This window comes from Gadus chalcogrammus, chromosome 21, assembly GCF_026213295.1.
Source record: "Gadus chalcogrammus isolate NIFS_2021 chromosome 21, NIFS_Gcha_1.0, whole genome shotgun sequence".
Lineage (NCBI taxonomy): Eukaryota > Metazoa > Chordata > Actinopteri > Gadiformes > Gadidae > Gadus > Gadus chalcogrammus.
Window position 1 is genome coordinate 211,934 of NC_079432.1, and position 140,667 is coordinate 352,600.

General features: G+C 47.4%; 14 protein-coding genes and 1 pseudogene across 16 annotated transcripts in view; 4 read left to right on the forward strand and 11 right to left on the reverse strand.

Annotated features, from left to right (window-relative positions):
* Positions 1-823: 823 nt before the first annotated feature.
* Positions 824-3,004, reverse strand: LOC130374199 (E3 ubiquitin-protein ligase TRIM39-like). Its single transcript, XM_056580848.1, has 2 exons — positions 2,867-3,004; positions 824-2,758 (listed from the first exon to the last, which is right to left on the reverse strand). The coding sequence occupies exon 2, from the start codon at positions 2,754-2,756 to the stop codon at positions 1,128-1,130; it is 1,629 nt and encodes a 542-aa protein (XP_056436823.1). The 5' UTR covers positions 2,757-2,758; positions 2,867-3,004; the 3' UTR covers positions 824-1,127.
* Positions 3,005-4,002: 998 nt separating this feature from the next.
* LOC130374203 (filamin-A-interacting protein 1-like) lies at positions 4,003-6,882 on the forward strand. The gene is made up of 2 exons (XM_056580852.1): positions 4,003-4,755; positions 6,178-6,882. The coding sequence occupies exons 1-2, from the start codon at positions 4,102-4,104 to the stop codon at positions 6,352-6,354; spliced, it is 831 nt and encodes a 276-aa protein (XP_056436827.1). The 5' UTR covers positions 4,003-4,101; the 3' UTR covers positions 6,355-6,882.
* Positions 6,883-7,326: 444 nt separating this feature from the next.
* On the reverse strand, positions 7,327-13,976 carry LOC130374833 (uncharacterized). The gene is made up of 6 exons (XM_056581810.1): positions 13,676-13,976; positions 11,943-13,567; positions 11,320-11,323; positions 10,189-10,258; positions 9,409-9,503; positions 7,327-9,300 (listed from the first exon to the last, which is right to left on the reverse strand). Exons 2-6 carry the CDS (start codon positions 13,563-13,565, stop codon positions 7,676-7,678), a joined length of 3,417 nt encoding a protein of 1,138 aa, XP_056437785.1. The 5' UTR covers positions 13,566-13,567; positions 13,676-13,976; the 3' UTR covers positions 7,327-7,675.
* A 3,982-nt stretch (positions 13,977-17,958) lies between these two features.
* LOC130374834 (uncharacterized) lies at positions 17,959-26,904 on the reverse strand. The gene is made up of 4 exons (XM_056581811.1): positions 26,749-26,904; positions 25,013-26,637; positions 19,947-20,094; positions 17,959-19,851 (listed from the first exon to the last, which is right to left on the reverse strand). The coding sequence occupies exons 2-4, from the start codon at positions 26,633-26,635 to the stop codon at positions 18,224-18,226; spliced, it is 3,399 nt and encodes a 1,132-aa protein (XP_056437786.1). The 5' UTR covers positions 26,636-26,637; positions 26,749-26,904; the 3' UTR covers positions 17,959-18,223.
* A 6,507-nt stretch (positions 26,905-33,411) lies between these two features.
* On the reverse strand, positions 33,412-34,683 carry LOC130374800 (putative nuclease HARBI1; annotated as a pseudogene).
* A 2,701-nt stretch (positions 34,684-37,384) lies between these two features.
* LOC130374493 (E3 ubiquitin-protein ligase TRIM39-like) lies at positions 37,385-60,074 on the reverse strand. Of its 3 annotated transcripts, none has more exons than XM_056581288.1 (2): positions 60,037-60,074; positions 37,385-39,196 (listed from the first exon to the last, which is right to left on the reverse strand). In XM_056581288.1, exon 2 carries the CDS (start codon positions 39,192-39,194, stop codon positions 37,572-37,574), a length of 1,623 nt encoding a protein of 540 aa, XP_056437263.1. In that variant the 5' UTR covers positions 39,195-39,196; positions 60,037-60,074; the 3' UTR covers positions 37,385-37,571. The 3 variants fall into 3 exon arrangements, with proteins under 3 accessions (XP_056437263.1, XP_056437262.1, XP_056437261.1); XM_056581287.1 differs by lacking the exon at positions 60,037-60,074 and adding an exon at positions 39,305-39,384; XM_056581286.1 differs by lacking the exons at positions 37,385-39,196; positions 60,037-60,074 and adding exons at positions 44,455-46,287; positions 46,399-46,488.
* LOC130374490 (E3 ubiquitin-protein ligase TRIM39-like) lies at positions 51,415-53,629 on the reverse strand. The gene is made up of 2 exons (XM_056581283.1): positions 53,440-53,629; positions 51,415-53,328 (listed from the first exon to the last, which is right to left on the reverse strand). Exon 2 carries the CDS (start codon positions 53,324-53,326, stop codon positions 51,698-51,700), a length of 1,629 nt encoding a protein of 542 aa, XP_056437258.1. The 5' UTR covers positions 53,327-53,328; positions 53,440-53,629; the 3' UTR covers positions 51,415-51,697.
* LOC130374496 (E3 ubiquitin-protein ligase TRIM39-like) lies at positions 58,106-60,114 on the reverse strand. Its single transcript, XM_056581290.1, has one exon. It carries the CDS (start codon positions 59,927-59,929, stop codon positions 58,304-58,306), a length of 1,626 nt encoding a protein of 541 aa, XP_056437265.1. The 5' UTR covers positions 59,930-60,114; the 3' UTR covers positions 58,106-58,303.
* Positions 60,115-64,945: 4,831 nt separating this feature from the next.
* On the reverse strand, positions 64,946-66,979 carry LOC130374491 (E3 ubiquitin-protein ligase TRIM39-like). Its single transcript, XM_056581284.1, has 2 exons — positions 66,902-66,979; positions 64,946-66,790 (listed from the first exon to the last, which is right to left on the reverse strand). Exon 2 carries the CDS (start codon positions 66,786-66,788, stop codon positions 65,160-65,162), a length of 1,629 nt encoding a protein of 542 aa, XP_056437259.1. The 5' UTR covers positions 66,789-66,790; positions 66,902-66,979; the 3' UTR covers positions 64,946-65,159.
* Positions 66,980-72,448: 5,469 nt separating this feature from the next.
* On the reverse strand, positions 72,449-74,649 carry LOC130374497 (E3 ubiquitin-protein ligase TRIM39-like). Its single transcript, XM_056581292.1, has 2 exons — positions 74,569-74,649; positions 72,449-74,457 (listed from the first exon to the last, which is right to left on the reverse strand). The coding sequence occupies exon 2, from the start codon at positions 74,453-74,455 to the stop codon at positions 72,842-72,844; it is 1,614 nt and encodes a 537-aa protein (XP_056437267.1). The 5' UTR covers positions 74,456-74,457; positions 74,569-74,649; the 3' UTR covers positions 72,449-72,841.
* Positions 74,650-80,760: 6,111 nt separating this feature from the next.
* On the reverse strand, positions 80,761-82,658 carry LOC130374495 (E3 ubiquitin-protein ligase TRIM39-like). Its single transcript, XM_056581289.1, has 2 exons — positions 82,502-82,658; positions 80,761-82,393 (listed from the first exon to the last, which is right to left on the reverse strand). Exon 2 carries the CDS (start codon positions 82,389-82,391, stop codon positions 80,766-80,768), a length of 1,626 nt encoding a protein of 541 aa, XP_056437264.1. The 5' UTR covers positions 82,392-82,393; positions 82,502-82,658; the 3' UTR covers positions 80,761-80,765.
* A 4,207-nt stretch (positions 82,659-86,865) lies between these two features.
* On the reverse strand, positions 86,866-88,914 carry LOC130374492 (E3 ubiquitin-protein ligase TRIM39-like). Its single transcript, XM_056581285.1, has 2 exons — positions 88,792-88,914; positions 86,866-88,680 (listed from the first exon to the last, which is right to left on the reverse strand). Exon 2 carries the CDS (start codon positions 88,676-88,678, stop codon positions 87,053-87,055), a length of 1,626 nt encoding a protein of 541 aa, XP_056437260.1. The 5' UTR covers positions 88,679-88,680; positions 88,792-88,914; the 3' UTR covers positions 86,866-87,052.
* A 5,990-nt stretch (positions 88,915-94,904) lies between these two features.
* Positions 94,905-101,557, forward strand: LOC130374498 (cell cycle control protein 50A-like). Its single transcript, XM_056581293.1, has 7 exons — positions 94,905-95,352; positions 96,227-96,346; positions 98,150-98,257; positions 98,418-98,505; positions 99,270-99,416; positions 100,469-100,675; positions 101,304-101,557. Exons 1-7 carry the CDS (start codon positions 95,116-95,118, stop codon positions 101,495-101,497), a joined length of 1,101 nt encoding a protein of 366 aa, XP_056437268.1. The 5' UTR covers positions 94,905-95,115; the 3' UTR covers positions 101,498-101,557.
* A 1,419-nt stretch (positions 101,558-102,976) lies between these two features.
* LOC130374501 (cytochrome c oxidase subunit 7A2, mitochondrial) lies at positions 102,977-105,362 on the forward strand. Its single transcript, XM_056581297.1, has 4 exons — positions 102,977-103,086; positions 103,337-103,426; positions 104,057-104,141; positions 105,111-105,362. Exons 1-4 carry the CDS (start codon positions 103,069-103,071, stop codon positions 105,164-105,166), a joined length of 249 nt encoding a protein of 82 aa, XP_056437272.1. The 5' UTR covers positions 102,977-103,068; the 3' UTR covers positions 105,167-105,362.
* A 1,362-nt stretch (positions 105,363-106,724) lies between these two features.
* The window catches only part of col12a1b (collagen, type XII, alpha 1b), a 175,122-nt gene continuing 141,179 nt past the window's right edge, over positions 106,725-140,667 (forward strand). The window contains exons 1-21 of the mRNA XM_056581812.1: positions 106,725-106,964; positions 107,710-107,811; positions 110,538-110,654; positions 111,067-111,210; positions 112,332-112,391; positions 114,584-114,847; positions 115,200-115,364; positions 116,400-116,573; positions 116,905-117,195; positions 117,605-118,207; positions 121,114-121,392; positions 121,824-122,102; positions 124,002-124,274; positions 131,776-132,045; positions 133,338-133,607; positions 134,599-134,791; positions 135,078-135,208; positions 139,061-139,210; positions 139,553-139,672; positions 139,869-140,033; positions 140,133-140,279. Coding sequence (XP_056437787.1) covers positions 107,736-107,811; positions 110,538-110,654; positions 111,067-111,210; positions 112,332-112,391; positions 114,584-114,847; positions 115,200-115,364; positions 116,400-116,573; positions 116,905-117,195; positions 117,605-118,207; positions 121,114-121,392; positions 121,824-122,102; positions 124,002-124,274; positions 131,776-132,045; positions 133,338-133,607; positions 134,599-134,791; positions 135,078-135,208; positions 139,061-139,210; positions 139,553-139,672; positions 139,869-140,033; positions 140,133-140,279 — 4,171 coding nt within the window. The 5' untranslated portion in view covers positions 106,725-106,964; positions 107,710-107,735. The remainder of the gene's footprint in view (positions 106,965-107,709; positions 107,812-110,537; positions 110,655-111,066; positions 111,211-112,331; positions 112,392-114,583; positions 114,848-115,199; positions 115,365-116,399; positions 116,574-116,904; positions 117,196-117,604; positions 118,208-121,113; positions 121,393-121,823; positions 122,103-124,001; positions 124,275-131,775; positions 132,046-133,337; positions 133,608-134,598; positions 134,792-135,077; positions 135,209-139,060; positions 139,211-139,552; positions 139,673-139,868; positions 140,034-140,132; positions 140,280-140,667) is intronic.

Below are 140,667 nucleotides of genomic sequence, written 5' to 3' on the forward strand. Positions count from 1 at the left end.
AATCAGACTCAGCAGGTGAGGCTGCTTCAACCGGCCGTCCTCCACACACACTCCCACGCTGACATGTGCTGAACAATATCTGACTAAACAAATCTAAATATGCTTACCGTTGCAGTTTGAACAGACATCATTTTAATGCGCAACAATGATAAACACAATCCTGGATGAGCTAGAAAGGAGAGGAGAGATAGGAGAGAGGAGGAAGAGAAGAGAGAGGAAGGAGAGAGGAGAGACTAAGAGGAGAGGATGGAGAGGAGAGCTGACAAGACAAAGTCACGGTGCTCACACACATTGGGGGAATCTTTACATGTAGTCACTGTGAGCTTTGTATCGGTGTGTTGCACTTGTTGGGTTATGTAAGGTGGACATTAAAAGTCATTTACTGGCTCATCAGCTACAAACGTGTGCAGTTATTATGGGATTTTAATCTTTCCTTGAATCCATCATGTGTAAATGTTTTTTTTATGCAACGTAGTTGTTTTTGTTTTATCCCAATGATAAAGTACCTATTCTATTGAATACACATTTTACTGAGAATGTACCTATTCCACTGAATACATACTGAGAATGTACCTACTCCACTGAATACATATTGTACTGAAAATGTACATATTCCAATGAACACATATTGTTCTGATAATGTATACATTCTACTGAATACATATTCCACTGAATATATATTGTACTGAGAATGTAACTATTCCACAGAAGTTGTCCTCATTCTACTTTTAGTACATTTTTATTCAAATCTCAAAAGGTACAAACATTGTATTGTATCAAACATGATTCAAAAAATAAACGAATATTACTAATTAGTTAAATCAACTTATGATAAGGTTATCAAAATCAATGTTTCACCCTATCTAATACATTTATTTTTTTATTAATTAAAAACATAAAAAAACATTCAGATAAAAGACATTGAACATTATAGTGTAGTCTTATAGGTTATAATGGGTTATATATTTTATAGTACAGTGTTAGTGGCTTCATGAATTACTCCTTAGAAGACAGTGAAAAGTAAGATATGAATACAGTTCTCTCAGACCTCCCATAGTAGAGATTGTAATTCAGGAAACAACATTAGTTGTTTTGTTGTTTGATTATTTTATTACCAAACAAAGGTCCTAGTCTGTTTGATTGACAGGTGAGATGATGAGGGGGGCAGAGTTGTTACCTTTATGATCACGGAGGCCTGGGCTGAGGAATGGATAGAGAGGCTCACTGAAGGTGCAGCCAGTAGAAGAGTAGAGATGAACCCTGGCTTCCACATCATAGAAGGAGACCACACCCTCATCATAATCAACAAACACCCCCACCTTCTGGAGTTCAGCTCTCAGAGGGAGACGGACAGAAGGGTTATCACTAAATACCAACCCATCCTGGTAGTAGTAAAGAGTCCAGTAACCCGTCTCAGGGGTCCACACTGTCAGACCTTTTCTGACGATGGACTCTCTGACCACTCCTAACCACCATCCGGTCTTGTCTTTAACCTGGACCTCAAAGTAAAATCTCCCTGAGGAGAAGCTCTGCCTCGTGAGAACAAATGGATACTCTGTAAATCTCTTAGGGTTGTCTGGGAGTCTCTTCCTCACACCTCCATCATGTACTTGTTTCCCATCCTCAGACAGGATGAGCCTGGGATGAGCTGTATCAGGATCCAGAGTCACATCTACTTCATACTGCTGGACCCTCTTCAGTTCAGCATCATCAGGCAGCTTCTTCATCTCCATGTTCAGTGTCTCCTCCAGCTGATCCAGGGATCTCCTCAAGGTCCCTACGTATGACGGAGGACGGACCTCCACCGTGGTCCAGTCCCTGGTGGGTGGAGGATCCTTCAGGGATCTGAAGGCCTGGAGGAAGTGGAGGTGGTCTTCAGTGTGTGAGAGCTGCTTCACCTCTGAGCTTCTATTGGTCAGATCTTCTATTTCCTGTTCCAGCTCTTTGATGAGGTCTTCAGCTTGTTTCTCTGTGGATTTCAGTTTCTCTTTAACCATTTGGTTGAGATCATCCTGGCACTTTTCAATGTGGCGCATCAGAGCAGTGAGGACCTGCACACCATCAGCTATCTCTCTGTCTGCGTCTGCTTTGCTGCGTTTAACTGTGTCTTTAATCTCCTGAATATTCTTTTGTCTCTCCTGGATCAACTGCTTAACTTCAGCCTCTATCTTCCCCAGCTGGGCCGTCTTCACTTCATATTCCTCCTTCAGAGGTATAACAGGATGTGACTTGTGGTCCGTCACTGTGCACAACAGACACACACACACCTGTTCAGTCTGGCAGAAGAGCTCCAGAAGTCGGTCGTGTTTCTTACACATCCTGTCGTCCAGACGGTCCATAGGCTCGACCAGCCGATGTTTCTTCAGGCCTGCGGCTCTATGGTGTGGCTCCAGGTGGGTTTGGCAGTAAGAGGTAAGACACATTAGGCAAGACTTCACGGCCTTCAGCTGGGTCCCAGTACAGACGTCACAGGGAACTTCTGCTGGTTCAACACAAGGCTGCTCTTTTACTCGTAGGGACGTTCCAAACCGATCAACCATCTCTGAAATTAGGATATTGACCCGTAAATCAGGTCTTGTCTTGAAAAGCTCGTTGCAAACAGGACATTTGTACTTGACTTGTTCATCCCAGAACTTAGTAATACAGGCTCTGCAGAAGTTGTGTCCACATGGTGTGGAAACTGGGCTGCTGAACACATCCAGACAGATGGAACATGAAAAGTTCTCTTCAGGCCAGGAGGTGTTAGCAGAGGCCATTCCTAGACACAGACGACAAGGTTCATGTATTGAGCAATCCCATTATTCTTGTCATTCCATTGCGGGAAGAGAGGTTTAAACTTCCCTCAAAGTTGTTCTTCTGTACTGACCTTGATGCTGTTTCTGTCCGTCAGCGTGTTTCAAAATGCGTTTTATGTTTCTCCTGAACGAGTGCACTGCTTCCAGGTCGGTTGCTTCGGTTGATCTGGACCTTCAGTTTCGTTTCGTCAACATGAAGTCCCCTCCCCTCCTCCCCTAACCCCTGGCTCCTCCCCTAACCCCTGGCTCCTCCCCTAACCCCTGGCTCCGCACTCAAGACACTTGGCTGCAATGCATTCATGCGCTGCGTTGGCCGATTCAAATGCGTTGATGTGTGTTCTCTTCTTTCTCTTCTATCTGGAGTTAAGTGACCCGGATTTCCGGGGCTTCCCGGAATACATTATATCCAACCCCGATACAATTTTCAACAAACACAGACAGAGAGCAAAAAGCTGTTGATTGGCGCTACGCTGCTGTAGGAACTCTCCCCGATGTGCACGCGCACAATCACATGATAGAAGAAGAAGGAGTTAATGAATAACTAATTGTCTCGTCCAAAGTAACATTCTAGTTGACGAGGTTTAAACCCCGGATTCAGTTTCTTCCTTCCCGCTAATGATTGATCAGGTGTCGCGTCACTCATCAGTCAGCTGTCAATCACCTTGTCACTCACATGACCACGAGGACACCAGCTCCGCCAATCAGACTCCCTCCCCCGGACACAGAAACAATAACAAAACGTAGCAATGGTGCCGCCATCGAATAAAATAACAATGCAGTATAAAAAGTCATAAATGCAGGCTACTTCATGATATGTATCACATTATGGGGCATGATTATCTTTGTGTCATGTTGTGTGTCAGTAGTCTGTAACCTGAAGCACATGGGGTTAGAACAGAGAAGGCATACCCCTCCATGTTCTGAATCTTCTTCTGCTGGACCGAATACGTCTTGAAAGGTAACCAGTGAAAGCTGAGGAGGAGTCGGGGTCCTGGGAGGGGAGCAGCGCTTATTATTATGGGATGTGAGGAGATGAAAGCCCAGCACATGACAGACTGAAGGCCTGAGACGGAGATGCAGACGGACGCCGTGGCGCGCTACGAGGAGGAGGAGGAGGAGGAAGAGGAAGAGGAGGAGAGGGAGGAGGACGAGGGGGAGGAGGAGGAGATGCCCGCCGGCTTCATCAGGAACTCGGTGCTGGAGGAGAACCACCTCATGAGCAACCTCCGCCAGCAGGGGCTGAAGCAGCCCGCCGTGCCGGAGCGCTGCCGAGCCGGGGGCCGCCAGGAGGTCCTGGATCCCCTGGATGAAGAAGAAGGAGGCGGGCAGGCCGCCGGAAAAGGCCCCGCCCCGGGTCAACGGGGGGCCCCTGTTCCACGGGGCGGAGCTCACCATGTCCCAGAAGGCGGGCCAGCCGCTGCACATCCGCGTGACGCCGGACCCCCGGAACAGCACGGCCACCCTGGAGATCAGCGGCCCGCGGGCCGAGGACTTCTACTCCACCACCACCGTCATCCCCACGCCGGGCCTGCAGAGACCCCGCATCACCATCGTGCCGCGGCCCCCCTCCGGCCCCCCGGGGCCCAGGGCCGCCGGGGACCTGAGCTGCAAGTCCCCGGTCACCATAACGACCGTCTCCAGGGCCTCGTCCCCGGACCGGAGCCCCGGCGCCCGCTCCCCGGTCTCCGTCCTCTCCGTCAGCAGGAAGTCCAACATCACCACCACCGAGGACAACCGGATCCACATCCACCTGGGCCCCGCCGGGCCGCGCCCGGGGGAGGGGCCCGGGGGGGCGGGGCTGAGCGTCCGGACGCTGGGCGTGGCCGAGGGGAGGGAGACCTCCACGGGGACGGTCCTCCGGTCCCCTCGCCAGGCCGGCGCCACGGCGACGGGGAAGATGACGAGCAGCATCACCATCACGCCCATCACCTCGGCAACCTGCCGGCCCACGCAGCCGCCGGTGAGTACCCCCCGTGACCTGTGACCCCCGCTGGGTGACCTGTGACCCCCGCTGGGTGACCTGTGACCCCCGCTGGGTGACCTGTGACCCCCGCTGGGTGACCTGTGACCCCCGCTGGGTGACCTGTGACCCCCGCTGGGCGACCTGTGACCCCCGCTGGGTGACCTGTGACCCCCGCTGTGTGACCCGTGACCCCCGCTGTGTGACCCGTGACCCCCGCTGGGTGACCGGTGACCCCCGCTGGGTGACCTCTGACCCCCGCTGGGTGACCTGTGACCCCCGCTGGGTGACCTCTGACCCCCGCTGGGTGACCTGTGACCCCCGCTGGGTGACATGTGACCCCCGCTTGGTTCCTTCTGGTCTCTGATTGGACGGTTTCTTCCTCAGTTTGTAGAGAGGCTCTTGTTGAGGAATGAGTTGAGTCTCAAAGAGAACATTCCTCTGAACAGTGTTTAAAGGTGACATGTTACACCACCAGGTGTGAGGGTGATTAGCCGTTACCAGCCGTTGTGAAAGGATGCCTCTTCTTACATCACAGGTGGGCGCGTCCGCCTAGATGTACGACGGATAGATGAGCAACGTTGGCTACAGTCCACTGGGTGGGCTGGTACACTGATCTATCCAGCATACATCTAGGTGGACACGCCCACTAGTGATGTCAGAAGAGGCACTCTACTCATGTTGACATGCGTTCATGCATGACGTTAAATTCAATTTCATTTTATTTGTATCCCCCTTCATCCCAGGTACAGCCTCAGAGCGCTGAACAGGCCGTGTGTTTATGAACCGTATTGAACGGCCGTTGAGTCCTCGCTGTAGATCAGATGAATGAGTGACTGCCGCTCGCTCCCCTGACAGAGCTTCACTGAGCACACCGTTACGTCATTTACATTTAGGTCATTTAGCAGACGCTTTCATCCCGAGCGACTTACAATAAGTGTTATCGTCTTAAGAAAATAAAACAATAAATCTCTGTCGGTACAATAAGGATGTTCATAATACCAAGTGCCAATCACCAACAATCACTAGGTTAACCCGTTCCCCGTATTCAACAGAGATAGCTAGGATAAGCTGCTACATAACTAAGTACTATAGCTCAATACAACACACAATAAGTGCGTACATTAAGTGCCAGGATGTACAACATACAAGCAGTCGGAGGGGAGGGGCTTGAGGCCTCTCTGCACAGCCAGCCCTGCTGGGCGGAGTCTAGGAGTTCACCTGCAGAGTCCAGGTGACCTCTGACCAGGTGGGTCTCGGGTCTTGTTCAGCCGGTGAGGGACTCTGCGGTCCTCACATCGGTCAGTGGTCGTCTGAACGCGGTCCTGAGCGGTGAACAGGCCCCGCCCCCAGGCCCTCCCCCTGACCACACCGCCCGTCACCCTCCTGACCGTCCGTCGGTGTCGTGTGTTCAATCCCCAGGCCGGCGCCGCGTCCCGGATCCCGATGTCCAGGGGCCTGAAGACCTCCGCCAAGGCGGGCGCGGCCGTCGCCACGGTAACCAGGATGGAGTCGCGCTCCGAGGGTCAGCTGATGAAGATCGAGCTGAGGAGGTCGGCCGGGTGTGGCCCCGCCTCCTCGTCGGGCGGGAAGAGCTGAGCGTCTCCGTGGCGACGGCGTCTAATCACGCGGACGACAAGATGGCCGCCGGACCCCTCGGGCTAGTGGGCGGGGCTTAGAGCCAACCGCATTTAGAGGAATAAAAACCAGGTTATTTTATGGATATTATTGTTGAATGATGATTTTTATCAATGTTATTTTATTTAGCAGGCGAAGCTGTCGACTCATTTGCATGGTTTAAGAGGACTCAAAGCACTGGTTATTCTGAACTACACGTGCCTTGACTGTAATGCCTTCTCGTTGGGGACGGCCAGCTAGAGTATATTTTAATATAACTCACATTTATACCGTGTGTTTATTTATCTGCTGCTTCCGGAGGATTCTAATCACTGAATGATCGTGTATGGAGAGTGTGATGTACACTCTCTCATGTTTCTGTCCATAATAAACAATATTTATCTCTACAGTAACACTTTCTAGGCATTACTTGGATTTCTTCGTTTTTAGAACACCTCAATAAAAGATCAAATATAGCATTCTGTAAGATTAACAATTTCAAATTTTTTAACACACACACACACACACACACACACACACACACACACACACACACACACACACACACACACACACACACACACACACACACTGCCCAACAGGTGTGCAGCCCCCCCCCCCCCCCCCCCCCAGAGTCCACTCAGTCTGACTCGGGCCAGGTGAGGCTGCTGAGAGCAGCCACCGGCAGAACACACTCACACAATATTATACTGAGAATGTACCTATTCTACTGAGTACACATTGTACTGAGAATGTACCTATTAACTGAGTACACATTGTACTGAGAATGTATGTATTCTACTGAACACACATTGTACTGAAATATGTACCTATTCTACTCAATACATATTGTACTGAGAATGTACCTATTCCACAGAAGATGTCCTCATTCTACTTTTAGTACATTTTTATTCAAATCTCAAAAGTTTACAAACATTGTACTGTGTTGTCAAAAATGATTCAAAAATAATAAAGGAATATTACTATTTGGTTAAAACAACTAATGATAATGTTATCAAAATCAATGTTTCACCTTATCTAATACATTTCTTTTTTCATTAATTAAAAATATAAAAAAACAATCAGATAAAAGACATTGAACATTATAGTGTAGCCTTATAGGTTATAATGGGTTATATTTTTAATAGCACAGTGTTAATGGCTTAATGAATTACTCCTTAGATGACAGTGAAGAGTAAGATATGAATACAGTTCTCTCAGACCTCCCATAGTAGAGATTCTAATTCAGGAAACAACATTAGTTGTTTTGGTCGTTTGATTATTTTATTACCAAACAAAGGTCCTAGTCTGTTTGATTGACAGGTGAGATGATCAGGGGGGCAGAGTTGTTACCTCTGTAATATAATCCTGGGTAGAGGAGTGGATAGAGAGGCTCACTGAAGGTGCAGCCAGTAGCAGAGTAGAGATGAACCCTGGCTTCCACATCATAGAAGGAGAGCAGACCCTCATCATAATCAACAAACACCCCCACCTTCTGGAGCTCAGCTCTCAGAGGGAGACAGACATCAGGGTTATCTCTAAATACCAACTCATCCTTGTTGCAGAGAAGAGTCCAGTAACCGTTCTCAGGGGTCCACGTGCTCCAACCCTTTCTGTCGATGGACTCTCTAGCCACTCCTAAAGACCATACAGTCTTGTCTTTAACCTGGACCTCAAAGTAAAATCTCCCTGAGGAGAAGCTCTGCCTCGTGAGAACAAATAAATACTCTGTAAATCTCTTAGGGTTGTCTGGGAGTTCCTTCTCTACATCTCCATCATGTACCTGTTTCCCATCCTCAGACAGGATGAGCCAGGGATGAGCTGTATCAGGATCCAGAGTCACATCCACTTCATACTGCTGGACCCTCTTCAGTTCAGCATCATGCAGCTTCTCCATCTCCATGTTCAGTGTCTCCTCCAGCTGATCCAGGGATCTCCTCAAGGTCCCTACGTATGACGGAGGACGGACCTCCACCGTGGTCCAGTCCCTGGTGGGTGGAGGATCCTTCAGGGATCTGAAGGCCTGGAGGAAGTGGAGGTGGTCTTCAGTGTGTGAGAGCTGCTTCACCTCTGAGCTTCTATTGGTCAGATCTTCTATTTCCTGCTCCAGCCCTTTGATGAGGTCTTCAGCTTGTTTCTCCGTGGATTTCAGTTTCTCTTTCACCATTTGGTTGAGATCATCCTGGCACTTTTCAATGCAGCGCTTCAGAGCAGTGAGGACCTGCACACCATCAGCTATCTCTCTGTCTGCATCTGCTTTGATGCGTTTAACTGTGTCTTTAATCTCCTGAATATTTTTTTGTCTCTCCTGGATCAACTGCTGGACTTCAGCCTCTATCTTCCCCAGCTGGGCCGTCTTCTCTTCATATTCCTCCTTTAGAGGTATAACAGGATGTGACTTGTGGTCCGTCTCTGTGCAGAACTGACACACACACACCTGTTCAGTCTTGCAGAAGAGCTCCAGAAGTCGGTCGTGTTTCTTACACATCCTGTCGTCCAGACGGTCCATAGGCTCGACCAGCCGATGTTTCTTCAGGCCTGCGACTCTATGGTGTGGCTCCAGGTGGGTTTGGCAGTAAGAGATAAGACACACTAGGCAGGACTTCACGGCCTTCAGCTGGGTCCCAGTACAGACGTCACAGGGAACTTCTGCTGGTTCAACACGAGGCTGCTCTTTTACTCGTAGGGACGTTCCAAACCGATCAACCATCTCTGAAAAGAGAATATTGACCCGTAAATTGGGTCTTGTGTTGAAAAGCTCGTTGCAAACGGGACATTTGTACTTGACTTGTTCATCCCAGAACTTAGTAATACAGGTTCTGCAGAAGTTGTGACCACATGGTGTGGAAACTGGGCTGCTGAACACATCCAGACAGATGGAACATGAAAAGTTCTCTTCAGGCCAGGAGGTGTCAGCAGAGGCCATTCCTAGACACAGACGACAAGGTTCATGTACTGAGCAATCCCATTATTCTTGTCATTCCATTACGGGAAGATAGGTTTAAACTTCCCTCAAAGTTGCTCTTCTTTACTGACCTTGATGCTGTTTCTTTCCGTCAGCGTGTTTAAAAATGCGTTTTATGTTTCTCCTGAACGAGCGCACTGCTTCCAGGTCGGTTGCTTCGATTGATCTAAACCTTCAGTTTCGTTTCGTCAAAATGACGTCCACTCCCCTCCTCCCCTAACCCCTGGCTCCTCCCCTAACCCCTGGCTCCGCCCCCAAGACACTTGGCTGCAATGCATTCATGCGCTGCGTTGTCCTCTTCAAATGCGTTGATGTGTGTTCTCTTCTTTCTCTTCTATCTGGAGTTAAGCGACCCGGGTTTCCGGGGCTTCCCCGAATACATTCTATCCAACCCCGATACCATTTTCCACAAACAGACACAGAGCAAAAAGCTGATTGTTGGCGCCACGCTGCTGTAGGAACTCTCCCCGATGTGCACGCGCACAATCACATGATAGAAGAAGAAGGAGTTAATGAATAACTAATTGTCTAGTCTAGTCCAAAGTAACATTCTAACAGTTGACGAGGTTTAAACCCCTGATTCAGTTTCTTTCTTCCCGCTAATGAATGATGAGGTGTCGCGTCACTCATCAGTCAGCTGTCAATCACCTTGTCACTCACATGACCACGAGGACACCAGCTCAGCCAATCAGACTCCCTCCCCCTGCTTATTATTATGGGATGTGAGGAGATGAAAGCCCAGCACATCACAGACTGAAGGCCTGAGACAGAGATGCAGACGGACTCCGTGGCGCGCTACGAGGAGGAGGAGGAGGAGGAGGAGGAGGAGGAGACGGGCCGAGGACTTCTACTCCACCACCACCGTCATCCCCACGCTGGGCCTGAGGAGACCCCGCATCACCATCAGGTCCCGCCGGGGACCTGAACCACAAGTCCCCGGTCACACATTGGGGGAATCTTTACGTATAGTCACTGTGAGCTTTGTATCGGTGTGTTGCACTTGTTGGGTTATGTAAGGTGGACATTAAAAGTAATTTACTGGCTCATCAGCTACAAACGTGTGCAGTTATTATGGGATTTTAATCTTTCCTTGAATCCCATCATGTGTAAAAGGGTTTTTTATGCAACGTAGTTGTTTTTGTTTTATCCCAATGATAAAGTTTCTATTGAATACACATTTTACTGAGATTGTACCTATTCCTCTGAGAATGTACCTATTCCACTGAGTACATACTGAGAATGTACCTATTCCACTGAGTACATACTGAGAATGTACCTATTCCACTGAATATATATTATACTGAGTTTGTACCTATTCCACTGAATACATACTGAGAATGTACCTACTCCACTGAATACATATTGTACTGATAATGTACATATTCCAATGAACAGATATTGTTCTGATAATGTATCTATTCGACTGAATACATATTGTACTGAGAATGTACCTATTCCACTGAATATATATTGTACTGAGAATGTACCTATTCCACTGAATAGATACTGAGAATGTACCTTTTCTACTGAATACATATTGTCCTGAGAAAGTACCTATTCCACTGAATATTATATATTGTACTGATAATGTACCAATTCCACTGAATATATATTGTACTGAGAATTAAACTATTCCACAGAAGATGTCCTCATTCTACTTTTAGTACATTTTTATTCAAATCTCAAAAGTTTACAAACATTGTACTGTGTTGTCGAACATGATTCAAAAAATAATAAACAAATATTACCATTTGGTTAAATCAACTAATGATAATGTAATCAAAATCAATGTTTCACCTTATCTAATAATTTTTTTTCTCATTAATTAAAAATATAAAAAAACATTCAGATAAAAGACATTGAACATTATAGTGTAGTCTTATAGGTTATAATGGGTTCTATTTGTTATAGTACAGTGTTAGTGGCTTAATGAATTAGTCCTTAAATGACAGTGAAGAGTAAGATTTGAATACAATTCTCACAGATCTCACATAGTAGAGATTCTAATTCAGGAAACAACATTAGTTGTTTTGGTCGTTTGATTATTTTATTACCAAACAAAAGGTCCTAGTCTGTTTGATTGACAGATGAGATGATGAGGGGGGCGGAGTTGAACCATGGACGGAGGACAGGAGGGTTATCATTAAATATCAACCCATCCTGGTAGTAGTAAAGAGTCCAGTAACCCGTCTCAGGGATCCACCTGGTCCCACCTTTTCTGTCGATGGACTCTCTGGCCACTCCTAACCACCATGCAGTCTTGTCTTTAACCTGGACCTCAAAGTAAAATCTCCCTGAGGAGAAGCTCTGCCTCGTGAGAACCAATTTATTACATATAAATCTCTTAGGGTTGTCTGGTTGTATCAGCCAAAAACTTCCATGATGTACTTGGTTCCCATCATCAGACAGGATGAGCTGGAGATGAGCTGTATCAGGATCCAGAGTCACATCTACTTCATACTGCTGGACCCTCTTCAGTTCAGCATCAGGCAGCTTCTTCATGACAGTGAAAAGTTCTCTCAGATCTCATACAATAGAGATTCTAATTCAGTAAACATTAGTTCTTTTGGTTGTTTGATTATTTTATTACCAAACAAAGGTCCTAGTCTGTTTGATTGACAGGTGAGATGATGAGGGGGGCAGAGTTGTTACCTTGATAACCACAGGGACCTGGGTAGAGGACTGGATAGAGAGGCTCACTGAAGGTGCAGCCAGTAGCAGAGTAGAGATGAACCCTGGCTTCCACATCATAGAAGGAGAGCAGACCCTCATCATAATCAACAAACACCCCCACCTTCTGGAGCTCAGCTCTCAGAGGGAGACGGACAGAAGGGTTATCTCTAAATACCAACTCATCCTTGTTGTAGAGAAGAGTCCAGTAACCCGTCTCAGGGGTCCACCTGGTCCCACCTTTTCTGTCGATGGACTCTCTGGCCACTCCTAAACGCCATACAGTCTTGTCTTTAACCTGGACCTCAAAGTAAAATCTCCCTGAGGAGAAGCTCTGCCTCGTGAGAACACATGCACACTGAGTAAATCTCTTAGGCTTGTCTGGGAGTCTCTTCCTCACACCTCCATCATGTACTTGTTTCACATCCTCAGACAGGATGAGACGGGGATAAGCTGCATCAGTATCCAGAGTCACATCTACTTCATACTGCTGGATCCTCTTCAGTTCAGCATCACGCAGCTTCCTCATCTCCATGTCCAGTGTCTCCTCCAGCTGATCCAGGGATCTCCTCAAGGTCCCTACGTATGACGGAGGACGGACCTCCACCGTCGTCCTGTCCCGGGTGGGTGGAAGATCCTTCAGGGATCTGAAGGCCTGGAGGAAGTGGAGGTGGTCTTTAGTCTGTGAGAGCTGCTTCACCTCTGAGCTTCTATTGGTCAGATCTTCTATTTCCTGCTCCAGCTCTTTGATGAGGTCTTCAGCTTGTTTCTCTGTGGATTTCACTTTCACTTTAACTATTTGGTTGAGATCATCCTGGCACTTTTCAATGCAGCGCATCAGAGCAGTGAGGACCTGCACACCATCAGCTATCTCTTTGTCTGCGTCTGCTTTGCTGCGTTTGACTGCGTCTTTAATCTCCTGAATATTTTTTTGTCTCTCCTGGATCAACTGCTTAACTTCAGCCTCTATCTTCCCCAGCTGGGCCGTCTTCTCTTCATATTCCTCCTTTAGAGGAATAACAGGATGTGACTTGTGGTCCGTCTCTGTGCACAACAGACACACACACACCTTTTCAGTCTTGCAGAAGAGCTCCAGAAGTCGGTCGTGTTTCTTACACGTCCTGTCGTCCAGACGGTCCATAGGCTCGACCAGCCGATGATTCTTCAGGCCAGCGACTCTCTGATGTGGCTCCAGGTGGGTTTGGCAGTAAGAGGTAAAACACACTAGGCAGGACTTCACGGCTTTCAGCTGGGTCCCAGTACAGACGTCACAGGGAACTTCTGCTGGTTCAACACAAGGCTGCTCTTTTACTCGTAGGGACGTTCCAAACCGATCAACCATCTCTGAAATTAGGATATTGACCCGTAAATCAGGTCTTGTGTTGAAAAGCTCGTTGCAAACGGGACATTTGTACTTGACTTGTTCATCCCAGAACTTAGTAATACAGGTTCCGTAGAAGTTGTGCCCACATGGTGTGGAAACTGGGCTGCTGAACACATCCAGACAGATGGAACATGAAAAGTTCTCTTCAGACCAGGAAGTGTTAGCAGAGGCCATTCCTAGACACAGACGACAAGGTTTATGTATTGAGCAATCCCATTATTCTTGTCATTCCATAATGGGAAGAGAGGTTTTAACTTTTCTGAACGTTGTGCTGTTTTACTCACCTTGTCGTTGTTCCTTTCTGCCAGACAATCTTTTCCGAAATGGATCTTATTTTTCTCCTGAACAAGAATACTGCTTCCACGTCAGGTGGGTTTGGTTTCTCTGAACGTTTTGTTTCCTCAACATGTCGTCCTCTCCTTCCGCCCCTAACACCTGGCTCCTCCCCCAACTCCTGGCTCCGCCCCCACGGTCAAAGTTCATTGACATACCGTTTCAACTTTCCCACTGTGACCTCGCCTGAATTCATGCATTGCGTGAGGTTCTTCAAATGCCTTGATGTATGTTCTCCTCTTCTGTGTTGACCTAAAAGAGACCCTGAGGAACACGTCATACATTGTGTTGATTTAGTGGTGAATTGCGACTGTGACTGGGATTCATCGATGTTGATCTATATGGGTTCCCTGGGCTTCCCCGAATACTTTTTATCCAACCCCGATCAAATTAAACTGAAACACACAGAGAGCAAAGTGTGTGTGTGTGTGTGTGTGTGTGTGTGTGTGTGTGTGTGTGTGTGTGTGTGTTTTAACAGTGTGAAATAAACCAGTCCACGGAGTGTGTAAAGATATTCTACACACTTTTGTAGTTTCACTTCCAGAGTTGGCGTGACTCTTGACAACGGGCCAAATAGATTATGAAACTGAGCACCACCTGTCATGGCCACAGGCTGATAACAACCAAACGTTGGACCCCCCGCCCCCCCCCCTATAGTGATAGGAGTCCTGAATATTACTGAGACGTACAAATGATCTAACACATAACTCATTTGCGTAATCTGCTGAGCCCAGGGTTGCCTACGTCGAGACATGGTACCTTGCGCCTTAACCAAAGGTCAAACAGCTACAGGGCCGGATCCCACGACACCGTTTACATTCAGGGCCTTTAGCAGACTCTTTTATCCAAAGCGACTTACAATAAGTACATTTGTCATAAGAAGTGCAACAATATATCACCGTCGGTACAGAGAGGAGGTACTATAACTACACAGTTAGGTACTATAATACAATACAACACAATACAGAGGCCCGGCCTGCTGGAACACGCAGAACATCACCAAGATATCATCATCGTCATCGTACCACCAGATGGGGCAGACTGCTCTCAGTCCAAGCTGTGGACAGACACTGCTCCTACCAGAGGAGGAGCCCCCTGATAAACACGCACACACTCCCTCCATCGGTGGACCACTGGAGCGGCTCACCAGACCAGGGTTGAATCTCCTGCTGCAGAGAGCTACACCCCCTGTAGCCGCTGGCCAGACGCTGCTTTCTACCTGACTTGAAGAAACGGTAACCTCAACTGAAGCCTCATCCTTGAAAAGATCATGGCAAGTGAACGGGAAATATACCCCTGCCACTTTGTTTCAAAGGTCCCATGGCATGAACATTTCACTTTATGAGGTTTCTCACGTTAATATGAGTTCCCCTAGCCTGCCTATGGGCCCCCAGTGGCTGGGAACGGCGTTCAGTGTAAAACGAGCACTAGGTATCCTGCTCTGCCTTTGAGAAATGAAGACTCAGACGCTCCGATTTCGAACTTGGCCCCATATGTCGTCATAAGGGGCCAAGTTACCTCCCTTTTCTCTGCCTCGCCCGCCCAGAGAATTTGGCCCGCCAATGAGACAATGAGCTACGACCATGCGAGCGCCACGTGTGTGTGTGTGTGTGTGTGTGTGTGTGTGTGTGTGTGTGTGTGTGTGTGTGTGTGTGTGTGTGTGTGTGTGTGTGTGTGTGTGTGTGTGTGTGTGTGTGTGTGAATACACACACTGTAACGCTTGTTCACAGAAGAAACGCTTGTACACATAACCTAGAAGTGATGTACACTTCTTTTTTTATTTGGATAACCGTTCTGCTGTTGGTGTTATGGCGCATAACACGTCGGGTTCTCTGACGTCTCTGGTATTTCCTCAAAGAGACTCGTAGTGGGGGTTATCTCAGCCATGGTTGAGAAGGAATTGACAGAAAGGAACTTTGGCTGTGACTCTCTGAAGCACATGAACTGCGACATGGAGGAGAAAGGGATTGTTGCCGACGATTGTCTCCCGCCGGAGACAACCGCCTGCAACAATCCCTTTCTCCTCCATGTCGCGGTTCAGTCGACTTCAGATTGATGTGGCAGTGCATATAGATATCTATGTATAGTATGATATTATTTAGATATAGAGCTCCAGGACTCACAGAGTGTTCTAGAATATTTACAGAACACGGCTAAAGGCTGTGTGCGCCTCGCCATTGCGGTACATCCACTGTAAACAGAGCGCATGGTACCATGGCTGCAAGCTGCTCAGGGCCACACCCCCACCCTCCTCCTTGACCCGCCTCTAATAAACGGCACGTTTGTGGAAAGCGCGTTGTGGGACTGGCTCGTGGTGGCTGTAATTCTGCACCACGGTTGAATTTCTTGAACGTCTTGTATTAGGGGCCCAGTAACAGCTACATAAAAGCATTCATAAATTAGCATTCCTTGGGAACTTTAAAGTATAGGAAGAGTTTGTTTGCGTCAACGAAGGTAGGCCTACTATAATAAATATTTGTTGTTCACTTCGGGGGTCCCATCAGGAATCTTGCGCTTAAATTAATACACTTTCATTAACGTTGTGTATGCTAAGAGTTACATGAGCAACACTGCTGACTGGGTTTCCACTGTTTGCCGCTGGCCATGGCCTTGCAGTAATACTTGTGTATAAAGGGTGTTCCGTTACATGTATGCTTCCCCTGTGTAATTCAGTCTTTTATGTTTATTGATGGTCCCGTGATGCCATCTACTGGCGAACTTTGGTATTGTTCTGAAATACGTTCTGATATGTATGCCTTGGACTCCATTACACTACATTCACTTGATCGGAAAGCATGGAGCTCGCACTCACACATCTTAACAATGATATGTTAAGAGGATTTGATGTATAATGAGATTAAGGAAACTTTGTAAACAAATTAGATGGATGGATATTCGTACGTTAGCAAGCTAACTTAGTACCTAAGCTAATTTTACAGCATTCTGTTATTCTCATACTTAAATGCTGTACTTTCATTTCTCAGTTTTACCCTGCTTCACCTCACCATAAAGAGTGAACTGCAACTTTTCGTCTGCGTGGTTTGTTGGAGAGGCATTTATACTATCTGTCGACCCTGGCAAGGCGCTGGGGGTAGAGGGCAGAACAAAGGGTTCTTTAAGGGCGTATTCACACCTGCCTTGTTTGGTTCGAACCAAAACAATCGCTGGTGCAGAGCTTTTGGGCTGGTGTGAATACAAACCATCGAACTCTGGGGCGGACCAACCAGCCGGTCCGAGACCCAGCCCGAGAGGTGGTCTCGGTTCGCTTCCAAACGAACCCTGGTGCTGATTACTCAATGAGCAACAGGTGTGTCCCTCACCAAGCCCCAGAGTCCAATCAGACTCAGCAGGTGAGGCTGCTTCAACCGGCCGTCCTCCACACACACTCCCACGCTGACATGTGCTGAACAATATCTGACTAAACAAATCTAAATATGCTTACCGTTGCAGTTTGAACAGACATCATTTTAATGCGCAACAATGATAAACACAATCCTGGATGAGCTAGAAAGGAGAGGAGAGATAGGAGAGAGGAGGAAGAGAAGAGAGAGGAAGGAGAGAGTAGAGACTAAGAGGAGAGGATGGAGAGGGGAGCTGACAAGACAAAGTCACGGTGCTCACACACATTGGGGGAATCTTTACATGTAGTCACTGTGAGCTTTGTATCGGTGTGTTGCACTTGTTGGGTTATGTAAGGTGGACATTAAAAGTCATTTACTGGCTCATCAGCTACAAACGTGTGCAGTTATTATGGGATTTTAATCTTTCCTTGAATCCATCATGTGTAAATGTTTTTTTTATGCAACGTAGTTGTTTTTGTTTTATCCCAATGATAAAGTACCTATTCTATTGAATACACATTTTACTGAGAATGTACCTATTCCACTGAATACATACTGAGAATGTACCTACTCCACTGAATACATATTGTACTGAAAATGTACATATTCCAATGAACACATATTGTTCTGATAATGTATACATTCTACTGAATACATATTCCACTGAATATATATTGTACTGAGAATGTACCTATTCTACTGAATACATATTGTACTGAGAATGTAACTATTCCACAGAAGTTGTCCTCATTCTACTTTTAGTACATTTTTATTCAAATCTCAAAAGGTACAAACATTGTATTGTATCAAACATGATTCAAAAAATAAACGAATATTACTAATTAGTTAAATCAACTTATGATAAGGTTATCAAAATCAATGTTTCACCCTATCTAATACATTTATTTTTTTATTAATTAAAAACATAAAAAAACATTCAGATAAAAGACATTGAACATTATAGTGTAGTCTTATAGGTTATAATGGGTTATATATTTTATAGTACAGTGTTAGTGGCTTCATGAATTACTCCTTAGAAGACAGTGAAAAGTAAGATATGAATACAGTTCTCTCAGACCTCCCATAGTAGAGATTGTAATTCAGGAAACAACATTAGTTGTTTTGGTTGTTTGATTATTTTATTACCAAACAAAGGTCCTAGTCTGTTTGATTGACAGGTGAGATGATCAGGGGGGCAGAGTTGTTACCTTTATAATCACGGGGACCTGGGTAGAGGAATGGATAGAGAGGCTCACTGAAGGTGCAGCCAGTAGCAGAGTAGAGATGAACCCTGGCTTCCACATCATAGAAGGAGACCAGACCCTCATCATAATCAACAAACACCCCCACCTTCTGGAGCTCAGCTCTCAGAGGGAGACGGACAGAAGGGTTATCACTAAATTCCAACCCATCCTGGTCGTAGTAAAGAGTCCAGTAACCCGTCTCAGGGGTCCACCTGGTCAGACCTTTTCTGACGATGGACTCTCTGACCACTCCTACAAACCATCCAGTCTTGTCTTTAACCTGGACCTCAAAGTAAAATCTCCCTGAGGAGAAGCTCTGCCTCGTGAGAACAAATGAATACAGTGTAAATCTCTTAGGGTTGTCTGGGAGTCTCTTCTCTACATCTCCAGCATGTACTTGTTTCCCATCCTCAGACAGGATGAGCCAGGGATGAGCTGTATCAGGATCCAGAGTCACATCTACTTCATACTGCTGGACCCTCTTCAGTTCAGCATCACGCAGCTTCTTCATCTCCATGTTCAGTGTCTCCTCCAGCTGATCCAGGGATCTCCTCAAGGTCCCTACGTATGACGGAGGACGGACCTCCACCGTGGTCCAGTTCCTGGGGGGTGGAGGATCCTTCAGGGATCTGAAGGCCTGGAGGAAGTGGAGGTGGTCTTTAGTGTGTGAGAGCTGCTTCACCTCTGAGCTTCTATTGGTCAGATCTTCTATTTCCTGCTCCAGCCCTTTGATGAGGTCTTCAGCTTGTTTCTCTGTGGATTTCAGTTTCTCTTTCACCATTTGGTTGAGATCATCCTGGCACTTTTCAATGCGGCACATCAGAGCAGTGAGGACCTGCACACCATCAGCTATCTCTCTGTCTGCATCTGCTTTGATGCGTTTAACTGTGTCTTTAATCTCCTGAATATTTTTTTGTCTCTCCTGGATCAACTGCTTAACTTCAGCCTCTATCTTCCCCAGCTGGGCCGTCTTCACTTCATATTCCTCCTTTAGAGGAATAACAGGATGTGACTTGTGGTCCGTCACTGTGCACAACAGACACACACACACCTGTTCAGTCTTGCAGAAGAGCTCCAGAAGTCGGTCGTGTTTCTTACACATCCTGTCTTCCAGACGGTCCATAGGCTCGACCAGCCGATGCTTCTTCAGGCCTGCGACTCTATGGTGTGGCTCTAGGTGGGTTTGGCAGTAAGAGGTAAGACACATTAGGCAGGACTTCACGGCCTTGAGCTGGGTTCCAGTACAGACGTCACAGGGAACTTCTCCTGGTTCAACACAAGGCTGCTCTTTTACTCGTAGGGACGTTCCAAACCGATCAACCATCTCTGAAAAGAGGATATTGACCCGTAAATCAGGTCTTGTGTTGAAAAGCTCGTTGCAAACGGGACATTTGTACTTGACTTGTCCATCCCAGAACTTAGTAATACAGGCTCTGCAGAAGTTGTGTCCACATGGTGTGGAAACTGGGCTGCTGAAGACATCCAGACAGATGGAACATGAAAAGTTCTCTTCAGACCAGGAAGTGTTAGCAGAGGCCATTCCTAGACACAGACAACAAGGTTTATGTATTGAGCAATCCCATTATTAATGGCAAAAGTGTTTTCAACTTCTCTCAAAGTTGTGCTTCTTTACTCACCTTGATGTAGTTTCTGTCCGTCAGCGTATTTCAAAATGCGTTTTTTCTTCTGACCGAGAGAACTGCTTCCACGTCGGGTGCTTTGGTTGATCTGAACCTTAAGTTTCGTTTCCTCTACCTGACGTCCTCTCCCCTCCTCCCCTAACCCCTGGCTCCGCCCACACGACACATGGCTGCACTGCGTTCATGCACTTTGCTAACTCCCTGAACAGGTTCTTCAACCGGTTTGACACCCAGGACTACACCGCCTCCTGTGAAGGCGCTGGTAGAACCCCAGCACCCCCCCTTCACTCAGGAGGGTGTACAGCCACAGCTGGCCAGGTGCAAAATTGGCAAGGCACCGGGGCCGGATGGCATCCCGGCAAGGGTGCTAAAGCTCTGTGCCACGGAGCTCTGCCCAGTCTTCCACTCCGTCTTGTTGGATTCATACAGAACAGCTAAAGTTCCCGACCTATGGAAAACCCCGCCAGTCAGAGCCCAACCACTTCCGTCCAGTTGCACTCACGCCCATCATAACGAAGTGCATGGAGAAGATAATGCTTCACCTCATCCTGTCAACCGTCGGACCACAGCTGGGCCCTCACCAGTTTGCACACTGGCCGAAACGTGGGACGGAGGACGCAGTGGCGTGCCTCCTCCGCTCCCTCCACCACCATCTCCAGACACCAAACCACTTAGCATCAGTCCTGTGCGTCGACACCACCTCTGCATTCAACACAATCCAGCGGCACCAGGTCATCGAGACGCTCAAACATCTGGACATTATCCCACTCCACCTTCACTGGATATACAATATCCTCAGCAACAGACCGCATGCAGTGAGAGTAGGTACAGCAACATCATCAACCCTCATCACCAACACCGGAGCACCTCAGGGCTGCGTCCTCAGTCCATTTCTGTGTACCCTCCACACAAATGACTGCAGCAGCCCAGCCCCCGTCACCACGTACTATAAAGATGCAGACGACACGGCCATAGTAGGTCTACTCAGTGACAACAATTCCACCACAGCATACCAACAGTCAACCACACAGTTTTCACCGTGGTGCACAGACAAGTATCTCCAGTTAAACGATGACAAAACAAAGGAAAAGGTCATACACACAGCCAAGACACCTCCTACATTCAATCGCACATTCATCAGAGGACAACCAGTTGAACTAGTCAACAGTTTCAAATACCTAGGGCTCACCATAGATAACAAACTCAACTCCAACCACCATGTCATTAACCCTATCCACGGCTTTATGTCATACGCAAACTGAGATCACTGTCTGTGGCCCCCCTACACCTCCTACTCCTCTACAAAAGCATCATCCAACCCATCCTAGTGTACTGTTCCCCCTGCTGCTTCACCCTGCTCACTGTCACCAGCAAAAACACACTCCTCAAAACCCCACACATAGCATCCAAGATAATCACCCTCCCCACCCCCTGCCTGTCAGAGGCAAATGAGCTCGCTGTAGCACCCCTGGCACGTGTAATAGTCAGCGTCCCTGACCATTCCCTTAGCCAATTCTTCCAATTACTCCCATCTGGCCGCAGATATAGGGTAATGAACCGGAGAAAAGCCCAATAAAAAAAACTTTTAGTCCCCTCAGCTATCATAGCAGTGAACAAAAATATGTAAATTTTTCGTCACTGTATATGGTTCATGTCATGTTTATTCCTGTCTACATGTTTTTCTGTGGAATTTGTGGGAAGAGGGTTTATCTGTTGTATATGTGGGGAAATAATTTATTTGATATCTGTGTGCTACAGTGTTGCTACACTGTGTTCCGTCTCTTCAAATGTATGCTGCCCTGAAACCAACTTGACTTGACTGTGTGAGAACAATTATCCCCTTGGGGACAATAAAGAACCGGTCCTACTAAATGACTACCTGTGTTGGCCTCTTCAAATGCGTTGATGTGAGTTCTTCTTCTTCTTGGGGTTTTACGGCGGTTGGCATCCACAACTTGGTGCATTACCGCCCTCTTCTGATCCAGTTAATGAATCAAAACCAAAATATCCAAACACTCATTCACACCTTCTTTCTACTCTATATCCTATCATATAACCCTGTTTCTCTCAAAAAGCCAAACAATACTTTTGTACAATTCCTCTTCACTAATCTTAAAATATTTTCCAAAGTATATTCCTGCATACCCAATTCTCTTAATTGATTTTTCATACTTTCCCTCTCCATCCCATAACCACTACAGTTCATTAAAACATGTTCCACTGTCTCGTCTACCTGGCACCCCTCACATAATCCAGTGGGGTGTTTTCCTATCAAATTCATTGTTTTATTTAGTGCACTGTGCCCCAACCTTAACCTTATCAAAATGTGTTCATCCTTCCTCTGACCACTATACCTTATTTTAACATTAACACTTTTTTGAATATTATATAAATATCTCCCTTTCTCCTCACTGTCCCATTTGTCTTGCCACATTTTGTTAAATTTTTCCCATATCAGGCTTTTAACTTCTGCCTTACTTAAACTGATATTCATTTCTACTTTTTCCTTCTCCAATTCCTTCTTCGCCATCGCCCCTCCCAACATTCAAACAAACAAGATTCTTGTCCTCCATTAACTCTTCAATCACTTTCCCATTCGTGTCTGTGTGATTCCCTCCCCTCATTGTGTTATGAGCATTGAAGTCTGCACACCATATTATCTTGTGTCTTTCTGTACCTTTAATCCTAACTATCTTATCATTCTCTAACCTTTGACATGGATTATAGTAATTAACACCAACAAACTCCTCTCCCCCTCCCATACCTCCACCACTACACACTCTTGTTCCGTTCCTATTTCTAATACCCTGTATGATATACCTCGCTTAATAAATGTTACACACTCTCCACCAGCCCCTTCACCTTCACTCCTGTCTCTTCTTATTCCTACATATCCATAAATAACTAAATCTAACACTGGTTTCAAAAACGTTTCTTGAATGCGTATTACTTGTGGTTTTCCTTTCATTTCTCTTAAAAAATATTTAACCTCCCGGCCATTAGCCACCCAGCTCCTAGCATTCCACTGTAGGGTTCTCACCATGGTTATGATGTCTTCTCACCAGCTCCTGACTACTCTGTGTATTTATCTCGGCTACCAAAGCCTCCCATTTTAACCCTTCCATCCCCAAATAACCTTTGGCTGCCTTAGCTATCGTCTGTATGCTCGTTGTCTTTGATGTGGAGTCTCTAGTGGAGTTCATCACTGCTGCCACAAACATCCCCACCTGCTTCTCATCTCCCCACACTTTGTTCCATCGTGCTGCTCTCCCACCGACTCCCTTGTCACTTCCCTTCCGCCCCCCAGGCTGCTACCATTCCCTGACTCTTAGCACCTTGCCTCTGTTTTACCACCTTCACTGCTCCTGCATAGGTCCCTTTGTCCAACACTTTAACCTTCTGAACTGCAACTTCCCCTTTCATTATTTCACAGCCTCCAAAGTGACGACATGTTCACCCCCACAACTACAACACTTTAACTCTGCCCCCTCACACTTCCCATACTCATGATCCCCTGAGCATTTCGCACACCTCCTCTTTTCCTTACAGATTTTAGCGATGTGCCCAAATCTTTGACACTGAAAGCACCTCATTGTGGTGTGACCACGCCCTAAACGGCTGGTTTAACCTGTGAGCACTGATTACTCAATGAGCAACAGGTGTGTCCCTCACCAAGCCCCAGAGTCCAATCAGACTCAGCAGGTGAGGCTGCTTCAACCAGCCGTCCTCCACACACTCCCACGCTGATGTACTGAACAATATTTGACCAAACAAATCAACATATGCTTACCGTTGCAGTTTGAACACACATCATTTTAATGCGCAACAATGATAAACACAATCCTGGATGAGCTAGAAAGGAGAGGAGAGATAGGAGAGAGGAGGAAGAGAAGAGAGAGGAAGGAGAGAGGAGAGACTAAGAGGAGAGGATGGAGAGGAGAGCCAACAAGACAAAGTCACGGTACTCACACACATTGGGGGAATCTTTACGTATAGTCACTGTGAGCTTTGTATCGGTGTGTTACACTTGTTGGGTTATGTAAGGTGGACATTAAAAGTCATTTACTGGCTCATCAGCTACAAACGTGTGCAGTTATTATGGGACTTTCCTTGAATCCCATCATGTGTAAAAGGGTTTTTAGGCAACGTAGTTGTTTTTGTTTTATCCCAATGATAAAGTACCTATTCTATTGAATACACATTTTACTGAGATTGTACCTATTCCTCTGAGAATGTACCTATTCCACTGAATACATATTGTACTGAGAATGTACCTATTCCACTGAATACATATTGTACTAAGGATGTACCCATTCTACTGAAAATGTACCTATTCCACTGAGTACATACTGAGAATGTACCTATTCCACTGAGTACATACTGAGAATGTACCTATTCCACTGAATACATACTGAGAATGTACCTATACTCCACTGAATACATATTATACTGAGTTTGTACCTATTCCACTGAATACTTATTGTCCTGAGAATGTACCTATTCCTGCACTGAATATATATATTGTACTGAGAATGTACCTATTCCACTGAATACATATTGTCCTGAGAATGTACCTATTCCTGCACTGAATATATATATTGTACTGAGAATGTACCTATTCCACTGAAGACATATTGTACTGATAATGTGCCTATTCCACAGAAGATCTCCTCATTCTACTTTTCGTACATTTTTATTCAAATCTCAAAAGTTTACAAACATTTTGTGTTGTCAAACATGATTCAAAAATAAAAAAGGAATATTACTATTTGTTTAAAACAACTAATGATAATGTTATCAAAATCAACATTTCACATTATCTGATTACATTTTTTTCATTAATTAAAAATATAAAAAAACATTCAGATAAAAGACATTGAACATTATAATGTAGTTTTATGGGTTATATTTTTTTTATAGTACAGTGTTAGTGGCTTAATGAATTACTCCTTGAAGTGTGAAAAAAGAAGTGTGGAAAATCTCATACAATAGAGATTCTAATTCAGGAAACAACATTAGTTGTTTTGGTTGTTTGATTATTTTATCACCAAACAAAGGGCCTAGTCTGTTTGATTGACAGGTGAGATGATGAGGGGGGCCGAGTTGTTACCTAGATAATCACGGGCACCTGGGAAGAAGAATGGATAGAGAGGCTCACTGAAGGTGCAGCCAGTAGCAGAGTAGAGATGAACCCTGGCTTCCACATCATAGAAGGAGACCAGACCCTCATCATAATCAACAAACACCCCCACCTTCTGGAGCCCAGCTCTCAGAGGGAGACGGACAGGAGGGTTATCTCTAAATATCAACCCATCCTGGTTGTAGTGAAGAGTCCAGTAACCGTTCTCAGGGGTCCGCCTGGTCTCACCTTTTTTGACGATGGACTCTCTGGCCACTCCTAACCACCATACAGTCTTGTCTTTAACCTGGACCTCAAAGTAAAATCTCCCTGAGGAGAAGCTCTGCCTCGTGAGAACACATGCACACAGTGAAAATCTCTTAGGGTTGTCTGGGAGTCTCTTCCACATACCTCCATCATGTACTTGTTTCCCATCCTCAGACAGGATCAACTTGGGATGAGCTGTATCAGGATCCAGAGTCACATCTACTTCATACTGCTGGACCCTCTTCAGTTCAGCATCACGCAGCTTCTTCATCTCCATGTTCAGTGTCTCCTCCAGCTGATCCAGGGATCTCCTCAAGGTCCCTACGTATGACGGAGGACGGACCTCCACCGTGGTCCAGTCCCTGGTGGGTGGAGGATCCTTCAGGGATCTGAAGGTCTGGAGGAAGTGGAGGTGGTCTTCAGTGTGTGAGAGCTGCTTCACCTCTGAGCTTCTATTGGTCAGATCTTCTATTTCCTGCTCCAGCTCTTTGATGAGGTCTTCAGCTTGTTTCTCTGTGGATTTCAGTTTCTCTTTCACCATTTGGTTGAGATCATCCTGGCACTTTTCAATGCAGCGCATCAGAGCAGTGAGGACCTGCACACCATCAGCTATCTCTCTGTCTGCGTCTGCTATGCTGCGTTCAACTGTGTCTTTAATCTCCTGAATATTCTTTTGTCTCTCCTGGATCAACTGCTTAACTTCAGCCTCTATCTTCCCCAGCTGGGCCGTCTTCACTTCATATTCCTCCTTTAGAGGTACAACAGGATGGGACTTGTGGTCCGTCACTGTGCACAACAGACACACACACACCTGTTCAGTCTTGCAGAAGAGCTCCAGAAGTCGGTCATGTTTCTTACACATCCTGTCGTCCAGACGGTCCATAGGCTCGACCAGCCGATGTTTCTTCAGGACTGTGACTCTCTGGTGTGGCTCCAGGTGGGTTTGGCAGTAAGAGATAAGACACACTAGGCAGGACTTCACGGCCTTCAGCTGGGTCCCAGTACAGACGTCACAGGGAACTTCTGCTGGTTCAACACAAGGCTGCTCTTTTACTTGTAGGGACGTTCCAAACCGATCAATCATCTCTGAAATTAGGATATTGACCCGTAAATCAGGTCTTGTGTTGAAAAGCTCGTTGCAAACGGGACACTTGTACTTGACTTGTTCATCCCAGAACTTAGTAATACAGGTTCTGCAGAAGTTGTGCCCACATGGTGTGGAAACTGGGATGCTGAACACATCCAGACAGATGGAACATGAAAAGTTCTCTTCAGACCAGGAAGGGTTAGCAGAGGCCATTCCTAGACACAGACGACAAGGTTTATGTATTGAGCAATCCCATTATAATTTTTTTAATTCCATAACGGCAGTAGTGTTTTTAACTTCTCTCAGAGTTGTTCTTCTTTACTCACCTTGATGTAGTTTCTGTCCGTCCGCTTATTTCAGAATGCGTTTTATTTTTCTCCTGACCGAGAGAACTGCTTCCACGTCGGGTGCTTTGGTTGATCTGAACCTTAAGTATCGTTTCCTCTACCTGACGTCCCCTCCCCTCCTCTCCTAACCCCTGGCTCCTCCCCTAACCCCTGGCTCCGCCCACACGACACATGGTTGCACTGCGTTCATGCACTTTGCTAACTCCCTGAACAGGTTCTTCAACCGGTTTGACACCCAGGACTACACCGCCTCCTGTGAAGGCGCTGGTAGAACCCCAGCACCCACCCTTCACTCAGGAGGGTGTACAGCCACAGCTGGCCAGGAGCAAAATTGGCAAGGCCCCAGGGCCGGATGGCATCCCGGCAAGGGTGCTAAAGCTCTGTGCCACGGAGCTCTGCCCAGTCTTCCACTCCGTCTTGTTGGATTCATACAGAACAGCTAAAGGTCCCAACCTATGGAAGACCTCAACCATTGCACCAATACCCCCAAAACCCCGCCAGTCAGAGCCCCACCACTTCCGTCCGGTTGCACTCACGCTCATCATAACGAAGTGCATGGAGAAGATAATGCTTCACCTCATCCCGTCAACCGTCGGACCACAGCTGGACCCTCACCAGTTTGCACACAGGCCGAAACGTGGGACGGAGGACGCAGTGGCGTGCCTCCTCCGCTCCCTCCTCCACCCTCTCCAGACACCAAACCACTTAGCATCAGTCCTGTGTGTCGACACCACCTCTGCATTCGACACTATCCAGCGGCACCAGGTCATCGAGACGCTCAAACATCTGGACATTATTCCCCTCCACCTTCACTGGATATACAATTCCCTCAGCAACAGACCGCATGCAGTGAAAGTAGGTACAGCAACATCATCAACCCTCATCACCAACACCGGAGCACCTCAGGGCTGCGTCCTCAGTCCATTTCTGTGTACCCTCCACACAAATGACTGCAGCAGCCAAGCCCCCATCACCACATACTATAAAGATGCAGACGACACGGCCATAATAGGTCTACTCAGTGACAACAATTCCACCACAGCATACCAACAGTCAACCACACAGTTTTCACCGTGGTGCACAGACAACTATCTCCAGTTAAACAATGACAAAACAAAGGAAAAGGTCATACACACAGCCAAGACACCTCCTACATTCAAACGCACATTCATCAGAGGACAACCAGTTGAACTAGTCAACAGTTTCAAATACCTAGGGCTCACCATAGATAACAAACTCAACTCCAACCAACGTGTCATTAACCCTATCCACGGCTTTATGTCATACGCAAACTGAGATCACTGTCTGTGGCCCCCCTACACCTCTTACTCCTCTACAGAAGCATCATCCAACCCATCCTAGTGTACTGTTCCCCCTGCTGCTTCACCCTGCTCACTGTCACCAGCAAAAACAGACTCCTCAAAACCCCACACATAGCATCCAAGATAATCACCCACCCCACCCCCTGCCTGTCAGAGGCAAATGAGCTCGCTGTAGCACCCCTGGCACGTGTAATAGTCAGCGTCCCTGACCATTCCCTTAGCCAATTCTTCCAATTAATTATCTGGCCGCAAATATAGGGTAATGAACCGGAGAAAAGCCCAATAAAAAAAGAGTTTAGTCCCCTCAGGTATCATAGCAGGGAACAAAAATATGTAGATTTTTCATCACTGAATATGGTTCATGTCATGTTTATTTCTGTCTACATGTTTTTGTGTGGAATTTGTGGGAAGAGGGTTTATCTGTTGTATATGTGGGGAAATAATTTATTTGATATCTGTGTGCCACAGTGTTGCTACACTGTGTTCTGTCTCTTCAAATGTATGCTGCCCTGAAACCAACTTGACTTGACTGTGAGAACAATTATCCCCTTGGGGACAATAAAGAACCTGACTTACTAAATTACTACCTGTGTTGGCCTCTTCAAATGCGTTGATGTGTGTTCTCTTCTTTCTGGAGTTAAAAGAGAGCAGGTGCAAAACAAGCCACGTCCTGCTACACGGTCCAACACCCCCATCTAGTGGCCGCTTGGCGCCACTGGTCCTCACTCTCTCAACACACCTGTCTGCATTGTGCAATCGCCTTTCCCTACTTCAGCCGGGGTCTCCAATCAGCCGGCGCCAGTTCTTCTTTTACTATCCCCTACTGTCAGTATCGGTCCTACCAGCGTTAAACTAAATCCAGTCCGTTTTCCCTGTCCTCCAGTAACCCTTTTCCCTCTTCTGAAGTTCTCCGTCCGTCACCCTGTTTACCCGTTGCCGAATCCTCGCCTGCCTGACTGCACGCCTACCGCCTACCCCCTGCCTGTCTCACTGCCCGTCTGTTACTGAACCCTCGCCTGCCTGACCACCGCTTGCCTAGCCCCGGCTTGTCGTTACCCCTTGTTCCAATAAACCCCATTTCCTTTCCACCCCGTCTCTGCCTCCCTGTCAAGCGTTTGGGTCCTCTCGTCCTGTCCCCATAACCACAACAAGAGACATTGTGGTGATTTAGGGGTGACTTGCGACTGGAACTTGGATTCATCGGTGTTGATCGACCCGGTGCCTCCCCAAATACTTTCAACCCTGATCCATCATCCGATTATCAACAAACACAGACAGAGAGCAAAAAGCTGTTTATTGGCGCTACGCTGCTGTAGGAGCTCTCCCAGATGTGCAGGCCCACAATCACATGAAAGAGGGAGTTAAAGGTTGGGTAGGTGATTCGCTTTTTTGGCCATTTTTGCAAAATTACTTGAAATCCTTATCATAACCCGCTTACAGCCACTGAGTTAGAAGTACTGACATGAAAATTAAACAAGTCAATCATCTGTGGAACGGGCAGGGCTCGAAAAACTCCAGCCAATCATTTCCATTGCCACCGAGTTGCATTGGACAGTAAGTACGTCAATCAAACGGTCGTACTGCACTCCCCCTGCCCCGCGCGCGACCCCTTCGTGCAGTACTCGTGACCCAGAGCAAGCTCCTGTTTGTTGTTATCCTGCGGTAGCTACTGGAACTAGTTGGGAAAAAAAAAACTCAGCCTGCACTAGACTCGCAACTCGTTACATTGATAAAAGATGTATAGCAGGCAGCGCAGCTCAATTACACCAGTGCATGTGCGCACAGTTGAAAATCGATCGTTCACATCCAGCTGCTCACAGAACAAGTTTAGCGCACCACCGCTACCCTCACACTTTTTCATATAACCTTTTTTCAGCACTAGGTCATATGAGCATTAAATAAATGCTGCGTCTCAAAATGCCTTGGACAGCAGCAAGGATGACTCACTTTGCCACGGGCCGAAACAGTTCGGAGCGACCACACAGCCAGAGGAATAGTCTTTGGTGTACACATCAGTACGGCCTATTTGCACTACTGTTTAGTGGCAATGCAGTGTTTTATTCGATGCCTTTTTATTTTCGTATATTATTTCAATGAATACAATTTATTTATTCATAAAAACCGGATCTGGTCTTCAAATCTTTTTTCCAAATATAGGTCGTCTTACAATGGGGTTTGTGTTTATATTCGGACCAATACGGTACAGCGGGCGCTCACATGACGTTAAGCATTTCCTGGTGCATAATGTGACGCTTCAGAACCTAAAATCCCGTTTCTCCCCGTTGACACGACAACACATAACCGGCGTTTTCAGAAATCTCCACTTTGGCCGGAGTTTTTAGAAATGATCGTTTTCTGTGATAAGACAGGGCCTCGGACAGGGGGTGTTGCAGCACCCCCAGCACCCCTACTTCCCGCGGTACTGGGTGCAACTTACAGCTGAATGTAGTGCCATGTTGTTAAACGAAAACCTACGCTAGCCTGGCTCGCTCTCGCGCATCTCTGTTCGCGCTCGTGCATGATTGCGCGTCCAGGTACTTGGAATGGGTGGAGTCAGAGTCAGCGTTGAAGGAGAGGGGGTAGGACCATTTGAGTTGTGTATTTTCAAAATCTGCTGGCGTTTCGCAAATCACCTACCCAACCTTTAATGAATAACTCTCGTCCAAAGTAACAGTTGACGAGGTTTAAACCCCGGATTCAGTTTCTTCTTCTTCTTCTTGGGGTTTTACGGCGGTTGGCATCCACAACTTGGTGCATTACCGCCCTCTTCTGGGGCCCGTTTCAGAAAGCAGGTTCAACAAACTCTAATGGTGCGAACACACCAAGCGCGTACCTCGCGTACCATGTACGCGCGTAACGCACCTAAAATGTTGCTTGACCATTTTGTGTCAAAAATGGTCAGATACGCGCGTACGCATACGCGCGTAGATGAGACCGCCCAAACCCCCCCCCCCCCCCCAGCCTGTGGCTGCGCTGGATTTAGGAGTCCGAGGAAGGAAACCCAAACGCCGCTGTGTTTGGGTAGATGATAGAGCTTGGATCGGGTTAGATTAAATAATCTCGGATATAAATAACAATAATCGGGTTAAATAACTTCACATGGTGTGTCTGGTGTGTTTCCAGCATTCGTAGTGTTGATCAGCAGAGAAATAGTCCGCCAAGACGTTGAGGTTGCTTAGCAATCAGAGACTCTGTCCATGCAAGTGAACGGAGCGTTCACTCTTCGTCATAACTATCAAACCAAACATCCTTCACATTCACCGAGCGAACATTATGAAAGTAAAATGCACATTTCTCGCTAGAAATGTTTCCATAAACGCATTTAATGGCGTAACTATGTTACTATTTCCACCCAGAATAAAGAAAGTTGCCGGCCGTGGCTGCCATGGACATGGCTGCGCTGGAGTCCGAGGTAGGAAACCCAAACGCCGTCGCGTTTGGGTGATAGAGTTTAGATCGGATTAGATTAAATAATCTCGGATATAAATAACAATAATCTGGTTAAATAACTTCACATGGTGTGTCTGGTGTGTTTCCAGCATTCGTAGTGTTGATCAGCAGATATATAGTCCGCCAAGACGTTGAGGTTGCTTAGCAATCAGAGACTCTGTCCATGCAAGTGAACGGAGCGTTCACTCTTCGTCATAACTATCAAACCAAACATCCTTCACATTCACCGAGCGAACATTATGAAAGTAAAATGCACATTTCTCGCTAGAAATGTTTCCATAAACGCATTTAATGGCGTAACTATGTTACTATTTCCACCCAGAATAAAGAAAGTTGCCGGCCGTGGCTGCCATGGACATGGCTGCGCTGGAGTCCGAGGTAGGAAACCCAAACGCCGTGGTGTTTGGGTGATAGAGTTTAGATCGGATTAGATTAAATAATATCGGATATAAATAACAATAATCTGGTTAAATAACTTCACATGGTGTGTCTGGTGTGTTTCCAGCATTCGTAGTGTTGATCAGCAGATATATAGTCCGCCAAGACGTTGAGGTTGCTTAGTAACCAGAGACTCTGTCCATGCAAGTGAACGGAGCGTTCCCTCTTCGTCATAACTATCAAACCAAACATCCTTCACATTCACCGAGCGAACATTATGAAAGTAAAATGCACATTTCTCGCTAAAAATGTTTCCATAAAAGCATTTAATGGCGTAACTATGTTACTATTTCCACACAGAATAAAGAAAGATGTCGGCCGTATGCTTCTGTCCAAGCTCACTACTCTCTGCCAGTGACGTCGGGTCAAGCTCAACGCTGATTGGCTATTGCGGCGCGTATGAGCGTAAAAAGTTCAATTTTTTGAACTCCTCGCGTACGCGCGTATATGTACGCGCGTATATGTACGCGCGTATATGTACGCGCGTATATGTACGCGCGTATATGTACGCGCGTATATGTACGCGCGTATATGTACGCGCGTATATGTACGCGCGTATATGTACGCGCGTATATATACGCGCGTATATATACGCGCCTCATACGCCCCTAACGCGAGTAAAATGTTGCTTTACGCGTGTACGCGTCTCATACGCGCGTAAACCAATGGTTCCCTATGGAAAAATTGCCAATTTTATACGCGTCGTACGCGAGTAACGCGCTTGGTGTGTTCGCACCTTAAGTTAAAACCTCAACTCTAGGTTGACCAACTCTGAGCTGTAAAACTCTGAATTTTCGGTTTCAGAACAGGTGATAACGCTTAGTTCAATCAACTCTGAGTCAAGGTAACTCTGAGTGAAGCTCGTGCATGAGGATATAAAAAGCCCTCATCAATGGAACACAGATAACATGATTCACCATGGCAACAAGTACTAACATGCCTCGATCTTCCTACTTCTCCCCAGCGGAGTTGCAAATCTTAATGACTGCATATGCAGAAAGCGAGCATATCTTTTTACTAAAAAGCAATACTATGGCAGCAGCCAAAAAGCGGGAGCTCGCGTGGAAAAAAATAGCTGACCGAGTCAGAGTATTTGAGAAAAAGAAAATGTTTTCTCTTGAATGTTCCACTCCATATGTGTGTTTGTGTGCACAGGTGCAACCCAACAGGCCCCAAACGGACTTAGCTGCAACTAAAAATGAAATATAAAAATGTAGTTCAAACAGATAAGGTATAATTTAAGTCCAAGCAATTGTGATGTTGTTTAGCCTGCCCTCATTAAACAGCATTTAGTGGCTGCATTCAACATGTGATAGATATATTTAAGTAATTAGGGAAATCTGCTAAACACAGAAAAATCCCAACACTGCCAGTATTTAAAATTGTCTATATGAAAGCAACACCTAAATGCCTTTTATACATACAAGTCTCCAAATTTGTGTTTTCTGTTTATCTTAAAATTTGACCTCCATTATAGCCAACAGAAAAAAGGCAGAGTCAGTTAGAAATGATTGAAGCATATCATGTCTCTAACAGCTCTTCCATCTCGTGCATCAGCAGGGGGGTCAGGATTATTATCTGGATCATTGGGGGAAAGAGTAGGACATTGTTCTTCTCTAATAGTGGCAATGTTGTGGAGAACCTAACATGCCACTATAATGTCACAAGCCCTTTCCGGGGTGACCCTGAGCCTACGAAGGCACTGGAACCGGGCCTTGAGTATGCCGATGGTCATCTCCACTCTGGCTCGTGTCCTGCAGTGAGCCAAGTTGTAGTGTTGCTGTGGGCAAGGGTCAGGGTAAGGGGTCAGCAGATAGCGCTGGCAGGGGTACCCTCTGTCTCCGAGTAGATAACCATCAAACTCTCCTATGATAATACAAGATACACTTCATTGTTTCAGTTGTAATAGGAGGAAACAAAATATTGATCATAGGATATAACTATATACTGGATATATAAACTATATATATAAACTCACCACGGGCAAATCTGGCACTCAGTGTAGACTCACGAAACATTCGTGAGTCATACACAGACCCAGGCCACTTCGCTTCCACATTATTTATCATGTGGGCTGCGTCACATATGATCTTCACAGCGGAGAACAGTAATTAGCTGTATAGTGAAGCATATTTCATTTGGAATGTTAAAGGCTACTATTTAGGCCTACCTGTACATTAATGCTGTGGACAGATTTCCTGTTCACATAATCTCCTTCATTTATTGAAGGAGCTATGATAGGCATGTGAGTGCCATCTATGCAGCCAATCACACCTGGAAACCCTAAAATATATCAAATTGACTGATTAGTGCTTCAAGTCCCTAAGCTTTAAGACATGAATGAATTACTGCTTAGACTGATACCTGCAATTCTGTGGAACTCTTCTTTGAGAAGTCTGGTGGGTATGTGACTTGGGAACACTACAAACGTGCATAGTAGCCGTTTCAGTGCAAGTGTCACATTTCGGACAGCCCGACAGACAGTTGCCTTGGACACATGCTCTGCATCACCGACGTTATACAAAAAACTGCCTTTGGCAAAAAAACGAAGTGCAATACAAAGAATTTGCTCGGAACTGAGCGTGTCCACGATGTGTCATGTGAGCGATGTGAGGGCTGAGAATATTGGTTATATTAATTATTGATGATGCAGAGAAACGGAAACGCTCAAACAGGGAGCTACTCATCAGGGAATGATAAAACATCAAAGTATCTGCGCCTCGACATCAACTGGCTCTTCAATAAAAGGACACGCCATGTCTGCCACTGCCTTCAGTCTGCAGGCTTCAACTTAAGAGCAGGAGAAACTCGGGGTTAGTTGAAGAAAACCTGCCAGCGAGCAGGTTAGGTTCACGGAGTATGTTGCCAGGGTAACTGACTCAGAGTAAAGCTGAACTGGCTTTGTGAAACTGAAAAACCAGAGTTTCCCTCATCTCAGGGTTAACTAACTCAGAGTTTTCACTAAACCTGCTTTCTGAAACGGGCCCCTGCTTTCTGAAACGGGCCCCAGGTCGGTTGCTTCGGTTGATCTCCACCTTCAGTTTCGTTTCGTCAACATGACGTCCCCTCCCCTCCTCCCCTAACCCCTGGCTCCTCCCCTAACCCTTGGCTCCTCCCCTAACCCTTGGGTCCTCCCCTAACCCCTGGCTCCGCCCCCAAGACACTTGGCTGCAATGCATTCATGCGCTGCGTTGGGTGATTCAAATGTGTTGATGTGTGTTCTCTTCTTTCTCTTCTATCTGGAGTTAAGCGACCCGGGTTTCTGGGGCTTCCGCGAATACATTCTATCCAACCCCGATACAATTTACAACAATCACAGACAGAGAGCTAAAAGCTGTTGATTGGCGCTACACTGCTGTAGTAACTCTCCCTGATGTGCACGCGCATCACATGAAAGAGGAAGAAGGAGTTAATAAATAACTCATTGTCTCGTACAAAGTAACATTCTAACAGTTGACGAGGTTTAAACCCCGGATTCAGGTTCTTCCTTCCCGCTAATGATTGATCAGGTTTCGCGTCACTCATCAGTCAGCTGTCAATCCCCTTGTCACTCACATGACCACGAGGTCACCAGCTCAGCCAATCAGACTCCCTCCCCCGGACACAGAAACAAAAGGTACCGATGGTGTAACCATCAAATAAAAATAACGATGCATTATAAAAAGTCATAAATGCAGGCTACTTCATGATATGTAGGCCTATAACATTATGGGGCATGATTATCTTTGTATCATGTTGTGTGTCAGTCTGTAACCTGAAACATGTGGTTAGAACAGAGAAGGCATACCCCTCCATGTTCTGAATCATCTTCTGCAGGACCGAATACGTCATAAAAGGTACCAGTGAAAGCTGAGGAGGAGTCGGGCCAGGCCGGCGCCACGGCAACGGGGAAGATGACAAGCAGCATCACCATCACGCCCATCACCTCGGCAACCTGCCGGCCAACGCAGCCGCCGGTAAGTACCCCCCGTGACCTGTGACCCCCGCTGGGTGACCTGTGACCCCCGCTGGGTGACATGTGACCCCCGCTTGGTTCCTTCTGGTCTCTGATTGGACGGTTTCTTCCTCAGTTTGTAGAGAGGCTCTTGTTGAGGAATGAGTTGAGTCTCAAAGAGAACATTCCTCTGAACAGTGTTTAAAGGTGACATGTTACACCACCAGGTGTGAGGGTGATTAGCCGTTACCAGCCCTTGTGAAAAGATGCCTCTTCTAACAACACAGGTGGGCGCGTCCGCCTAGATGTACGACGGATAGATGAGCAACGTTGGCTACAGTCCACTGGGTGGGCTGGTAGACTGATCTATCCACCACACATCTAGGTGGACACGCCCACTAGTGATGTCAGAAGAGGCACACTACTCATGTTGACATGCGTTCATGCATGACGTTGAATTCTATTTCATTTTATTTGTATCCCCCTCAATCCCAGGTACAGCCTCAGAGTGCTGAGCAGGCCGTGTGTTTATGAACCGTATTGAACGGCCGTTGAGTCCTCGCTGTAGATCAGATGAATGAGTGACTGCCGCTCGCTCCCCTGACAGAGCTTCACTGGGCACACCGTTACCTCATTTACATGTCGGGCTCGGTCATTTAGCACACAATGATTCCATTGATCCATTGATCCCTCAATGCCCAACAGGTGTGCAGCCCCCCCCCCCCCCCCCGGAGTCCACTCAGTCTGACTCGGGCCAGGTGAGGCTGCTGAGACCAGCCACCAGCAGAACACACTCCCACAATATTATACTGAGAATGTACCCATTCCACTGAGTACACATTGTACTGAGAATGTACCTATTCTACTGAGTACACATTGTACTGAGAATGTACCTATTCAACTGAATACATATTGTACTGAGAATTTAACTATTCCACTGAGTACACATTGTACTGAGAATGTACCTATTCTACTGAGTACACATTGTACTGAGAATGTACCTATTCTACTGAATACATATTGTACTGAGAATTTAACTATTCCACTGAGTACACATTGTACTGAGAATGTACCTATTCTACTGAATACATATTGTACTGAGAATGTACCTATTCCACTGAGTACACATTATACTGATAATGTAACTATTCTACTGAATACATATTGTGCTGAGAATGTACCTATTCCACTGAACATATATTGTACTGAGAATGTAACTATTCCACAGAAGATGCCCCAATTCTACTTTTAGCCCACTTTTATTCAAATCTCAAAAGTTTACAAACGTTGTATTGTGTTGTCAAATATGATTACAAAATAAAGGAATATTACTATTTGGTTAAAATAACTAATCATGTTATCAAAATCAACATTTCACATTATCGAATTACAATTTTTCCATTAATTAAAAATATTAAAAAACATTAAAATAAAAGACATTAAACATTATAATGTAGTCTTATAGGTTATAATGGGTTACTTTTTTTTTTTTAAAGTACACAGTGTTTGTGGCTTAATGAATTATTCCTTGTTAAATGACAGTGGAAAGATGATGAACACAGTTTTCTCAGATCTCCCATAGTAGAGATTCTAATTCAGGAAACAACATTACAGTAGTTGTTTTGATGTTTGATTATTTTTTTTACCAAACAAAGGTCCTAGTCTGTTTGATTGACAGGTGAGATGATGAGGGGGGCAGAGTTTATACCTCCTTTATGTAATCCTAGGCAGAGGAATGGATAGAGAGGCTCACTGAAGGTGCAGCCAGTAGCAGAGTAGAGATGAACCCTGGCTTCCACATCATAGAAGGAGACCAGACCCTCATCATAATCAACAAACACCCCCACCTTCTGGAGCTCAGCTCTCAGAGGGACACGGACACAAGGGTCATCTTTAAATACCAACACATCCTGGTAGTAGAGAAGAGTCCAGCAACCATTTTCAGGGGTCCACTCTGTCCGAACTTTTCTGTCGATGGACTCTCTGGCCACTCCTAACCACCATCCAGTCTTGTCTTTAACCTGGACCTCAAAGTAAAATCTCCCTGAGGAGAAGCTCTGCCTCGTGAGAACACATGGACGCTGTGTAAATCTCTTAGGGTTGTCTGGGAGTCTCTTCTCTACATCTCCATCATGTACCTGTTTCCCATCCTCAGACAGGATGAGCTTGGGATGAGCTGTGTCAGGATCCAGAGTCACATCTACTTCATACTGCTGGACCCTCTTCAGTTCAGCATCACGCAGCTTCTTCATCTCCATGTTCAGTGTCTCCTCCAGCTGATCCAGGGATCTCCTCAAGGTCCCTACGTATGACGGAGGACGGACCTCCACCGTGGTCCAGTCCCTGGGGGGTGTACGATCCTTCAGGGATCTGAAGGCCTGGAGGAAGTGGAGGTGGTCTTTAGTGTGTGAGAGCCGCTTCACCTCTGAGCTTCTATTGGTCAGATCTTCTATTTCCTGCTCCAACCCTTTGATGAGGTCTTCAGCTTGTTTCTCTGTGGATTTCAGTTTCTCTTTAACCATTTGGTTGAGATCATCCTGGCACTTTTCAATGCGGCGCATCAGAGCAGTGAGGACCTGCACACCATCAGCTATCTCTCTGTCTGCGTCTGCTTTGATGCGTTTAACTGTGTCTTTAATCTCCTGAATATTTTTTTGTCTCTCCTGGATCAACTGTTTAACTTCAGCCTCTATCTTCCCCAGCTGGGCCGTCTTCACTTCATATTCCTCCTTTAGAGGTATAACAGGATGGGACTTGTGGTCCGTCTCTGTGCAGAACCGACACACACACACCTGTTCAGTCTGGCAGAAGAGCTCCAGAAGTCGGTCGTGTTTCTTACACATCCTGTCGTCCAGACGGTCCATAGGCTCGACCAGCCGATGTTTCTTCAGGCCTGCGACTCTATGGTGTGGCTCCAGGTGGGTTTGGCAGTAAGAGGTAAGACACATTAGGCAGGACTTCACAGCCTTCAGCTGGGTCCCAGTACAGACGTCACAGGGAACTTCTGCTGGTTCAACACAAGGCTGCTCTTTTACTCGTAGGGACGTTCCAAACCGATCAACCATCTCTGAAAAGAGGATATTGACCCGTAAATCAGGTCTTGTGTTGAAAAGCTCGTTGCAAACGGGACATTTGTACTTGACTTGTCCATCCCAGAACTTAGTAATACAGGTTCTGCAGAAGTTGTGTCCACATGGTGTGGTAACTGGGCTGCTGAACACATCCAGACAGATGGAACAGGAAAAGTTCTCTTCAGGCCAGGAGGTGTCAGCAGAGGCCATTCCTAGAAACAGACAACAAGGTTTATGTATTGAGCAATACCATTATCGTTGTCATTCCATAATGGGAAGACAGGTTTTAACTTCCCTCAAAGTTGTTCTTCTTTACTGACCTTGATGCTGTTTCTGTCCGTCAGCGTGTTTCAAAATGCCTTTTATTTTTCTCCTGAACGAGCGCACTGCTTCCAGGTCGGTTGCTTCGGTTGATTCTGAACCTTCAGTTTCGTTTCGTCAACATGACGTCCACTCCCCTCCTCCCCTAACCCCTGGCTCCTCCCCTAACCCCTGGCTCCTCCCCTAACCCTTGGCTCCGCCCGTGTGTTCTCTTCTTTCTCTTCTTTCTGGAGTTAAAGGCCCACTATGCAACTTTTTTAGCCAAAATTACATTAAGTATGCAGGTTGAGAGTTATGCTGATGGTTCTGCATCCATTTCTGGGTCGATTGGTGGGTGTGTCATTTACCCATGTCGCCTCTCCAGTGAAAAAGCGCATATGCAACTTGCTCTGCTCGGACCGGGACATTCCGGATGTGACGCAGCGGAAGTATCCTCGAAAATGTAGTCAGATTGTAGTTTCGAAAATGCTTTACGGCACAGACACACACCCAAACATTAAACCGGCTAGATATAAACAGCCAGTTGCGAGGCAATTGTTGCATTCATCATGGATCAATCGACTGTTAAGGGACCCAAGAGGCGACCGTCGGTGGAACAAAATAAGAATGGACCAGAAAAGAGATCAGACACGAGTAAAAGGGGAACTATGCAACTTTTTTGGCTTGATTTACCTTAATATAACAGGCTAAGAGTCATTGCGATGGTTCTATTATACTTTTTTGTTCGATTGTTCGTTGTTTCGACTCACCCTTGCGCATCTTGGCGGAGAAAAGGAATATGTTTCTGCCGGCGACCCGCCGCCCACTCTCGCGGGAGTCTCGGGTCTCGCGAAGTAATGAATTGCTTTACGGCACAAACCCCCATACACGGAACCCGCTCGATATAAACACAAGTCACTAAGGGATTGTTATATTCATCATAGATCAGCCGACTAAAAAGAGACAGAGAAACCCAATGTCGGAGGAACAGAAGAAGAGAAAAGGGAGACTGACCGGCAGAGAGGCCAGACACGAGTAAACGTTGTTTACAAATCAGACGCCGACTCGGTCGTGTTGCTTTTGAAATTGAAAGTACCCTTGGTTGGCCTTTGTCTTCGTGGTATTCTTGATGTTGATAGTCTCTGTACAAATGTGTTTGCTGAACCATTTAGTTGCGAGCCCTGTAAAAATTGTTTTCTCGACCGTTTTGTTGTGAGCCCTGTATGTTTCTAGCTTGCTTGGTTGCAACCATATAAACACCTTTGTTTCCATGGGTGTTTTGCTGTTCGTCCGTCTCGTCCCCCAGATACAGACTGAATCCCCGAATCCGGGTTGTTTATTTAGATTATTATGTTGGCCAAACCTCTTACACTGATTGTTCTGTTCAACCTAAAATGAAACAATTATAATCTAGGATATAAATTCTCCCCGTTAACTATAAAAAAGGATGGATTTATGTTTATTGCAATACAAATACACCCTTTTAAAAATGTATAACCTTGCCTACACTTTATGAACATCGCTCCACACATTCGCCGGCTTCTTTGAAAACAAATGCACATGGCTCGCGTAGAAGTGCATGGGGAAGGGTCGTCAACGAGTTGTTACGACAGTGTTGTGAAATATCTACTACGAAGCTGTAGGGGGCGCTGTGTAGAGAAATGTGCGTGCCAAAACCAAGAAAACAGCGAAGAAATGCCCGAAGTTGCATAGTGGGCCTTTAAGCGACTCGTGTTTCCGGGGTTTCCCCGAATACATTCTATCCAACCCCGATGCAATTATCAACAAACACAGACAGAGAGCAAAAAGCTGTTTATTGGCGCTACGCTGCTGTAGGAACTCTCCCCGATGTGCACGCGCACAATTACATGAAAGAAGAAGGAGTTAATGAATAACTAATTGTCTCGTCCAAAGTAACATTCTTCTTCCTTTAATTTCCGGCACTGTATGCCTTTGCGGCACATTGCTGCCATCCACAGGACAAAAATAAAACAAAAAATAAAACAAAAACAAAATTCCAAACCGCAATCAGTCCATTTTTATCTGTCTAGTGGCCGCCATAAATTCCAGCACATCTTTTACAATCCCACGCTGGTCCTCGATGGGACCCAGAAGGCTCCTCAGAGTAACGGGTGTTGTGCCCACCGCTGCATACAGCTGTTCCCTCTCCAGTGTGAGTCCTGCACACTCCATTAGGACATGTTCCACTGTTTGGTTTTTGCCACACTCCCCACACAGTCCATCCTCATGTTTCCCAATTTTGTGTAAGTCCCATGCTAGTCCACAATGCCCCAACCTCAGTCTGGTCATCATGACTGTATGCCTCCTTTCTTTTCCCAGAAAACACTGGCTCCTTGTGACTGACTTCTGCAAGCTGTAATAAAGCCTCCCCTTCTTTTCCCGATCCCACTCCTCCTGCCACACAGCCATGATGTTCCTCTTTATGATTGACCTACACTCAGTTAACCCCAGCCTCACTATTACGTCCACCTTTTCCCTTCTTAAAGCCCTTTTCGCTGCTCCATCAGCTAGCTCATTCCCCTCTATCCCCACATGGGCTGGGACCCACAAGAACCCCACTAACTCTCCCGCCTGCTCACTCCTGTGCATCAGGGTAAGAAGCTCCACCATGAGGTCTGACCTGGCTCCAAGCCCTCCCTCCTAAAAGGACCCGACGTGAAGTCCGGAAGAACATTTGTGCGGTGTGGGGGTGACGTCAGACGGGCGAGACCAAGTGTGTGGGAGGAGAGGGGTGTGTTGGGGTACTTGGGGAATATTTAAGGTGTCAGGGAAGTAGGGGGTAAGGATGGGGTTTAGACAAATAGGTCTGTAGTAAGGCGTGTAACTAGGGGTGGGGATAGGTAAATCAGAAATGTGTAGGGGAGGGATAATTGAATTAAGAGTGGGATGGGTCGGGCCAGGTAGGATATATTTAGGTCCAAATCATGTAGGTGGGGCAGAAGGGTCTGAGGTGAGCGGGTGACAACACCTGGCTCTTAGACCAGCCCAGGGTTTTAGAAGTGCCGAGGGGAGGACTGTTGTTTCGAGATTATTGGAAGTTTAGATTAGTGACAGTTATGTTGAATTATTGATTTGATTTTTCGGTTTATTCATTTTGCATTTTTTGCCTCCTGATGGGCATTTTTGTGCCTGAATAAATTCTTGCCAACGGCCTTGCTCACATCAGTCGCACTGCCTCCAATCCTTCCGCCGCAAGGCCAGCCTGGTAACAACACCGTTATGTCATTTACCTTAAGGGCATTTAGCAGATGCTTTCATCCAGAGCCACTTACAATAAGTGTTTTTGTCATAAGAAAGTAAAACAATAAATCTCTGTCGGTACAATAAGGATGTTCATAATACCAGGTGCCAATCACCAACAATCACTAGGTTAACCCGTTCCCCGTACTCAACAGAGATAGCTAGGATAAGCTGCTACATAACTAAGTACTATAGCTCAATACAACACACAATAAGGGTACATTAAGTGCCAGGATGTACAACATACAAACAGTCGGAGGGGAGGGGCTTGAGACCTCTCTGCACAGCCAGCCCTGCTGGGCGGAGTCTAGGAGTTCACCTGCAGAGTCCAGGTGACCTCTGACTAGGTGAGTCTTGTTCAGCCGGTGAGGGACTCTGCGGTCCTCACATCGGTCAGTGGTCGTCTGAACGCGGTCCTGAGCGGTGAACAGGCCCTGCCCCCAGGCCCCGCCCCCAGGCCCTCCCCCTGACCACACTGCCTGTCAGTCACCCTCCTGACCGTCCGTCGGTGTCGTGTGTTCGATCCCCAGCCCGGCGGCGCGTCCCGGATCCCGATGTCCAGGGGCCTGAAGACCTCCGCCAAGGCGGGCGCGGCCGTCGCCACGGTAACCAGGATGGAGTCGCGCTCCGAGGGTCAGCTGATGAAGATCGAGCTGAGGAGGTCGGCCGGGTGTGGCCCCGCCTCCTCGTTGGGCGGGAAGAGCTGAGCGTCTCCGTGGCGACGGCGTCTGGTCACGCGAACGACAAGATGGCCGCCGGACCCCTCGGGCTAGTGGGCGGGGCTTAGAGCCGACCGCATTTAGTGGAATAAAAACCAGGTTATTTTATGGATATTATTGTTTAATGATGATTTTTATCAATGTTATTTTATTTAGCAGGCGAAGATGTCGACTCATTTGCATGGTTTAAGAGGACTCAAAGCACTGGTTATTCTGAACTACACGTGCCTTGACTAATGCCTTCTCGTTGGGGACGGCCAGCTAGAGTATATTTTAATATAACTCACATTTATACCGTGTGTTTATTTATCTGCTGCTTCCGGAGGATTCTAATCACTGAATTATCGTGTATGGAGAGACTGTGATGTACACTCTCATGTTTCTGTCCATAATAAACAATATTTATCTCTACAATAACACTTTCTAGGCATTACTTGGATTTCTTCGTTTTTAGACCACCTCAATAAAAGATCAAATATAGTATTCTGTAAGATTAACAATTTCAAATTTTTTAACACACACACACACACACACACACACACACACACACACACACACACACACACACACACACACACACACACACACACACACACACACACACACACACACACACACACACACACACACACACACACACACACACACACACACACACACACACACACACACACACACACACACACACACACACACACACACACACACACACACACACACACCAGCCCCAGAGTCCACTCAGTCTGACTCGGGCCAGGTGAGGCTGAGCAGCCACCAGCAGAACACACTCCCACAATATTATACTGAGAATGTACCTATTCCACTGAGTACACATTGTACTGAGAATGTACCTATTCCACTGAGTACACATTGTACTGAGAATGTATGTATTCTACTGAACACACTTGTACTGAGAATGTACCTATTCTACTCAATACATATTGTACTGAGAATGTACCTATTCCACAGAAGATGTCCTCATTCTACTTTTAGTAAATTTTTATTCAAATCTCAAAAGTTTACAAACATTGTATTGTGTTGTCAAAAATGATTCAAAAATAATAAAGGAATATTACTATTTGGTTAAAACAACTAATGATAATGTTATCAAAATCAATGTTTCACCTTATCTCATACATTTCTTTTTTCATTAATTAAAAATATAAAAAAACAATCAGATAAAAGACATTGAACATTATAGTGCAGCCTTATAGGTTATAATGGGTTATATTTTTAATAGCACAGTGTTAATGGCTTAATGAATTACTCCTTAGATGCCAGTGAAGAGTAAGATATGAATACAGGTCTCTCAGACCTCCCATAGTAGAGATTCTAATTCAGGAAACTACATTAGTTGTTTTGGTCGTTTGATTATTTTATTACCAAACAAAGGTCCTAGTCTGTTTGATTGACAGGTGAGATGATGAGGGGGGCAGAGTTGTTACCTTCATAATCATGGCGACTTGGGCTGAGGAATGGATAGAGAGGCTCACTGAAGGCGCAGCCAGTAGCAGAGTAGAGATTAACCCTGGCTTCCACATCATAGAAGGAGACCACACCCTCATCATAATCAACAAACACCCCCACCTTCTGGAGCTCAGCTCTCAGAGGGAGACGGACATCAGGGTTATCTCTAAATACCAACTCATCCTTGTTGTAGAGAAGAGTCCAGTAACCCGTCTCAGGGGTCCGCACTGTCTCACCTTTTCTGTCGATGGACTCTATGGCCACTCCTAAACGCCATCCAGTCTTGTCTTTAACCTGGACCTCAAAGTAAAATCTCCCTGAGGAGAAGCTCTGCCTCGTGAGAACACCTCCCAACAGTGTAAATCTCTTAGGGTTGTCTGGGAGTCTCTTCCTCACACCTCCATCATGTACTTGTTTCCCATCCTCAGACAGGATAAACCAGGGATGAGCTGTATCAGGATCCAGAGTCACATCTACTTCATACTGCTGGACCCTCTTCAGTTCAGCATCACGCAGCTTCTTCATCTCCATGTTCAGTGTCTCCTCCAGCTGATCCAGGGATCTCCTCAAGGTCCCTACGTATGACGGAGGACGGACCTCCACCGTGGTCCAGTCCCTGGTGGGTGGAGGATCCTTCAGGGATCTGAAGGCCTGGAGGAAGTGGAGGTGGTCTTCAGTGTGTGAGAGCTGCTTCACCTCTGAGCTTCTATTGGTCAGATCTTCTATTTCCTGCTCCAGCTCTTTGATGAGGTATTCAGCTTGTTTCACTGTGGATTTCAGTTTCTCCTTAACCATTTGGTAGAGATCATCATGGCACTTTTCAATACGGCGCATCAGAGCAGTGAAGACCTGCACACCATCAGCTATCTCTCTTTCTGCGTCTGCTTTGCTGCGTTTAACTGTGTCTTTAATCTCCTGAATATTATTTTGTCTCTCCTGGATCCACTGCTTAACTTTAGCCTCCAGCTTCCCCAGCTGGGCCGTCTTCACTTCATATTCCTCCTTTAGAGGTATAACAGGATGTGACTTGTGGTCCGTCTCTGTGCAGAACTGACACACACACATCTGTTCAGTCTTGCAGAAGAGCTCCAGAAGTCGGTCGTGTTTCTTACACATCCTGTCGTCCAGACGGTCCATAGGCTCGACCAGCCGATGTTTCTTCAGGCCTGCGACTCTATGGTGTGGCTCCAGGTGGCTTTGGCAGTAAGAGGTAAGACACACTAGGCAGGACTTCACGGCCTTCAGCTGGGTCCCAGTACAGACGTCACAGGGAACTTCTGCTGGTTCAACACAAGGCTGCTCTTTTACTCGTAGGGACGTTCCTAACCGATCAACCATCTCTGAAAAGAGGATATTGACCCGTAAATCAGGTCTTGTGTTGAAAAGCTCGTTGCAAAAGGGACATTTGTACTCGACTTGTCCATCCCAGAACTTAGTAATACAGGTTCTGCAGAAGTTGTGTCCACATGGTGTGGAAACTGGGTTACTGAACACATCCAGACAGATGGAACATGAAAAGTTATCTTCAGACCAGGAAGTGTTAGCAGAGGCCATTCCTAGACACAGACGACAAGGTTTATGTATTGAGCAATCCCATTATTATATTTTTAATTCCATAACGGCAGTAGTGTTTTTAACTTCTCTCAAAGTTGTGCTTCTTTACTCACCTTGATGTTGTTTCTGTCCGTCAGCTTATTTCAAAATGCTTTTTATTTTCCTCCTGACCGAGAGAACTGCTTCCACGTCGGGTGCTTTGGTTGATCTGAACCTTAATTTTGGTTTCCTCTACCTGACGTCCTCTCCCCTCCTCTCCTAAGCCCTGGCTCCTCCCCTAACCCCTGGCTCCGCCCCCACGACACATGGCTGCACTGCATTCATGCACTTTGCTAACTCCCTGAACAGGTTCTTCAACCGGTTTGACACCCAGGACTACGCCGCCTCCTGTGAAGGCGCTGGTAGAACCCCAGCACCCACCCTTCACTCAGGAGGGTGTACAGCCACAGCTGGCCAGGTGCATAATTGGCCAGGCCCCGGGGCTGGATGGCATCCCGGCAAGGGTGCTAAAGCTCTGTGCCATGGAGCTCTGCCCAGTCTTCCACTCCGTCTTGTTGGATTCATACAGAACAGCTAAAGTTCCCGACCTATGGAAGACCTCAACCATTGCACCAATACCCCCAAAACCCCGCCAGTCAGAGCCCAACCACTTCCGTCCAGTTGCACTCACGCCCATCATAACGAAGTGCATGGAGAAGATAATGCTTCACCTCATCCTGTCAACCGTCGGACCACAGCTGGACCCTCACCAGTTTGCACACAGGCCGAAACGTGGGACGGAGGACGCAGTGGCGTGCCTCCTCCGCTCCCCCCTCCACCCTCTCCAGACGCCAAACCACTTAGCATCAGTCCTGTGCGTCGACACCACCTCTGCATTCAACACAATCCAGCGTCACCAGGTCATCGAGACGCTCAAACATCTGGACATTATTCCCCTCCACCTTCACTGGATATACAATATCCTCAGCAACAGACCGCATGCAGTGAAGGTAGGTACAGCAACATCATCAACCCTCATCACCAACACCGGAGCACCTCAGGGCTGCGTCCTCAGTCCTTTTCTGTGTACCCTCCACACACATTACTGCAGCAGCCCAGCCCCCATCACCACGTACTATAAAGATGCAGACGACACGGCCATAATAGGTCTACTCAGGGACAACAATTCCACCACAGAATACCAACAGTCAACCACACAGTTTACACAGAGGTGCACAGACAACTATCTCCAGTTAAACGATGACAAAACAAAGGAAAAGGTCATGCACATAGCCAAGACACCTCCTACATTCAATCGCACATTCATCAGAGGACAACCAGTTGAACTAGTCAACAGTTTCAAATACCTAGGGCTCACCATAGATAACAAACTCAACTCCAACCAACATGTCATTAACCCTATCCACGGCTTTATGTCATACGCAAACTGAGATCACTGTCTGTGGCCCCCCTACACCTCCTACTCCTCTACAAAAGCATCATCCAACCCATCCTAGTGTACTGTTCCCCCTGCTGCTTCACCCTGCTCACTGTCACCAGCAAAAACAGACTCCTCAAAACCCCACACATAGCATCCAAGATAATCACCCTCCCCACCCCCAGCCTGTCAGAGGCAAATGAGCTCGCTGTAGCACCCCTGGCACGTGTAATAGTCAGCGTCCCTGACCATTCCCTTAGCCAATTCTTCCAATTACTCCCATCTGGCCGCAGATATAGGGGAATGAACCGGAGAAAAGCCCAATAAAAAAAACTTTTAGTCCCCTCAGCTATCATAGCAGTGAACAAAAATATGTAAATTTTTCGTCACTGTATATGGTTCATGTCATGTTTATTCCTGTCTACATGTTTTTCTGTGGAATTTGTGGGAAGAGGGTTTATCTGTTGTATATGTGGGGAAATAATTTATTTGATATGTGTGCTAGTGTTGCTACACTGTGTTCTGTCTCTTCAAATGTATGCTGCCATGAAACCAACTTGACTTGACTGTGTGAGAACAATTATCCCCTTGGGGACAATAAAGAACCGGTCCTACTAAATGACTACCTGTGTTGGCCTCTTCAAATGCGTTGATGTGAGTTCTTCTTCTTCTTGGGGTTTTACGGCGGTTGGCATCCACAACTTGGTGCATTACCGCCCTCTTCTGATCCAGTTAATGAATCAAAACCAAAATATCCAAACACTCATTCACACCTTCTTTCTACTCTATATCCTATCATATAACCCTGTTTCTCTCAAAAAGCCTAACAATACTTTTGTACAATTCCTCTTCACTAATCTTAAAATATTTTCCAAAGTATATTCCTGCATACCCAATTCTCTCAATTGATTTTTCATACTTTCCCTCTCCATCCCATAACCACTACAGTTCATTAAAACATGTTCCACTGTCTCGTCTACCTGGCACCCCTCACATAATCCAGTGGGGTGTTTTCCTATCAAATTCATTGTTTTATTTAGTGCACTGTGCCCCAACCTTAACCTTATCAAAATGTGTTCATCCTTCCTCTGACCACTATACCTTATTTTAACATTAACACTTTTTTGAATATTATATAAATATCTCCCTTTCTCCTCACTGTCCCATTTGTCTTGCCACATTTTGTTAACTTTTTCCCATATCAGGCTTTTAACTTCTGCCTCACTTAAACTGATATTCATTTCTACTTTTTCCTTCTCCAATGCCTTCTTCGCCATCTCCCCTCCCAACATTCAAACAAACAAGATTCTTGTCCTCCATTAACTCTTCAATCACTTTTCCATTCCTGTCTTTATGATTCCCTCCCCACATTGTGTTATGAGCATTGAAGTCTGCACACCAGATTATCTTGTGTCTTTCTATCCCTTTAATCCTAACTATCTTATCATTCTCTAACCTTTGACATGGATTATAGTAATTAACAACAACAAACTCCTCTCCCCCTCCCATACCTCCACCACTCTGCACTCTTGTTCCGTTCCTATTTCTAATACCCTGTATGATATACCTCGCTTAATAAATGTTACACACCCTCCACCAGCCCCTTCACCTTCACTCCTGTCTCTCCTTATACCTACATATCCATAAATAACTAAATCTAACACTGGTTTCAAAAACGTTTCTTGAATGCGTATTACTTGTGGTTTTCCTTTCATTTCTCTTTAAACATATTTAACCTCCCGGCCATTAGCCACCCAGCTCCTAGCATTCCACTGTAGGGTTCTCACCATGGTTATGATGTCTTCTCACCGGCTCCTGACTACTCTGTGTATTTATCTCAGCTACCAAAGCCTCCCATTTTAACCCTTCCATCCCCAAATAATCCTTGGCTGCCTTAGCTATCGTCTGTATGCTCGTTGTCTTTGATGTGGAGTCTCTAGTAGAGTTCATCACTGCTGCCACAAACATCCCCACCTGCTTCTCATCTCCCCACACTTTGTTCCATCGTGCTGCTCTCCCACCGACTCCCTTGTCACTTCCCTTCCGCCCCCCAGGCTGCTACCATTCCCTGACTCTTAGCACCTTGCCTCTGTTTTACCACCTTCACTGCTCCTGCATAGGTCCCTTTGTCCAACACTTTAACCTTCTGAACTGCAACTTCCTCTTTCATTTTTTCACAGCCTCCAAAAGTGACGACATGTTCACCCCCACAACTACAACACTTTAACTTGGCCCCCTCACACTTCCCATACTCATGATCCCCTGAGCATTTCACACACCTCCTCTTTTCCTCACAGATTTTAGCGATGTGCCCAAATCTTTGACACTGAAAGCACCTCATTGTGTCGTGACCACGCCCTAAACGGCTGGTTTAACCTGTGCGCACTGATTACTCAATGAGCAACAGGTGTGTCCCTCACCAAGCCCCAGAGTCCAATCAGACTCAGCAGGTGAGGCTGCTTCAACCAGCCGTCCTCCACACACACTCCCACGCTGACATGGGCTGAACAATATTTGACCAAACAAATCAACATATGTTTACCGTTGCAGTTTGAACACACATCATTTTGATGCATAACAATGATAAACACAATCCTGGATGAGCTGGAAAGGAGAGGAGAGATAGGAGAGAGGAGGAAGAGAAGAGAGAGGAAGGAGAGAGGAGAGACGAAGAGGAGAGGATGGAGAGGAGAGCCGACAAGACAAAGTCACGGTACTCACACACATTGGGGGAATCTTTACGTATAGTCACTGTGAGCTTTGTATCGGTGTGTTGCACTTGTTGGGTTGTTGTAAGGTGGACATTAAAAGTCATTTACTGGCTCATCAGCTACAAACGAGTGCAGTTATTATGGGATTTTAATCTTTCCTTGAATCCCATCATGTGTAAAAGGGTTTTTATGCAACATAGTTGTTTTTGTTTTATCCCAATGATAAAGTACCTAATCTATTGAATATACATTGTACTGAGATTGTACCTATTCCTCTGAGAATGTACCTATTCCACTGAATACATATTGTACTGAGAATGCACCTATTCCACTGAATACATATTGTACTGAGAATGTACCTATTCCACTGAATACATTTTGTACTGAAAATGTACCTATTCCACTGAGTACATACTGAGAATGTACCTACTCCACTGAACACATATTGTACTGAGAATGTACCTATTCCAATACATATTGTACTGAGAATGTACCTATTCCACTGAACACATATTGTTCTGATAATGTATCTATTCTACTGAATACATTTTGTACTGATAATGTACCTATTCCGCTGAATATATATTGTACTGAGAATGTACCTATTCCACTGAATACATACTGAGAATATACCTTTTCTACTGAATACATATTGTACTGAGAATGTACCTATTCCACTGAATACATACTGAGAATGTACCTTTTCTACTGAATACATATTGTACTGAGAATGTACCTATTCCACTGAATACATATTGTACTGAGAATATACCTATTCCACTGAATACATATTGTACTGAGAATATACCTATTCCACTGAATACATATTGTACTGAGAATGTACCTATTCCACTGAATGCATATTGTCCTGAGAATGTACCTATTCCACTGAATATATATTGCACTGAGAATGAAACTATTCCACAGAAGATGTCCCCATTCTACTTTTAGTACATTTTTATTCAAATCTCAAAAGGTTACAAACATTGTACTGTGTTGTCAAACATGATTCAAAGATTAAAGTAATATTACTATTTGCTTAAATCAACTAATACATTGATCAAAATCAATGTTTCACCTTATCTAATACATTTCCTTTTTCATTAATTGAAAATATTAAACATTCAGATAAAAGTTATTGATTATAAAGTAGACTTAAAGGTTATAATGGGTTATATTTTTTTATAGAACAGTGTTAATGGCTTAATGAATCAGTTATTATAGTTATAGTTATTATTAGTTATATAGTAATTGCTTTGATTATTTTATCACCATACAAAGGTCCTAGTCTGTTTGATTGACAGGTGAGATGATGAGGGGGGCGGAGTTGTTACCTTGAAAAACATGGGAACATGGGCTGAGGAGTGCATGGAGAGCCTCACTGAAGGTGCAGCCAGTAGAAGAGTAGAGATGAACCCTGGCTTCCACATCATAGAAGGAGAGCAGACCCTCATCATAATCAACAAACACCCCCACCTTCTGGAGCCCAGCTCTCAGAGGGAGACGGACATCAGGGTCATCACTAAATATCAACCGATCCTTGTTGTAGAGAATAATCCAGCAACCCGTCTCAGGGGTCCGATCTGTCCAATCTTTTCTGTCGATGGACTCTCTGACCACTCCTAACCACCATGCAGTCTTGTCTTTAACCTGGACCTCAAAGTAAAATCTCCCTGAGGAGAAGCTCTGCCTCGTGAGCACAGATATACACCGTGTAAATCTCTTAGGGTTGTATGGGATTCTCTTCACTACACCTCCATCATGTACCTGTTTCCCATCCTCAGACAGGATGAGCTTGGGATGAGCTGTATCAGGATCCAGAGTCACATCTACTTCATACTGCTGGACCCTCCTCAGTTCAGCATCATCAGGCAGCTTCTTCATCTCCATGTTCAGTGTCTCCTCCAGCTGATCCAGGGATCTCCTCAAGGTCCCTACGTATGACGGAGGACGGACCTCCACCGTGGTCCAGTCCCTGGTGGGTGGAGGATCCTTCAGGGATCTGAAGGTCTGGAGGAAGTGGAGGTGGTCGTTAGTCTGTGAGAGCTGCTTCACCTCTGAGCTTCTATTGGTCAGATCTTCTATTTCCTGCTCCAGCCCTTTGATGAGGTCTTCAGCTTGTTTCTCTGTGGATTTCAGTTTCTCTTTCACCATTTGGTTGAGATCATCCTGGCACTTTTCAATGCAGCGCATCAGAGCAGTGAGGACCTGCACACCATCAGCTATCTCTCTGTCTGCGTCTGCTATGCTGCGTTCAACTGTGTCTTTAATCTCCTGAATATTCTTTTGTCTCTCCTGGATCAACTGCTTAACTTCAGCCTCTATCTTCCCCAGCTGGGCCGTCTTCACTTCATATTCCTCCTTTAGAGGTACAACAGGATGGGACTTGTGGTCCGTCACTGTGCACAACAGACACACACACACCTGTTCAGTCTTGCAGAAGAGCTCCAGAAGTCGGTCGTGTTTCTTACACATCCTGTCGTCCAGACGGTCCATAGGCTCGACCAGCCGATGTTTCTTCAGGACTGTGACTCTCTGGTGTGGCTCCAGGTGGGTTTGGCAGTAAGAGATAAGACACACTAGGCAGGACTTCACGGCCTTCAGCTGGGTCCCAGTACAGACGTCACAGGGAACTTCTGCTGGTTCAACACAAGGCTGCTCTTTTACTTGTAGGGACGTTCCAAACCGATCAACCATCTCTGAAATTAGGATATTGACCCGTAAATCAGGTCTTGTGTTGAAAAGCTCGTTGCAAACGGGACACTTGTACTTGACTTGTTCATCCCAGAACTTAGTAATACAGGTTCTGCAGAAGTTGTGCCCACATGGTGTGGAAACTGGGATGCTGAACACATCCAGACAGATGGAACATGAAAAGTTCTCTTCAGACCAGGAAGGGTTAGCAGAGGCCATTCCTAGACACAGACGACAAGGTTTATGTATTGAGCAATCCCATTATAATTTTTTTAATTCCATAACGGCAGTAGTGTTTTTAACTTCTCTCAAAGTTGTGCTTCTTTACTCACCTTGATGTAGTTTCTGTCCGTCCGCTTATTTCAAAATGCGTTTTATTTTTCTCCTGACCGAGAGAACTGCTTCCACGTCGGGTGCTTTGGTTGATCTGAACCTTAAGTATCGTTTCCTCTACCTGACGTCCCCTCCCCTCCTCTCCTAACCCCTGGCTCCTCCCCTAACCCCTGGCTCCGCCCACACGACACATGGTTGCACTGCGTTCATGCACTTTGCTAACTCCCTGAACAGGTTCTTCAACCGGTTTGACACCCAGGACTACACCGCCTCCTGTGAAGGTGCTGGTAGAACCCCAGCACCCACCCTTCACTCAGGAGGATGTACAGCCACAGCTGGCCAGGTGCAAAATTGGCAAGGCCCCGGGGCTGGATGGCATCCCGGCCAGACTGCTAAAGCTCTGTGCCACGGAGCTCTGCCCAGTCTTCCACTCCGTCTTGTTGGATTCATACAGAACAGCTAAAGTTCCCGACCGATGGAAGACCTCAACCGTTGCACCAATACCCCCAAAACCCCGCCAGTCAGAGCCCAACCACTTCCGTCCAGTTGCACTCACGCCCATCATAACGAAGTGCATGGAGAAGATAATGCTTCACCTCATCCTGTCAACCGTCGGACCACAGCTGGACCCTCACCAGTTTGCACACAGGCCGAAACGTGGGACGGAGGACGCAGTGGCGTGCCTCCTCCACTCCCCCCTCCACCCTCTCCAGACGCCAAACCACTTAGCATCAGTCCTGTGCGTCGACACCACCTCTGCATTCAACACAATCCAGCGTCACCAGGTCATCGAGACGCTCAAACTTCTGGACATTATCCCACTCCACCTTCACTGGATATACAATATCCTCAGCAACAGTCCGCATGCAGTGAGAGTAGGTACAGCAACATCATCAACCCTCATCACCAACACCGGAGCACCTCAGGGCTGCGTCCTCAGTCCTTTTCTGTGTACCCTCCACACAAATGACTGCAGCAGCCCAGCCCCCATCACCTCCTACTATAAAGATGCAGACGACACGGCCATAGTAGGTCTACTCAGTGACAACAATTCCACCACAGAATACCAACAGTCAACCACACAGTTTACACAGTGGTGCACAGACAACTATCTCCAGTTAAACAATGACAAAACAAAGGAAAAGGTCATACACACAGCCAAGACACCTCCTACATTCAATCACACATTCATCAGAGGACAACCAGTTGAACTAGTCAACAGTTTCAAATACCTAGGGCTCACCATAGATAACAAACTCAACTCCAACCAACATGTCATTAACCCTATCACGGCTTTATGTCATACGCAAACTGAGATCACTGTCTGTGGCCCCCCTACCCCTCTTACTCCTCTACAAAAGCATCATCCAACCCATCCTAGTGTACTGTTCCCCCTGCTGCTTCACCCTGCTCACTGTCACCAGCAAAAACAGACTCCTCAAAACCCCACACATAGCATCCAAGATAATCACCCTCCCCCACCCCCAGCCTGTCAGAGGCAAATGAGCTCGCTGTAGCACGCCTGGCACGTGTAATAGTCAGCGTCCCTGACCATTCCCTTAGCCAATTCTTCAAATTACTCCCATCTGGCCGCAGATATAGGGTAATGAACTGGAGAAAAGCCCAATAAAAAAAAGTTTAGTCCCCTCAGCTATCATAGCAGTGAACAAAAATATGTAGATTTTTCATCACTGTATATGGTTCATGTCATGTTTATTTCTGTCTGCATGTTTTTCTGCGGAATTTGTGGGAAGAGGGTTTATCTGTTGTATATGTGGGGAAATAATTTATTTGATATCTGTGTGCTACAGTGTTGCTACACTGTGTTCTGTCTCTTCAAATGTATGCTGCCCTGAAACCAACTTGACTTGACTGTGTGAGAACAATTATCCCCTTGGGGACAATAAAGAACCGGTCTTACTAAATGACTACCTGCGTTGGCCTCTTCAAATGAGTTGATGTGTGTTGTTGTTGTTGTTCTTCTTCTTCTTGGGGTTTTACGGCGGTTGGCATCCACAACTTGGTGCATTACCGCCCTCTTCTGATCCAGTTAATGAATCAAAACAAAAATATCCAAACACTCATTCACACCTTCTTTCTACTCTATATCCTATCATATAACCCTGTTTCTCTCAAAAAGCCAAACAATACTTTTATACGATTCCTCTTCACTAATCTTAAAATATTTTCCAAAGTATACTCCTGCATACCCAATTCTCTCAATTGATTTTTCATACTTTCCCTCTCCATCCCATAACCACTACAGTTCATTAAAACATGTTCCACCGTCTCCTCTACCTGGCACCCCTCACATAATCCAGTGGGGTGTTTTCCTATCAAATTCATTGTTTTATTTGGTGCACTGTGCCCCAACCTTAACCTTATCAAAATGTGTTCATCCTTCCTCTGACCACTATACCTTATTTTAACATTAACACTTTTTTGAGTATTATATAAATATCTCCCTTTCTCCTCACTGTCCCATTTGTCTTGCCACATTTTGTTAACTTTTTCCCATATCAGGCTTTTAACTTCTGCCTCACTTAAACTGATATTCATTTCTACTTTTTCCTTCTCCAATGCCTTCTTCGCCATCGCCCCTCCCAACATTCAAACAAACCAGATTATTGTCCTCCATTAACTCTTCAATCACTTTTCCATTCGTGTCTGTGTGATTCCCTCCCCACATTGTGTTGTGAGTATTGAAGTCTGCACACCATATTATTCTGTGTCTTTCTATACCTTTAATCCTAACTAGTTTATCATTCTCTAACCTTTGACATGGATTATAGTAATTAACAACAAACTCCTCTCCCCCTCCCATACCTCCACCACTACACACTCTTGTTCCGTTCCTATTTCTAATACCCTGTATGATATACCTCGCTTAATAAATGTTACACACCCTCCACCAGCCCCTTCACCTTCACTCCTGTCTCTCCTTATACCTACATATCCATAAATAACTAAATCTAACACTGGTTTCAAAAACGTTTCTTGAATGCGTATTACTTGTGGTTTTCCTTTCATTTCTCCTAAAACATATTTAACCTCCCGACCATTTGCCACCCAGCTCCTAGCATTCCACTGTAGGGTTCTCACCATGGTTATGATGTCTTCTCACCGGCTCCTGACTACTCTGTGTATTTATCTCGGCTACCAAAGCCTCCCATTTTAACCCTTCCATCCCCAAATAACCTTTGGCTGCCTTAGCTATCGTCTGTATGCTCGTTGTCTTTGATGTGGAGTCTCTAGTGGAGTTCATCACTGCTGCCACAAACATCCCCACCTGCTTCTCATCTCCCCACACTTTGTTCCATCGTGCTGCTCTCCCACCGACTCCCTTGTCACTTTCCTTCCGCCCCCCCAGGCTGCTACCATTCCCTGACTCTTAGCACCTTGCCTCTGTTTTACCACCTTCACTGCTCCTGCATAGGTCCCTTGGTCCAACACTTTTACCTTCTGAACTGCAACTTCCTCTTTCATTATTTCACAGCCTCCAAAAGTGACGACATGTTCACCCCCACAACTACAACACTTTAACTCTGTCCCCTCACACTTCCCATACTCATGATCCCCTGAGCATTTCGCACACCTCCTCTTCTCCTTACAGATTTTAGCGATGTGCCCAAATCTTTGACACTGAAAGCACCTCATTGTGGTGTGAATACGCCCTAAACGGCTGGTTTAACCTGTGAGCACTGATTACTCAATGAGCAACAGGTGTGTCCCTCACCAAGCCCCAGAGTCCAATCAGACTCAGCAGGTGAGGCTGCTTCAACCAGCCGTCCTCCACACACACTCCCACGCTGACATGGACTGAACAATATTTGACTAAACAAATCTAAATATGCTTACCGTTGCAGTTTGAACACACATCATTTTGATGCGTAACAATGATAAACACAATCCTGGATGAGCTAGAAAGGAGAGGAGAGATAGGAGAGAGGAGGAAGAGTAGAGAGAGGAAGGAGAGAGTAGAAACTAAGAGGAGAGGATGGAGAGGAGAGCTGACAAGACAAAGTCAAGATACTCACAAATATCGGGGGAATCTTTACGTATAGTCACTGTGAGCTTTGTATCGATGTGTTACACTTGTTGGGTTGTTGTAAGGTGGACATTAAAAGTCATTTACTGGCTCATCAGCTACAAACGAGTGCAGTTATTATGGGATTTTAATCTTTCCTTGAATCCCATCATGAGTAAAAGGGGTTTAAGGCAACACAGTGGTTTTTGTTTTATCCCAATGATAAAGTACCTATTCTATTGAATACACATTTTACTGAGATTGTACCTATTCCTCTGAGAATGTACCTATTCCACTAAATACATATTATACTGAGTTTGTACCTATTCCACTGAATACATACTGAGAATGTACCTATTCCACTGAATACATATTGTTCTGATAATGTATCTATTCTACTGATTACATTTTGTACTGAGAATGTACCTATTCCACTGAATACATATTGTACTGAGAATGAAACTATTCCACAGAAGATGTCCTCATTCTACTTTTAGTACATTTTTATTCAAATCTCAAAAGTTTACAAACATTGTACTGTGTTATCAAACATGATTAAAAAAATAAACGAATATTACTATTTGGTGAAATCAACTTATGATAATGTTATCAGAATCAATGTTTCACCTTATCTAATACATTTCCTTTTTCATTAAAAATATAAAAAAACATTCAGATAAAAGACATTGAACATTATAGCGTAGTCTTATAGGTTATAGTGGGTTATATTTTTTATAGTACAGTGTTAATGGCTAAATGAATTACTCCTTAGATGAAAGTGAAAAGTAAGATATGAATACAGTTCTCTCAGAAAATGTTATTATCAAACCAAGGTCCTAGTCTGTTTGATTGACAGGTGAGATGATCAGGGGGGCAGAGTTGTTACCTTGATAATTATGGCGGCCTGGGCCGAGGAATGGATAGAGAGGCTCACTGAAGGTGCAGCCAGTAGCAGAGTAGAGATGAACCCTGGCTTCCACATCATAGAAGGAGACCAGACCCTCATCATAATTAACAAACACCCCCACCTTCTGGAGCTCAGCTCTCAGAGGGACACGGACAGAAGGGTTATCACTAAATACCAAGTAATCCATGTAGTAGAGAAGAGTCCAGTAACCCGTCTCAGGGGTCTGATGGGTCAGACCTTTTCTGGCGATGGACTCTCTGACCACTCCTAAAGACCATCCAGTCTTGTCTTTAACCTGGACCTCAAAATATAATCTCCCTGAGGAGAAGCTCTGCCTCGTGAGAACATATACACACCGTGTAAATCTCTTGGGGTTGTCTGGGAGTTTCTTCTTTACACCTCCATCATGTACCTGTTTCCCATCCTCAGACAGGGTGAGCCAGGGATAAGCTGTATCAGGATCCAGAGTCACATCCACTTCATACTGCTGGACCCTCTTCAGTTCAGCATCACGCAGCTTCTTCATCTCCATGTTCAGTGTCTCCTCCAGCTGATCCAGGGATCTCCTCAAGGTCCCTACGTATGACGGAGGACGGACCTCCACCGTGGTCCAGTCCCTGGTGGGTGGAGGATCCTTCAGGGATCTGAAGGCCTGGAGGAAGTGGAGGTGGTCTTTAGTCTGTGAGAGCTGCTTCACCTCTGAGCTTCTATTGGTCAGATCTTCTATTTCCTGCTCCAGCCCTTTGATGAGGTCTTCAGCTTGTTTCTCTGTGGATTTCAGTTTCTCTTTCACCATTTGGTTGAGATCATCCTGGCACTTTTCAATGCAGCGCATCAGAGCAGTGAGGACCTGCACACCATCAGCTATCTCTCTGTCTGCGTCTGCTTTGCTGCGTTTAACTGTGTCTTTAATCTCCTGAATATTCTTTTGTCTCTCCAGGATCAACTGTTTGACTTTAGCCTCTCTCTTCCCCAGCTGGGCCGTCTTCACTTTATATTCCTCCTTTAGAGGAATAACAGGATGGGACTTGTGGTCCGTCACTGTGCACAACCGACACACACACACCTGTTCAGTCTTGCAGAAGAGCTCCAGAAGTCGGTCGTGTTTCTTACACATCCTGTCTTCCAGACGGTCCATAGGCTCGACCAGCCGATGTTTCTTCAGGCCTGCGACTCTATGGTGTGGCTCCAGGTGGGTTTGGCAGTAAGAGGTAAGACACATTAGGCAGGACTTCACGGCCTTCAGCTGGGTCCCAGTACAGACGTCACAGGGAACTTCTCCTGGTTCAACACAAGGCTGCTCTTTTACTCGTAGGGACGTTCCAATCCGATCAACCATCTCTGAAAAGAGGATATTGACCCGTAAATCAGGTCTTGTGTTGAAAAGCTCGTTGCAAACGGGACATTTGTACTTGACTTGTCCATCCCAGAACTTAGTAATACAGGTTCTGCAGAAGTTGTGTCCACATGGTGTGGAAACTGGGCTGCTGAACACATCCAGACAGATGGAACATGAAAAGTTCTCTTCAGACCAGGAAGTGTTAGCAGAGGCCATTCCTAGACACAGACAACGAGGTTTATGTATTGAGCAATACCATTATTCTTGTCATTCCATTAGGGGAAGAGAGGTTTTAACTTCCCTCAAAGTTATTCTTTACTGACCTTGATGCTGTTTCTGTCCGTCAGCGTGTTTCAAAATGCGTTTTATTTATCACCTGAACGAGCGCACTGCTTCCAGGTCGGTTGCTTCGGTTGATCTGAACCTTCAGTTTCGTTTCGTCAACATGACGTCCACTCCCCTCCTCCCGTAACCCCTGGCTCCTCCCCTAACCCCTGGCTCCGCCCCCAAGACACTTGGCTGCAATGCATTCATTTCATGCGCTGCGTTGGCCTCTTCAAATGCGTTGATGCGTGTTCTCTTCTTTCTCTTCTTTCTGGAGCCGGGTTTCCGGGGCTTCCCCGAATACATTCTATCCAACCCCGATGCAATTATCAACAAACACAGACAGAGAGCAAAAAGCTGATTATTGGCGCTACGCTGCTGTATGATATGATATGATATGAACTTTATTCGTCAGCTGGTGCTGAAATTTGTCTCGCGACCCAGCAGCCGTTGCATGTTTAAACAGAAAACATGAATTACACACATTGACATGACACATTGAAACACAACAAATGTACATACATGGGTACAGATAGTCGAGAGCACATTGTCCACCACTTCGTCTATCTCCGGTTTAGCATCAAAGTCGATTGATGGACAAAAGACTTTTTTAGTCTAACCTTCTTGAAAAGTGGTACCTCGTATCTCCTTCCTGAGGGCAATAACCTGTATTCACTATACAAAACATGATTAGTGTTTGAGGTGATGTTTTTTGCCAACCTCAGCATGCTGTTGTCATACATGGAAGCATACAGCTCCTGAAGTGGTTGTCCAACAATCTTTGAACAAATGTTTAGTTGTTGTAACATTTGTGACTTTAGGGCTACAGACAGACATCCATACCAGGTGGTACTGCAGTACTGAAGAACACTCATAATGACAGAAGTGAAAAACAAAAGAAGAATCCTTCTACTGGCACCAAAAGATCTTAAACGGCGAAGGAAATAGATTCTTTGCTTTGTTTTCTTACACACTGATTAAATCTGATCTTTCCATGAAAGAAGATGGTCTATTGCTACTCCTAGGTATGTGTATGAACATACCTGATCGATCTGTTCACTATGAATAGTAATAGGAGATTTGCATATCTCCAGTGGTGCACCAAAAACAATCTCTTCTGTCTTTTTTGTGTTTATGATGAGAGCGTTGTTATCACTCCATTCAACCACCTTATTTACTCTCTGCTGGTGCAGTCCAGGGTCACTGAAACTATTTAAAAGAGAAATTAAAACTGTGTCGTCAGAGTACTTTAGAATGTACTGATCTGGTCCTTTGCTCCTACCCTCAGACAGACATTCTTCAGTACGACAACTGTCAGTATAAAGAGTGAAGAGTACAGCTGAGCTTACACAACCCTGTGGAGCGCCAACATTTGTAGTTAATGCTGAGGAAAGGGTTCTGTTCACCTTTACTCTCTGTACTCTGTTGGTTAAGAAACATGCATACCAGTGAATCAAATATGGATTCAGTTCTAACTGGACCATCTTTGACACCAATATATCAGACTGTATCGTGTTGAAGGCTGAAGAAAAGTCCAAGAACAACACCCTTGCATAGTTGTCTTTAGACTGATCTAGATGTTTTGTAATCAGGTGGACCAGTGTGGCGACCGCATCCTCTGTACCGCAGCCAGGGGCGTTGCGAGGTAGTGTGGGGGCCCCAAGCAAGAATTCTTAGGGGGCCGATTGTTGACGGGGGGGGGGGGGCCTTTTGGGGGCCCTAGTAGTGGCCCGGGGCCCCAAGCAATTGCCTGGTATGCCTAATGTGACGCGGCGCCTCTGACCGCAGCCCTTTTTATAAGCAAACTGACAGGGGTCAAGTTTCTCTTTGGTTAAACTAACAAGATATCGTAGCAGTATTCTTTCAAGTGATTTCATGATCACTGAAGTGAGGGCTATGGGTCTATAATCCTTATGCTCTTTTGGACTTCGGATTTTTGGTAGTGGTTTTATGTAGGAGGTTTTCCAAGACAGAGGGATTGTGTGTGTGTCTACAGAGGTTTGGAATATAGGTTGCCACACTGGAGCCAGCTCAGATGCAAAGTTCTTGAGGAGGAAAGCACTGCACTCATCTGGCCCATTAGCTTTCCCTGTATTGGTACACCGAAACACCCTTCTCACATCCTCTTTAGTGATGGTAATTCTGTCTGAGGGGGCAGGTATTACGGCCTTAAGTATCTCAGTGCACTTTGAGGAATTATCTAATGATTCAAATCTAGCAAAGAATGTGTTTAGGTCATTGCTTAAGGCACCTGAGAGTATGGGGAGAGTATGAACTCTCCCCGATGTGCACAGTGCACACGCATCACATGAAAGAAGAAGGAGTTAATGAATAACTAATAGTTTCGTCCAAAGTAACATTCTAACAGTTGACGAGGTTTAAACCCCGGATTCAGTTTCTTCCTTCCCGCTAATGATTGATCAGGTGTCGCGTCACTCATCAGTCAGCTGTCAATCACCTTGTCACTCACATGACCACGAGGACACCAGCTCAGCCAATCAGACTCCCTCTCCCGGACACAGAAACAATAACAAAACGTACCAATGCGTGTCGCCATCAAATAAAATAACAGTGCATTATAAAAAGTCATAAATGCAGGCTATCTTTGTATGCTTTCTATCTTACTTGAAGAAACGGTAACCTCAACTGAAGCCTCAACCTTGAAAAGATCACGGTAAGTGAATGGGAAATATACCCCTGCCACTTTGTTTCAAAGGTCCCATGGCATGAACATTTCACTTTATGAGGTTTCTAACATTAATATGAGTTCCCCTAGCCTGCCTATGGTCCCCCAGCGGCTAGGAACGACGTTCGGTGTAAAACGAGCTCTAGGTATCCTGCTCTGCCTTTGAGAAATGAAGACTCAGAAGCTCTGATTTCGAACTTGGCCCCATATGTCGTCATAAGGGGCCAAGTTACCTCCCCTTTCTCTGCCTCGCCCGCCCAGAGAATTTTGCCCGCCAATGAGACAATGAGCTACGACCATGCGAGCGCCACGTGTGTGTGTGTGTGTGTGTGTGTGTGTGTGTGTGTGTGTGTGTGTGTGTGTGTGTGTGTGTGTGTGTGTGTGTGTGTGTGTGTGTGTGTGTGTGTGTGTGTGTGTGTGTGTGTGTGTGTGTGTGTGTGTGTGTGTGTACACACACACTGTAACGCTTGTTCACAGAATAAACGCTTGTACACATAACCAAGAAGTGATGTACACTTCTTTTTTATTTGGATAACCGTTCTGCTGTTGGTGTTATGGCGCATACACGTCGGGTTCTCTGACGTCTCCTGTATTTCCACAAAGAGACTCGTAGCGGGGGTTATCTCAGCCATGGTTGAGAAGGAATTGACGGAAAGGAACTTTGGATTTGACTCTCTGAAGCACATGAACCGCGACATGGAGGAGAAAGGGATTGTTGCAGGCGATTGTCTCCAGACAATCGCCTGCAACAATCCCTTTCTCCTCCACGTCGCGGCTCAGTCTACTTCAGATTGATGTGGCAGTGGATATAGATATCTATGTATCGTATGATATTATTTAGATATAGAGCTCCAGGACTCACAGAGTGTTCTAGAATATTTACAGAACACGGCTAAAGGCTGTGTGCGCCTCGCCATTGCGATACATCCGCTGTAAACAGAGCGCATGGTAGCGTGGCTGCAAGCTGCTCAGGGCCACACCCCCACCCTCCTCCTTGACCCGCCTCTAATAAACGGCACGTTTGTGGAAAGCTCATTGTGGGACTGGCCCGTGGTGGCTGTAATTCTGCACCACGGTTGAATTTCTTGAACGTCTTGTATCGGTCCGAGACCCAGCCCGAGAGGTGGTCTCGGTTCGCTTCCAAACCAACCCTGGTGCTGATTACTCAATGTGCAACAGGTGTGTCCCTCACCAAGCCCCAGAGTCCAATCAGACTCAGCAGGTGAGGCTGCTTCAACCAGCCGTCCTCCACACACACTCCCACGCTGACATGTGCTGAACAATATTTGACTAAACAAATCAACATATGCTTACCGTTGCAGTTTGAACACAAATAATTGTAATGTGTAACAATGATAAACACAATCCTGGATGAGCTAGAAAGGAGAGGAGAGATAGGAGAGAGGAGGAAGAGAAGAGAGAGGAAGGAGAGAGGAGAAACGAAGAGGAGAGGATGGAGAGGAGAGCTGACAAGACAAAGTCAAGATACTCACAAATATCGGGGGAATCTTTACGTATAGTCACTGAGCTTTGTATCGGTGTGTTGCACTTGTTGGGTTGTTGTAAGGTGGACATTAAAAGTCATTTACTGGCTCATCAGCTACAAACGTGTGCAGTTATTATGGGATTTTAATCTTTCCTTGAATCCCATCATGTGTAAAAGGGTTTTTATGCAACGTAATTGTTTTTGTTTTATCCCAATGATAAAGTACCTATTCTATTGAATACACATTTTACTGAGAATGTACCTATTCCACTTAATACATATTGTACTGAGAATGTACCTATTCCACTGAATACATATTGTCCTGAGAATGTACCGATTCCACTGAATATATATTGTACTGAGAATGTAACTATCACACAGAAGATGTCCCCATTCTACTTTTAGTACATTTTTATTCAAATCTCAAAAGTTTACAGACATTGTATTGTGTTGTCAAACATGATACATGAGTTTATTGTTTATCTTATATGGTATATAATTTAATATTGTGCTTCTTTCTGTAAGCTACTGGACAATCAATTTCCTTGAGGGAGTCATCCCAAAAGAATCAATAAAGCCTAATCTAATCTAATCTAATCTAATGATTCAAAAAATAATAAACAAATATTACTATTTGGTTAAATCAATTCATGATAATGTAATCAAAATCAATGTTTCACCTTATCTAATACATTTCTTTTTTCATTAAATACAAACATAAAAAAACATTCAGATAAAAGAGATTGAACATTATAGTGTAGTCTTATAGGTTATAATGGGTTAGATCTTTTATAGTACAGTGTTAATGGCTTAATGAATTACTTCTTAAATGACAGTGAAGAGTAAGATATGAATACAGTTCTCTCAGACCTCCCATAGTAGAGATTCTAATTCAGGAAACAACATTAGTTGTTTTGGTCGTTTGATTATTTTATTACCAAACAAAGGTCCTAGTCTGTTTGATTGACAGGTGAGATGATGAGGGGGGCAGAGTTGTTACCTCCATAATCACTGAAACCTGGGCTGAGGAGTGGATAGAGAGGCTCACTAAAGGTGCAGCCAGTAGCAGAGTAGAGATGAACCCTGGCTTCCACATCATAGAAGGAGACCAGACCCTCATCATAATCAACAAACACCCCCACCTTCTGGAGCTCAGCTCTCCGAGGGTGACTGACAGAAGGGCTATTACTTAATACCAACCCATCCTTGTTGGAGAGAAGAGCCCAGTAACCGTTCTCAGGGGTCCACGTGCTCCAACCCTTTCTGGCGATGGACTCTCTGGCCACTCCTAACCACCATCCAGTCTTGTCTTTAACCTGGACCTCAAAGTAAAATCTCCCTGAGGAGAAGCTCTGCCTCGTGAGAATAAACATACGCCGTTTAAATCTCCTAGGGTTGCCTGGGAGTCTCTTCCTCACACCTCCATCATGTACTTGTTTCCCATCCTCAGACAGGATGAGCCAGGGATGAGCTGTATCAGGATCCAGAGTCACATCTACTTCATACTGCTGGACCCCCTTCAGTTCACCATCATCACGCAGCTTCTTCATCTCCATGTTCAGCGTCTCCTCCAGCTGATCCAGGGATCTCCTCAAGGTCCCTACGTATGACGGAGGACAGACCTCCACCGTGGTCCAGTCCCTGGTGGGTGGAGGATCCTTCAGGGATCTGAAGGCCTGGAGGAAGTGGAGGTGGTCTTCAGTGTGCGAGAGCTGCTTCACCTCTGAGCTTCTATTGGTCAGATCTTCTATTTCCTGCTCCAGCTCTTTGATGAGGTCTTCAGCTTGTTTCTCTGTGGATTTCAGTTTCTCTTTAACCATTTGGTTGAGATCATCCTGGCACTTTTCAATGCAGCGCATCAGAGCATTGAGGACCTGCACACCATCAGCTATCTCTCTGTCTGCGTCTGCTTTGCTGCGTTTAACTGTGTCTTTAATCTCCTGAATATTATTTTGTCTCTCCAGGATCAACTGTTTAACTTCAGCCTCTATCTTCCCCAGCTGGGCCGTCTTCACTTCATATTCCTCCTTTAGAGGTATAACAGGATGTGACTTGTGGTCTGTCACTGTGCACAACTGACACACACACACCTGTTCAGTCTTGCAGAAGAGCTCCAGAAGTCGGTCGTGCTTCTTACACATCCTGTCGTCCAGACGGTCCATAGGCTCGACCAGCCGATGTTTCTTCAGGCCTGCGACTCTATGGTGTGGCTCCAGGTGGCTTTGGCAGTAAGAGGTAAGACACATCAGGCAGGACTTCACGGCCTTCAGCTGGGTCCCAGTACAGACGTCACAGGGAACTTCTGCTGGTTCAACACAAGGCTGCTCTTTTACTCGTAGGGACGTTCCAAACCGATCAACCATCTCTGAAATTAGGATATTGACCCGTAAATCAGGTCTTGTGTTGAAAAGCTCGTTGCAAACTGGACATTTGTACTTGACTTGTTCATCCCAGAACTTAGTAATACAGGTTCTGCAGAAGTTGTGTCCACACGGTGTGGAAACTGGGCTGCTGAACACATCCAGACAGATGGAACATGAAAAGTTCTCTTCAGACCAGGAAGTGTTAGCAGAGGCCATTCCTAGACACAGACGACAAGGTTTATGTATTGAGCAATCCCATTATTATATTTTTAATTCCATAACGGCAGTAGTGTTTTTAACTTCTCTCAAAGTTGTGCTTCTTTACTCACCTTGATGTTGTTTCAGTCCGTCAGCGTATTTCAAAATGCGTTCTATTTTTCTCCTGACCGGGAGAACTGCTTCCACGTCGGGTGCTTTGGTTGATCTGAACCTTAAGTTTTGTTTCCTCTACCTGACGTCCTCTCCCCTCCTCCCCTAACCCCTCGCTCCTCCCATAACCCCTGGCTCCGCCCACACGACACATGGCTGCACTTCATTCATGCACTTTGCTAACTCCCTGAACAGGTTCTTCAACCGGTTTGACACCCAGGACTACACCGCCTCCTGTGAAGGTGCTGGTAGAACCCCAGCACCCACCCTTCACTCAGGAGGATGTACAGCCACAGCTGGCCAGGTCCAAAATTGGCAAGGCCCCAGGGCCGGATGGCATCCCGGCAAGGGTGCTAAAGCTCTGCCCAGTCTTCCACTCCGTCTTGTTGGATTCATACAGAACAGCTAAAGTTCCCGACCGATGGAAGACCTCAACCATTGCACCAATACCCCCAAAACCCCGCCAGTCAGAGCCCAACCACTTCCGTCCAGTTGCACTCACGCCGATAATAACGAAGTGCATTGAGAAGATAATGCTTCACCTCATCCTGTCAACCGTCGGACCACAGCTGGACCCTCACCAGTTTGCATACAGGCCGAAACGTGGGACGGAGGACGCAGTGGCGTGCCTCCTCCACTCCCCCCTCCACCCTCTCCAGACGCCAAACCACTTAGCATCAGTCCTGTGCGTCGACACCACCTCTGCATTCAACACAATCCAGCGGCACCAGGTCATCGAGACGCTCAAACATCTGGACATTATCCCACTCCACCTACACTGGTTATACAACATCCTCAGCAACAGACCGCATGCAGTGAGAGTAGGTACAGCAACATCATCAACCCTCATCACCAACACCGGAGCACCTCAGGGCTGCGTCCTCAGTCCTTTTCTGTGTACCCTCCACACACATGACTGCAGCAGCCCAGCCCCCATCACCACCTACTATAAAGATGCAGACGACACGGCCATGATAGGTCTACTCAGGGACAACAATTCCACCACAGCATACCAACAGTCAACCACACAGTTTACACAGTGGTGCACAGACAACTATCTCCAGTTAAACGATGACAAAACAAAGGAAAAGGTCATACACACAGCCAAGACACCTCCTACATTCAATCGCACATTCATCAGAGGACAACCAGTTGAACTAGTCAACAGTTTCAAATACCTAGGGCTCACCATAGATGACAAACTCAACTCCAACCACCATGTCATTAACCCTATCCACGGCTTTATGTCACACGCAAACTGAGATCACTGTCTGTGGCCCCCCTACACCTCTTACTCCTCTACAGAAGCATCATCCAACCCATCCTAGAGTACTGTTCCCCCTGCTGCTTCACCCTGCTCACTGTCACCAGCAAAAACAGACTCCTCAAAACCCCACACATAGCATCCAAGATAATCACCCTCCCCACCCCCAGCCTGTCAGAGGCAAATGAGCTCGCTGTAGCACCCCTGGCACGTGCAATGGTCAGCGTCCCTGACCATTCCCTTAGCCAATTCTTCCAATTACTCCCATCTGTCCGCAGATATAGGGTAATGAACTGGAGAAAAGCCCCCTCAGCTATCATAGCAGTGAACAAAGATATGTAGATTTCTCGTCGCTGTATATGGTTCATGTCATGTTTATTTCTGTCTACATGTTTTTCGGTGGAATTTGTGGGAAGAGGGTTTATCTGTTGTATATGTGGGGAAATAATTTATTTGATATCTGTGTGCTACAGTGTTGCTACACTGTGTTCTGTCTCTTCAAATGTATGCTGCCCTGAAACCAACTTGACTTGACTGTGTGAGAACAATTATCCCCTTGGGGACAATAAAGAACCTAACTTACTAAATGACTACCTGTGTTGGCCTCTTCAAATGCGTTGATGCGTGTTCTCTTCTTTCTGGAGTTAAAAGAGAGCCGGTGCAAACAAGCCAACGTCCTGCTACACGGTCCAACACCCCCATCTAGCGGCCGCTTGGCGCCACTGGTCCTCACTCTCTCAACACCTGTCTGCATTCTGCAATCGCCGTTCCCTACTTCAGCCGACGCCAGTTCTTCTTTTACTATCCCCTCAGTCAGTATCGGTCCTCCCAGCGTTAAACTAAATCCAGTCCGTTTTTTCCCTGTCCTCCAGTAACCCTTTTCCCTCTTCTGTAGTTCTCCGTCCGTCACCCTGTTTACCCGTTGCCGAATCCTCGCCTGCCTGACCACCGCTTGCCTAGCCCCGGCTTGTCGTTACCCCTTGTTCCAATAACCCCCCTTTCCTTTCCACCCCGTCTCTGCCTCCCTGTGTCAAGCGTTTGGGTCCTCTCGTCCTGTCCCCATAACAACAACAAGAGACATTATGGTGATTTAGTGGTGACTTGCGACTGGAACTGGGATGGACCCGGTATTGATCGACCCGGTGTTTCCCCAAATACTTTCAACCCTGATCCGATTATCAACAAACACAGACAGAGAGCAAAAAGCTGTTTATTGGCGCTACGCTGCTGAAGGAACTCTCCCCGATGTGCACGCGCACAATCACATGAAAGAGGAAGAGGGAGTTAATGAATAACTCTCTCATCCAAAGTAACATTCTAACAGTTGACGAGGTTATGTCCATGGGTTTAAACCCCGGATTCAGTTTCTTCTTCTTCTTGGGGTTTTACGGCGGTTGGCATCCACAACTTGGTGCATTACCGCCCTCTTCTGATCCAGTTAATGAATCAAAACCAAAATATCCAAACACTCACTCCTTCACACCTTCTTTCTACTCTATATCCTATCATATAACCCTGTCTCCCTCAAAAAGCCTAACAATACTTTTATACAATTCCTCTTCACTAATCTTAAAATATTTTCCAAAGTATACTCCTGCATACCCAATTCTCTCAATTGATTTTTCATACTTTCCCTCTCCATCCCATAACCACTACAGTTCATTAAAACATGTTCCACTGTCTCCTCTACCTGGCACCCCTCACATAATCCAGTGGGGTGTTTTCCTATCAATTTCATTGCTTTATTTAGTGCACTGTGCTCCAACCTTAACCTTATCAAAATGTGTTCATCCTTCCTCTGACCACTATACCTTATTTTAACATTAACACTTTTTTGAATATTATATAAATACCTCCCTTTCTCCTCACTGTCCCATTTGTCGTGCCACATTTTGTTAACTTTTTCCCATATCAGGCTTTTAACTCCTGCCTTACTTAAACTGATATTCATTTCTACTTTTTCCTTCTTCGCCATCGCCCCTCCCAACATTCAAACAAACCAGATTCTTGTCCTCCATTAACTCTTCAATCACTTTTCCATTCGTCTGTGTGATTCCCTCCCCACATTGTGTTATGAGCATTGAAGTCTGCACACCATATTATCCTGTGTCTTTCTATACCTTTAATCCTAACTAGTTTATCATTCTCTAACCTTTTACATGGATTATATATTATATATATCCACCACTATACACTCTTGTTCCGTTCCTATTTCTAATACCCTGCATGATATACCTCGCTTAATAAATGTTACCCACCCTCCACCAGCCCCTTCACCTTCACTCCTGTCTCTCCTTATACCTACATATCCACAAATAACTAAATCTAACACTGGTTTCAAAAACGTTTCTTGAATGCGTATTACTTGTGGTTTTCCTTTCATTTCTCTTAAAACATATTTAACCTCCCGGCCATTAGCCACCCAGCTCCTAGCATTCCACTGTAGGGTTCTCACCATGGTTATGATGTCTTCTCACCGGCTCCTGACTACTCTGTGTATTTATCTCGGCTACCAAAGCCTCCCATTTTAACCCTTCCATCCCCAAATAACCTTTGGCTGCCTTAGCTATCGTCTGTATGCTCGTTGTCTTTGATGTGGAGTCTCTAGTGGAGTTCATCACTGCTGCCACAAACATCCCCACCTGCTTCTCATCTCCCCACACTTTGTTCCATCGTGCTGCTCTCCCACCGACTCCCTTGTCACTTCCCTTCCGCCCCCCCAGGCTGCTACCATTCCCTGACTCTTAGCACCTTGCCTCTGTTTCACCGCCTTCACTGCTCCTGCATAGGTCCCTTAGTCCAACACTTTAACCTTCTGAACTGCAACTTCCTCTTTCATTATTTCACAGCCTCCAAAAGTGACGACATGTTCACCCCCACAACTACAACACTTTAACTTGGCCCCCTCACACTTCCCATACTCATGACCCCCTGAGCATTTCGCACACCTCCTCTTTTCCTCACAGATTTTAGAAATGTGCCCAAATCTTTGACACTGAAAGCACCTCATTGTGGTGTGACCACGCCCTAAACGGCTGGTTTAACCTGTGAGCACTGATTACTCAATGAGCAACAGGTGTGTCCCTCACCAAGCCCCAGAGTCCAATCAGACTCAGCAGGTGAGGCTGCTTCAACCGGCCGTCCTCCACACACACTCCCACGCTGACATGGGCTGAACAATATTTGACTAAACAAATCAACATATGTTTACCGTTGCAGTTTGAACACACATCATTTTGATGCGTAACAATGATAAACACAATCCTGGATGAGCTAGAAAGGAGAGGAGAGATAGGAGAGAGGAGGAAGAGAAGAGAGAGGAAGGAGAGAGGAGAGACTAAGAGGAGAGGATGGAGAGGGGAGCTGACAAGACAAAGTCACGGTACTCACACACATTGGGGAATCTTTACGTATAGTCACTGTGAGCTTTGTATCGGTGTGTTGCACTTGTTGGGTTGTTGTAAGGTGGACATTAAAAGTAATTTACTGGCTCATCAGCTACAAACGTGTGCAGTTATTATGGGATTTAAATCTTTTCTTGAATCCCATCATGTGTAAAAGGGTTTTTATGCAACGTAGTTGTTTTTGTTTTATCCCAATGATAAAGTACCTATTCTATTGAATACACATTTTACTGAGATTGTACCTAATCCACTGAATACATATTGTACTGAGAATGTACCCATTCCACTGAATATATATTGCACTGAGAATGTACCTATTCCACTGAATACATACTGAGAATGTACCTATTCCACTGAATACATACTGAGAATGTACCGATTCCACTGAATACATATTATACTGAGTTTGTACATATTCCACTGAATACACTGAGAATGTACCTACTTCACTGAATACATATTGTACTGATATGTACCTATTCCAATGAACACATATTGTTCTGATAATGTATCTATTCTACTGAATACATTTTGTACTGATAATGTACCTATTCCACTGAATACATACTGAGAATGTACCTTTTCTACTGAATACATATTGTACTGATATGTACCTATTCCAATGAACACATATTGTTCTGATAATGTATCTATTCTACTGAATACATTTTGTACTGATAATGTACCTATTCCACTGAATACATACTGAGAATGTACCTTTTCTACTGAATACATATTGTACTGAGAATGTACCTATTCCACTGAATACATATTGTGCTGAGAGTGTACCTATTCCACTGAATATATATATGTCCCCATTCTACTTTTAGTACGTTTTTATTCAAATCTCAAAAGTTTACAAACATTGTATTGTGTTGTCGAACATGATTCAAAAAATAATAAACAAATATTACTGTTTGGTTAAATCAACTTATGATAATGTAATCAATATCAATGTTTCACCTTATCTAATAATTTTTTTTTTTCATTAAATAAAAATATAAAAAAACATTCAGATAAAAGACATTGAACATTATAGTGTAGCCTTATAGGTTATAATGGGTTATATTTTTATAGTACAGTATTAGTGGCTTAATGAATTAGTCCTTAAATGACAGTGAAGAGGAAGATTTGAATACAATTCTCACAGATCTCACATAGTAGAGATTCTAATTCAGGAAACAACATTAGTTGTTTTGGTCGTTTGATTATTTTATTACCAAACAAAGGTCCTAGTCTGTTTGATTGACAGGTGAGATGATGAGGGGGGTAGAGTTGCTCCATGGACCGAGGATTGGATAGAGAGGCTCAGTGAAGGTGCAGCCAGTAGCAGAGTAGAGATGAACCCTGGCTTCCACATCATAGAAGGAGACCAGACCCTCATCATAATCAACAAACACCCCCACCTTCTGGAGCTCAGCTCTCAGAGGGAGAAGGACAGCAGGGTTATCACAAAACATCAACACATCCTTGTTGTAGAGAAGAGCCCAGTAACCGTTCTCAGGGGTCAACTCTGTCCGACCTTTTCTGTCGATGGACTCTCTGGCCACTCCTAAACACCATACAGTCTTGTCTTTAACCTGGACCTCAAAGTAAAATCTCCCTGAGGAGAAGCTCTGCCTCGTGAGAACAAATACATACTGTGTAAATCTCTTAGGGTTGTCTCGGAGTCTCTTCTTAATCTTTACACCTCCATTATCTACTCGTTTCCCATCCTCAGACAGGGTGAGATAGGGAAAAGCTGTATCAGGATCCAGAGTCACATCTACTTCATACTGCTGGACCCTCTTCAGTTCAGCATCACGTGGCTTCTTCATCTCCATGTTCAGTGTCTCCTCCAGCTGATCCAGGGATCTCCTCAAGGTCCCTACGTATGACGGAGGACGGACCTCCACCGTGGTCCAGTCCCTGGGGGGTGGAGGATCCTTCAGGGATCTGAAGGTCTGGAGGAATTGGAGGTGGTCTTCAGTGTGTGAGAGCTGCTTCACCTCTGAGCTTCTATTGGTCAGATCTTCTATTTCCTGCTCCAGCTCTCTGATGAGGTCTGCAGCTTGTTTCTCTGTGGATTTCAGTTTCTCTTTAACCATTTGGTTGAGATCATCCTGGCACTTTTCAATGCGGCGCATCAGAGCATTGAGGACCTGCACACCATCAGCTATCTCTCTGTCTGCGTCTGCTTTGCTGCGTTTAACTGTGTCTTTAATCTCCTGAATATTCTTTTGTCTCTCCAGGATCAACTGCTTAACTTCAGCCTCTATCTTCCCCAGCTGGGCCGTCTTCACTTCATATTCCTCCTTTAGAGGCATAACAGGATGGGACTTGTGGTCCGTCTCTGTGCACAACAGACACACACACACCTGTTCAGTCTGGCAGAAGAGCTCCAGAAGTCGGTCGTGTTTCTTACACATCCTGTCGTCCAGACGGTCCATAGGCTCGACCAGCCGATGTTTCTTCAGGACTGTGACTCTCTGGTGTGGCTCCAGGTGGGTTTGGCAGTAAGAGATAAGACACACTAGGCAGGACTTCACGGCCTTCAGCTGGGTCCCAGTACAGACGTCACAGGGAACTTCTGCTGGTTCAACACAAGGCTGCTCTTTTACTTGTAGGGACGTTCCAAACCGATCAATCATCTCTGAAATTAGGATATTGACCCGTAAATCAGGTCTTGTGTTGAAAAGCTCGTTGCAAACGGGACACTTGTACTTGACTTGTTCATCCCAGAACTTAGTAATACAGGTTCTGCAGAAGTTGTGCCCACATGGTGTGGAAACTGGGATGCTGAACACATCCAGACAGATGGAACATGAAAAGTTCTCTTCAGACCAGGAAGTGTTAGCAGAGGCCATTCCTAGACACAGACGACAAGGTTTATGTATTGAGCAATCCCATTATAATTTTTTTAATTCCATAACGGCAGTAGTGTTTTTAACTTCTCTCAGAGTTGTGCTTCTTTACTCACCTTGATGTAGTTTCTGTCCGTCCGCTTATTTCAAAATGCGTTTTATTTTTCTCCTGACCGAGAGAACTGCTTCCACGTCGGGTGCTTTGGTTGATCTGAACCTTGAGTATCGTTTCCTCTACCTGACGTCCCCTCCCCTCCTCTCCTAACCCCTGGCTCCTCCCCTAACCCCTGGCTCCGCCCACACGACACATGGCTGCACTGCGTTCATGCACTTTGCTAACTCCCTGAACAGGTTCTTCAACCGGTTTGACACCCAGGACTACACCGCCTCCTGTGAAGGCGCTGGTAGAACCCCAGCACCCACCCTTCACTCAGGAGGGTGTACAGCCACAGCTGGCCAGGTGCAAAATTGGCAAGGCCCCGGGGCCGGATGGCATCACGGCAAAGGGGCTAAAGCTCTGTGCCACGGAGCTCCGCCCAGTCTTCCACTCCGTCTTGTTGGATTCATACAGAACAGCTAAAGTTCCTGACCTATGGAAGACCTCAACCATTGCACCAATACCCCCAAAACCCCGCCAGTCAGAGCCCAACCACTTCTGTCCGGTTGCACTCAGGCCGATAATAACGAAGTGTAAATATGCAGACGACACGGCCATAATAGGTCTACTCAGTGACAACAATTCCACCACAGAATACCAACAGTCAACCACAGTTTTCACAGTGGTGCACAGACAACTATCTCCAGTTAAACAATGACAAAACAAAGGAAAAGGTCATACACACAGCCAAGACACCTCCTACATTCAATCGCACATTCATCAGAGGACAACCAGTTGAACTAGTCAACAGTTTCAAATACCTAGGGCTCACCATAGATAACAAACTCAACTCCAACCAACATGTCATTAACCCTATCCACGGCTTTATGTCATACGCAAACTGAGATCACTGTCTGTGGCCCCCCTACCCCTCTTACTCCTCTACAAAAGCATCATCCAACCCATCCTGGTGTACTGTTCCCCCTGCTGCTTCACCCTGCTCACTGTCACCAGCAAAAACAGACTCCTCAAAACCCCACACATAGCATCCAAGATAATCACCCCCCCCACCCCCAGCCTGTCAGAGGCAAATGAGCTCGCTGTAGCACCCCTGGCACGTGCAATAGTCAGCGTCCCTGACCATTCCCTTAGCCAATTCTTCAAATTAATTATCTGGCCGCAAATATAGGGTAATGAACTGCAGAAAAGCCCAATAAAAAAAGAGTTTAGTCCCCTCAGGTATCATAGCAGGGAACAAAAATATGTAGATTTTTCGTCACTGTATATGGTTCATGTCATGTTTATGAAACCAACTTGACTTGACTGTGTGAGAACAATTATCCCCTTGGGGACAATAAAGAACCTAACTTACTAAATGACTACACTTCTTGGGGTTTTACGGCGGTTGGCATCCACAACTTGGTGCATTACCGCCCTCTTCTGATCCAGTTAATGAATCAAAACAAAAATATCCAAACACTCGCTCCTTCACATCTTCTTTCTACTCTATATCCTATCATATAACCCTGTTTCTCTCAAAAAGCCTAACAATACTTTTATACAATTCCTCTTCACTAATCTTAAAATATTTTCCAAAGTATACTCCTGCATACCCAATTCTCTCAATTGATTTTTCATACTTTCCCTCTGTCCCATAACCACTACAGTTCATTAAAACATGTTCCACTGTCTCCTCTACCTGGCACCCCTCACATAATCCAGTGGGGTGTTTTCCTATCAGATTCATTGTTTTATTTAGTGCACTGTGCCCCAACCTTAACCTTATCAAAATGTGTTCATCCTTCCTCTGACCACTATACCTTATTTTAACATTATTTCAACACTTTTTTGAACATTATATAAATATCTCCCTTTCTCCTCATTGTCCCATTTGTCTTGCCACATTTTATTAACTTTTTCCCATATCAGACTTTTAACTTCTGCCTTACTTAAACTGATATTCATTTATATTTTTTCCTTCTCCAATGCCTTCTTCGCCATCTTATCGGCTTTCTCGTTTCCCTTCACCCCTACATGAGCTGGAACTAGGGATGGGCGTGAGGAATCGAGTACTCGAGTACTCCTCGTTACAAATGAACTTGGTTGGTGGACTGGCAAACTCGAGTTTGCATATACACACACAGACAAGTTTTCTGAAGTATGTATACATTTTCTGTGTGGCACCACTGGCGCGTGCCGTGCACAAAGCAAATGAAATGTATCAAATTTCTGTGCGGCGAGTGCCGGCGAACGCCAGAATTCAAAAAGTTAAGAGATGGCGGTTAGAGCAAAGTATTGAAATACTTTACAGAAATAGGAGATCATAAGGTGAAATGTCAAATATGCCAAGCGAAATTGAGCGGCAACATATGCTCCTGAAACACAACGGTGAGTTCGGGAAAGCAGACCCGCAGCAACCAAGTGTGTCGGTTATTTTCACTGCCGCAAGACGCAGCTGTAATCCCGGCCATGTAGAGAAGATCACAACGCTGAGTATTTCCGTAGTCCATTTGCTGCCGTTTTATTTGCACCTTTAAATTATTTGCAATGGTTAGGCTACTTGTTTCGTTTTTTTAAAAAAAAACATTACAGGCCTTTGTTTCGACGTGATTTAAATTGTGAGACGCATATTTATTTTTGCAAGGAAAATGTGTTTTGAACACTGATAACTCTTTGACTGTTTTGATTGAGAATAAGCATTACATGTTTGGTTGGTAATATTGCCGTTCATCATCAGGCCTATTCCTGCTGCAGATGCGTTGCATTCTAAAAATAGATCAGATTAAACGAGTACTCCATTGATCCTCGAGGAATTCCTTCGATCACTCGAGTTTGGAATTTACTACTCGTGCCCATCCCTAGCTGGAACCCGTAAAAAATGTATTTGCCTCCCCTGCTGAACGATCCTCGTAATTGACTGTAGAACTTCATATAACAAACCTTGGCGACTACTTGAGTAAAACGACCTCATACTTGCCAAAACTGATGCTGAATCTGTACAGATCACAATTTTTTCCACTGAACTTGATTCCACCCATTTTAAAGCGACCAGCACCCCCAACATCTCCACTGTATACACGCTTAAATTATCTGATGTTCTTCTATTAACCTCTATTCTTTTTGATGGAACAGCTACTCCAAACCCTGTCGCTCCTGTCTCAGGTTGTTTGGCACCATCTGTAAAAACATGAACATACTCACTGTACTCTATAAGAAGATGAATATTAAAAACACTAGCCAGGTCTATCTGTTCTCTCTCTCTCTTCTTTATATCCAACACAAACCAGTCCACCTCTGGCCACACCATCCTCCATGGTGGCATTATTGGATATACCACTGGATATACCACCCACACCAAACTCTATCGCTATATCATTCCCCACCCGACCAAAATGATTCCTCTCCCCTCCTCTCCTAACCCCTGGCTCCTCCCCTAAACCCTGGCTCCGCCCACACGACACATGGCTGCACTGCATTCATGCACTTTGCTAACTGCCTTATCTTTATCACGTATTGCAGTTTGCTCCTCTAAGGTAATCACTGGGTACTCCCACTCTCTTCTATCTCCTCCCATCTTCCTCATCATTCCCCACACTTCTCCTACCGGTGTAGTTCTTCCTATCTTACCACTAAACTGTCTCCAGCTTACCCTCTGTGTTCTCTTAGTAACTCTCTTCACCAGTGCCTGTGCCCTCTGAGGTCTGATACTCCAGACTGTGTATTATGCTCTCTTTTAACTTTCTTAAATGCTTTGTTTCGGGCTTTAACTGCCTTGGAACACTCCTCTGTCCACCAAGGAACTAACTTCCTATCCCTTCTGTTTTTACTTCTTGGAATGGATTTACTTGCTGCAGCAATAATTGCTGATGTAACAGTTATTTACTGTATCTATATCTCCACTAGTATCAACTGAAACCATTACTTCTTCTCTTACCAACTTAAATGTACCCCATTCTGCTTTACTATACACCCATTTCTGAATTCCACTTCCAACATTCACTTCTCCTCTTCCTCCTACTGAACAAAGTAACACATAGTGGTCACTACCCAAAGATTTACCTGTCAAAACCTCCCAGTTACTGATCCCTGCCAAACTTACTGACACCAACGTCAGATCCAACACGGACTCACTACTTGTTCTTATATCCATCCTTGTCCCCCTCCCATCATTGAAACAAACAAGATTCTTGTCCTCCATTAACTCTTCAATCACTTTTCCATTCGTGTCTGTGTGATTCCCTCCCCACATTGTGTTATGAGCATTGAAGTCTGCACACCATATTATCCTGTGTCTTTCTATACCTTTAATCCTAACTAGTTTATCATTCTCTAACCTTTGACATGGATTATAGTAATTAACACCAACAAACTCCTCTCCCCCTCCCATACCTCCACCACTCTACACTCTTGTTCCGTTCCTATTTCTAATACCCTGTATGATATACCTCGCTTAATAAATGTTACACACCCTCCACCAACCCCTTCACCTTCACTCCTGTCTCTCCTTATTCCTACATATCCATAAATAACTAAATCTAACACTGGTTTCAAAAACGTTTCTTGAATGCGTATTACTTGTGGTTTTTCTTTCATTTCTCTTAAAACATATTTAACCTCCCGGCCATTAGCCACCCAGCTCCTAGCATTCCACTGTAGGGTTCTCACCATGGTTATGATGTCTTCTCACCGGCTCCTGACTACTCTGTGTATTTATCTCGGCTACCAAAGCCTCCCATTTTAACCCTTCCATCCCCAAATAATCCTTGGCTGCCTTAGCTATCGTCTGTATGCTCGTTGTCTTTGATGTGGAGTCTCTAGTGGAGTTCATCACTGCTGCCACAAACATCCCCACCTGCTTCTCATCTCCCCACACTTTGTTCCATCGTGCTGCTCTCCCACCGACTCCCTTGTCACTTTCCTTCCGCCCCCCCAGGCTGCTACCATTCCCTGACTCTTAGCACCTTGCCTCTGTTTTACCTCCTTCACTGCTCCTGCATAGTTCCCTTTGTCCAACACTTTAACCTTCTGAACTGCAACTTCCTCTTTCATTATTTCACAGCCTCCAAAGTGACGACATGTTCACCCCCACAACTACAACACTTTAACTTGGCCCCCTCACACTTCCCATACTCATGATCCCCTGAGCATTTCGCACACCTCCTCTTCTCCTTACAGATTTTAGCGATGTGCCCAAATCTTTGACACTGAAAGCACCTCATTGTGGTGTGACCACGCCCTAAACGGCTGGTTTAACCTGTGAGCACTGATTACTCAATGAGCAACAGGTGTGTCCCTCACCAAGCCCCAGAGTCCAATCAGACTCAGCAGGTGAGGCTGCTTCAACCGGCCGTCCTCCACACACACTCCCACGCTGACATGGACTGAACAATATTTGACTAAACAAATCTACATATGCTTACCGTTGCAGTTTGAACACACATCATTTTGATGTGTAACAATGATAAACACAATCCTGGATGAGCTGGAAAGGAGAGGAGAGATAGGAGAGAGGAGGAAGAGAAGAGAGAGGAAGGAGAGAGGAGAGACTAAGAGGAGAGGATGGAGAGGAGAGCCGACAAGACAAAGTCACGGTGCTCACACATTGGGGGAATCTTTACGTATACTGAGAATGTACTGAATACATATTATACTGAGTTTGTACCTATTCCAGTGAATAGGCCTACAAACTGATAATGTACCTACTCCACTGAATACATATTGTTCTGATAATGTATATATTCCACTGAATACATTTTGTACTGATAATGTGCCTATTCCACCGAATATATATTGTACTGAGAATGTACCTATTCCACAGAAGATGTCCTCATTCTACTTTTAGTACATTTTTATTCAAATCTCAAAAGTTTACAAACATTGTATTGCGTTGTCAGTAAAAAATAATAAAGGAATATTATTATTTGGTTAAAACAACTAATGATAATGTTATCAAAATCAACGTTTCACATTATCTTATTACATTTTTTTTATTAATTAAAAATATAAAAAAACATTCAGATAAAAGACATTGAACATTATAATGTAGTCTTATAGGTTATAATGGGTTATATTTCTTTATAGTACACAGTGTTAGTGGCTTAATGAATTACTCCTTGTTAAATGAAGTGTGGAAAATCTCATACAATAGAGATTCTAATTCAGGGAACAACATTAGTTGTTTTGGTCGTTTGATTATTTTATCACCAATGAAAGGTCCTAGTCTGTTTGATTGACAGGTGAGATGATCAGGGGGGCAGAGTTGTTACCTCTGTAATAATGGGGACCTGGGCCGAGGAATGGATAGAGAGCCTCACTGAAGGTGCAGCCAGTAGCAGAGTAGAGATGAACCCTGGCTTCCACATCATAGAAGGAGACCAGACCCTCATCATAATCAACAAACACCCCCACCTTCTGGAGCTCAGCTCTCAGAGGGAGATGGACATCAGGGTTATCTCTAAATACAAACCCATCCTGGTAGTAGAGAAGAGTCCAGTAACCCGTCTCAGGGGTCCGCTCTGTCCAATCTTTTCTGTCGATGGACTCTCTGGCCACTCCTAAAGACCAGAGAGTCTTGTCTTTAACCTGGACCTCAAAGTAAAATCTCCCCGAGGAGAAGCTCTGCCTTGTGAGTACAGATATACACTGTGTAAATCTCTTAGGGTTGTCTGGGAGTCTCTTCCTCACACCTCCATCATGTACTTGTTTCCCATCCTCAGACAGGATGAGCTTGGGATGAGCTGTGTCAGGATCCAGAGTCACATCTACTTCATACTGCTGGACCCTCTTCAGTTCAGCATCACGCAGCTTCTTCATCTCCATGTTCAGTGTCTCCTCCAGCTGATCCAGGGATCTCCTCAAGGTCCCTACGTATGACGGAGGACGGACCTCCACCGTGGTCCAGTCCCTGGTGGGTGGAGGATCCTTCAGGGATCTGAAGGCCTGGAGGAAGTGGAGGTGGTCTTTAGTCTGTGAGAGCTGCTTCACCTCTGAGCTTCTATTGGTCAGATCTTCTATTTCCTGCTCCAGCTCTTTGATGAGGTCTTCAGCTTGTTTCTCTGTGGATTTCAGTTTCTCTTTAACCATTTGGTTGAGATCATCCTGGCACTTTTCAATGCGGCGCATCAGAGCAGTGAGGACCTGCACACCATCAGCTATCTCTCCGTCTGCGTCTGCTTTGCTGCGTTTAACTGTGTCTTTAATCTCCTGAATATTCTTTTGTCTCTCCTGGATCAACTGCTTAACTTCAGCCTCTATCTTCCCCAGCTGGGCCGTCTTCACTTCATATTCCTCCTTTAGAGGTATAACAGGATGTGACTTGTGGTCCGTCTCTGTGCAGAACTGACACACAAACACCTGTTCAGTCTGGCAGAAGAGCTCCAGAAGTCGGTCGTGTTTCTTACACATCCTGTCGTCCAGACGGTCCATAGGCTCGACCAGCCGATGTTTCTTCAGGACTGCGACTCTATGGTGTGGCTCCAGGTGGGTTTGGCAGTAAGAGATAAGACAAACTAGGCAGGACTTCACTGCCTTCAGCTGGGTCCCAGTACAGACGTCACAGGGAACTTCTGCTGGCTCAACACAAAGCTGCTCTTTTACTCGTAGGGACGTTCCAAACCGATCAACCATCTCTGAAATTAGGATATTGACCCGTAAATCAGGTCTTGTGTTGAAAAGCTCGTTGCAAACGGGACATTTGTACTTGACTTGTCCATCCCAGAACTTAGTAATACAGGTTCTGCAGAAGTTGTGTCCACATGGTGTGGAAACTGGGCTGCTGAACACATCCAGACAGATGGGACATGAAAAGTTCTCTTCAGACCAGGAAGTGTTAGCAGAGGCCATTCCTAGACACAGACAACAAGGTTTATGTATTGAGCAATCCCATTATTCTTGTCATTCCATTACGGGAAGAGAGGTTTTAACTTGTCTGAACGTTGTGCTGTTTCACTCACCTTGTCGTTGTTCCTTTCTGTCAGACAATCTGTTCTGAAATGGGTCTTATTTTTCTCCTGAACGAGAATACTGCTTCCACGTCAGGTGGGTTTGGTTTCTCTGAACGTTTTGTTTCCTCAACATGACGTCCTCTCCTCTCCTCCCCTAACACCTGGCTCCTCCCCTAACTCCTGGCTCCGCCCCCACGGACAAAGTTCACTGACACACCGCTTCAACTTTCCCACTGTGACCTCGGCTGAATTCATGCACTGCGTGAGGTTCTTCAAATGCCTTGATGTATGTTCTCCTCTTCTGTGTTGACCTAAAAGAGACCGTGAGGAACACGTCATACATTGTGTTGATTTAGTGGTGAGGTGCGACTGTGACCGGGATTCATCGGTGATGATCTATCTGGGATCCAGGGGCTTCCCCGAATACTTTTTATCCAACCCCGATCAAATTAAACAGAAACAGACAGAAATAAACAGAGAGCAAAGTGAGAGTGTGTGTGTGTGTGTGTGTGTGTGTGTGTGTGTGTGTGTGTGTGTGTGTGTGTGTGTGTGTGTGTGTGTGTGTGTGTGTGTGTGTGTGTGTGTGTGTGTGTGTGTGTGTAGTTTAACAGTCCACGGAGTGTGTAAAGATATTCTACACACTTTTGTAGTTTCACTTCCAGAGTTGGCGTGACTCTTGACAACGGGCCAAATAGATTATGAAACTGAGCACCACCTGTCATGGCCACAGGCTGATAACAACCAAACATTGGACCCCCCGCCCCCTCCTATAGTGATAGGAGTCCTGAATATTACTGAGACGTGCAAATGATCTAACACATAACACATTTGCGTAATCTGCTGAGCCCAGGGTTACCTACGTCGAGACATGGTACCTTGCGCCTTAACCAAAGGTCAAACAGCTACAGGGCCGGATCCCACGACACCGTTTACATTCAGGGCCTTTAGCAGACTCTTTTATCCAAAGCGACTTACAATAAGTACATTTGTCATAAGAAGTGCAACAATATATCACCGTCGGTACAGAAAGGATGTTCATAGAACCAAGTGCAAGTACAACAATCGCCAGGCTAACCCATTCCCCGTGTTACAGCCATGATAGCAGCTACTGCAGTGGCTACACAGTTAGGTACTATAATACAATACAACACAACACAGAGGCCCAGCCTGCTGGAACACGCAGAACATCACCAAGATATCATCATCGTCATCATACCACCAGATGGGGCAGACCGCTCTCAGTCCAAGCTGTGGACGGACACAGCTCCTAGAGGAGGACCCCCTGATAAACACGCACACACTCCCTCCATCGGTGGACCACTGGAGCGGCTCACCAGACCAGGGTTGAATCTCCCGGTGCAGAGAGCTACACCCCCTGTAGCCGCTGGCCAGACGCTGCTTTCTACCTGACTTGAAGAAACGGAAACCTCAACTGAAGCCTCATCCTTGAAAAGATCACGGCAAGTGAACGGGAAATTTACCCCTGCCACTTTGTTTCAGAGGTCCCATGGCATGAACATTTCACTTTATGAGGTTTCTAACGTTAATATGAGTTCCCCTAGCCTGCCTATTGTCCCCCAGTGGCTAGGAACGGCGTTCAGTGTAAGACGAGCTCTAGGTATCCTGCTCTGCCTTTGAGAAATTAAGACTCAGACGCTCCGATTTCGAACTTGGCCCCATATGTCTTCATAAGGGGCCAAGTTACCTCCCTTTTCTCTGCCTCGCCCGCCCAGAGAATATGGCCCGCCAATGAGACAATGAGCTATGACCATGCGAGCGCCACGTGTGTGTGTGTGTGTGTGTGTGTGTGTGTGTGTGTGTGTGTGTGTGTGTGTGTGTGAATACACTAACGCTTGTTCACAGAAGAAACGCTTGTACACGTAACCTAGAAGTGATGTACACTTCTTTTTTACTTGGATAACCGTTCTGCTGTTGGTGTTATGGCGCATAACACGTCGGGTTCTCTGATGTCTCTGGTATTTCCACAAAGAGACTCGTAGTGGGGGTTATCTCAGCCATGGTTGAAAAGGAATTGACAGAAAGGAACTTTGGCTGTGACTCTCTGAAGCACATGAACCGCGACATGGAGGAGAAGGGATTGTTGCAGACGAATGTCTCCCGCCGGAGACAATCGCCTGCAACAATCCCTTTCTCCTCCATGTCGCGGTTCGGTCTACTTCAGATTGATGTGGCAGTGGATATAGATATCTATGTATCGTATGATATCATTTAGATATAGAGCTCCAGGACTCACAGAGTGTTCTAGAATATTTACAGAACACGGCTAAAGGCTGTGTGCGCCTCGCCATTGCGATACATCCGCTGTAAACAGAGCGCATGGTACCGTGGCTGCAAGCTGCTCAGGGCCACACCCCCACCCTCCTCCTTGACCCGCCTCTAATAAACGGCACGTTTGTGGAAAGCCCGTGGTGGCTGTAATTCTGCACCACGATTGAATTTCTTGAACGTCTTGCATTAGGGGACCAGTAACAGCTATATAAAAGCATTCATAAATTAGCATTCCATGGGAACTTTAAAGTATAGGAAGAGTTTGTTTGCGTCAACGAAGGTACTACAATAACTATTTGTTGTTCACGTCGGAGGTCCCATCAGGAATCTTGTGCTCATTAATACTTTCATTAACGTTGTGTATGCTAAGAGTTACATGAGCAGCACTGCTGACTGGGTTTCCACTGTTTGCCGCTGGCCATGGCCTTGCAGTAATACTTGTGTATAAAGGGTGTTCTGTTACATGTATGTTTCCCCTGTGTAATTCAGTCTTTTATGTTTATTGATGTTCCTGTGATGCCATCTACTGGCGAACTTTGGATAACGTTCTGATATGTATGCCTTGGACTCCTTTACACTACATTCACTTGATCGGAAAGCATGGAGCTCGCACTCACACATCTTAACAATGATATGTTAAGAGGATTTGATGTATAATGAGATTAAGGAAACTTTGTAAACAAATTAGATGGATGGATATTCGTACGTTAGCAAGCTAACTTAGTAGCTAAGCTAATTTTACAGCATTCTGTTATTCTCATACTTAAATGCTGTACTTTCATTTCTCAGTTTTACCCTGCTTCACCTCACCATAAAGAGTGAACTGCAACTTTTCGTCTGCGTGGTTTGTTGGAGAGGCATTTATACTATCTGTCGACCCTGGCAAGGCGCTGGGGGTAGAGGGCAGAACAAAGGGTTCTTTAAGGGCGTATTCACACCTGCCTTGTTTGGTTCGAACCAAAACAATCGCTGGTGCAGAGCTTTTGGGCTGGTGTGAATACAAACCATCGAACTCTGGGGCGGACCAACCAGCCCGTCCGAGACCCAGACCGAGAGGTGGTCTCGGTTCGCTTCCAAACGAACCCTGGTGCTGATTACTCAATGAGCAACAGGTGTGTCCCTCACCAAGCCCCAGAATCCAATCAGACTCAGCAGGTGAGGCTGCTTCAACCGGCCGTCCTCCACACACACTCCCACGCTGACATGTGCTGAACAATATCTGACTAAACAAATCTAAATATGCTTACCGTTGCAGTTTGAACAGACATCATTTTAATGCGCAACAATGATAAACACAATCCTGGATGAGCTAGAAAGGAGAGGAGAGATAGGAGAGAGGAGGAAGAGAAGAGAGAGGAAGGAGAGAGGAGAGACTAAGAGGAGAGGATGGAGAGGAGAGCTGACAAGACAAAGTCACGGTGCTCACACACATTGGGGGAATCTTTACATGTAGTCACTGTGAGCTTTGTATCGGTGTGTTGCACTTGTTGGGTTATGTAAGGTGGACATTAAAAGTCATTTACTGGCTCATCAGCTACAAACGTGTGCAGTTATTATGGGATTTTAATCTTTCCTTGAATCCATCATGTGTAAATGTTTTTTTTATGCAACGTAGTTGTTTTTGTTTTATCCCAATGATAAAGTACCTATTCTATTGAATACACATTTTACTGAGAATGTACCTATTCCACTGAATACATACTGAGAATGTACCTACTCCACTGAATACATATTGTACTGAAAATGTACATATTCCAATGAACACATATTGTTCTGATAATGTATACATTCTACTGAATACATATTCCACTGAATATATATTGTACTGAGAATGTAACTATTCCACAGAAGTTGTCCTCATTCTACTTTTAGTACATTTTTATTCAAATCTCAAAAGGTACAAACATTGTATTGTATCAAACATGATTCAAAAAATAAACGAATATTACTAATTAGTTAAATCAACTTATGATAAGGTTATCAAAATCAATGTTTCACCCTATCTAATACATTTATTTTTTTATTAATTAAAAACATAAAAAAACATTCAGATAAAAGACATTGAACATTATAGTGTAGTCTTATAGGTTATAATGGGTTATATTTTTTATAATACAGTGTTCGTGGTTTAATGAATTATTCCTTGTTAAATGACAGTGAAAAGTAAGATATGAATACAGTTCTCTCAGACCTCCCATAGTAGAGATTCTAATTCAGGAAAAAACATTAGTTGTTTTGGTCGTTTGATTATTTTATTACCAAACAAAGGTCCTAGTCTGTTTGATTGACAGGTGAGATGATGAGGGGGGCAGAGTTGTTACCTAGATAAACAGGGGAACCTGGGTAGAAGAATGGATAGAGAGGCTCACTGAAGGTGCAGCCAGTAGCAGAGTAGAGATGAACCCTGGCTTCCACATCATAGAAGGAGACCAGACCCTCATCATAATCAACAAACACCCCCACCTTCTGGAGCTCAGCTCTCAGAGGGACACGGACAGAAGGGTTATCTCTAAATACCAACACATCCTTGTTGGAGAGAAGAGTCCAGTAACCCATCTCAGGGGTCCGCCTGGTCTCACCTTTTCTGACGATGGACTCTCTGGCCACTCCTAACCACCATAGAGTCTTGTCTTTAACCTGGACCTCAAAGTAAAATCTCCCTGAGGAGAAGCTCTGCCTCGTGAGAACACATGCACACACTGAAAATCTCTTAGGGTTGTCTGGGAGTTCCTTCCTCCCAACTCCATCATGTACTTGTTTCCCATCCTCAGACAGGATGAGACTGGAAGCAGCTGTATCAGGATCCAGAGTCACATCTACTTCATACTGCTGGACCCTCTTCAGTTCAGCATCACGCAGCTTCTTCATCTCCATGTTCAGTGTCTCCTCCAGCTGGTCCAGGGATCTCCTCAAGGTCCCTACGTATGACGGAGGACGGACCTCCACCGTGGTCCAGTCCCTGGTGGGTGGAGGATCCTTCAGGGATCTGAAGGCCTGGAGGAAGTGGAGGTGGTCTGTAGTGTGCGAGAGCCGCTTCACCTCTGAGCTTCTATTGGTCAGATCTTCTATTTCCTGCTCCAGCCCTTTGATGAGGTCTTCAGCTTGTTTCTCTGTGGATTTCAGTTTCTCTTTCACCATTTGGTTGAGATCATCCTGGCACTTTTCAATGCGGCGCATCAGAGCAGTGAGGACCTTCAAACCATCAGCTATCTCTCTGTCTGCATCTGCTTTGATGCGTTTAACTGTGTCTTTAATCTCCTGAATATTTTTTTGTCTCTCCTGGATCAACTGCTTAACTTCAGCCTCCATCTTCCCCAGCTGGGCCGTCTTCACTTCATAGTCCTCCTTTAGAGGAATAACAGGATGTGACTTGTGGTCCGTCACTGTGCACAACAGACACACACACACCTGTTCAGTCTTGCAGAAGAGCTCCAGAAGTCGGTCGTGTTTCTTACACATCCTGTCGTCCAGACGGTCCATAGGCTCGACCAGCCGATGTTTCCTTAGGCCTGCGACTCTATGGTGTGGCTCCAGGTGGGTTTGGCAGTAAGAGATAAGACACACTAGGCAGGACTTCACGGCCTTCAGCTGGGTCCCAGTACAGACGTCACAGGGAACTTCTGCTGGTTCAACACAAGGCTGCTCTTTTACTCGTAGGGACGCTCCAAACCGATCAACCATCTCTGAAAAGAGGATATTGACCCGTAAATCAGGTCTTGGGTTGAAAAGCTCGTTGCAAACGGGACATTTGTACTTGACTTGTCCATCCCAGAACTTAGTAATACAGGTTCTGCAGAAGTTGTGTCCACATGGTGTGGAAACTGGGCTGCTGAACACATCCAGACAGATGGAACATGAAAAGTTCTCTTCAGACCAGGAAGGGTTAGCAGAGGCCATTCCTAGACACAGACAACAAGGTTTATGTATTGAGCAATACCATTATAATTTTTTGAATTCCATAACGGCAGTAGTGTTTTTAACTTCTCTCAAAGTTGTGCTTCTTTACTCACCTTGATGTTGTTTCTGTCCGTCAGCGTATTTCAAAATGCTTTTTATTTTTCTCCTGACCGAGAGAAATGCTTCCACGTCGGTTGCGTTGGTTTAGCTCTTTTATGATATGTCCATGGTTTAGCTGAACCTTAGTTTCGTTTCCTGAACATGAGGTCCTCTCCCCTCCTCCCCTAACGCCTGGCTCCTCCCCTAACCACTGGCTCCGCCCCCACGACACATTGCTGCACTGCATTCATGCACACTCAGTGGCGTAAATATCGACGGTGCCAGACGCCGTCAGGGGCCCATGGAGGAAGAAAAAAAAACGACCTTGGCGATTGCCTAGGGCGGCAAATGTGTTGGGGAGGCCCTCTGGTGGCGCCCTTAATTAATTAATTAATTAATTAATTAATTAATTAATTAAATTATACGAAACCCTCACTGTAGTTAGCAGGACGACGCGACCCCGACTGTACCAATGGTGACACCATCAAATTAAAATAACAATGCAGTAGCCTATAAAAAGTCATAAATGCAGGCTACTTCGTGATATGTGTAACATTATGGGGCCCAATTATCTGCTGCTGCAACAAACAAATTTCTCCTACGGGGGATTAATAAAGTTATATCTTATCTTATCTTATCTTTGTATCATGTTTTGTGTCGGTAGTCTGTAACCTGAAACATATGTGGTTAGAACAGAGAAGGCATACCCATCCATGTTCTGAAACTTCCTCTGCTGGACCGAATACGTCATAAAAGTTAACCCGTAAAAGCTGAGGAGGAGTCGGGGTCCAGACCGGGACCGGGATCGGGTCCTGGGAGGGGAGCAGCGCATATTATTATGGGATGTGAGGGGTGGACTGGGAGAAAAATTCAGCCCTGGCATTTTCTCTCCAGACCAGCCCACTACATTATTAGCACTAGGGGTGGGACGAGACGAACGGGAAGAACCCTTTATATCCGAATAATACAGTTTTTTGTTTTTCAAGTTTGTGTTTCTTGTGCTGCTGACAAGAAAGGTGTGAAACCCGAACAGGAAGTTAACAGACATCCTGCGGTTGCTGCATCTCCACCCGCCATATCTACTACAAAAAGCTTGTTAAATATCACACATGATCCAACGCTGAATCCTCTCTTGCAGTTATTAGTCTGTGACTGTGAAAATCGTTTGGTGTAAGCCCAGCATTAGTTAAAACCAGACTCGGACAATAATAACAAATTTTCCTGACAAATAATCTAAATAGAAACATATTACAGACAGTAACAGCATTAGAGCTGAAACCAATTTGTTTTAACGGTGACTCATTTCATTATGAAACCATAAATAGAGAATTTTTTTTTTTTTATCATATTCTCATACACGTGTATGTTCACATAGAATAGAATAGAATAGAATAGAATAATCTTTATTGTCATTGTACAAGACAACGAATTTTTTTTTGGAGCAGTCCACATGTATGTATACATGTGCACATACATTTATATGAGAATGCATATCTATTCAGACCTGTATTTCGGCCTACCTGCATAACTGTTAATTTAACTTAAAAGATATGCAAATGTTTGAAATTAAAATCAATGCGAAAATCTTCAACCAGGAAATAATCATAATCAAACCTTTTGTTTCAATCTGAGGCAAAACAAGTTGCATAATAAACTCACAAAGTCAAGAGAATCTCTCTCTCTCTCTCAGTCCCTCTCTCTGTCGGTTGCTCTCTCTCCCCCCCCTCTCTCTCTCTCTCTCTCTCTCTCTCTCTCTCTCTCTCTCTCTCATATCATAGAATAACTTCTAGCAGGTGAGGAAAACCTGTTTGACAGGAGATAATGGTAGCAGAGAATATAAAGAGACATTTATGAATAACCAATTGTCATTTTATCACACATATAGTATGTTTCTTCACATAAACCTTTAAACATACACATATTGCATTCCTCTCGAAATAAATAATAATAATAATACATTTAATTTAGAGGCGCCTTTCAAGACACCCAAGGTCACCTTACAGAGCATATAGTCATCATAAATCGTTTAAAAAAACAAGACATTGTGGAAAAAATAAAATAAATAAACATAAAAAATAAAAAATAAATAAAACAAAAACAAGACAAAACAAAACAAACAAACAATCAAAACAGTGATCAGTTAGATGTTGTGTGCGAGTTTGAACAGGTGAGTTTTGAGTTGTGACTTGAAGGTTGTAATGGTGTCTGACTGTTTTATGTGTGGGGGGAGGGAGTTCCAGAGCCTGGGTGCTGAACAGCTGAATGACCGGGCACCCATTGTAGTGAGTGCCCGGTCATTCAGCTGTGCAGCACCCAGGCTCTGGAACTCGGAAATCGAAATAGTCATCACCTCAGTAAACAATAAATGAATTGAAAGATTACAATAAATTCAATGGCAAATATTGCAAATTAAACTAATTATTTCCAATAGGTTTACTTGTATTTTGTGCTAAAATTCAAAGTGTCACATCTGTATTTACAATACAGCTTGATTCTGCATCTCTATAGAGTGGCGAAGTCACGCCCCTTCCGGTAGAGCTCATGGGACCTATGAGATCGAAAAATATGAATGGGTGTCAATGGAGAGAAAATAATAATTTTCTGGTCCCGGTCTTTATATGCCCTGGATTACACATATGTTGTTTGTGGATTTAAATGATAATTTTCCATGCAAAGAGTTCAACCGTTTATTGTGCAATTGTCCAGATAAAGGCTGTAGAGAAAACACAACGAGAAAGACTACACGGCTCGTATGTGACGTCACGCTCCCTGCGACTGGCGTGGAGAAGACCGACAATCTTCCCATCGGCATTACTGAAACTGCACGTGCCCCGATTTATGATGGTTTTCACCTCTTTCGATGCTTTTATCCTCCCCTTGGAAACAGCGGTGAAGTGGGGCAGAGAGATCGCCATCTCTGTGCCGAGTTCCAAGTGCGGGTGTTACATTCAGCTGTAAGTTGCACCCAGTACCACGGGAAGTAGGGGTTTTGGGGGTGCTGCAACACCCCCTGTCCGAGGCCCTGTCTTATCACAGAAAACGATCATTTCTAAAAACTCCGGCCAAAGTGGAGATTTCTGACGCCGGTTATGTGTTGTCGTGTCAACGGGGAGAAACGGGATTTTAGGTTCTGAAGCGTCACATTATGCACCAGGAACTGCTTAACGTCATGTGAGCGTCCGCTGTACCGTATTGGTCCGAATATAAACACAAACCCCATTGTAAGACGACCTATATTTGGAAAAAAGATTTGAAGACCAGATCCGGTTTTTATGAATAAATAAATTGTATTCATTGAAATAATATACGAAAATAAAAAGGCATAGAATAAAACACTGCATTGCCACTAAACAGTAGTGAAAATAGGCCGTACTGATGTGTACACCAAAGACTATTCCTGACACTCCTCTGCCCCGCTGTGTTCGCTCTGGCTGTGGTCGCTCCGAACTGTTTCGGCCCGTGGCAAAGCGAGTCATCCTCGCTGCTGTCCAAGGCATTTTGAGACGCAGCATTTATTTAATGCTCATATGACCTAGTGCTGAAAAAAGGTTATATGAAAAAGTGTGAGGGTAGCGGTGGTGCGCTAAACTTGTTCTGTGAGCAGCTGGATGTGAACCATGGTGTGAAGGAAGTGAACACAACGATCGATTTTCAACTGTGCGCGCATGCACTGGTGTAATTGAGCTGCGCTGCTATATATCTTTTTTTATCAATGTAACGAGTTGCGAGTCTAGTGCAGGCTGAGTTTTTTTTTTTCCAGCACCCCCTGCTGAGAATACGTTCTCGCGGCTATGGTTGCACCAGATGTTATAAACATTAAACGGTCACATAAATCATTACTATTTTTAGAAAATGTATGTTTGTTTCATATAATTGTATTGGAAGTCCTGGTTTTCACTAGGGTTGCTGCGGTGTGGACATTTTCACAACGAGTAATACACTCGTCTCAACACCGGTATTACCGAGTATAAACGGTATCAACTTTGAAACTAGGTCAACCGCCACACAAGCATCGGTTTTTAGACCCTTCTCGTCCTTCAGTGGCCGCCAACGTTCGAAAGCAGCGCCTAGGATTATTCTTGATTTCAGTTTTTCTCTTTCAGCGTTTTTATTATCAATTACTCTCTGAAAAAGAGTTTTCCTTCTCTTTGCTGGAGGTGGTGGTGGTGGTGGTGGGGATGGTGGCGTCTTGTCTGCCATGGAAATGGTCTTCTACTGCTAGGTCCAAATGTGGATTAACTAGTTCCAGTAGCTACCGCAGGATAACAACAAACAGGAGCTTGCTCTGGGTCACGAGTACTGCACGAAGGGGTCGCGCGCGGGGGGAGGGGGAGTGCAGTACGACCGTTTGATTGACGTACTTACTGTCCAATGCAACGAGGTGGCAATCCAAATGATTGGCTGGAGTTTTTCGAGCGACTTGTTTAATTTTCATGTCAGTACTTCTAACTCAGTGGCTGTAAGCGGGTTATGATAAGGATTTCAAGTAATTTTGCAAAAATGGCCAAAAAAGCAAATTCCGTACCCAACCTTTAACTTCCATCTCCAGAGGCTTAAGTCGCCGTTTTTCAGCACCACCCGGGCGTTTTCAGCTCTCCCGCGACTCCGGCCCATGCCATAAGGTCCCGCCCACCCTGGTTTGTGTTGTGATTGACAGCACTGTCAGGGCTCTCTGAGCCAGTCAGCCCATGATTGATGATTGTCGATGCTGGCAACACACTGCTAGCTCTCTGTAGCCCATTGGCCGGCCCAATTGGAGGGAATTTAGAGAGAGAGGAAAAAAGAAAACATAGCGGCCCACATTGGGTCAACGGCCCACCGGGACGATGCCCGGTATGCCAGATGGCCAGGACGACGCGACCCCCACTGTACCAATGGTGACACCATCAAATTAAAATAACAATGCAGTAGCCTATAAAAAGTCATAAATGCAGGCTACTTCGTGATATGTGTAACATTATGGGGCCCAATTATCTTTGTGTCATGTTTTGTGTCAGTAGTGTGTAACCTGAAGCATATGTGGTTAGAACAGAGAAGGCATACCCATCCATGTTCTGAAACTTCCTCTGGTGGACCGAATACGTCATAAAAGTTAACCCGTAAAAGCTGAGGAGGAGTCGGGGTCCAGACCGGGACCGGGATCGGGTCCTGGGAGGGGAGCAGCGCTTATTATTATGGGATGTGAGGAGATGAAAGCCCAGCACATCACAGACTGAAGGCCTGAGACGGATATGAGGGCCAGACGCTCTACAGACGTCTCGCGTTAACACAGGCTGCCTTTAATCTAGCGGAGGCATCTGGGCAGCAAGGCGGTAAACAGCCCGTAAAAAGTCCCTCAATGACCTCATAACGAGACTCTCATACCGAGCCGCTCCGCTCAGCTGGCCATCGTCTGCGTGACTCAATGAAATATTTGAGGATTAAGGGAAACATTAATCTAAGTGGTTAGTGAGGTCCCCCCTTCACTTTAGGCGTCTTTGAGTGTTATTAATTATTATTCTTCTTCATGTTTAACCTCTTTTTTCCTTTTATTCCTAGTCTGTTTTACATAGTTTTGAATGATGACTATATGCTCTGTGACTTGGGTGTCTTGAAAGGCGCCTCTAAATTAAATGTATTATTATTATTATTATTATTATTAAAGGGCCAGCTGACTGAATTAAAGCGTATTATCGTCGGTGCTCTTCCATCTTCTGACAAAACGTATTATTCAGTGTTTATTCAGTAGTGCTGCCAAGTTTTTAGAGGTCAAAATTCTTTGAATAAGCGGACTATTCTGCACCACTATGTGCCAGCATTTCACACATCACGTCTTTAAACGATGGAACAAAGTGAGGGAATGTTTGGCCGGACTTTACGGTTGAAATAATGACGTCTGTTTTGTGTGGGTGACGTCACCCGATTCTGTTTGATAACTTGACCTACAAATATTATACAAATATATACAAATATTATTCTATAATATTATATTCATCATATAATATAATATAACAATATAATAAAAATAATAATAATATAATATAATATTATTGATATTATATTAATATATGTATTATAATAAATATATGATGTATTTAAGGCGGTCAGAAATGTGGTTCTGCGTGACGCTCTGTCGCTCGACGTACGTGCCTGTGACCTCATCACGCCAACGCAAACATCTTGTTAGTAAACTTCCTGGAGCGGGTCTCCTGCTACTACTAGCCATCCAGCTAGCGGTTCCGCCTGGTCATGTTCTGACTCGGACTCATACTGATCATACCGACACACACATGAGAGCCGCTCTCTGAACACGCGTTTGGGTCACTGCAGCTGGAATCGAACCACCAACCGCACACACCATGATGGCGTCCAGCTACAACGCCAAGGAGGAGGACGGGCACATCACCGTGTCCGGCCCCGGGACCCTGAAGAGCAAGAAGCCGGACAACACGGCCTTCAAGCAGCAGCGGCTGCCCGCCTGGCAGCCCATCCTCACGGCCGGCACCGTGCTGCCCGCCTTCTTCGTCATCGGCCTCCTCTTCATCCCCATCGGCATCGGCCTTTACGTCACGTCCAACAACATCAAGGAGTTCGAGGTCGGGACACCGAACACACCGTCAATCGTGTACTGTTATGCAGTGTTTATGATATACATCATGCTGTTTAACACACTGTCAATCATGCACTGTTAAACAGCATGATAGACCGGCTGTACAACACACTGTAAATCGTACTGTTATACAGCATATATAATAAACATGCTGTATAGCTAACTTACCCTAAACCTAACCCTATACACTATGTATAATACACCTACTGTATAACATATTATTATTCCGTACGTATATTATATACACATGCAACACATTGATAGTCATTATAAGTGCATCATTGCAGAGAAATGGTATTTTTTTTTTGTATTTTTATTGAATTATAGAATTAACGATAATAAACACTATGGCACGACGCTGAAGTTGGCATCCGATTCGCAGCATCCGATTCGGCAGTTGCTGGTCCTTAAATCGGTCCTGATTGAAAACCACTAAACCTAGATTCTTCAAATCTGGACTAAATTATCACAGTGAGGCTATACATTATGTAAAACATAGTTACAGATTTGTGAAACCTTTTTTCTATTTGTGAAAATGCAATACAGGCTCATTTGAATGCTTTTTAGGGGTCCAGACAGCATTGCATTTTCACAAATATGAAACGATGTTTTACATAATGTATAGCCTCACTGTGATAATGTAGACCAGATTTGAAGAGTCTAGGTGTAGTGGTTTTCAATCAGGACCGATTTGAAGATTCTAGGTGGTTTTCAATCACAACCGTTTTAAGGTGGACCAGCAATTGCCGAATCGGATGCCAGCTTCAGCGTCGTCACTATGGCTAAGCTATCGCTGAGTTCTGATGCATCGGTTTGATTGACGGCCCACGGCCCCTCCCCCCGTGACGCACGGCGGACAGATCGACTACACGGGGACGGACCCCTCCAGCCCGTGCTACAACTGCTCCGTCAACTTCAGCTGGAACAGCAGCCGACCCTGCAGCTGCAGCCTGCCCTTCACCCTGGAGCAGCCCTTTGAGGTGAGGCCTGGTGGTGCTGAGAACACCACCCAGCTGAACAATGTAGAACACCACCCAGCTGAACCCCACCCTGTAGAACCCCACCCTGTAGAACACCACCCTGTAGAACACCACCCTGTAGAACACCACCCTGTAGAACACCACCCAGCTGAACACCACCCAGCTGAACCCCACCCTGTAGAACCCCACCCAGCTGAACACCACCCTGTAGAACACCACCCAGCTGAACACCACCCTGTAGAACACCACCCTGTAGAACACCACCCTACAGAACACCACCCAGTAGAACACCACCCTGCTGAACACCACCCAGCTGAACACCACCCAGCTGAACACCATCCAGCTGAACACCACCCAGCTGAACACCACCCAGCTGAACACCATCCAGCTGAACACCACCCAGCTGAACCCCACCCTGTAGAACCCCACCCTGTAGAACACCACCCAGCTGAACACCACCCAGCTGAACACCACCCAGCTGAACACCACCCAGCTGAACCCCACGCTGTAGAACACCACCCAGCTGAACACCACCCAGCTGAACACCACCCTGTAGAACACCACCCAGCTGAACACCACCCTGTAGAACACCACCCAGTAGAACAACACCCTGCTGAACTCCACCCTGTAGAACACCACCCAGCTGAACTCCACCCTGTAGAACTCCACCCTGTAGAACACCACCCTGTAGAACAACACCCTGCTGAACTCCACCCTGTAGAACACCACCCAGCTGAATACTGTGTTTCAGTGTTTAGCTAGCTTCATACTGTTACTCTGAGTGTTTCAGTGTTTAGCTAGCTTCATACTGTTACCCTGAGTGTTTCAGTGTTTAGCTAGCTTCATACTGTTACCCTGAGTGTTTCAGTGTTTAGCTAGCTTCATACTGTTACCCTGAGTGTTTCAGTGTTTAGCTAGCTTCATACTGTTACCCTGAGTGTTTCAGTGTTTAGCTAGCTTCATACTGTTACCCTGAGTGTTTCAGTGTTTAACTAGCTTCATACTGTTACCCTGAGTGTTTCAGTGTTTAGCTAGCTTCATACTGTTACCCTGAGTGTTTCAGTGTTTAACTAGCTTCATACTGTTACCCTGAGTGTTTCAGTGTTTTAGCTAGCTTCATACTGTTACCCTGAGTGTTTCAGTGTTTAGCTAGCTTCATACTGTTACCCTGAGTGTTTCAGTGTTTAGCTAGCTTCATACTGTTACCCTGAGTGTTTCAGTGTTTAACTAGCTTCATACTGTTACCCTGAGTGTTTCAGTGTTTAACTAGCTTCATACTGTTACCCTGAGTGTTTCAGTGTTTTAGCTAGCTTCATACTGTTACCCTGAGTGTTTCAGTGTTTAGCTAGCTTCATACTGTTACCCTGAGTGTTTCAGTGTTTAGCTAGCTTCATACTGTTACCCTGAGTGTTTCAGTGTTTAACTAGCTTCATACTGTTACCCTGAGTGTTTCAGTGTTTAACTAGCTTCATACTGTTACCCTGAGTGTTTCAGTGTTTAGCTAGCTTCATACTGTTACCCTGAGTGTTTCAGTGTTTTAGCTAACTTCATACTGTTACCCTGAGTGTTTCAGTGTTTAACTAGCTTCATACTGTTACCCTGAGTGTTTCAGTGTTTAACTAGCTTCATACTGTTACCCTGAGTGTTTCAGTGTTTAACTAGCTTCATACTGTTACCCTGAGTGTTTCAGTGTTTAGCTAGCTTCATACTGTTACCCTGAGTGTTTCAGTGTTTAACTAGCTTCATACTGTTACCCTGAGTGTTTCAGTGTTTTAACTAGCTTCCTCCTCCTCTGTTCTCCAGAGCAACGTCTTCGTGTACTACGGTCTGTCCAACTTCTACCAGAACCACCGGCGCTACGTCAAGTCCAGAGACGACAGCCAGCTCAACGGGAACGTCGACTCCCTCAAGGTGCTGAGCATAGAGGTTTAATATCGACTCTCTCGAGGTGATGATCATAGAGGTTTAATATCGACTCTCTCGAGGTGATGAGCATAGAGGTTTAATATCGACTCTTGAGGTGCTATAGGGCGTGTGTGTCCTCCCAGTATAACCCCTCTCCTCCTCCCAGTCTCCCAGTAAGGAGTGCGAGCCGTACGCCCACAGTGACAACAAGCCCATCGCCCCCTGTGGAGCCATCGCCAACAGCATGTTCAACGGTGAGCGGCAGAGGGCAACCCCGTCACCCTGCTGAGTGGAGGAGGGGACGCAGGAACCCAGCAGGTCCCTACGTCACCGTGGCTACGTCACTGTAGAAACACAGCGGGTCACCGTGGTAACACCGGCGTAGGAACCCAGCGGGTCCCTACGTCACCGTGGTGACATCACCGTAGAAACCGTGGCAACGCCACCACGGCCACACTGCGGTTCTATGTCACCCTAGCAACACTGCGTCACCATAGTAACTCCGTGGGTCCATAGTCCCTATAGTTACACCGTGGGGCCCTTCGTCACCATAGCGACACCAGCGGTGTCTCTACGTCACCCTGGCAACACCGCAGGACTCGAGGTGACGGGCGTAGCCCACAGAGTCTCAAACCTGTAGCCGCACTCGGACGCACGCCGGAAGACGGTAACTGGTGCACTGTGTGGTGCAGTGTGACCCGGTGTGCAGTCTGGAGGTCTGCCGTCTCACTCGGAGGCGGAGTGGCCATCGGGACGATCGGGAGGTTTCCCGGTGGGCCGGTCCACTTATGTGGGCCGCGGCTGTAACTCGGGCCGCTAGCGCCCCATGGCGGCCGCTGTGTAGTAGGTCACGCGAATGAGCAATCGCACGTTCGCGTAGGATCCCCCCGGCCAGCGCCTCACAACCTACCTCAACCCCGCCCCCCCGTCAGGATTCTTCGTCCAACCCCCCCCCCCCCCCCTACACACACACAAACGCACCCCACCCCGGGTCTCACCGGTGCTCTTGCGCCCCCAGACACGCTGGAGCTGTTCTTCATGGACCCCAACGGCACCAGGATCCAGATCCCCCTCACCAAGAGGGGCATCGCCTGGTGGACCGACAAGCACGTCAAGTTCAGGAACCCAGGGGGAGACAGCGCCAACCTCACCTCCGTCTTCCAGGGTAACCGCAGGACGGCGTGTAGCACAACGTGAAGCACAACATGTAACACAACACGTAACACAGCATGTAACACAACACGTGACACAGCATGAAGCACAACACGTAACACAACACGTAACACAACGTGTAACACAACACGTAACACAACACGTAACACAACGTGAAGCACAACACGTAACGCAACACGTAACGCAACACGTAACGCAACACGTAACGCAACACGTAACGCAACACGTAACGCAACATGAAGCACAACACGTAACACAACACGTAACACAACACGTAACACAACACGTAACACAACACGTAACACAACACGTAACGTAACATGAAGCACAACACGTAACACAACACGTAACACAACACGTAACACAGCATGAAGCACAACACGTAACACAACATGTAACACAACACGTAACACAGCGTTAAGCACAACATGTCACGCAAGACGTAACACAACACGTAACACAACACGTAACGCAACATGTAACACAACACGTAACACAGCATGAAGCACAACACGTAACACAACATGTAACACAACACGTAACACAGCGTTAAGCACAACACGTCACGCAACACGTAACGCAACACGTAACGCAACATGTAACACAGCATGAAGCACAACACGTAACACAACACGTAACACAACATGTAACACAACATGTAACACAGCATGTAACACAGCATGAAGCACAACACGTAACACAACACGTAACACAAGATGTAACACAACATGTAACACAACATGTAACACAGCATGAAGCACAACACGTAACACAACACGTAACACAGCATGAAGCACAACACGTAACACAACATGTAACAGCATGAAGCACAACACGTAACACAACACGTAACACAAGATGTAACAACATGTAACTCAACGTGTAACACAACACGCTGTTCTAGGAAACAAAACATTCATTTAAACCAAAGATGCTCTTCATGATGTCACAGAGATGTTTCCCTGACCCCCTGACCTGACCCCGTGCCCTGACCTCTGACCCCATGCCCTGACCTCTGACCCCGTGCCCTGACCCTTGCCCCAGGCACCAGTAAGCCGGTGAACTGGCACAGGCCGGTGTCCGAGCTGGACTCGGACCCGGAGAACAACGGCTTCGTCAACGAGGACTTCATCGTGTGGATGCGGACCGCGGCGCTGCCCACCTTCCGGAAGCTCTACCGCATCGTGCAGAAGAAGAGCCACCTGGTGCCCACGCTGCCCAGCGGGAACTACACGCTGGAGGTGGTCTACAGTATCCTTACCCCCCCCCCCGCGGGACAGACCTTCCTAGACCCACCCTCTGCTGCGTCCCCTTTTTCTGGACGTAGCAGAGCGGTGTTTCTCCGCTGAGAGAGGCACCACACTCCCTCACCCCACTCCCTCCGTACAGTCCCGTACGAAGGGCGTGGGGGAGGGAGGGTGGTGCCTCTCTCGGTGGCGTGCCTCGCTCAACAGCTGCGTCAAAGGCGGAAGTTGCTCGGGAGGTAGAGCTGGTTGACAAGTTCGATCCCCGGCTCCTCCTAGCTGAGCGTCGAGGTGTCCCTGAGCGAGACGCCTCACCCTGACTGCCCCTGACCAGCCGGCTGTCGCAGGGCGACAGCCGGCTGGTCAGGGGCAGTCAGGGTGGGGGTGTCCCTGAGCGAGACGCCTCACCCTGACTGCTCCCGGGGCCGACTCCGCCGTCGGTGTGCATGAACGCGTGGATGTCTGGCAGTGTTGTAAAGCGCTTTGAGCGGCCGCTGGTTAGAAAAGCGCCGTATCCGTTTACCATCATACCTTCGGGTGACCGCACTCGCCAAAGTAAGCCCTCTAACCCCCCCCGCCCGCCACCTCTGAAGCAGTCCTCCTCCTTGACCCTCGCGACCCCCCCCTCCCCACAGACTACCCGGTGCGGAGCTTCGACGGCCGCAAGCGCATGATCCTGAGCACCATCTCGTGGATGGGCGGCAAGAACCCCTTCCTGGGCCTGGCGTACATCACGGTGGGCGCCGTCTGCTTCTTCCTGGGCGTGGTGCTGCTCGTCATCCACCACAAGTACGGCAGCCGCAACAACAGCGCCGACATCCCCAACTAGGGGGCAGGGACGGGCCCCCCCCCACCGGGAGACCTCCCCAGAGGATAGGGGGTACTACAGGGGGGGGAGAGAGAGATGGGGAAGGGTGGGAGAGGGATGGAGGTACCATAGGGTGGGGGTTCGGTTCCGACTGAGGAAATGCACTTTGCGGTCACTTTAGCGAATGAGCCGCTCTTCCTTCGTTACACAGTTTTGGGGGAGGGGGGGGGGCGGGCGCCTAATTGACACATAATCTGTCAGAGCAACAGGTTAATGACGAGACCCAATAAATTAGGCAATAAGCTTTTTCAATTGTATGAATATGTTACGAAAAGCCTTCTCCCCTTTGCCTCTCTGAACTGGGGAGTCCAGGCATCGATAGCTTTGTACAGATGCAGCTAACGGCTAACAGATAATGGCTAACAGCTAACAGCTAACTTCCCTGCTGAAACGTCCACTCACACCACGCATGCTAATGCAAACCGCGGGAGAAACCACGGGATCAGCATTAATCCTGGTGGTACCTCCTACCTAGCATGCTATGTAGCGCTAGCCCACTTCCACCCCAACGCCGCTATGCTATGCTATGCTTTGCTATGCTATGCTAGTGTGCTCGCAGGCTTCTGTGAATCAGATGAGGAGGAGGAGGAGGAGGTGGAATCGCTAGAGTCGATTTTATTTGAATGAATTTATTTTCCCGTTTTTAAACTTGGACTGTTGTTACATACTTTCCAGGGACGGCATTCGAGCGACCTGCCAAACGCGTGGGAGAGAGGGGGAGAGGGAGAGGGAGATGGAGGGAGGGAGGGAGGGAGAGAGAGAGAGGGAGATGGAGGGAGAGAGAGGATATAGTTGAGATTTTATAAGCAGAGGAATTTCAGAGAGAACATTTACTATGGGAATGCTATTTTATTTATTGTATTTAGATGTGGAATCTGTGCTAACATTGATACTATTATGGGATTCTGATGTGTACGCCTGTGGATCAGATGTTATGTTTTTTTTTTGGTTTTATTTATGGTCATATATCTGTCGATGAACTATGAGCTGCTCTACTCCTCTGTTACTAAGGGTTTACTATGTGTAGTGGAGGAACAACACTGTATCTGCCCCTCCTTTACAAAGTCCAAGCCGATTCAGAGCTCAGAATGCCATACCTCATGTAAGCTGGCTAAACTGATTACTGTAACATGTTGTGATTGTACTTGTGTTTGCTTTGAAACTTCATCTGCTGTTCGCTGCCTGGAACACATTAAATTACATAACTGGAACTTCTGTGTTGTTTGCTTCCTCATGTCTCACTTATTTTCTTATATAACTGATTGTTTGTAAATATATAAACATGGATTAATAAATCTCTTCATCAATTAGATGTTTAACGAGTTTAGTTCACCTATGATAGATACAGAACGACGACAGAACGGATCAGAGGACAGGAGTTGAACCGGGTAATGCGGTTCCTCCTCCTGCAGGGGGCGACACTGCGTCCCCTGCTGCAGAAAATTGCTTCATTCTAACTCACGAAGCAGAAGGCGGACGTGCACTCTTGAGTTTCCGGTGCCCTTGTGTAGCGACTTGAACAGACGACCAGGATGTTCAGACATATACTCGTAAGATAACCTCTATATCTCGTTTATATATAGTTCATAACGTGTGTGTATGAAGCAGTGGTGTGGCATTGTGTTTCAAGAACCCCGCGGTGAGGTGGCGCTCAGCGGGAGGTCACTGAGCCTCTCCTCCTGCGGATCGGGTCAGGGACCGGTTCTAGGGCTGATATCCGATATATGTGGAGGTTGAATAAGACGCTCCAGGAGCAGGTCATCGTGGGGTTTATCTTAGTCATGTGTGTCTGGTCCCCAGGCCTTCCAGCACGTGTCCCGGCGGACGGTGGCCAGCACTGCGCGCCGCCAGCTCGACAACAAGGTCCCACAGAACCAGAAGAAGTTCCAGGTGAGATCCCCGTAGATAGGGAGAGAGAACGGTGTGCTGCGTTCAGGACGACTCGGAACTCGGGAAAACACAACCTCCAAGCTGTTTATAATGACCAAGTGGGAATAAATGAAATTAACGCTCAACTCTGAATTCAAGGTCTGAAGCTTTCACTTCAGATCACCGACATGTATTATAACATTTATGGTGGACGTCTTAACGCATCACGTTTTGTGTAATCATGCAATAAGTGTTAAGGTCGTTTATATTTCGCTCTGATTTGATCTCCTATGTTGTTCATATGTTTCCTGAAGCGTCAATTGCTGCTGCGTGTTTTGTTTTTGCGATCAGCAATGATCACAAGTAGCCGAACTTCGTAGAAACGACCGAGTTCCGAGTTGTCACGGCGCGGTGATTGACCCTGATGACGTAAGCGTTTGGTTGGTGGCGCAGGGATGACGCAGTGATGACCTCAGTCAATTAAAAGTCGCCCTCCACTGTACGAGACACTGTACTCCACCGTCAACCCAGTAGCCTCTACTGCCCTTGTTTTGTTCTGGCGCTAAATAACCACGATGCACGATGTACAGTTGGCTGCTGCTGGCTATCTCTAAAGAAATGTCGTTGTGGTTGACCCCCCCCCCCCACCAGGAGGACAATGGCGTCCCCGTCCACCTGAAGGGAGGAACCGCAGATGCCCTCCTGTACAGGACCACCATGGTGCTGACTGTCATGGGTAGGTTGTCTCCTCTTCCGCCTGCGGGACCTCTGAGAGACCAGGACGCGTGTTTACGAATCCTACTGTGGCCACGCCAAAACCCGCCCTACTCGGTCTGTGATTGGCCGGGTTGCATGCAACTCAACTGGACGCTTTAGAACTGTACGGTACCCTCGCTGTGAGCATTCGAGAGCGTCACGAAGGAGTTCTAACCCTAACGGCTAATATCAAGCCAGTAAAAGCGCGGTAGACTCATCCATAGACGGTAGAAACAAAGAGAGGGCTGACGTGTGTGACGGACCAATCAGAAATAGAGGCGGCGTGTCTCTTCGGGCCGTAGAAGGATTCGTAAATTCGTGACCAGCAGGACTTTGTAGAACGTGGATCGTACATAATTCAGTTTGGGTTGGACCGGGCTGTACCTCATCCAAAGGGGTGAGGTTCTGCCACCAGGTGTGAGTGTGATTAGCCGTAACAAACCGTTTGACAATTTGCCTTTCCCTGTGTTTTAGTGACATCGCAAGTTGGGGGGTGGCCAGCTAGATGTATAACGATAGATCAGCCCACCAACCCACCCAGTGGACTGTAGCAAATGTTGCTTATCTATCATCATACATCTAGGTTGACACTCGCACCTGGTGTCATTATATCACCCCTTTAACAGACTCCCTTTATTTAAACAGGCCCTCAAAACACGCTTCTTTAGGATCGCCTTCACCACATTACCTCCTTCCAGTCCTCCTTTTTCTACTTATTAAAAGATTTCATTATGTGTTCACTCCGTAAAGCGTAGAATAAATCAAATGTATTATTTGAACAGTTAAAACAGAGAAAATACTATGTTTATTTCAGAGATGTAAGGCGTTCAACAGAGCTGGCTGTCGCCTTGAGGGGTTGACTCCCCGGTCATTGTGTGAATGTTGGTCCATATTCTACAGAACAGCGCTGTATAAATGCTGCCAATTTACCGTTTCCCGTTGTTTCCAGGCGCGGGCTACGTGGTGTACGAGCTGGTGAAGGCCGCATTCCCAAAGAAGAATTAAAAAGGACTCCTCAATGACCACCACTTAACACAACTTAACAAAACGACCAGATGCAGTTTTAATGTATAACTACGGGTTTGTCTCCCCGGGACCCTCTTTTATGTTCATGGGATCAATATTTATCTGTATCGCTTGGCTTCTAGCTGGGGAACAATAAAGAGATGCCTCATTAGAAAACCTTTGTCTGTCCATCTGAGTCTGGTGCACCACAGGTTTGGAATGTAAACCAACAGTGAAACAGTGGAGGAAGCCCCGACCTCATCCGGGGTACCAACGTGATCCACCAGCACTGGTGTGGGTTACCCTGAAGGTACCAGTAGTTGTTTTGAAATGGGCCAGGAAACCAGTTCTCGTCTTAAATGGCTAACCTAGTCATTTAAGACGACGTAGTTACTAGGCATGTCTACCAGTCCTTGTCTTGAAGGTCTTAACAACACAAAGATGTACCAGTCCTTGTCTTTAATAACAAACTGCACGTCTAGCAGTTCTTAAGTAACAAACTACAGCGTATTTTACCGGTGTTACTGTGGAATACTGAACAATGCAAACACTTTCCAGTATGACGCTTTAGTGTGAACTTCCAGTGATTCGTTTCTTGACTATAGGACAACTCCTCTTCAGATGTCTCTATGAGGAGATAAGTTCCCATGAGGTGGACTTCATCAAATATTTATCTATTACTCATCTCGATTTTGAATTGGGAAAGATCAAATTCACCATGTGACGTCTGCAGGTGAAGTATATTGGTATGGGAATGATTCACTTTAATTGGTTGTACTATGCAAGTGAATATGCATACGGATTACAAACAGATCCTCTGATCAAAGGCATTTCTGTGATTCTTCTACATTGAGGTACAATTTGCATTTATGGAGCCGCTCAAAAGGGATTATGATTCCAGCGCACAAATGTTAGTAATTGATTAACCTGCGACTGGACCTCGCCACTAGAGGGCGCTGTTTCCCTATAAATAACTTGAGTCTCAGGTAGACCTACTGCCTAAATTAATTGCACATGCTGAAACTGTTAGGCTACAGACAGAAGATATTTCATTAACCGATTTAGAGATCTATTTGTTCCGAGTAACGCGTATTTGAAAGACGCACTTGTCTGCTGGTTATTCCACTAAAACAATATTTGATTCCAGGTTGATTTAATCGCCCAGTTGGCAGCAGGCTTCTACCACTGGTTATTTAAATGATTTAAAACAACACATGGATACAAGTATTACTAATTTGATGGAATTAGTCGTATAAGTACCCTTTTAGTAACTTGGGAACGATACAAATCCACAAATCACTCACTGACTGGCTGATATGTCTATGCTCAGTGTATTGGCTGTGGCATACTTTCCATATAATCATAGTTAATAGTGTAACCATTTCCTAGCAGCAGACTCGATCCATCTGCTGTCTTCCCGAGGCAGCCTGGCCCCATCGTCTCCCGGTGGCTCCGAGACACACGGCAGCAACATCACCGCATCGGAATGCGCACAACTATGTAAAAGTTTCCGAAAGGCTCTCCCCGCACTTTGAGGAGTTTCACATCATTTGGCCCGCAGCTCGCATCGTGTCGTAAGAGCCGGGCTCAGCCCCCCGTATTAAGGAGCTCAGTGTGGTTGGTGCGTCCCACTTGCAAGCAGGATAGCGGACGTCCGGGAGCTCACCCAGCCTGGACCATCTAATCCTTCAGTCCTCAACGGGGAGACGGGATCTGACCAGAGGCTTTACGCTGGGCTATTCCTTCATTTGTTTTAATTCTCAAAGCAAGTTTAAGAATATTCACGTTTCATCTGTAGGTCAGTCATGCATGTTTTCTAAATGTTAAGTACTTTTTCAACTTTTTCCTCTTTTTTAATTACGACTCGTTGGGGAATGTTTCGGTTACCAGGGAGGTCAATTGGAAATATTTTCTTCTTATAAAACAAATAACCGTTTTTTAGGACAACGAACCCAATAATCTTTGGCAGACACATGGCCGGTTCTGATGGAAACTTGTCCAAAGCTTTTTTTTTTTTTCGTTCTTGCGCGTAATTACGCACCCATCCAGAGTGCAGTTTTAGGTTCTTCTGGATATTGAGAGACACTTGGTGTTGATAATCCAACTGAAGCCTAATATAGTGTTGATATTGAAATAAGTTTTTTACGAGCGACTTAATCAGCTGAATACCCCTAATCGAGTAGAACTGGGACTGAGCGCAGAGCGCGTCTCCAATCCACGCTGTTCGTTGGAACACCGGCGTTAAATAAATTAACGGGTTTTAACAGTGCTTTAAAAGATTCATACGCACTGAACTGTAATCGTACTGTATCCAGTTGGATTTGTAGTTAATGAGGTAACTGGTTTCCTGGATTAACCCCGTTGGTTCAGTGGATGGAAACTCCTTTTGCCCTCTGCTCTTTCCTATTTTCTTTAACAACGGTGTGTTAACGATGAGGCAGAAAGACTCGCTCCTGTAATGTTTTATAGGCCAGATCTCTCGGTTACTACACGAATCCCGTTATTCCATCGACCGAGGCGCCTGACTGCCGGTTCCTCCCCAGGTAGAGCGCTCTGAGCCGGCTTGAGGATGAGGCTCAGGCTGCTTCTGGCGGCTACCGCCGTGCTGGCGGCCCTGCTCGTCCCCGCGCGCTCCCAAGAAACAGGTAAAGCCACCCAGCGTGGTTCCATCCCTTCACCATGATGACCCTCCACCTTTAATACGTTACCGTTGATGTATGTCCTCTTAGTCGGATTTAAACAAACTGATGTGACCAATGTGTGTATTTGATGTATTATGTATTAATATGACTTCTTCCCCATCTGATGGTTTAATCTATCTGACTCAACGTGATCTCTTATTTAATCCAAAGCAACATTTTGAATAGTGTACCGAACGTGAGTTTCGGGTTCTGGGACGGAACGTCTGTTGATGAGTTTTTTGGTTAACATGAAGTCAGCCTAGTGTGTCTGGGACTAGGTGCATCTGGAACCAGGTGTATCTGGAACCAGGTGTATGTGGGACCAGGTGTATCTGGGACCAGGTGTATCTGGGCCCCAGGGTCCTAACCCAGAAGAAGCCACAGGGCAAGTCTCGTGCGTCATGCAGGGGCTCATGTCTGCCACTAGGAGGCGCCCTTGCTCTCCAGATGTCAGTAGAGGACAAGACGTCAACCGTCTATAGACTTAATCAGCAAACGACATTATACTATAATTTTGTCTTTGGTTAAAATTACATTTATAATGAGGTTTCAACCCTTTTCCTCAATTTAAGATAACGATGTATTGAATTACTTAAAATAAAACATTCGGTGTCTCATGTCAAAGAGATAGCCTTTCTTTCTCATCACCTTTGACCTTTCACGTCAATGCGAGCGCATCGAGTTTGACTGAGTGCGTCGTCTGGACGTGTTGAGACCAGATGGTTTGCAAGCAGCAGAGACCACGTCACGTGACCCTCCCCGGTTCCACCGTCCAGTGACTTCAGACTAAAGTCTGATCTGAGAAGCGCTGTTAAAGCTGAAAAGTCAATCGTCTGTCTGCGTTTTCAAAATGCGTTGGGTTGCGAGTAAACGCCTATGTGTGCGTGTGCGGATTGGCCCTGAGCGCGCTTCACGCAAGCACCTCTCCAAACTGCACGCTGCCGTTATAAAGAACGCGTGTTCCCGTGAGTGTCCTGTCCGTTAGTCTTTGGCTGTTTGAGACCCATTTGGAAAGAGAAGAGAACATCCGGTCCTTGAGTCCAGGTTGGTTGATCCTCGTCTGCTGTCCTGTCCCCCCCCCCCCCCACCGTCCCGCGCCGTCCCCCCCCCCCCCACCCGCACCTGGTCAAGCTCTGCTGACGTCATCTGCGCGCAGGTGTTCCGAGGTCGCAGCTTTACAAAATATTTTACAATGTTATTCTTCTAACATCCCCTACTTTACTATCAGAGTCTAGTCTACTAGAAGTGCATGGTTATCTGTAGGCGTATTTTAGGTATTGTGTCGACTTACTTAACGCATATTCTGTTGTAATAAATATTTTTTAAACTTAGACTGTATTAACAATAAAAAAATAATATAATATATAATACATTTATTTACCTTCTCTTCTGAGACAATATCAGAGATGTGTGCTAAACACCTACACAGGCCTATCTACACCAGATCAGTTGCTATGATTGTGCAGCTTTCTACACTAGAGACCCCTTTACACACAGAAGAATATCATTTTAAAATATTTTATTAATTATATGGTCCACTGTGTACATGGAAACCTTAACCCCCCCCCCCCCCCCCCCCCCCCGAAGTTGTTGAGCACAACTTTTCATGTACAAGTGCCTGTAATTGGAGGTCCAAACCCCTGGTCCTCGTGTGTTGTGTTGAAGTGTGTGTATCTCTGTCCATCGTGTGCGCGTCGTTCCTGACCGCCCTGTCGTCCGCTGGTTCTTAACCTATGGTCTGGTTCTTAACCTATGGTCTGGTTCTTAACCTACGGTCTGGTTCTCAACCTATGGTCTGGTTCTTAACCTATGGTCTGGTTCTTAACCTATGGTCTGGTTCTTAACCTATGGTCTGGTTCTTAACCTACGGTCTGGTTCTCAACCTATGGTCTGGTTCTTAACCTATGGTCTGGTTCTTAACCTATGGTCTGGTTCTTAACCTACAGCGGTTCTTAAACTATTAACTGGCGTCAATCCACATTGACTTGGGGACCAGCTCCAAAGTAGGAACCAGTTTGGCTCCTATTTTGACATAGTTTCAAGAACCGCTGATGTGGAGCGTTTGATAAAAAACACTTTTGGGAAAAGATGGCCACGACTCCGAGGCGCTGGCCCGTCTTTTGTCAGGTTTGCGATGGATCGATAGAGGCCGTCCGGTCATCCATTGTATAACCGTTGCGACCGGGTGCTGCTTGTCAATCCAGGGTGTGGATTGAGGTCATGGACGCTGGAGCCTCAGTGGATCCATGGTGTTGGTCGGGGTGGCTCCCCCGAGCTCCCGATCCTCCGGCCAAAACAATGTTTCCCGAGCGGCTGGAGATTATTGTCTTATCTCTGTTGTTGTGTCCCCTCCAACGCCCCAGCCTTTGGGCCAGGCAGTGTTGTTTCTCACTCTCCGCTGTGTTGCTTGAGCTGCCGGTTGAGCGGCTCAAACGGACGTCATTTTTCCTCCAAAATGGCGTCCCCACTCTGTTTGTTCCTTGTTATGTTGTTGTGGTGCTGTTGTTGTTGTTGTTGTTTTGTGCCGACAGTAAGCTAGCTAGCTTCGTTCTCCTGAAGTGTTTACTGTTGGAGACCTCTTCTTCCTCTTCCTCTTCCTCCTCTCTCTCACCCCCTCATCTTCTCACATTGAATACACTCCGAGTGAATCGGAGTGGTGTGGTTAACTTGGTGGACGTGTTCTCTTCCAGTCGACCCCCCGTCGGAATTGAAGTTTAAGATTTTAAATGAGAACACGGTGCAGATGACGTGGGTGAGCCCATTCGCTTACATAGACGGCTACAGGATCCAGGTCACCTCCGACACAGGTGAGACCCCCCCCCTCACGGACCCCGACATTACAGAGTCGTTCATCATGAAACCCCTCCCTCACCGCCGACCAAGGCCACGCCCTCGGCCACGCCCTCGGCCACGCCTGGTCGTTATTCCCAAACTTCTGATAGAGACAGGATCATATACATATATGATCCTGCCTCTATCAAAAGTCTGCCTGTATATATTATACAAATATAGAATGATTCCGGGCGATGGGGTATAATGACTAGCTTATCATCGTGCAACAGGGGGTTGCACGATGTGTTATAAATTTCAATCGATACCAAGATTAGTTAATAAAAGTAAATGAGTTTACTTCTACATAACATGAGATTGATACATGTTGGACTGTCTAACGTGTAACTCGTGTAACTCTAACCCCTCTGTTCATCCCCCCCCTCCCAGAGGAACTAGTTAAACAGTTCGAGCTGCCCGCCTCGGCCACTAAGACCTCCATCACGGAGCTGATCCCAGACGTGGACTACACCGTCATCATCTCCTCGTACGAGGGCGCCCGAGAAAGTCTTCCCCTCACCGGGCGTCTCACAAGTGAGTCCCCCTTCGGCTGGTCCTCTCCTCAACCCCTACACCCCCTTACACACTTATTGTATGTTGTACTTCCTGGCACTTAACTTACACACTTATTGTACACCGTACGTCCTGGCACTTAACTTACACACTTATTGTATGCCGTACGTCCTAGATATCTCTGTTGTCTACGGGGAATGGGTTAACCTAGCGATTGTTAGTGCTTGGCACTTGGTTCTATGAACATCCTTACTTTACCAACAGACATATATGGTTGTTTCTCCTTCTTCTGACAAATGTGCTAATTGTAAGTCGCTTTGGTTGATATGGCTGTTAAATGTCCTAAGTGTAAATGTTAATGTAAATAGAGTTTTTGAAAACCAGGTGAAAAAAAAAAACCGCTCTGAAAAAATGACGCATTTCAGAAAAGAACAGGATGTGTGGGGGCGGGACCAAAGGAAAGCGTAGGAGGGCTGTGATTGGCTCCTTCAGGGGTATCCTCATTACACTGTCGCTAGTTCTGGAAAAAGTTTAGCCCGCCCACTCCGTCTTGGGTGAGCCAATCACCAAGCTCCTCTTCTAAACCCTTCTGACCAATGAGCAGTCGGACGGGTTATGCAACGTGTTGGCGTGGTGTTTTTGTTAATAAACAGCCGTTTCACCGCAGCCTCCGGCCAGAGGCTCGGCAGCTCTGGCCGGCAACGACGTGATGTCAAACGCAATAAACAGACACTTCTGTTGATGACTTCATCGGGGGTAGCTGCCCGTTGCTAAGGAACCACGTTGTTGTGGGTGACTTACACCCCATAATAGTAGCAGCTCTTTGTGGGTTAGTCTGAAGTCATGTGGATGAATTGCTGATTATACAACATTATATATAATAAGGATTTACATGAACGGGAAAGAGCTCCGATAGACAAGACGATGACGTCCGGGTAGTGAACCGGCGACTCTTTGGGTGACAGAACAGTCTCTCTCTGCTCCTCTCTCCCAGTTCAGTCTCTCTCTGCTCCTCTCTCCCAGTTCAGTCTCTCTCTGCTCCTCTCTCCCCAGTTCAGTCTCTCTCTGCTCCTCTCTCCCCAGTTCAGTCTCTCTCTGCTCCTCTCTCCCCAGTTCAGTCTCTCTCTGCTCCTCTCTCCCAGTTCAGTCGAGTGGAGCCACTGGTGGACCCCCGAGGAAACCCAAGCCCAGCGCCGGCCCCAGTAAGTAACGCTGGCTTTCTGTTTCTCAGAGGTGTCGTTCCTCCCAACGTAGTCCAGAGTCCTCACGGTGCCGGGTTTGATCCATCCAGAGACCCTCTGGGTTACAGTTGGGTCAGCTCCATCCATTCTTACACCACCCTGTAGGACGGCCAAGAGATAACACCATAGAATCCATAGAAACGCTCTAGTCGGGGCTCTGGGTGGCTCCATCTGGAGCACTTCCTGCCACGGAGGTCTAGGCTCTACTTCCTGCTTGTGCCAGCCCCAAGAGGGGTTTGCACATGCTCGGTGCGTGTGAGTTTGTGTGTATGTTTGTGTCGCTCTCTGTCTGTCTTTGTGGGCGTATGTGGTTGTGTGTGTGTGCGTGCCTGTGTGTGTGTGTGTGTGTGTGTGTGTGTGTGTGCGCGCGTGTGTGCGTGTGTGCGTGCGTGCGTGCGTGCGTAGGCGTGTGTGTGTTTGCCTGCTTGTGTGTGCGTGTGTGCTTGCATGCGTGTGTGTGTGTGTGTGTGTGTGTGTGTTTGTGTGTGGGATCTCCGCGGGGGGTCCATCCTTCTGGTCCCGGGCCCCCGGTCTGCGGAGCTGGGCGGAGCCGGCCCTGGAGCGCTCAGAGAATTGGAAACTATTACCGATGGTGATTTACTAGAGCAGAGTTATGTGCTGCTTTTTCCTTCGTGTCACGGCCCTGGAAAGTAGGACGGAAAAACCAAGTGCAGTCATGTGGTCGAGAACAGAGTAGAGTACGGTTCTACTGCTCTGATACAAACAAAGAGTAGAGTACGATTCTACTGCTCTGATACATGAGGAACACACAGAGTAGAGTACGATTTTACTGCTCTGATACATGAGGAACACACAGAGTAGAGTACGATTCTACTGCTCTGATACAAACAAAGAGTAGAGTACGATTCTACTGCTCTGATACATGAGGAACACACAGAGTAGAGTACGATTCTACTGCTCTGATACCAACAGAACAGAGTAGAGTAGGATTCTACTGCCCGAACACAATAAGGAACAGAACAGAGTAGAGTATGATTCTACTGCTGTAGACCATGAGCAACAGAACAACCACATCAACAGATGAGGTCTACAGCAGGAGGGGAGACTAGAATGGCAGCACTTACTCCAACGGCCGGGAGAAGCCTGTGGGCTCTAAGGGGCTGGGCGGTTTTCCGTCGGAACGGTACAGATGTCTCCCGTTGTAAGTGGAATTCCTCTGAGTGCCAGTGGGCCGGGGTCAGACTGGCGGCCCCCTGCTGTCCTTTGAGGCCGGAGAATGTGTAGGTGAGGCGAGGCCACGCCCAGGGGATGAACACCAGGCTTATAATAGGCTCATAATTCATTGCTAGACTGTCACTCAAACATGCGCCAGTCGCCTCACACTGGGCTTGTGGGGAGGTTGATTGTGTGCGGAACAAGAATGACGTAATTGTGATAAGCAGAGAATCGCTGAAGCAGAAGAGAGCATCTCATAGAAACAGACGCTATAAGATATAAGATGCAGTCTTAATTCGACCAGTTGTTTGTCTTTGGACGGTTGAAACCGCAACCATGTTTTGGGGAGATGTTTACAGGAATTTACAAATCAGTCAAGCTGTTCCCTAAGGTCCAGAGCGGCTCTCTGGGTCCCTGAGCGAGATGACCCCTCTGTCCCGCGTCCCCCCGGCCATGCGTTCATCTCCACGCCTCCGGACCCCTTCGCTGGGTGGTTAGAGAGCAGAGATGCAGAGATTAAGTGACGACCCTCCCAGTCATTATCCTCCCGGTCATTATCCTCCCAGCTCATTAGAACCCCCGCCCTTTAGCCTCGTTTAGTAATGCCTTCTGGCCGCGTCGGCCCCTCGGTAGGCTTCAGGGCGGGGCTAGAGCACTGCAGGCTCCGCTGGCTCCACTTGTGACAATCAGATCGTGGGAGGGGGGGGGGGGGGTGCTGGCATATCTGGCAACCCAAAACGGCCAGTAGTCTTTGGCTCATGCAACAGCATGACTTCATCCATACTCACATCTTACCCTTTGTGTTTCTAAACCATAGCTTCACGCTGTCCCCCACAGCCTCCTCTTTCATGTGACACAAGTTAGAAGGGTTTAAGGGCATAAATACGGGTTCGGATTTCTGTTTCTTCTTGGATCCGGTCCCCATTTATTTCCATTCTCCCGTCTTCACTCCAAACCTTGATTTTCTTTTTACCCAGAATGCTCAGTGAGCGCCGTGGCCGACGTGGTGTTCGTGGTGGACGGCTCGGGGAGCGTGGGCCAGGAGAACTTCAAACACCTCCGCAGCGTCATGGCAACGGTGGCCGGGGCGTTCGAGATTGGCGCCGACAAGACCCGTGTGGCCGTGGTCCAGTACAGCGACGAGGTGGGACCCCAGTTCCCCCTGAGGCAGCACCTGAGCCGCGGGGAGCTCGTCAGGGCCATCAACTCGATGCCCTTCAAGGGCGGGAAAGCCATGACAGGTAACAGCGCCCCCTAGGGCCCGGGAGGGGGAGGGTACTGCGGTCAGGACACTGAATATGTGGATGGACAGTGAGTAGGCTCCACTTTTGCTCTCTGGACTTGTACATATGTACATATACATATACAAACAAACCCGTTTCTTAAACAAAATAAAAGAGTTATGTTTAAGAATAAGTGGACAGAATAATCACTAAGACCTGTTTAGTGATTATCGTAGACGCATGCATCAACCTCTCATCCACTCTCCTCCAAGTCCTCCGATCAGTGGAGAGCCGGTTCTCCGCTCCGTGGAGAGCCGGGTTCCGCGGTCGGTGGAGTTCCTCAGGGTAACGCCCGCTCCCCTCTGTGCAGGCGCGGCGCTGGACTACGTCCTGGAGCACAGCTTCAGCGAGGCGGGCGGCGCCAGGCCCGGGTTCCCCAAGGTGGCGGTGGTCATCAGCGCGTCCAAGTCCCAGGACTCGGTGGAGGTCCAGGCCAGACGGCTGCGCGGCGCAGGGGTGGAGGTCTTCGTCCTGGGTGAGCTCCGTCACCAGAGAGAGAGAGAGTGGACCGGAGCTCTGGTCCGGTCACCTCATGATCAGGGCTTATCAAAATACAAGCCATCGTTTCTTGGGACGGGCGTCTGCCCGTCCCAAGAAACGATGGCTTGTATTTTGATAAGCCCTGATCACAGACACCCTCTCCAGGGCTTGTCCGTTACACTTGGGGTGAGGTAGGGGTCTGTAGAATATGGGATTCTTTTTTGAATATGGGGGTGTTCAGGGTCTCGCCCCCCCTTCAGAGGGCTGAGGGGGAGCCGGTTGTCGGTAGAATATGGGATTCTATAGACCCCCCCCCCCTCCCCCTCAGCCCTCTGAAGGGGGGAGACCCTGAACACCCCCAGCCCCGAGGAGAGATCATTGAGGCGGAATTTAACTATCTACTAAAGTACTTCTTTATATGAGCTACCTGGGACCTTATGTAGGCCGGCTGCCAGCCGAGCGGTCGTGAAAACTTGTTTGTTTCGGGTAAAGTGCCGCAGAACGGCACTCAGCAGCCCATAATAAAACGCACCTAAGTGGAACCATATTGAATCAGTCCGCTGGAAACATAACTTTAGTCCTGCTTTATTCATCTCCAGTGGCACCGAAAGTGTACCCAGTAGTTAACGCCTCAGTGGCCGCACCGCCGCTGAACTCAAGCCCAAGAAACACAAGCTGTAGGTTCACACCTTCCACACAGCTGGTACCTTCTAACTCCGCCGACGTGGAAAACACTCCGTTTTTGCGATCGTCTGGGGCCAGAGAAAACTCCCATCCCCGCTCTGCCTTGACACCTCCCAACACCTCCAGGGCTCCGGGTGGGTAGGGGCCATCACTGCCTAGGGGCCCTGGGTGTCTCGGGGGCCCTGGGTGCCGCGGGGCCGTCGCTGTCCCGCTCTGCCCCAGCACATGTCCTCCTGGGCGGGGCGGGGGCAGATCTGGAAGTGGGATGCCTTCCTTGTTCCTATTAGATGGGACTTCAAGGCGTACCTCGTACTAAGATGTTTTTTTGATCTGTTTTCTCTTCCAGGGATCAAAGAGGCAGACGCGGAGGAGATGACGCTAATGGCTTCCACCCCGCACAGCACCCACGTCTACTCCGTGCTCGACTTTGAGCAGATCAAGAGGGTCCACAAAGCGCTCGTTACCCAAGTGTGCGCCGGCGTGGACGACCAGCTCAGCTCCCTCGTCAGCGGCGAGGAAGGTAAGAGAAGGGAGCGGGCTCGGGTACATCTGCTTCAGCTTTGCGTGACGGGCTTTAGAAAAAACAAACATGCCTCCAGTTCAAACCCTGATCCGGCTGAGCCTGAGTCATACCTATCGCCGTCTGGCGTGTAGTCTGCTGTCGTTGCTACGTCTGGTGGCCTCGCCGCTCTCCATGTGCGGTCCTGTTTTTCCATGTGTCTTTATTCCTTTATTCCATCCAGAATATACTGTCCGTACATCCCCCCCCCCCCCCCCCACACACACATCATAACATCTCCTGAGCCCCCCGTCCTTGGCAGCTCGGTGTCTGACTCGTGGTTCTTTCCTAGTGGTGGAACCGGCCAACAACCTTCAGGTGCTGGAGTTCGCCTCCAAGTCCATGCGCCTGACGTGGGACCCGTCCTTCGGAGACGTGTCCGGGTACAAGATCCAGGTGGTCCCCATGATGTCCGGGCCCAAGCGCCAGGAGCTGTACGTGAGCCACGCCCAGACCTCCCTACTGGTCCGCGACCTGGCCCCCGACACCGAGTACCAGATCAGCTTGTTCGCCCTCAACGGCCTCACGCCCAGCGAGGCCGTCACCGTCATGGGCAAGACCGAGTCCGTCCAGGTGTCCTTAGGTACGTACGAAGACCCCTGGTCCCTTTAGGGAGCGTCATTCAAAACAAATGTAAACCCCTTATTGGCCGTCATGTAAAACTCCTCTTCCCCCTTAGTGACCTTCGTCTAAGACTTTCCCCTTGGTTACCATCATTTAAAACTCCTCTTTAGGGACCTTCACTTATCAGTACAACTTTGTCCAATCGTTACTCTATGACTCAATCTTCATCGAGTATGTAATATAGGTCTCGCTTTATCTCCTAACGAATCCCCGTTCATACTCCCCATCATGCATCACCGTGTCCTACGGTGGACGCTGTTAGGGTTAGGGTTAGGGTGATGCATGATGGGGGGTATATAACCCTAACCCCACTAACGCCGGGGAGGTGTTACAATCCGTTGACGTGCGGTTTGTCCCCCGTGGCGCAGAGTGCTCCCTGGGCGTGGACGTGCAGGCGGACGTGGTCCTGTTGGTGGACGGCTCCTACAGCATCGGCCTGGCCAACTTCGCCAAGGTGCGCGCCTTCCTGGAGGTGCTGGTGAAGAGCTTCGACATCGGGCCGGGCAAGGTGCAGATCAGCCTGGTGCAGTACAGCCGCGACCCGCACACCGAGTTCCACCTCAACACGCACCACGACCTGGACCGGGTGGTGGCCGCCGTGCGCAGCTTCCCCTACCGCGGCGGCTCCACCAACACGGGCCGCGCCATGACCTACGTCCGGGAGAAGATCTTCCTGCCGACCCGCGGCGCCAGGGCCAGCGTGCCGAGGATCACCATCCTCATCACGGACGGGAAGTCCTCGGACGCCTTCAAGGAGCCGGCCACGCTGCTCCGGAGCGCCGACGTGGAGATCTTCGCGGTGGGCGTGAAGGAGGCGGTGCGGTCGGAGCTGGTGGCCATCGCCAACACGCCGGCCGACACGCACGTGTACACGGTGGACGACTTCGACGCCTTCCAGAGGATCTCCAAGGAGCTCACGCAGGCCATCTGCCTGCGCATCGAGCAGGAGCTGCGCAACATCCAGAAGAGAAGTGAGTCCTGCCATCCGTTGTTGCTGCGACGCTCGGGCTCTTCAAAGTAAAAGCCCTCCCTGGTGTTTCTATGAGCTGATGATGGATATGTAATGTTTTATGGCTGGTGTAATCACATGACAGGCCTTTAACTTCACTTAACTTCTATAACTTGAAGTTATGGTAAGCAGCTTTGATTAACAAGCCAGAGTTAGCGGGATTTGAAACTAGCGGGCTAGCTTTAGAGACAGGTCTGTCTTGCCTTGTCGAAGACTCCGGGGATACATAATGAGTGCATGGGCAGAGAGCAGGCGGGTAGGTAGGGAGACAGACAGGTTGGCCAGTCAACTGTTTAATACGGGCCAAATCAAGGGATTTAATGGATCTTTCTTTTCTTTGTAAGAGCATTTGGTTACTTGAGTGCAACCTCGACACCAATGGCCTGAAATTAGAATGACTAGATCTGACATATTAAGTGATGGCCTTATTTATAGTTGAATAATTCAGAAAACCTCTTATCATTGATTGCTGTTCAATGACGGACTGAAATGTATTTGAGGTCATGTTCCACTAATTGAATAGTTCCCTAAAAGAGGCTGATGACCAGTCAACCCCCCGAGATAAACTGGTCTCAGAGCTCCCAGCCAGCCCTTCCCAGTGAGCGAGAACGGGGAGTGGTACATGTGTTCAAAGTTACTTTTGTGTCGCTTCATCTTAACGCTCGACTCGAAGCCTTTCCTCGTTCCTTTCCTTGGTTTTTCTTCGTGTGTCGTCCATGTGTTCCACATGTGTCCTGTGATCTCCGCGGGCCAGACAGAGGACCGCCTGTGGAAACAAACCTCAAACCGGGTCAAACACCGGCTCCACTGGCTGCTGCTTGTTTTAAACTAGCCCGGAGCCCCGGGTGGGCGGGGTTAAACATACCGCAGAGTTCATTTGGTTCCCACAGATCTTAGATTGGTCCGCAGAACCATTTTGGTCACCTTTTTTCAGTTGGGTTCCAGAGAATTCAGTTGGGTCCCATAAATATCAGTTGTTAGCTGGATTATTTTATCCTATACTATAATATAGGATTATATAATACTGAGATTATTACAGTTTGGGTGGAGGACATCTTCTGAGGAACGGCTCTCACACCCACCCAACCCAGTGTTCCAATTGGTCCCCAGGTCGAGGGACCTCCGTTCCAGACCCTCGCCACTCCCTGTCAATCTCAGCCAAACCCCGCCTTTCCCGAGACTTATGACATCACTCTCGGGACATAATAAATGCGGTCTCCAAGAAAGCGGAGATCTGAGAAAAATGGTGTTCCATTCTTCTCCCCCTTTTTCCATCGGCGTTGGCCCGGCCGTCGTGAGAAAGAGCCCTCGTTTTCCACTAGAGCCTCGTTAGAACACTTAGCACCTAGACCCAGCTCTGTGATCATTGGACGATACCGTCCCCGTCCGTCTGCTCTGAAACGTTTGGACGTCCAACGTCTGGAACGTCTGGACGTGTCAGCGAGGAGCCTCATGAAGCGTCCATGCGGGGCTTGGATCCATTTAAATAAAACGGCTTTGAAACGTTGTCAAAGCGTTGGATTTAAAACAGCAAAGTACTCAGTTTAAACGAGTACCACTTTCTCGTTGGGCTTGCAAAATGTTTTAAGGACCCCACTTTTGACCTGGGCCGTTTCCAGATTAAATCATATACAATTATGTAATATGATATCTCTTATCTCTCCTAAAGGGACTGTGATGGCTCTTCAGTCAGTCCTAATTACAACACTGTCACCACACGATGTCGGTCAAAACACAGCGTATTCCTGGAGACGCTTCCAGTGGTTGGTGTGGTGGGTTTCGGTCTAGAGTCTGGGATCTTCTAGGGTTCCCTCTTGGATCCAGTAGAAGCATTGGGTGGAACCACACAGGAAGCTCCAGACACTGGGATCACTTCACCTCAGCTGCCCGATAGGAGACTCAGGGCTTCTGTGTGGTCAGGACACCATCCACCTCCAACCAGAGCGCAACAACCTCCACCTCCTTTCTCCTCCACCTCCTCCCCTCTCCTCTTAGTATACTCCACCTCCCCCCCTCTCCTGCAGAGTAACCTCCACCTCCCCCCCTCTCCTTCTCCACCTCCCCTCTCCTCCTTGTTAACCTCCACCTCCTCCCTCTCCTCCCTCTCCTCCACCTCCTCCCCTCTCCTCTTAGTAACCTCCTCCTCCACCTCCTCCCCTCTCCTCCTCCTCCTCCTCCTCCCCCCCTCTCCTCCTCCCCTCTCCTCCACCTCCTCCCTCTCATCCCTCTCCTCCACCTCCTCCCCTCTCCTCTTAGTAACCTCCTCCTCCACCTCCTCCCCTCTCCTCCCCTCTCCTCCACCTCCACCCCTCTCCTCCCCCTCCTCCCCTCTCCTCCCCTCTCCTCCACCTCCTCCCCTCTCCTCTTAGTAACCTCCTCCTCCACCTCCTCCCCTCTCCTCTTAGTAACCTCCTCCTCCACCTCCTCCCCTCTCCTCCCCTCTCCTCCTCCTCCCCCCCTCTCCTCCTCCTCTCCTCCTCCTCCTCCACCTCCTCCCCTCTCCTCTTAGTAACCTTGACCTCCTCCTCTCCTCCCCTCTCCTCCACCTCCTCCCCTCTCCTCTCCTCCCCTCTCCTCTCCTCTCCTCCCCTCTCCTCCCCTCTCCTCCCCTCTCCTCCACCTCCTCTCCTCTCCTCCCCTCTCCTCCACCTCCTCCCCTCTCCTCCACCTCCTCCCCTCTCCTCTTAGTAACCTTGACCTCCTCCTCTCCTCCCCTCTCCTCCTCCTCCTCCCCTCTCCTCCTCCTCTCCTCCCCTCTCCTCCACCTCCTCCCCTCTCCTCTTAGTAACCTCGACCTCCTCCTCTCCTCCCCTCTCCTCCACCTCCTCTCCTCTTAGTAACCTCGACCTCCTCCTCCCCCCCCTCCAGAGCTGCTGCCCCCCCGGTCCCTGTCCTTCTCCGAGGTGGGCTCCAGGAGCTTCCGGGCCTCGTGGGCCACGGACACGCCCAGCGTCCAGTCCTACCTGGTCCAGTTCCGGCCCGCCGACGACACCGACGGCCACTTCGTGTCGGTGTCCGTCCCGGGGGACACCCTGACCAGCCTGCTCCCACACCTCAGCCCCGCCACCCGCTACGAGGTCCACGTCCTGGCGCAGTACGACCAGGGCGACAGCTTCCCCGTGTCGGAGTACGAGACCACACTGGAAGGTCAGTGGGACGCCCGAGAACCTGCTTCACCGGCCCCCGGGTCTCCGTCACCGCCAGGGGTCCACCACCTCTCGAGTCGTGGCGAACGCTAGAAATTACTGGATCTGGTTAGATGAACCGAGCTGCCCTGACGGAGCACAAAGAGTCAGGGGACTCTCATTCCACAGATAATCCTGATTCTAATAGGAAGCAGAATTCCATCGTAATACTGCTCCATAATTCACCCCTTATTCCTAAATCCTGCTCCCTAATTCATTCCCGCTCCCTAATTCATCCCCAATTCCTAATCCCTGCTCGCTAATTCCTAATCCCTGCTCCCTTATCCCTAACTCCTGCTACATAATTCCTTCCTAATGAATGTCCTGCTCCCTAACGCTGCTTCCTCCTTCCTGTCTCCTCCCTCCTCCTCCTCCTTCTCCCTCGTGTCCCAGAACAAGGACCGGTCCGCGGGCTGCGGGTCTCCGAGGAGACGATGGACAGCTTCCGGGTGTCATGGTTACCGGCGCCGGGCGCGGTGCTCCGCTACCGGCTGTCCTACGAGCCGACGCGGGGGGACAACGCCCGCCTGGAGACCACCGTACCCAGGGGGGGCGAGACCACCAGCGTGCTGCAGCGCCTTCTGCCACGGACCACCTACCGCGTGACGGTGACCCCCGAGTACGCTGCCGGGGACGGGCCGGAGGGGCAGACCCAGGGGACCACCAAGGAGGGTGAGGACCCCCCGCTGAGTCGCTGTGAACGAATGAATCCACCATCAGGGGAGCGCCGCTGTCCGGGGTCACGCGCTGTCCGGGGTCACCGCGCTGTCCGGGGTCACCGCGCTGTCCGGGGTCACCGCGCTGCCCGGGGTCACCGCGCTGCCCGGGGTCACCGCGCTGTCCGGGGTCACCGCGCTGTCCGGGGTCACCGCGCTGCCCGGGGTCACCGCGCTGCCCGGGGTCACCGCGCTGTCCGGGGTCACCGCGCTGTCCGGGGTCACCGCGCTGCCCGGGGTCACCGCGCTGTCCGGGGTCACCGCGCTCTGATCCCAGCACGCTGCGGCCCCAGACGAGGCCAGCTGGGAAGAGAAAAGGGAAAACAATTAGGAACACGCCCGGCTGCATGCATGAATGAAGCTGGGGGGGGGGGCCGTCTGAACCTGTCTTTTTAAAGAGGCAGCGATTTACATCCTCAATGCCAGACTGAGTCTTGACTGAGCCCCGACTGAGTCTTGATAGAGTTCTACTCCTGACTCAGTCCTGAATGAATCCTAGTCCTGACTGAGTCCTGACTAAGTCTTTACTGACTGAGTCCTGACTGAGTCCTGACTAAGTCTTTACTGACTGAGTCCTGACTAAGTCTTTACTGACTGAATCCTGACTAAGTCTTTACTGACTGAGTCCTGACTAAGTCTTTACTGACTGAGTCCTGATAGAGTCCTTCTCCTGACTCAGTCTTGACTGAATCTTAGTCCTTACTGAGTCCTGACTAAGTCTTTACTGACTGAGTCCTGACTGAGTCCTGACTGAGTCCTGACTAAGTCTTTACTGACTGAGTCCTGACTGAAGCTCAGTACTTCAGCCTGTCATGAAGACACTCCTGATCCAAGCCATGGATTTTCCTGGATTATCTTTAAGAATAACATTCTTGTTGTTAATATATTTCCCTGCTCGAGCAGAGGAACGTATCCTCTGCGGTCCTTTGATCCGCCACGCAGCTGCCTGTCAGATGAGACCGGCTTTTCCCTTTTTTTTTTGTGGGGCCCGACTTTTCCCTGACAATGTTGTTTCCATCCTAATGTTTACTGTGCCATGACGCCACCGCTAAGGTATGTATAGCTGCCACACCGCAGGGTGCGCAGGTCTTTAGCTCGCAGGCTTTCCACGCCGCCTCCCCGCTGCCACCGCAGAGCGGCGGTAATATTAGCTACTGGGAATTATTTGGCTTGGCCGCATTCACGTCTGAGTTTACTAAGACGTCTACTGCTCATACTTTGAAGGGGGAAAGAAAGAGCATGTTTCCAACCGAAGCCCGTTCAACGGTCTGCCTGTCAGCGTTGAGGTCGGGGAGGTCTTCTGAATTTCATTAAGAAAAATGGAACAGCGCTGATTTCATGCGGTGGGACTGCTGGTTCAGCAGGATCCACCAGAGCTATCGAGAACGATCTAGAACCTCAGTGGTTTGCTCAAAGGCTCCTGGGAAAGGGAACGGAGTCCGACCTGATAATGCCTCTCCTTCCATTCATCACACTTGTCACTTAGCAGGCTAAGATTAGGCTAAGATAAGGCTTCATCAGTCCCAGGTGGGGAACCTGGTGTTTTGAGTAGGAACTGAGACCGCCCCAAACAGTGTCCTCACCGCGTCACAGCTAATCAGAATAAGCAGTAACATAAAATGTTTTACCAGAGGTGTTTTTTTAATTTTATTTGAGCTACTTCAATCCTTCCCCTCAAGGGGCAGAAATGTATATATATATAGTTCTGTTGCACCTAAAGGGACAACCGTCCACGTTGTTTTCAGGCAGAAACGCAATCTCCTGTCAGTCACTTTGAGTGACATCACCGGGGACACGACATCATACTCATCCCCCCCTCCCCGCTCTGCCCCCCCCCCCCCCCCCCCCCCCCCAGCCAGAGGCCCCCCCCGGGACCTGCGGGTGTCCGACGAGACGGCGACCACCATGAGGCTGGGCTGGGCCCCGGCGCCGGGGAGCGTGGCCCAGTACCGGGTGTCCTTCCGGCCGCTGGCGGGGGGCCCCCGCAAGGAGGTGTCGGTGAAGGGCGAGAACACGGGCCTGGTCCTCAAGAACCTGCAGCCCGGGACGCAGTACGAGCTGTCGGTCCGTGCCCGCTACCGCGCGGGCCTGGGAGACCCCCTGGAGGGCAGCGGGACCACCCTGCCAGGTAGGCGGGGTCTGGGTCTGGATGAGGGGGATGAGGAGACCAGTGCGTTCATCCTCACACCGTGTTTCACCCCTCAGTGACCTTTACTCAACCATGATGTCGTTCACTAAAGCAAACCCAAGAGAGTGTTCTGAGGACCTGCTGGTCTGCTCGCAGTAGTTGGCCGTCGCTGATGCGGAGGTGTGCTCACTTTGTTTAAAATGACTGACGTAGACTCCTGCCGATACCGTACATGAGCTCCAGCCTTCCCTACATAGAGCCCACCCCCTTCCCTGGCCCCATCCCTCCCACACACCAGATGAAACCAGATATAACCTGACGCCTGGGCTCTGTGTTTATTGACCAATGTTAAACCATCACAGTTTATCAGGGCTGCATACCAAAGCTGATGTTTAATGTTACTCGGTGGTTGAAGTGAGTTTATGTACTGTGTTATATCGTCTGGAACAGACCCAAGCAAGAAGCAGAGTCCTCGTGTCAGAGGGCCGTAAATATTACATTAGGTTGTTTAAAAAGCCAACCGTTTCTTTGGAGGATTTTGAGGGATAGCAACGGTTAGCGGTTAAAGAGGCAGATTAGGGAGACAGAGAGGGAGGGGTCCAGACATAAAGAGCGAGTGAGATGAAGGTGAGCACAGCAGGCGGAGAGAGATAAGATTGAGGGGGAGAGTGTGTGTTTAGAGAGGGAGACAGAGAGTGTGTTTGGGAAGCGGAGGGAGAGTAGGGTTTCAACAGAGCTCAAGAGTCGTGAGAGTGATTGTGTTCTAGACTCAGGGTCAAACTGTTTCACCCCCTGACTCTTGGTAGAGAGCCTCTCCTCCCACTTAGCCCACAGCCCAGACATTTATTTAGGAAATATTTGTTTGTCACATTTGTGGAAATTGAAACAAAAATCTGGTGTCTGGTGCTGTCCACTGTCTGTACCATTCCTGGATGGCCTACGTGTGTCTACCTACCTACCTGTCTACCTACCTAGTAACTACCTGTCTACCTACCTACCTCTACACCGGTCCACCTGTGTGCTCTTGGGCAGACTGGTTGCTAAAGCTAGGGAGCTGGTTGTGTGTTTGGGGAGGGGCTTTGGAGGGTAGGCTGACGGGAGGAGAGGAGTGTCTTCATTTGGATGATTAACCATCCATCTTCCTCCGGCGTGTCTGTCCAAAGTGCCTCACCAGGCTTACGGCCGCAGTATGACCGAGCCTCCGATATGTGGGGCTCTGGGTTAAAACTTCAGATGGATGGAGCGTCAGCTTTGAAGTTCTTTCCCAGAGCCCCACAGATGGGAGGCTCTCTCTTATCGCATGAAGCCTGAAGCCAGGGTTGGGCACCTTGGACAGACACACCAGAGTGAGATGGATTTCCTCGGGTGTGTTTGAGATGGATTACAGTTGAGGACCAGCAGCCATCAGGCAGGGGAAGGAAGTACGTCTGAAGATGGATCTGGCTGTTTTAAGGTTTGAGATACAGCGGGGTGGTCTGTCTGTGGTTGGATGACCCCACTTGGTGCTTTGCATTCTGTGGGACCCCCGCTGTCAGGGGGAGAACCCAAAGTAGACTGAGGACCCCCTCTCGGAGGAGCCTTCTCCGAGGGCCGCCTGGACAGGAGCCGGTCCACAGGTGTCCTCGGGCCCCGGGGGTCTACGTTGTTCCACATGCTTGGGTCACAGCTCCGCCTCGCTAATCTACACCTGAGGTCAACAGGAGGGGTCGGGTTAAACCCCCCACTCCCCCCCACCCCCCCATGTTCGTTAAACGTCCTCCGAGCCGACAGTGAAACCTCTGGGGTTAAAGGTCGAGAAGATAACTTCTGACCGCAGGCCGGCTTCAGCATCTGACCAGTGATTACCCAGAATGATCAGGGTTCACCTGGCTCTGCATAGCCGCCCCAATTACCCCCCCCCCCCATACCCCTTTTAAGCACTTATTTAATGTTGTCTCTCCTGTCACCTAAAAACAGTATTTAGCATCACGTAGCATCTTATCCTAGCTATCTTTGTTGCATACTGGGAATGGGTTAACCTAGCGATTGTTAGTGCTTGGTGAACCTCCTTACAGAACAGACAGCCATATATTGTTGTTTCTCTTTCTTCTGACAAATGGACCTGGTCCTGGTCTGGGACCTGGTCCTTGTCCTGGTCTGGTTCCTGGTCCTTGTCCTGGTCATGGTACTGGTCCTGGTCCTGGTCCTGGTCATGGTCATGGTCATGGTCATGGTCCTGGTACTGGTCATGGTCCTGGTCCGGGTCCGGGTTCTGGTACTGGTCCTGGTCCTAGTAGGGTCCAGGTCCTGGTACTGGTCCTGGTCCGGGTTCGGGTCCTGGTCCTGGTCCTGGTCCTGGTCCTGGCTTGGTCCGGGTCCTGGTCCTGGTCCTGGCTTGGTCCGGGTCCTGGTCCTGGTCCTGGCTTGGTCCGGGTCCTGGTCCTGGTCCTGGCTTGGTCCGGGTCCTGGTCCTGGTCCTGGTCCTGGCTTGGTCCGGGTCCTGGTCCTGGTCCTGGTCCGGGTCCTGGTACTGGTCCGGGTTCGGGTCCTGGTCCTGGTCCGGGTCCTGGTCCTGGCTTGGTCCGGGTCTTGGTCCTGATGCTGATGCTGGTCTTGGCCTGGTCCGGGTCCTGGTCTTGGCCTGGTCCGGGTCCTGGTCCTGGTCCTGGTCCTGGTCCGGGTCCTGGTCCTGGTCGGTGCTTGCGTCAGAACGTTCCAACCGTCACGTGTTGTTATGGCGACAGACGAAAACAGGAAGTCCTGCAAGGATGACTACAGGGGCCGTGTGGTTTCTGCGTGCCGTGTGAACACCAAGAAATATTGGTGGCATGTGGTGTAAAGTGGTTATGATAAATGGGTAGCAGCAGACAACAGAAGAATTCCCAGAAGTCCTTTCACCGTCTCCATTTAAACTGAGGCTGATTGATGTGATCTGGCACTTCCTCTGTTGCTCTCCAGAGTGTCATCATGACCGAGATTGTTTGTCGATGGTTGGTACCGCAAAGACCTCAGCTGCTCCCGTTCCCTGATTTGTCAGGGTTCAATGGATAGAGCAAAGGTTCGGTTTAGAGGATATTTCTCGGGGGTTTTAATGGATGCATTTCCAAAAGTCGGTCGGAAGAGAGAAGGAACAACTATAACTTTTATTTTGTCCAGCATTGGCTCCCATCCAGTGGCATCAGATGCAGGTCGTTAACATTAACCAGTACAACAGGACCGAGGCGGGGGTACCAAACCTAGGTTTGTCTCCTGGATGTTCAGCGCTAGCGGCAGGAGCCAGCGAGCCACCCAAGCGAGACGGTCCTAAAGAGGGTCGAGGATGCTGCTGGTTGCTAAGCGACGCCATAACATCAACAGGCCCGCAGACAGAAGAGACTTTGAAGCTCGGCAGAGCTCTGACAAGGAACCGCCGTTTCCCAGCGTCGAGGATGAGCCCCGCTGGGGTCGTCCCGTCTGGAGACACCCGTCCTGCTGCTGCTTTACATCAAGGGAGTGAGAGGAGAGACCAGAGAGGAGAGACCAGAGAGGAGTCAGCTGGCCCCGGCTCCCAGGAGAGCTCGTTAGGACCGTAGGGGCGTATTGAGGCTGCGGCCGCGTCCACTTGACTTCCTGTCAAACAAGCCGAGAGTTTGACCCACACTGGAGGGGGTTACATAAGGAACACGGGAGAGGGGGGGTACTGAACGGGGAAGGGTGGAAACGGGAGCTGAACTAACGCTGACATGTCTGCAGAAACAGACATTTTGAGCCGTCTAGCTGCTGGCGGGAGACTGTTGGATCTTCTGTGTGTGTTGGAGGGGGGGGGGGGGCGGAGTGAGGGAGGGAGGGATAGATGGATGGCTTTGGTTGATGGAATTATCCAGTGGGACGGTTAGACAGACAGACAGACAGACAGGCAGGCAGACAGACGGCGCAGGGACCATACCCCCGTGGTTTAAATTTAGCTCGGAGCTGCTCCGTTTGGCCCGCGCCTTGTGAGCGGCGTTCCCTGCCAGACGCCCCGTGTCTGTATGCGGAGGCCCGGTATTCCGGAGAGCTTCCAGACACACGGCCGTCAGGAAGCAGAGCGGGTGGGACATCCATCACGCGTGGCGGCGTCCTTAACAGCGTCCGCAAACTGAAGGGACGACCTGAAGTGAATCAGAGCGCGGTCTGTCACTGGAAGGCCTTTCTGGAGAGGATGGATGAGGTTAGATGGGTCTGTTGGTCTCTGGAAGGCCTTTCTGGAGAGGATGTATGAGGTTAGATGGGTCTGTTGGTCTCTGGAAGGCCTTTCTGGAGAGGATGGATGAGGTTAGATGGGTCTGTTGGTCTCCGGCGCTGGAAGGCCTTTCTGGAGAGGATGGATGAGGTTAGATGAGCTCTGTTGGTCTCTGGAAGGCCTTTCTGGAGAGGATGGATGAGGTTAGATGGGTCTGTTGGTCTCTGGAAGGCCTTTCTGGAGAGGATGGATGAGGTTAGATGGGTCTGTTGGTCTCTGGAAGGCCTTTCTGGAGAGGATGGATGAGGTTAGATGAGCTCTGTCCGTCTATGGACGGCTTTCTAGAGCGTATGAATGAGGTTAGATGGCTCTGTTGGTCTCTGGAAGGCTTTCTAGAGAGGATATGTGAGGTTAGACTGTCGGTTGGTCTCTTGGAGGCCTTCTAGAGAGGATTTATGAGGTTGGATGGGGTCGGTTGGTCTCTGGCACGCTGCTCGGAAACACTGGGAACCCTGGAATTAGACAAGGCCCTTTTCTGTTGATCGGTGAAATTGAATCGGAGGATTTCAAGGTCTCCTCGTCCGGATTGGCGCGGCTTCAGAAGCATTTCCTGAAGCACCTCACTCCTCTCACTCTCTGCCAGCGAGGGGAACTGACCCAGGGTCAGCTCACTCCGGGGTGGATAAGACCAGTGATCTCTGTCTTTGTTTTGATGTGAAGGGAGAATGAATGTTGGATTGATCTATCATGCATAGTTTTCCTTTTTCACCTTTCCAGCAGAATCAGGAGTATTGATTATATAAATGCCATCTGTTGCACACTTTGGTTCAAGGTCTCTTGCAATACTGTGAGGGCGTACAATACTTAGATTGGACTCAAACCCCTAACCCTGGCAGGGTTAATGCCTTGCTCTACAGGTTGAGCTACACAGGGAATATAACCTGTAAACATGGCAAGGGTATTACCTTGCTAGTATAAACTCAGAATGAATGTAAACATTACTCTGATATAAACTCGATATGAATGTAAACATTACTCTATAAACTCAAGAGTATGAATGTCAACATTAGTCTATAAACACAGCGTATGAATGTAAACCTTACTCTATGAGCTCAATAGTATGAATGTAAACCTTACTCTATGAGCTCAAGAGTATGAATGAAAACATTACTCTGATATAAACTCTGTAAGAATGTAAACATTACTCTGATATAAACTCAGTGCACCAGGGTTTTCTCGGGGGAAGGTCCGGTGTGGTGGTCTCGAGGAGGTCTCCGTTAGGTCCTCAGATCAGGGAGTTGGGCCGGGATCCACTCCGGCGGCCGTCTGGTCCTCATCAGCCGGGAGTGAAGCTCGGGTCACGCAGTAAAACCTCCGGGACCTTCCAAGTCCTTCACGTCTCTCTCCTGCTGTGTGTGTGTGTGTGTGTGTGTGTGTGTGTGTGTGTGTGTGTGTGTGTGTGTGTGTGTGTGTGTGTGTGTGTGTGTGTGTGTGTGTGTGTGTGTGTGTGTGTGTGTGTGCGCACGTGCGCATTCATGCACGAGTCTGTACTGGTGCATGCATAACTGTGTAAGTGTGTGTGTGTGCGCGCATTCATGCACGAGTCTGTACTGGTGCATGCATAACTGTGTAAGTGTGTGTGTATGCATCCATGCACACGCATAGTATGTGTGGGTTTTGGTTTGTGTATGTATACGTGTGGGAGGGAGCGTGCACATGTGTGAGTGTGTGTTTGCGAGGGTTTGTTTGTGTATGCATACGGGTGTGTGCGCGTGAGTTTGCATGTCTTAAGTCAGAATCAGTTTATTTTCCACAGTGTAAAAATAAGGAATTTGACTTAGTAAAAAGAATAGATGGTTAGTCTTGTCAGAGACACAATAAAAAAAGTCATAATAAAGTAAATTAAAGGATAGGGCGTAAGTGTGTGCTTATGTTTGTGCGTGCATGCGTGAGTGCGTGTATATGTGTAAGTGTGCATATGTGCATAAGTGTTTGTGTGGGGGTGCGTGTGTGTGTGTGTGTGTGTGTGTGCGTGTGCGTGTGCGTGTGCGTGTGCCTTCTCGTGGAAGGACGTTCACTGCTGGGACGTGTCTCATCAGGAGCAGCACAGAGATATTTATTTGTCTATTCCAGGAATGCTGGCCCAGGATCCTTGAAGTCCGACAGGGGCCCATCTGGAGCGAGGCAGGCTAAATAAATGTCCCGGGACGCTGTGGGGCCTCGGGGTCCCTGCAGTCTAAACTCTGGGGTGCTGGGGTCAGGGAGAGCACATGTCTGGGCTTTGTAGTTGATCTGTGATGGAGCTGGACCGGACTTCCAGTCTCCTGCAGGCCTGGGGTACAGCCGCTGGTGCACGGGTCCGTCCTCATGTCCTTCCAGTCTCCTGCAGGCCTGGGGTACAGCCGCTGGTGCACGGGTCCGTCCTCATGTCCTTCCAGTCTCCTGCAGGCCTGGGGTACAGCCGCTGGTGCACGGGTCCGTCCTCATGTCCTTGGGGGTCATGAGGACGGATAGTACTCAGCCTTGTGTAGCATCTTATCCTAGCTATCCCTGTTGTGTACGGGGTTTTCCTAGTGATTGTTAGTGCTTGGCACTTGGTTATATGAACGTCATTACTGTACCGACAGCAATATATTGTTGCTTCTCTTCCTTCTGAAAGATGTACTTTGCTTTGGATAAAAGCGTCTGCTTAACGGCCTGAATGTAAAAGAGTGTAGCCCTCGAGACGCAGAACAGCCTGTGGGGGCGTCGGCACGGAGCTATGATCTGATGTTGCTTTATGTCATTTTTGTATTATTAAAATGGGAAACGGTATACTTATAAAGCGGTACTTTCCTACTCTATTATGTACTCATGTTCGGGTATTCCCGATGTGACGGCTCTTGGCTGAGATCGATATCGAATAGCGACTTCAGGCGGATAGTGATGCATCAGTGCCTGCCATGATGCTGTTGCCACGACGCGGTTGCCATGACATCAACCGTGGTTATTATCGCACAATTTTCAAACACAGCTGCGAGGGACATGAACACTATGGGAACCAATGAAACTCAACGGGCCATGAGGCCTACACCCTGGAGTAGACCCTAGACCCTACACTCTGGTGTAGACCCTACACCCTGGTGTAGACCCTAGACCCTACACCCTGCTGTAGACCCTACACCCTGCTGTAGACCCTACACTCTGGTGTATACCCTACACCCTTGTGTAGACCCTACACTCTGGTGTAGACCCTACACCCCACACCCTGGTGTAGACCCTACACCCCACACCCTGCAGGTCTACGTCTCTAACGCTGCGTCTCCTTCTGGTCCTCCTCAGAGCTGACTCCCCCCCGGGACCTGGTCACCGACGACGTGACCCCCACCAGCTTCTCCGCCTCCTGGACCCCCTCCCCGGGTCCGGTCCAGGAGTACCGCGTGCTCTGGAAGTCCCTGGTGTCCCAGGAGGCCGGAGAGAAGACGGTCCCCGGGGACCAGAGCCGGATCCCCCTGGAGGAGCTGACCCCCGAGACCCTGTACCAGGTGTCGGTGGTGGCGGTGTACCCCCACGGCCAGAGCCCCGCCCTCCTGGGACAGGAGACCACCGACGGTGAGTAGTCCTTTGCGGACAGACTTTTAGTTTTATCCTCTGCGGTTTCGTGCGATCCCTGAACTTTCCTCTAATTAAGACCAGCGTGGATTTCCGTGGAGTCGGGAATCAGAATGCAGATTGCGGAAATTTGCGTAATAAAACTTGGGGAGATAGAGTTTATTCAATTTCCCGGCAAACGTAGCGCCTCACAAACCTAATTTCTGCAAACAGCAGGAAAAGCAGGCTGCCAGGACCCCAGAGGAGGCCTGAGAGGGTATAGACAGGACAGGCTGCCAGGACCCCAGAGGAGGCCTGAGAGGGTGTCGACAGGACAGGCTGCCAGGACCCCAGAGGAGGCCTGAGAGGGTGTAGACAGGAGACCTGTCCCACTAGCAGGCCTTAGTCTCTGTGATGTTCCCAAGGTGCTTCACAGCTTCAGCCAGACCCCCCTCAGAAACCTTGAAAGCCACACAAGGAGAGCATTAGGGACTCAGTACGTTATCTGGGATATTTCAAATGGCTCTTGGCCGGCCATCCATAATTACCTCCTGTCCTGAAGCAAATGAATGTAGTTCCAGAATAATCTGTGGATGAAGACCTTGGATTTATCGTCTAGAGACGTAAGACGTTTAGGGCTTAGCCTCCCCAGCAGGCTGGAACCGAACCAGAAGTTGTTTCCCAACAGGAGGATGAGTGAACCAACCAATCAGGGGCCTACTTTAGATGATGACGTCAATAATGTCAGACAAGAGAATTGACACATCTGTCAGAGCTTCCTGTGTTTCCCGCTACTGGGAACGGAATGGTTCTACCGTGAGATCATGAGAGATCACATTAGTTCGAAGAACAACACACACACCTACAAACACGCACACTGGACACTCAAATTAACAGGCAGTCGAGGCCAGTTTAATCTACCTTCTGCAAATGCAGACATTAATACAAACAAAGCTTGAGTAGCAACGGTCATTCTCTGGGTTATAAAATAGAATATAGAATATGAGTTGAAGAGATAAAATTAAAACTTATACTATATAAATGGGGGGAGTAACGTAGCAATAATAGGGGTTGGTCACTCCCAACCCCCACTCCCTGTCTCCCCTAAACCTACTACCTATCTCCGTTAACCCCTACATCCTGTCTCCCCTCAACCCCTACTTCCTGTCTCCGCATCACCCACTTCCTGTCTCCGCGAACCCCTACATCCTGTCTACCCTCAACCCCTACCTCGTGTCTCCCCATCACCCACTTCCTGTCACCTCATTACCCACTTCCTGTCTCCGCTAACCCCTACATCCTGTCCACTGCAGCCTCGGCGGCGGGCAAGGCGCTGGTGGTGACGGAGGAGACAGAGAGCACCATGCGCGTGACGTGGACCCCCGCCCCGGGGAAGGTGTCCCACTACCGGCTGAGGCACGTCTCCCAGGGGCCGGGGGGCCGCGAGGTGGCCCTGAAGATCCCGGGGTCGCTGAGCTCCACGGTGATGAAGAGGCTCCAGCCCATGACCACCTACGACATCAAGGTCCACCCCATGTACCGCCACGGGGAAGGAAAAGCAAGGCAAGGAGTAGGAACAACACGTACGTTGGTCCCGTTGTCCTCCGAGGGAGGCGCCTGCAGCACACATTCACACCCTGCTGGCCGCTACACCACACTACACATATATAATAATATATACCCTGGTATCATGTCCTTATAAGACTCAATACATACCTGGTATCATGTCTTTATGAGACTCAATACTTACCTGGTATTATGTCCTTATGAGACTCAATACTTACCTGGTATCGTGTCCTGATAAGACGACTGTAAGCACCCGCAGCACACTCTCACCCTGCTGGCAGCTACACCACACTACATATATGATAACACATACCCTAGTATCACGTCCTTATAATCAACACACACCCTAGTATCACGTCCTTATAATCAACACATACCCTGGTATCATGTCCTCATAAGGCTCAATAAATACCCAGATATTGTGTCCTCATACTACTCAATACATACCCTGATATCATGTCCTTATAAGACTCAACATGTACCCTTGTATCGTGTCCTTATCAGACGAGTGAGGAGACTGAGGCCAAACTAATCAGTGACTGCCCAGAATGTTGAAAGTGCTGCGAGTTTGTAGAACAATAAGTAAAAGTGCTGTTTTCAGAACCACAAGAAGCCTCACGCACATCACAGTGAACAATAGGGGGTTATTCTGTCCTGGGAGGTGGATGTGGCGTCCATCTTGGCTCAGGCAGTGTGTAGTGTTCGAATCGAATTGAAAGGAAGAGAATGGCGCGTTTTCAATCGTTTCTCTCGGTCGACGTCCCCAAAGACAGACCCCGACAATCTGTCACGCATGTCTCCATTTGCACGCTCCTCACTGAACACACAGCGAGTCGCTGCTCTTTACGAGGCTCTTGATGAAGTCCTCTGGGGTCACGGAGTCAAATGACGGACTCTAAATCCTGGCGTGAGCGTCGCAGAAACCCTGCGCCAGATTGCAGCTGTGCCGATTCCTTCCGACCTTTGAAGATTCCTTACTCCCCCCTCTTCCGCCGTCTCCCCCCGCAGTCTCCCCCTACAAGGCCCCCAGGAACCTGCAGACCTCGGAGCCGACCAAGACCAGCTTCAGGGTCTCCTGGGACCACGCCCCCGGGGACGTCAAGGGCTACAAGGTGACCTTCCACCCCATCGGCGACCAGGTGGACCTGGGCGTGATGCTGGTCGGTCCCCATGACAACACCATCGTGCTGGAGGAGCTGAGGTGAGCTCCTGGTCCATGATGGCCGCTTCTTCTTCCTGGTGTGCGACAGAGGGATGAAGACCTCTGGGGGTCCTGGGGTTTGAGAGTGACGAATGTCAGGCGGTATTGTGAAGCGTGTCAGCGGCCGCTGGTTAGAAAAGCGCGGTATAAATGCAGTCCATCGACCGTGTTCCAGATCCACTATAACGGACCACACACCTCCACACTCTCTTAAGGGGGGGCCGTTTCCTCTCCATGAACCCCTCCCCAGCCGGGCCTAACGCTCCCCCGTCTGTCCGTCCTGCAGGGCGGGGACCAAGTACTCTGTGGCCGTCTCGGGGGTCTTCGATAACGGAGTGAGTCTGCCTCTCGCAGGAGAGGAGAAGACCACCCTGGTGGAAGACTCCGAGACACCTTCTCTCCCCCCGGCTATCTCTGGTAAGGTCTCCATGAAACATCTGGTACTAAACACCATGAATCATCTGGTCCTAAACACCATGAACATCTGGTCCTAAACACCATGAACATCTGGTCCTAAACACCATGAACATCTGGTCCTAAACACCATGAACATCTGGTCCTAAACACCATGAACATCTGGTCCTAAACACCATGAAACATCTGGTCCTAAACACCATGAAACATCTGGTACTAAACACCATGAACATCTGGTACTAAACACCATGAATCATCTGGTACTAAACACCATGAAACATCTGGTCCTAAACACCATGAATCATCTGGTCCTAAACACCATGAAACATCTGGTCCTAAACACCATGAACATCTGGTCCTAAACACCATGAAACATCTGGTCCTAAACCCCATGAAACATCTGGTCCTGACCAAGGGAGACCATCACAACATCTGGTAGAAACCTATGGACACATCATAACATCTGGTAGAGACCTATGGACACCATCACAACATCTGGTAGAGACCTATAGACACCATCATAACATCTGGTAGAGACCTATAGACACCATCATAACATCTGGTAGAGACCTATAGACACCATCATAACATCTGGTAGAGACCTATAGACACCATCATAACATCTGGTAGAGACCTATAGACACCATCATAACATCTGGTAGAGACCTATGGACACCATCACAACATCTGGTAAAGAGCTTTAAACACCATCATAACATCTGGTCCTAAACACCAGCATAACATATTTTCTTAAACACCATGAAACATCTGTCCTATATAAAATCATCATAACATCTGGACCTTTAAACACCATCATAACATCTGGACCTTTAAACACCATCATAACATCTGGACCTTTAAACACCATCATAACATCTGGTCCTGACCCAAAAACACCATCATAACATCTGACCTATAAACTCCATCATAATATCTGACCTATAAACACCAGCATAACATCTAACCCTGACCTATAAACTCCATCATAACATCTCTTAGAGACCTTTATACACCACAATAACCATAGTTTCTTAAAATCATCATGATAACCAAGGTGTGTTATAAACACCATAACATGTTTATTACTTTCAGTAATGTCTTGAATATCATAACAGCCATATAAAGCCTAAATTCATGATGTTTCATGAACTTCATCAAGCTCTTCAATACCAGCTCATACGGTAGCTCTGGTCTTTGGCCACTTAAAGAACCCATCGTTCAGACTAAAGGCTGGGCTCCACCCTCTCCGCTGAGCCTAACAAACCGCCTTAGCTAAATATTGACTTTAAAGTTCCTCATCTCGCATGAGGGGCTTTTAACTCGAGGCCTAACAAAACTAGTGTTAAGATTCACAACCACCACCAATCAAATATGGTGACGCAAACATGAGCCGAAACGGCGATAACATCAATTCACCTCATTCTGCAGAAATGTAAATATGTTTTTCCAGGGCGAGATAGTGCTGGTGTGATCTCTCTGGAAGCGAACCGGAGTGAATGTGTTGTTGATAGCAGGGGATCGTGTGATTCATTAGTTCTACAGGCCGCCGCTGACTGACATAATAACAACGCATGCTCACATGCCAAAATGCTAAAATATTAGCTGTCAGAAGGGATTAAATCTTCTTTCCCGTCGAGATTATACATGCAGTTCCCACACACACTTTTGTGATTAGCACAAATTGCTTTTAGCTGCTTGGCACTGGATACTGATATCGTATCTGGAACAACTGAACTGATCTTTTGGTATTTAGCAGACGCACAAGATGTGGATCTTATAAACTCAATCAGGCCCCCGTTCCCATTCCCCGTGTGAGATGCCTCTCACCGAGCTGCGTTTGACTGTACCCTAAAAGGTACCCTCTTTGATATTATTGGGGTCACCTCTGAATCCCAAACGCTGTCTTCAGTCAACACAGAGCAGCGTTTCCGAGGTGACCTTTGATCGTAGGTCCTCTTGAGTAGTGAGCCCCCAACACTGATGGGGGAACCTGACACGTGAAGACACCCCAGGGAACGAGTGTGTGTGTGTGTGTATGTGTGCCTACCCATAAACACACGCATGTGCACACATACACACACACACACACACACACGCACAGATACAGATAAATATGCTGTCACAATCACATTGAACTACATATACATAGTGCTGCCTACGTATGTTTACACACACATGCAGCACACATGCAACTACACACACACACACACACACACACACAAAGCCACACAGTATCGCTGTCCCCAGTGCTGCCGGCTGGGGCTCGTTTCTGAGCAGATGATCTCAACCAAAACGCAACCCAACCCCTTCCCCGTTTGACAAATGATTTATACTTTTTAAATCGGCTATGCTAACAAGATTCCTCTCCTGTGTGCTCAATTATTTATACTTTTTGTATGGGCTACGCTAACAAGATTCCTCCCCTTCATGATGAATGGTTGTCCTACCCAGCCCCCCCCGCCCGCCCCCCGCCCCCCCCGCGGTCCTCTTGGGCCCCGCGTGGTGCGATGGTGGAACGTCGGGACCACAGCAGTAGCCCACCGTCTCTCCCAGCGCATTCCACCGGCGATCCTTCCCACCGCTGTTTACGCTCCCCTAAATAAACACATGACAGCCATGACATCAGATCCACATCCACAAACACAACACAAACACAACGCAGAGCCAGCCGCGTCCCCACGCCCCCGTCTCCTCCCTGGGAACGCCGCGGCCCCGTCGCCGCTCCGCCCCCCCAGGGGAGCTGGAGATGCACGCCACTGCCAGATGGCTGCAGGGCGACTCCATCCGCAAGGCCCTTGCTCTTAACACCAATGCGGGGCGCTCTTAACACCAATGCGGGGCCCTGCCCAGCCTGCCCAGATACGCTGCGTCCCACGGAGTGGACAGAACTCTGTTACTGAGTTGTAGGGATTATTAACCTCTCAGTGAGGGGCTCATGCTCACACACTGAGGCTCTGATGGAATCATGAACCAAAACACACTTGAGAAATTCAGCTTTTTATCGACGCCGCCCCTGAATACAAAAGAGACAGAAGACACCTGTTGTGTCGTCGTCGTTGTTGTTTGTTGGTGGACGCTGCGGTCGGAGGGAGATGAGCACATTGTTTACTCGCGGGGAATGACCAAAACATACCCGGCCGCCTGTAACCCTGCTGCGAGGCACGCTGCTGCTACTCGCTGCAGGGCCGCTCTGTAACTTTATTAGTATCTACAAACAAGGGACACAAACACACAAACACACAAACACACAAACACACGCGGTGCACGGGGGCTCCTTGGGAAGGGGAGGGCGGGCGGGTCTCCTGTCTCTCCTAACCTGTTTCCACTTTGCAGACGTCCGAAGCTCTGGTTGCTCAGTGTCTCCGCCCGAGCGGACGGACGCGCGTGTCCTCAGACACACGGACCAACGGCCGCGGGGCCACAGAGCCTTAACCCTCCACAGAGTCCGGAGGAACGCGAGCAGAACCTCCTCCCTGGGGGGCTCTGGGTGGAGCTTGGCCCCGGACCTGACCGCAGAAGGAACCAGACGCTGGAGACACGCCCTGTCACCTGACGGCGGAGACGCAGACGTTGTTGTTTTATACGTGCGAATAATCATGTGTGTTGTCTAAAGTTGTACAAAGTTGTCGTTGTAATGTACTGAATGTGTGTGTAACTACTCTGACTCACCCTGGCGTCCTGGCTCATTGTGTTCCTTTAAACCCGTGTGTGCGTGTCATTTTTTCACTTCCTACACTTCACAACACAACACCCCCCGACTCCCCCCCACACCCCCTCCCCTCGCTCCCCCGCGGCCAGATCGTACCACCGGGCGGCGGGCGGGGGGGTGACGGCTCTGTGTCCCTGCGCGTGCAGAGGCGGTGTGTAAGACCACGGCCAGGGCGGACATCATCCTGCTGGTGGACGGGTCCTGGAGCATTGGCCGGCTCAACTTCAAGACCATCCGCGCCTTCATCAGCCGCATGGTGGGCGTGTTCGACATCGGGCCCGAGAGGGTCCAGATCGGTACGGTTACCACGGCGACACGGCGGATGCTGCACACTCCTGCCGCTGTTGGCACTGCAGTGCTAGCCCTAATGCAGATACTACTACTGCCACTGCTGCTACTACTACTACTGCTGCTTTTACCACACATACTACTACTGCATCTACTACTAGGACTAATAGTACTGCTACTATTAGCATGACCAGTGGAACTGCTACTATGCCTGCGTCAACAACTACCATCACCAGCCCCATGCAGCACATTCGATTATTCTTATTTTTCCCATAATGCATTTTGTACAGTGTCGCGCTTTGGGCTCATTAGCTGTGGCCTGCTAACTAGTGCTGGTGCTCTCCCCGTAGGTGTGGCTCAGTACAGTGGAGACCCCAAGACGATGTGGCACCTCAACGAGCACCTCACCCGCGACAGCCTCATGAAGGCCGTGGCCGGCCTGCCCTACAAGGGAGGGAACACTATGACCGGTGAGTCCAGGTCCAAGGTCTAGTCTAGGGTCCATTAGACTCTAGTCTATGGTCCAGTAGAGTCTAGGGTATAGTCTCTTGTCAAGGGTCCAGTAAAGTCTAGGGTATAGTCTCTTGTCTAGGGTCCAATAGAGTCTAGGATATAGTCTAGTCTGGATACCTCCTGACTGCGAGCCCTCCGGTCGTGTGTTTACAGGCATGGCGCTGAACTTCATCCTGAAGAACAACTTCCAGGTCAACAATGGGATGCGTCCGGAGGCGCGCAAGATCGGCGTGCTCATCACGGACGGAAAGTCCCAGGACGAGATCATCTTCAGCTCCAAGGAGCTCCGCGACCAGGGCATCGAGCTCTACGCCGTCGGTCGGTGACCGCCTTCCGCCGCTCCTCGGGGAGAAAGCATTCGTTGCGGTCGTGTTTGGATTTGATAGTAACCACGGCGACAACCTCTCCCTCCCTCAGGCGTGAAGAACGCGGACGTGAACGAGCTGCGGTCCATCGCCTCCGAGCCGGAGGTCATCCACATGTACAACGTCAAGGACTTCTCCTTCCTGCTGGACATCGTGGACGACCTGTCGAACAACATCTGCAACAGCGTCAAGGGTCCAGGTGAGGGCGGAAACCACCTCCTGGTAGCTGGGACGGTAACGATGGGTTGGGTCGGTATCAGAGATATCCACCCCCAACTGTTGGATATCATATGAACCTGTTTTTATTTCTTTATCAGTTCAGTGAAGGGCAGGGTGGTGTAGGGGCTAAGAACACCTTTACGGTCAAATGTAATGGGTTTCTATCTCCATTTTCTGCAGCCTAACCTGTGGGCATCTTTGAGCAAGATGACCCCTATCGCCTACCTGCTCCTTAAGGACCTTTAACTGAATTAACTGTAAATTGCGTTGGATAAAAGCGTCTGCTAAAATACGAAACACTATGCTCATCATTTCCATTGAGAGCGATCAGATGTTTGTCGGTCAGATGTTTATCGGTCCATTTTAGT

Excerpts from the sequence above, each read along its gene's own strand:
- LOC130374492 (XM_056581285.1), bottom strand. The coding sequence starts at position 88,678 with ATGGCCTCTGCTAACCCTTCCTGGTCTGAAGAGAACTTTTCATGTTCC.
- LOC130374199 (XM_056580848.1), bottom strand. The coding sequence starts at position 2,756 with ATGGCCTCTGCTAACACCTCCTGGCCTGAAGAGAACTTTTCATGTTCC.
- LOC130374496 (XM_056581290.1), bottom strand. The coding sequence starts at position 59,929 with ATGGCCTCTGCTAACACTTCCTGGTCTGAAGAGAACTTTTCATGTTCC.
- LOC130374491 (XM_056581284.1), bottom strand. The coding sequence starts at position 66,788 with ATGGCCTCTGCTAACACTTCCTGGTCTGAAGAGAACTTTTCATGTTCC.
- LOC130374833 (XM_056581810.1), bottom strand. The coding sequence starts at position 13,565 with ATGGCCTCTGCTAACACTTCCTGGTCTGAAGAGAACTTTTCATGTTCC. Across the intron at positions 9,504-10,188 it reads GGGATGACGGTGGTGGTGGA|ATCAATCGAAGCAACCGACC; the intron begins GTAGAAGTCCTC and ends CTGAAGGTTTAG. Across the intron at positions 9,301-9,408 it reads CGGAAAGAAACAGCATCAAG|GAATGGCCTCTGCTGACACC; the intron begins GTCAGTAAAGAA and ends GTCTGTGTCTAG.
- LOC130374493 (XM_056581286.1), bottom strand. The coding sequence starts at position 46,285 with ATGGCCTCTGCTAACACTTCCTGGTCTGAAGATAACTTTTCATGTTCC.
- LOC130374495 (XM_056581289.1), bottom strand. The coding sequence starts at position 82,391 with ATGGCCTCTGCTAACACTTCCTGGTCTGAAGAGAACTTTTCATGTCCC.
- LOC130374203 (XM_056580852.1), top strand. The coding sequence starts at position 4,102 with ATGAAGAAGAAGGAGGCGGGCAGGCCGCCGGAAAAGGCCCCGCCCCGG. Across the intron at positions 4,756-6,177 it reads GCCGGCCCACGCAGCCGCCG|GCCGGCGCCGCGTCCCGGAT; the intron begins GTGAGTACCCCC and ends TTCAATCCCCAG.
- LOC130374497 (XM_056581292.1), bottom strand. The coding sequence starts at position 74,455 with ATGGCCTCTGCTAACACTTCCTGGTCTGAAGAGAACTTTTCATGTTCC.
- LOC130374501 (XM_056581297.1), top strand. Across the intron at positions 103,427-104,056 it reads AGAACCAGAAGAAGTTCCAG|GAGGACAATGGCGTCCCCGT; the intron begins GTGAGATCCCCG and ends CCCCCCCACCAG. Across the intron at positions 104,142-105,110 it reads CATGGTGCTGACTGTCATGG|GCGCGGGCTACGTGGTGTAC; the intron begins GTAGGTTGTCTC and ends CGTTGTTTCCAG.
- LOC130374498 (XM_056581293.1), top strand. The coding sequence starts at position 95,116 with ATGATGGCGTCCAGCTACAACGCCAAGGAGGAGGACGGGCACATCACC. Across the intron at positions 95,353-96,226 it reads ACAACATCAAGGAGTTCGAG|ATCGACTACACGGGGACGGA; the intron begins GTCGGGACACCG and ends CACGGCGGACAG. Across the intron at positions 98,506-99,269 it reads CGCCAACAGCATGTTCAACG|ACACGCTGGAGCTGTTCTTC; the intron begins GTGAGCGGCAGA and ends TTGCGCCCCCAG.
- LOC130374490 (XM_056581283.1), bottom strand. The coding sequence starts at position 53,326 with ATGGCCTCTGCTAACCCTTCCTGGTCTGAAGAGAACTTTTCATGTTCC.
- LOC130374834 (XM_056581811.1), bottom strand. The coding sequence starts at position 26,635 with ATGGCCTCTGCTAACCCTTCCTGGTCTGAAGAGAACTTTTCATGTTCC. Across the intron at positions 20,095-25,012 it reads CACCTGTCAATCAAACAGAC|GGGTTAGGGGAGGAGGGGAG; the intron begins TAGGCCCTTTGT and ends GGGCGGAGCCAG. Across the intron at positions 19,852-19,946 it reads CGGACAGAAACTACATCAAG|GAATGGCCTCTGCTAACACT; the intron begins GTGAGTAAAGAA and ends GTCTGTGTCTAG.